Source organism: Cynocephalus volans, chromosome 11 (assembly GCF_027409185.1).
Source record: "Cynocephalus volans isolate mCynVol1 chromosome 11, mCynVol1.pri, whole genome shotgun sequence".
Taxonomy (NCBI): Eukaryota; Metazoa; Chordata; class Mammalia; order Dermoptera; family Cynocephalidae; genus Cynocephalus; species Cynocephalus volans.
This window is the reverse complement of record NC_084470.1, coordinates 42,696,367-42,840,545: the sequence shown is the minus strand read 5'-3', so window position 1 is coordinate 42,840,545 and position 144,179 is coordinate 42,696,367. Positions and strand designations below refer to the sequence as shown.

Genomic DNA, 144,179 nt, shown 5'->3' with positions numbered 1-144,179 from the left:
TGGTGTCTCAGAAGGGAGAGGTTGGACAAGGATATTTATAGGCTTCAGGTCTGGGCTCAAGTGACTTAAGGTGGGTTTTTCAAGTCAAACTGATTGGGACACCGTTTATCATGTAGTAGTTTAGGATTGATGAACACAGTGAGGTGAAAGTCTCGGCATGAGTCTTGATAAATAAACTGTTGTTTGATAAGCAAGCTGTTTCTTCAGGCAAGCGCTCTTTTGTCTTGATGCGAGAGTCAAGTGAATTGTTTGTTTGGATAAATTGGTTGGCAGAAATTTCCTGAAGCAAATTGTAAAGTTATTCATTAGTTTACAACCTTAACTTTCTGAGAATCTCTTGAAACCAACAGTTAAGTCATGTTGACGTAAGTGATCTTGCCTCAGTCCTGATAGTTAAGCTATTTGGAGGCAAATGATTCCAATTCTCAGGATAAGGATCACAGTCTGAAATGACTGCCAATGCCTTGCATCCTTCCAATTCCTGTGAACTTTCAGCTTTATGTGTGCTGACTCCTTCATACTGAGGTCCAGATTTCGGTCTTTTTTCAGATCTCACCCCTCTCCTTTTCCCTGTGTGTCAAAACCTTCTCTCCCTTCACCCAATCAAATTTATGCTTACAGTTAGATCCCAGCTTGATTCTCAGTTCCTTAGGGATGGCTTTTCTGCCTGCCCTCCACCTACCCAAAGGGTATCTGCACCATTATAAGCTCTCTATAACTTTCTTAAAAATATTTGCATCACAATTTATAATTATATATCTTTGTGAACTTAAAAAAACTAGATCATAATATCTATAGGGGGCTTAGCACATAGCAATTGCTTAATAAATAATTGTGGCAAAAAGGAAGATTGGCAGGTAGAAACATGAATTTGCTTTTGGCGATGACTTTTTCTTTAGGGGGCATTTAGATACATAAATGTATAACAACTGACCTATTGTCTTAGAGAAAATTTTAGGGTCACCTTTAATCTTAAAACACATGCCAACAAATTGAGACACCAAGTGCTCTGGTTGGGAAAGGTACCCCTGATAATTACAACAATTAAATAGCAGTTTAATATACATGATGTGTGTGGATTGCATTATTCTAAAGGGCCAAGGTCAGGGTGCACTGTTATGAGTAAAGGCATTTGTGGAAGATTGATGCAAGTCTTTGATTCTGGGTGAATGGAACAGTGGTTGTAATTACCAGGGAAATTTGGGAGGGAGCTAGTTTAGCAGGTAAGTGGGTGAATGAATTTGGATGAGCAAGTTACTTGCAATAAGAAGGATGTTATACAATTCAGAAAACTGAAACATGCCAACAATCATAAATTTCCATTGCATATGAAAACTGAAGAAAAACTGGGTCACCAGCCACTGTGCTGTCTTCTAAAAAGTGCATGGTGATTAGGAACCAATGATTGGCATTTGTGTTGCTGCTGCTGATCTCAAATTCTATGCTCCCTGAGTGTTTTGTGATGTTGCCTACTGTAATAATAACTTCATGTCTTAAAGACTTGGGCCTGATCCTAACTGGAAAAAAAAAAAAAATCCAATAAATAGTCATCTAGTCATCAAAGAATTTGCTCAATTAAAAACAGTAGCTGCACGTTTGAATGACTTTGGAGCCCATTGTGAGCTTGATTGCTTACTGAAGATTTTTCCTTAATTTGAAAAGTAATGTCCCTAAAATCCCTTTCCCCTCATTTCCATGAAAATAGCCATTAAATCCTGAAAATGAGGGAAAAAATGCTCAGCAACAGTTATTCTGGATCACAGGAGTCAAGCACATGTCAGATTCTACCAGATTGTGTGTCATTTTCCCTCCTGGTAGAGCTGGCCTGCGTGAGCTGCAGTGGTGAAGTGGGGCATCAACCTCAACTGGCTCAAGCCACAAAGGGCTCTCCAGGAGCTTTAAGGCCAGACCTGAATGACTAGGAAAGAAATGAAAACATCCACAGCATGTTTTAAAAACACATTCTACTGCTAGATGTTTACCCAGATATTATTTAATTAAATTTTGCAAAAACACAGAAAAGAAAGTATTATTTTATCAATTTATTCATGCAGTTGTACATTCTGCATAAACACATTATGCTTCTAGGATTCAACTCTGCACTGGAAATAGTGGATATTAGCAATGATATTTCAATATTTAGATAATAAATGAATAAATATAGGATACTTTGATGTTTAGATGAATTAAAAATAAAATTGACTTGAGAAAGCTGTCATTTGTGAAATAAATGAACAAAGACAAAAAGATTGGGTGACAAAATGATAGATGTCAAATATAGAATTAAAGGACCAAAAGGAGTTGTAGTGGATTGAATTATGTCCCCCCAAAACTTACTGAAGCTTGCATTGTGTCCCCCAAGTTTTATGTATTAGAAGCTTAGCCCCCACTGTGACTGTTAAGAGGATGGGAAATCCTATTATGGTAATTGAAAGGGGGAGCCTTGAAGAGGTGATTGGATTGTAGGATCATGCTATAGTGAATGGATTAAAAATGCTGGTCAGGGGCGTGGTTCTGAGGGCTTTAAAAGAAGAGGAGAATCTGTTCTTTCTCTCTCTCTTTCTGCTCTCTCTGCTTCCACCATCTTGCAATGTGAGACCACCGGGTCACTGTTGCCACCACCAGATGGACTTTGTACTTCCCAGCCTCAGAAACTGTAAGCAGTTTGTTTTTCTTTATAAATAGCCCAGTCTCAGGTATTCTGTTATAGCAATGCAAAAAAGACTAATACAGGAGTCTTCTGCCTCCACTCAAGATGGAGATTTACTCTCTTGCGTGAAACAACAAAATAACCTGACAAAATATATTAAATAAGAATTTTTTTAAATGTAATTTTATTAATATTATTTTTTACATTCTAGGATGTTGTTGAAGAGCAGTTGGGAGGGAGGGAGAGGGGGAAATTGGGATGGAAGAAGGAGGAAGGAGGAGGGGTAGGATTGAGGCCTGTGGCACCCCCCCACCTCATTCCCACAGGGGAGACCCAGGGACTTCCAGTGGTGGCTTGGTTATTGCCGGTCTGGGTGCAGATGTCAGGGGGGTGTAGCAAAAGCTTTCATCCCCCACTGTCTCAGCTCAGGAACCCAGGGCCCTTCTTGCTGCTGCTTGGTGGTCACCACTGGGCTGGCTGCAGGTGTCGGAGGGGCATGGCCAAGGCCCAAGGCCCCCCCCCCCCCACTGGCTAGGGAGAGCCTGGGGCGCTTCCTGCAGCAGCTTGGTGGTTGCCACTGGGCTGGCTGTGGGTGTCCGGGGAGTGTTGCTGAGGCATGAGGCCGCTGACTGCCCCAGCTGGGAGAGCCTGGGGTGCATTCTGTGGTGGTTCAGCGGTGTGTGGTGGCTTGGTGGTTGTCGCTGGGCTGGCTGCGCATGTTGAGGGTGTGTGGCCGAGGCCCTCATCCCCCACCCTCGGGATTGGTTGGAGGTGTTGGGGGAGCATTGCTGAGGCCCCCAGCCCTCCCCCGCTTTCTGGCTTGGTAGCCCAGGGGACTTCTGGGCCTTCTAGGTGTTATAGGTGTTCTTTGGTGAAATGAGACGTTTACTAGTTAATATGAAACTTTGTCTCTTGTTGCTGGTACTTTGTTTTATTCTTTCAGTTCTATGTTGGATTATTTGCTGAAATAAGAATTTTTTAAGACATTGAACATTAGGCAATGAAGGACAGTGATCCCTGAGAAATAGGAAGCTAATGAGGTGAACCCAGTGATTGCTCTGGCTTACTGAATGAGAGTTTTCAGGGTGTGACATAGGAAGGGGAATCCAGGTAGAGCCCTGCAAACTCTCAGAGATAAGGAGACAGATTTGAGAGTCTATGGAGAGTAGGTAGCTAGAGGGTACAGGACAGATTACTGAAAAGAGCTGCAAAGGGAGAAAATTCTCGAGATTCCTAGAGGGTCTTCCTTGAGCAGATTGCCAATCAGTACTTGCATGGAAGGAAACTACCTGAGGCTGGAGAAAGAGTTCCTCTAAAGGCTCAGAGGAAACAACATCCACAGCTTCTCCAGGGCCTGGAATATTGTCTCCTCCTACCAGCCTCATGAGTCACTGGACATTGTATAAAATACTCAAGAAGGTCTTGCCTCTTTAGTGGGACAAAATTAGCCCTAGACTGAAACATCTGGGTTGTGTCCAGTCTTATTTCTCCTGATGTTAACCTTGATCATTTGGTTAAGATGGTGCCTGCCAGCTTTCTCCACTGTGAAGTTCTTGCTTCTCCCTTTTCATGCACGATTCCTTAGAAGTAAGTTACTTAATCTAAGCCATTCTCCAATGGAGGAGAATTAAGTTCCATTTTCCAGAAAGAGGAGAATCGGAGAATTTCTAAACATATGGTAAAACCACCAACAGCAATTAATAAACATTTGGGGGGAGACTTTTAAGGCAATGCAAACATCTTGTTTCTCCTTAACCTTTTGCCCACTAATTTTCGCAGTCACCAGTGGATGCTGACAGCTGCAGTTATTCCTGTGGGCTGCTAATGCTGACTTTCTACCTCTCTCATGCTTTCTATGTTTATTAATTAGAATTCTTTTGTAAGAAAAATGGCTCTTCTCCCCCATTTATTTAATTATTCAATTATGTATTTATATCAGTATGGACTCATGGATATTTATTTTGTTCTACTGGTCATAATCCAATGCCATTGTTATTTATTTGGTAGCTCAAATTACTCCAGCATTGACTATTGGGAGCTTTTACAGGTTGGCTCCCGTGTCGTTTTGACATGCCCCCATTTTTTTTTAAAAGCACTTCCTTACCTTTTGGCACTACAAGATGCTATAGGCTCATCTTTTCATTCTCCTAGCTCTAGAATAAACCATTTCTCCAAGAAGTCCTGGTTTCTTTTATTGGGTATTGGTGGAAACCGATATCTGGGCACTAAGTGTGCTTGTTATAATGCGGGCGTCTGCATTTAGGCCATTTCAGAAGTCAGAACTAAAAAATACATGTATGTACCCTAGCCCAAGTATACACGTGCATTATAGTTTATGTATTACATAATAGAAATAATTTCTATATATTACGTATATGTATATATACATGTACATGTTTGTGTTTGTGTGTAGCTGTGTATAAACATAAGTTCCTACTCATATCTCAGATTCTAAGCCAAAACCACAGGGTCACTTTAACATTTCCCTCCTTGTTTATTTATAACTTCTTTCTTTAACAGTGGGGAATCTGACTTTCTTTATAACATATTTACTTATTGGTCTAAACCTCTTAAATGCATAAATTAGTTTCAGAATTGCTAACCTGTGAGAAACAAATTACCAATTAGAGTATGGGGTTTGTGAACAGTTCTTTTTTTCTTTAGTTTTACAGTACCCAGTCAAAAAATTATTTTCCAAGGTTACTTAGTTCATCTCTTTCTTTTTTATCCCCTTCAGTAGTTATGTCTTACATTCATAATACTGTTAGATTTATTTGTCATGGTCTACATTCCATCCTGGTTACTGACAAAGACTCTCTCCTTGAACAAACTTTAAAGACTTCTCTGAGCCCTTTTCTCAGCTAGGCCTTAACTAGGATTTCTGTGTCAATCTTTGCCTAGTTCTATTTTAGCAAGATCCTGCTAAGTCAGTTTACAGAGAATCTCCCATCCTTGATATCTGATCACCCTTGATATCTGATCAAGTTCTTCATCTTCCACCTTTTATGTCTAAGTCCTTGGCCTGTATTTAGTAAGAATCCTGTTAGGTCAGTTTAGCAAGAATCCCCACATACCTTTCATGTCTCCTCTTAGTAATTTTCTGTCCACTGACCCCCTCAATCTGTTTGTTGACTGTAAATCCCCAGCTATCTTTGTTGTATTTGGAGTTGAGCCTAATCTCTCTCGATATTCTTATTGCAATAGGGGAGAGAGTTCAGGCTCAATTTCATGTATTCATTAATCTTAAATAAATTCTTCCTTACCATTTTAACGAGTGCCAAAATAATTTTTTTCTTTAACATTACCCAAACATCCTAATTGATTTTTTTAAAATTTGCATATAGTAAAATTCACCCCTTATGGTGTATATTTCCATGGGTTTTAAAAAATATAGTCAGGCATCCACTGCTATAATATAGAAGAGTTCCACCAAAGAACAAATGATCTGTTTTTCATCCTCATAGAAGTATTATTGCCTTGTCCATAATGTCATATAAATGGAATCACGTAAAGGTAGCTTTTGGGGTGTAACTTGTTTCACATGGCAAAATGCATTTAAATTTACCCATGTTGTTGTGTGTTAACCAAAAATTCATTCAATTTTATTGTTGAGTAGTCTTCCATTGTGTGCACATACCACAATTTGTTTATCCATTTACCTGCTGAAAGATATCTATTTTGTTTCTAGTTTTGTACAATTATGAATAACACTTTTATGTACAGGTTTTTGTGTGAATATAAGTTTTCAATTCACTTGAGTAAATGCTTAGGAGGGGATTGCTAGGTCACATGGTAAGTATATATTTATTAAAAACAGAATTGTTTTCCAAAGGGACTGTACCATTTTGCGTTCCCACCAGCAATGTAGTCTATTTTCTGTTGCTCCATATTCTCAGTAGCATTTAGTAATGGCATTTTTTATAAGCCATTTTAATACCTATATCTCCTTCTATTTTTGTTTCCAACATTTTATTGTGGTAAAATACACATAACATAAAATTTACCTTTTTAACCATTTTTAAGTGTACACATTAGTGGTATTAAGTAATTCATATCATTGTACAAACTTCACTACTGTCCATCTCCAGAACTTTTTTACTCTTGGAAAACTTAAACTTTATACCCATTAAACAATAACTTTCTATTAACCCTCCCTCCAGTCCTGGGAAACCACCATTCTTTCTGTCTTTACAATTTTGACTATTCTAAGTACCTCATATAAGTATAATAATATAATATTTGTCTTTTTGTAACTGGCTTATTGCACTTGGCAAAATAATTTTCTTTGTCTCTTATAACTAGATTTTGATTTCAAGTTTATTTTGCCTGATATTAGAATAGCCACCCCTCCTACATTTTGGTTATCATTTGCATGGAATACCTTTTTCCATCCTTTTACTTTCAATCTATTTGTGTTTCTGGATCTAAAGTAAATCTCTTGTAGGCAGCATGTAGTTGGATCATATTTTTGTATCCATACTGCCAATCCCTGTCTTCTGATTAGAGATTTTAATCTATTTACATTTAATTACTGATAAAAAAGGACTAACTTCTGTCATTTTTCTTCTTGATTTTTATATGCCTTATAGCTTTTTTGTTTCTTATTCCCTTCAGTATAGTCTTCTTTTGGGTTTAGTTGATTTTTTTTGTAGTGAAATGTTTAATTTCTTTCTCATTTCATACAGCTTATATTCTATACCTAGTTTTTTGTATGTGTGGTTGCCATGAGGACTACACTTATTATTCTAGAATTAGTAACACTCTAATTTAAGTTTATACCAGCAACCTCAATAACATACAAAAATTTCTCTCCTTTTCATTTCCTTCACCACCCCTTCTAGATGTTGATGGAACAAGATTATATCTTTATACATTGTGTGTCCAAAAACTTATTATCTTTTAAACTAATAATTTAAAAAATGTTTTAGTTTCTTAAATCATGTAGAAACCAAAAAGTGGAGCTACAAACCAATTTATAATTTCCCATGTGTTTACCTTTACTGAGATCTTTATTTCCTTTTACAGGTGCAAGTTAGTATCTAGCATCCTTTCATTTCAACTTGAAGAACTCCCTTTTGCGTTTGTTGTAGGGCAGGTCTAGTGGTAAAAAAAACTCTGTCATGTTTTGCTTATCTGGGAATGTTTTAATTTCTCCCTCACTTTTGAAGGACAGTTTTGCTGGATATAGAATTCTTGGCTCTCAGGGTTTTTTTTTTTTTTTTTAGCACTTTGAATATATCAGCCCCTTTTCTACTTGTCTCCAAAGTTTCTGATAAAAATCTCCTGATAATCTTATTGAGGATCCTTTGTTTGTGATGAGTCACTTCTCTCTTGCTGCTTTCAAGATTCTCTGTCTTTGACTTTTGACAGTTTGATTATGTGTCACAGTGTGAGTCTCTTAGAGTTCATTCTACTTGGAGTTTGTGAGCTTCTTGGCAGTTTATATTCATGTCATTTATCAAGCTTAGAAAACTTTCAGTCATTATTTCTTCACCTACTTTCTGTTTCTTTCTCTTTGTATGTTCCTTCTGAGATTCCCACAATGTGTATGTTTGTCCACTTGAGGGTGTCCCACAGTTTGATTGGGCTCTATTCACTTTTCTTCAATGTTTTTTCTTTCTATTTCTCATCCTTGATGATTTCCATTATACTATTTTCAAGTTCCCTGATGCATTCTTCTGCCTGCTCAAATCTGCTTTTGAATCCCTATAGTGAATTTCTCATTTTGGTTATTGAATCTTTTAGCTCTAGAATTTCTTTTTGGTTTCTTTTTAGGTTTTTTTATTTCTTTGTTATTTCCATTTTGTTCCTACTTCAGTTTCTTGACTCTTTCCACATCTTTAGTTCTTTAAATATCTTTTCAACAGTTGCTTTAATGTCTTCATCTAGTAGAACCACCACTGGGTCTTTTTTTCAAGGACAGTTTCTGCTGGTTTATTTTTTTCCTTTGAATGGGCCGTTCTTTCTTGTTTCTTTGTGTGCCTTTTAATTTTCTTTTTTTATCGAAACCTGGACATTTGCATCTAATAATGTGATTGCATTGGAAATTAGATTCTCTCACTTTCCTAAGGTTAATGAGTTTTTGTTATTATTTTTGTTTATATTTTTATTGTTTTAGGCTGTCTCTAATAATCCAATGTACTGATAACCGGCCTGAGGTGTGTACTTTAGATCATCTCAGGTTTTTACTGAGCTTGTGCCTTTCCTTAGGCATGCATGGGGACTTTCTAATTTTCCTCATATGTGCAGTTACTTTTGGATGTCTTTATCTTTAATATCCAGCTTCCCAAACAGGAAAAAAAGAAGAAAGAAGGGAGGGCAGCCCTTTAAATCCTCTGGAAGTCACTTAAGTTGGAGGGGGAGGGGCTTGCAACAATGAAGGAAGATGAAACAACAATGCCACCAACTTCTTTGTCTGCATTCTCTGTGATGTGATCAGAAGCAGCAATCAGTGATCAGAGCACATATCCCAAATATTTGGAGGATAGAGTTCATTTTGCCCACCCTGGATCCCCAAAACTGTGTGCAAGTTGCTGCAGGAATATGTGCACAGCAGCCTGTTATGGGGCTGAGGAGTAGAGGGTGGTTAGCTGCTAAAGTAAACTGAATAACTGCGATTTACAATCCAAGCTATCCCCTGGAAGTTGCAAGCCTTTGATAGACTCCAGAGTTCCAAAACAGTTGCATCAGACAGACTCTGCCAGTGCAATTGTTGTCTGTTGAGGAGCCAGATTTCTGGTGTTCCCTACTCCACCATCTTCCCAGAATCCTCTCCCTTTTTGTGGATTTAATTTGCATTTCCCTAATGACTGATAATGTTGAGATTCTTTTTATATACTTAACTGTCATCATATATTTTATTTAGTGAGGTTTATGTTCAGTTTTTTGCCCCATTTTTTCAAGTGGGTTTTTTTAATTATTATTGAGCTTTAAATGTTCTTTATATATTCTGGATACAAGATCTCAATAGACATATGATTTGCAAATATTTTCTCCCAATCTGTGGTTTATCTTCTTACTCTCTTACTAGTATCTTTCACAAAACCAAAGTTTAAATTTTAATCAATTGCACTTTATCCTGTTTTATAGTTTATGCTTTCTGTGTTATACCTAAAAAAACTTACAGCCAAACTCAAGGTCACAGAGATTTCCTTTTGTGTTTTCCTCTGTAAGTTTTATAATCTTACACTTTTTCATTTATTTTTACAAGCCATTTTGAGTTAATTTTTGTATGAGGTTGTGGTATGTGGTATGTGTGGTATGTTCATTTATTTTGTGTATTGACATCCAGTTTTTTAAATACCATTTGTTGAAAGGGCTAGCCTTTCTTCACCGAATTGCATTTGTACATTTTGTAAGTGTAAATACAAATTTTTAAAAATTTAATTTTTCCTCATGCCAGAAAGAAAGAGAACTTCTCCCACCTTTCTTTCTTTTCAGCACTTACTTTAGAAAATATGACATTGTAAATATTTTCTCTGTATTTGTGAGATATCTTTAAATCTCTGTGAACACTAAATGGTCCTTTTGCTGTTTTTTTATTCCAGATATTTCTTTCTTGGGGATGTTTGGGCAACTATTGTGAAATGCAAACATCCAGGATGGTGACCCCTGTCTTCTGTCTCTTTGGGATTTTTAGCCTAGCTTCTTGGCTCCAGGTTGTGATTTTCTGCTTGTCACTAAGATATGAGAAGTCTTATTTTTCCTTTTGATAAAGACAATTAACATGAATGTAATGAATTGTATCTGCTTTTTTATATAAAATAACATGATTTTTTTTCCCATTTTTACAATCCCCTTAGCTGACTGTCTGTGATGCCCTTGACATTCTGGTTTAATGCTCATTGATTGAGAAAGCTGTTTTCTTCCTCTTCTAACTTTGTGGAGAGGTTTTATGGATTACCAAGAGATTTTATTTTATTTGTTTTATTTTAATTTTTCCAACAATTATAAAAATTTGGTTATCTGTATTTGTGTGTTCTATTTTTGGGCTCTTTATTCTGATGACTGAAGCTTTATAGTATGTTACAGGGCACAGTCAACTTCAGCTGAGGCTCCCTAAAATTGGTATCAAACTCACAGTTTGGCTGCCTGCCCCCAGACAAAAAAACAAACCACCAAGAAGTCAAATGTTGGTGAAAATGGAAGTCACCTTTTATTAAGGAGTACCAGTGACCTGAGGAGAGATGTTAGGCTAACCCATCTCTCCAGTAAACCTGAAGGAAAATGGCCAGGCTAAAGCTATCTCAAAGACTCTGGTTTACTGAGGGGTTTTTTAAGAGGCAGGTGAGGGAATGGAACATGGGAAATAAAAAGCAGGAGGGAGGGAGATCTGAGCTGCAGGGACTCCGTGCAAGGAGCCAGGTACAGTCTCGCCAAGACCTGTCTGGTTTCTGCTCCTGTCCTTGCTATCTCATGGTCCTGCTGGAAGGGTGGAATCAGCATAGCTTTACTGATGTCTTCCTTGGTTTCCCAGTGTCTGGATAATATATGCAAATCTGCAGCTCCAGGCTGGCTGGAAAACAACTTTACGTTCATATAAATAATGCCATCTTGCCCCATAACCAGAGTTCGAAATATCAAATAACCATGGAAAAAGAGAGAACTCAGATGAATGCATGCCAAGAAAAAAACTTTCTTTAAGAAAATCTTTAAGAGTCCATGTGGCTTTGGGTCCCAACATGGCTTCAGTACTGCTCACTCCAACAGTATGTCTTGAAATGAGACAGTGTGAACCCTTCAACTAAGTTTATTTTTTCTTTTTGTTGTGTCTGTTTTTCCAGAATTTGGAGGGTTATCCTTGTTCCTTTGCATTAATTTTTTTGTTTTTGTCTGTTTGTTTGTGGGGGGGTGTTTGTTGCATCTCTATTTAAGTTTTAGAATCTGCTTGCTAGAATTTTGATTGGATTACATTGAATCTATAGATCAAATTGGGCAAACTTGATATCTTAATATTGAGTCTTCTGGTTCATAATCAGATTTTAGCACTCCATTTATTTGGTCTTTTATAATTCTTTCTCTGTTTTTTATGGTTTTTAGCATACAGATTCTGTACATATTTTGTTAGAGCTTAAACTGGCAGACCTATTCTCAATTTCAGGGTTATAATTGTGCTATCTTTTACTCCTTATACTATCTGTTTCTTCACTAGGTACATTCAATCTTTACCTTTCAAGAAATTTTATAATCTAAATTATTTTTACTACCAAATCAAGAAGAGTTTGTTATCTGCTGCGCCAAAATGACTGAAGAGTCCCTTACGCCAAAGTTTGCAGTGATAAAGATCAGTGTTTATTTGAATGACCAGTCAAAGGTAACTGTGGCAGCTGAAGGAGCTTTAAGACCTAGGACTCCCAGATAGATTAAAATCTCAAGGATTTATAGAGAAAAATCATGAATGGGGGTCTAGGTCGTTGTGTGGGAAGTTGATTGGTTTGGAGTGAAGTCAGCACAACTATTCCTGGAATCTTGACTGATATTTTCCATGGTGCCTTAGGGTCCAGAGTGTACAGGCGTCAAAGCAGGTTTGTAGTTGCAGGTGGTTGCAAGAGCAACTTGAGATTGGCATTACAGATGTTATCTTAAGCCATAAGGCATTCACTTAAGGAGCAAACATCCTGACCTTCAAATCTAGTGTTAGCCTAAAGAAAGTATATGTTTAACTAACTCTATTTTTTTCTTATTGCTAACAATGCTTTATTGCTACTTTGAGCAATCTGGCCCATCCTGCTTGGTCAAGCAGTTTTTTTTTTTGCTATTTCCCCTTTCTCCAGCTGAGGCCTGTTCTGACAGAGGTCAGAGTTACAGCTAGGGGAAATCAGAAGTCTGTCCCCTGGTTTAATTTTATTTCTATTAATTAACCTTGATATTTCTTCTTCTAATAAAACAGATCAATTCTGTCTACTAATAAGCACTTTATAACTGTAAAAAGTATTTAGCCCAATGTCTTTGAGTAGGGTGAATGAAGAAATTTTGTTAGATTCACGTGATAAACACTACATAGCAGTCAAATTGAGTAAAATAGATTGATATGCATCAACATAGATGAATCTCAAAACATAATCTTAAATTTTAAAAAAGTGGTAGAGCAATATATACAGAGTACCATTTATATAAATTAAAAAGAACCTATATAGAGGATAACACTGTAGTTTGTAGGTACATGCATTGGATGGGAAGGATCCACACCTAAGCCATAAGAGACCTGGATCCTGGGGGGTCAGCTAGAACAAGGACTAGAAACTAAGGACAGTTACTTAGGTGTCAATAATGTGTTTGTAATGTTTTGCTTCTTTTTAAATGAAAGTCTAAGCTCTGAATTATACATGACAAACATATTTATTAACTTCGGATATATTAAAGAAAATTTTGGAAATGAAAAGTACAAACATTAATTAGAAGTAACATCATCTACAAAAGACATGTGCTGAAATCTGAATAATGGAACAAAATGGTCCAGAAGCAGTTTCTATCACGAGGACAGAAGGTCTGCATCCTTAAGAAAGAAACATGTCAATGAAATAAAAAATTTTCACCCTCATCCCCACACTAAATGTTGTTCGGGACTCTGTTTAGAAATTTGGAAACATATAAATAATCTGTCAAGTCTACACCATACACTTGAATAAATTCTGAAAAAAATAAATAACTAATTATAGTCATCCCTCGGTATTCATGGGGGATTGGTTCCAGAACTCCTAACATATACCAAAATCTGTGGGCACTCAAGTCCTACAGTCAGCCCTGAGAAACCTGTGTATATGAGAAGTTGGTCCTCTGTCTACACAGGTTCTTGCAAATACCGTATTTTTGATTAAGAATTGGTTGAAAAAAAAATCCATGTATAAGTGTCCCCACAAAGTTCAAACCCATGTTGTTTAAGGGTCAACTGTATTTCAAAATAATGCCACAGAAAATCTTTAAGAAAACAGGATTGGATATTTATTGGAAAGACAATTTTTTCTAAATATAAATGCAGCAGGAAAATTCATAAGGAAATTGAGTGAATGAATTTAATTCCATACATATTTTAAAATTTGGATGTTTTAGGTACCTGATAAGAAAATGAAAAAGCAAAGAAATGACTGGTGATAAGGTTCAAGACATGCTACCCTAAAAATATGGTACATTGACATTTGAGCAAATGGCAGAAGTAGAACAGTCATGAGACCCTCATTGGAGAGGTGCCCTCCCTGTATCCAGAGGAAAAGAGCATTCTTCTCTCTGAAGATACAGGGGCATAGAGAAGAATCTGAATTAATAGATCTTGCTAAGTTCTCCCAATTTATTTCCATTAGCTCAAACCCCCTTTGTTCACTCATACTTCTCCACAACTATCCATCTCTTCATTAAACCCAAGCATAAAAATGCAATTTCATTGTTTCTTTGGGTCCTCATTTCTGAAGGCTCCCATGTCATGTAAAATTTATAAGTAAATAAATTTGTATGCTTTTTTTCTTGTTAATTTATCTTTTGTTATAGGGGCTTTAGTCATGAATCTACCAATGGATGAGAAAAGAAATCTTTCCCCCATACACTGGGAAAATATTTATGGCATATATTATAACTCATAAAATCATTTAGGTGTAATAGACACAAACGTAAAGGATTGTGAAGGCTCAGAACTTGATAACCCAAGATGGCACCTTGGCATGCTGAGTATTTTGAGCTGAAGGAAATTGACAGTACTGCAGAAACTGGAAGGTCACTCTCTGGTTTTCCCCTGCCTTTCTTCCCTGAAGCATGGACATGAAAAAGTTTTCTGACCTACCTCCCCTGAAAGTAGGTCATAAGACCCTCTTTCCAGAGGTGTCTTGCCCCCATACCCAGAGGCCAAGAAGAATCTGCACAAACAGACCTTGCTGAATCCCCCCATTTATTACCATTAGATGAGCATAGTCTTTTGTCCAATCACACTTCTGCATGACTGTCCAAAAAAGCACACGGGTCTCCCTGGGTCTTTGGGATTTCATTTCTGAAGGTTTTCATGTCATATAAAACTTATATTAAATAAATTTTTTGTGCTTCTTTTTTTGTTAATCTGTTTTTTGTTATAGGGGTCTCAGCCAGGAACCTTGTGATGGGTGAAGAAAAGGTGCTACCTTTTCTGCCCTACAGAACATGACAGGTAATTCCCAGCAGTAAAACTAAAATTTATAAACAAATTTAGCCACACACACACACACACACACACACGTATTCAAGATGCGAGTAATGACAATAATAATGTATAATTGTGAATATTAAATTAACAAAAAATGGCAATATGCAAAGCTGGTGAATGTTCTGTGAAATACATGTTCTCAGGTATTGTTGGTGGGAAAAAGACAACCCTTCTAAGTAATTTAGCCAGAGACTACAAGAGCCGTAAAAATTCTCATAACTTCTTGTAGTCTACCTTAAGTAAATAACAAAAACACAAACAAGCTTATATAAAATTATTCACTGCAGAAATATTTGTAAGGCTGGAAAATGGAAAATGGGAAGCAGTCTAACCAACAGCAATGCAGAAATAAGTTAATAAGGATAACACATTTTTAAAAACCCAGTAAAATTGTATGTTTTCTATAATTCTTTTCGACTTAACATTGTATCATGCATAGCAGTCTACTTGACTTGCTTACATGATTAGCTTGACTGTGATTTACTTAATCACTTCTATATTATTGCCTGCTAAAATTTTGAATGTTCAATGTTTCAGTTTAAACTCAATATTAGCATTTTAAGAAATCACATCTAGTATCTATAAGTGAAGATTTATAACATGTGAATGATTTCATTTCTTACTGCAATACTGGTGAGTGAATGATTTAATTTACTAACACACTATCTGTATTGTTACCACAATACCTGTCTCATAAAACAAAGCCACAAGGTGTTGCCTACATTAACAGCTTTTTCCTCTACCATTTGTGCCAACAGCAGAGACATTCCTTGCAGTAACCATGACTCAGCATAGCCCCTAGGCCAGCTATCATGAAGAGACATTCCAACAAATCCAGTTCTACTAGAAAAGTAGGGTCTGTTCCCCAACCAGGGAAAGCTGGAGAAAATACACTGCTTCCCTGGTTTGGGAAAATATTTTCCATCTGATTTTACTCAGTCCCAAACAAGTTCAAGTTTGGAGGTTGAGAAGCAGAGAGGATTTCAGCTAAATGCCGGCACCCGGTTATCCTTCTAGGTATCCAATGCTCTATCCTCCAACTTAAGGGTTCCTGAGTGCCCTAGGGTATTGAAAGGGGGTTACCCGCACTGGAGCTCAGATAGTAAATTATAGTCTGTAATTTACTTTCAAATACTTTAGCATATACATTTGATATATGAAGGTACTTCAAAACGCTAATGGAAAATTGAATTAAAAGATAATACAGGGCCAACCCCGTGGCTCACTCGGGAGAGTGTGGTGCTGGGATCGCAGCAGCGCTCCCGCCGCGGGTTCGGATCCTATATAGGGATGGCTGGTGTGCTCACTGGCTGAGCGCGGTGCGGACGACACCAAGCCTAGGGTTGCGATCCCCTTACAGGTCACAAAAAAAATAAATAAATAAAAAATAATACAAATCCTTCCATGAACTTTTTGAAGACCCCTCTTAAATATGTATGTGTATATGATAGCTTTAATATACATTCCTAGGATGAATGGCTGCTCCAATCTCAAAAATTCTCCAGGGATGGTTAGAAAGTAATCAAAAGTCACACTTCAGAGACTGTTATTACAAGAATTTCACCTACTTTTGTTTATCAACATCAGATGTTGTGTTAATTATCATCGTTGATTTATAAATGGGTGTTCATTGATGGAATTTCCAGTGTTTAAGATATGTGAATGTACTAGAAATATTGTGAAGATTCTCTCCATCTTCACATGAACAGAATCCATATAGCCCAGAAGTCTGGATCTTTCATAATGGTATTTGAGGCCTGCTCCTGAATCAGTACCAGGTCCTGATATAGTAAATGCTGGTTGTTAATTATCTATCAAGTGTAAAGTTGCTGCACCCCTACCTCTAGAATATTGCTGCGTTTTTCTCAAGTGTGAGGTCTGGTGACAGCACCTACAAAAAGAAACCTGAGACTTCATTGTGGTTATGGAACAGGTTGCATGACTGCTTTTGTGCAACCTGAGATTTTTTTTTTTTTTTTATAGGGGTTAAGAGAATTTCCCTGCCCTATGAAGGTTTGAGTCTACTGAAATGAACTGAAAATAGATTAACAGGAGAAAAGGCACACAAATTTATTAATGTGCATGAGCATGCAAGTCATGCAAAATATGAGACTCAAAGAAAGGCCAGATGGCTGAAGCTTAAGTGACACTCTCTTCATAAGAGAGAGGGAGATGGGAAAATGTAAGCAATTGTGAGAAGTAGTTAATGATTTTTGGAAGAAATGAATGAGTCCAAAGAACAGACAATAGTTAATAAATAATTTTCTTTGGAAGCTGAGGGAGACAAATTACGGGAAGGTGAGGGGTGGAACTGCATTTTGAACAAAGGTTGTCTTATCTTGCAAATAAGTCTTTTAGGTAATCTTTGGGAGCTGCCCTCAGAAAAACAGATGAAAAATCTGAGTGTAGTGATGACTTTTAGTCTTTTCTCTTTAATCGTTAATCTTTCCTGGTTATTTGAAAAGATTCCTCGGGAAGGGTTCTTAAGACAGTTGTATTTTTTTGGAAGAAGTTTTCCTCAGATAAGAAAACTTTCAGACTGCACCCCTCCATGTGCTTGGGGGGGTAGGGTGAAAGAGAAATAAGATAAGATTAGAAAGTCCTTGGTTCTGAGGCAGCTTCTAAAGCCTTCCAATTTCCTTTAATTCGAAAGTGTTCATCATGCCAAAGCACCATACTTTGGGTTATGGTTCTCTGTACCCTAACAGATTTCATTAGAGCCTGCGGGTGAGGTTGTTAGGGATGAGATTTGTATCCTTAATCTACTTCTAACCACTAAAAACTACTGATACCCAAAAGAATCTGATACTTATAACTGGCAAAATTGACCTCGGTTAATTAACAACAGATGTGGCCTGAGAAAAGTCTCTTGGGTCATTGGAGATAATACTTGTGAACATTAAGTGGGCAATAGGCTGCTATAAATGGGAACTTATTACCAGATGTTAGAGTGAAAGACTGTTGATGTTATTCCTTAGCACGAGAGACATATATGACTCTCACTTGAATGGACCCAGGAGGTTGTAGAGTTTCTGACTTTATATCCATGCTGTTTCCATAGGCTGACAGTGTAAAATGCCACTGGGTGTTCTCTGGATTATGACTTAACTTCAGATTGCATAGTTCCTCCAGATCTACAGCACTTTGTCCCCTGGGCCCATGGACATCTTACCTCATCCTAGTTCCTTTGTCTCCTTTCTACTGGAGAATTTTATCTAGATATGATGGTGGGAAAGCAAGAAGCCTTAATATCTTCCTCCTTGCTTTGAGTTCCCTCACACACTACACTGCCTCTTGATATTTAGAAGAACTACCTTCTGAAATTTAAAAAGGCCTTTCCTGCTTTTTAGTTTGAATAACCCTACTCTGAAATCACCATGTCCTGCTAGATTACGCTCCATGATTTAGCGTGAGTGGTGTAGAAGACCAGAATACTCTACCCCCAAATATGCCTTTTTAACATAAGAATTATTTTGAGGTGATTAGTTTGAGAAACAGCTGACACAGGAGAAGCTCTGAAAACAGAGTAGAAATAACCCTTTTTTAAGAGAAATTCAGATTTATAATGGAAATCTCCATTTGTGAGGGCGTCTCCCTCTGTAACCGTGGAGAAGGCAATGACAAATCCGCATAACAAAGCTTACTCTTGTTTACTGTATTTTTCCTGGTTCCTTCCCCATAACCAGCCTCTCCCACACCCTTCTCTCTTTTGTCTGTAGCTGAAAATAGTATTCAAGTCTAAATGCTAAGCCACCTCTTTGAGAGTTACTCATTTTTCCTTGGTATCTCCCATGTATATATGAGGTATACATGTTAATAAACTTGTTTTTCTCCTGTTAATCTGTCTTTTGTTATAGGGACCCCTCTGAGAACTTAGAACAGTAAAGGGAAAATTACCTTTTTCTGCCCCTACAATGAGCACATAAAGAAATATCATGAATAAGAAACTTACCAACTCATACATACAAGGGTACTTCAAAAAGTACATGAAAAGATTCACACTATCTTTTAATTCTATTCTTCCACAAACTTTTTGTGGTACTCTCATATATATCTCCAAAACCCTATCCCTAGAGTCAGATAGGTTTGAAACTTTAGAATTTTGGGGAACTTTTAGAAAGATACTATGATAGATGTTATGTGACACCCTACAGAAGGGAGTAGGTGACCCCCCCATAATCAAATACATTAATATTTCTGCCATATAACACATATTCACTCTAAATGGGATAAATAAAGACTTCAAGTCTTATTATTAGTTCAGGTCGGTTTAAAAACCAAATGAGTTAGGAAATTTATTTAGATTTTCAGAGCTTTTGCTTGTAAAACAGCACACAGGGATTATGAACCTGTATTATCTCATCCCAATAATAAACACTAAGTCCACCATTTTGTTCTCTCTTTGGCATTTCTTTGGTGTCATCACCTGAGAAAGAGGCTGTTCCCCCATCAGAACCTGGAGATTTAGAAAGTAGTTGAACACAGACTTAAGACAATTATCTGATGGAAGTGTGATTCCCTTTATTATACCGGGAATGATGCAATGTATATAAACAAGCCTAATGTATTTTTTTGTAGCAGGATGAGAACATTCACTCTTATTGTAGAAAAAATAATCATTTGGTTCATCTTGCTTTTCTTCGAAGCACTAGAAAGATGGACTGCAAATATTTCCTTCTCCAGGGAAGATTTGAAGATGAAATGAACTAGTTATTTGGTTGCTAATGATTTAAACTCTGAGTTGATAGGCTATCAAAATCTACTAAGAAGAGAGCAGGAGTAGAACCTGGGCAAAGCTAAAGGTCAAGGGTAGAGACTCCCTGGGACTTGAGGGAGTGACAGTTGTGTTGGTCTCTGGAACAGAGGGCACCTGACTACTGCTCCCAAGCAGGGCCCTGAGGACATGGTGGATTTAAGAGAGTTTCCCATGGTGCATCAGGAGGCAAGTCTAGACCTGTGGCCGTCAGGCTTTCCCAAGAGTAATATCAAACTTCCAGCAAGGCAAGGAACTGGAGGACAGGCAGACCTGAACAAATCCAGTAAATGGGGTAATGGGCATTTCGGGATGAATCAGGTTTAATGGATAATGGAGAACCAGCAACTCCCCAATCCCTTACTCCTTGTTCTGACTGTGTACGATCTGGAAGAATGGTGAAACTTCAAGAGTTAGTAGGGAAGGTCATCCAAAGAATAAAGGGCTAAGTTTCCCACCAACTCAGTGGGATTGGGGTTCAGAATCAAAATTAAATAGATTTATAGAGGGCTGACCCCGTGGCGCACTCGGGAGAGTGCGGCGCTGGGAACGCAGCGACGCTCCCACCGTGGGTTCAGATCCTATATAGGAATGGCCGGTGCACTCACTGGCTGAGTGCTGGTCACGAAAAAGACAATAAATAAATAAATAGATTTATAGAAAAATATAAGACATGACATTTCTTGCTCACCTGAGTTTGTCATCTGAGGTCAATAACCACCACAATTTAATAACAGTATTAAATTTTACTTCTATATCATATATTTAGTTATAATGGCAGCTGATGGCTCTTAAAAACTATTCCAGGATGTCTTTCCGGCTTGGTTACACATACGCAGAAAACAACTCTAAAAACATACATACATAACAAATTGGAAGGCTACTGAAACTGAGACTTTTTCCTGTTTTTTTTGAAAAAAATTTATGTAATATAATTATTTTATAATATAAAAATGGCATATAAATATTAACATAATATTTTATGTGAGTATAATATTAATGTGAGTATAAATTAAGATAATTACGTGAAAGTACTCAGACTTTAAGTACTAGAGGAAATTCAGAGATAGTATAGTTCCATTTTACAGATCGGAGTGTAACTTACAAAGTGTAAAGTATGTGTGGTGGTTTTAAAACATTGCCCCAAATTCTTTGTCACTTCTTCCATTGAGAGGTGAAGGATTATGTTCCCTTGCTTTGAATTTAGTTGACTTGCAACTGCTTAGTTCAACAGAGATCGAGAAGTGATGTTAGATGACTTCCAAGGCTACATCATAAATGACCATGCAGTTTCTTCTGGTTCTCGGTGCATTCACCCTAGAGGAAGCCAGATACCATGTTAGAATTCTACTGCCCTAACACTGCCAGCTGGAAAGGTTCTATGTAGGTGTTCTAGAAGACAGCCCCAATTGAGCTCCCAGCCAACTTCCAGCATTAGCTGCCAGAGTGCAACACCTCCATACAGCCCAGCTGCACTGTCAGATGATTTGAGTTCCCAGTATATATCTGACTGCAACGGTAGAAGAGACCCTAAGTGAGAACTATACAGCCCAAACCCTTCCCAAGTTCCTTACCTACAAAATTTGAGTAAAATAAATGGTTGCTTTAATCCACTTCTTTTTGTAGTAATAATAACTAGACTATCTAAGGTCATGAAGCTGAGAGACTTAGTAACAGGACTTGTGCTAATGCCCAACTTCCCATTCTCACCCAGAGTATTCCTGTCACCCAGATAGGACACTGGAACAAGACAAATATACGAGAGTACTTCAAAAAGTTCATGGAAGAATAGAATTGGAAGATAAATATGAATCTTTCTATGAACTTTTTGAAGGGCCCTCACATATATTTATACAGTGATAGTTTATTTCTAACTTTGGCACTTGTATTCAATTCCATAATATTGGATTGCTCCTTATTTTATGTCAGGGGCTGTTAAACATAGAGCAGCATCAAAGGGAGGTACAATGAATGGCAAAAGAATTGACAACTTCCCTCATTCCCATATTCCTGGATGGGAAAATGCATAACTGCTGGAAAAATGATAGACGTGCAAAAAGTATGTGAAGTCATCGAGATAAACAGTAATCCTTATGTGATGTTTTAATTATTGTACAGTGTAAACATTGCCATTTTTAAAAATTGAGATAGAAAATGAAACCAAGTAGAGTGAAAGAAATAAAAACAGATGAAAGAGTTTGGAGGAGTAGACAGTTTTGTACTGACAGAGACCTGGGTTCAAATGCTGTAAACTATGGAGAAAATAGTACCTACCTTGTAGGGCTGCTAGGATGATTGGCATGTATATGCAAATGCAACAAATAAAATATATATTTCAAAATATCTATAATGCTACTAATAAATGAGGGTCCAATGTTACATTAACAATATTTTATTATCTTTTCTCTGTGTTTTTACTTATTTCATTTTTCTCCAGCTTTCTAGTGTATGATTAAGCAAGGATGATTCTCAGATGGGGCAAAAGGGCAAGAAACCAAATTCACAGCAGAAGTGGGTGGTGGTGGAGTTAGACTATAATTCCAGGGCTATGGTTATTTTACTTTATTGTCTACCATTGTGGGCACAGGTCAGGGGAAGACTTTGAAGGCAAGTTCAGCAGCGCTGTGCTGTGCAGGCTGCATGTAGAGATGATTTTTAAGGATCACACGCATGCGCACGTGTGTACATGTGTAGAAAGCACAAGCGAGCAAGCATTTCACCGAGTGTGCAATTTTAGCTTAATTAGAATAGGAAGACTATTAACAAGTTATTTCTAAATTTACTGAAGATCAGGAAGTATATTAGAATTAAATCACAGTGTGAGGCTGATTGGCAGGCCATGCAATGTGGACAAGTTCACAATCTTGTCTTTATCAGCACAATTTGCAGAGTAGGCCTGAAAGGCATGAACCTGAAGAGTGTGGAGCCATAATTATTCAAGTAAAAAAAAAAAAAAGAAGAAACTAATTGGAAATGTGATAAGGAATGATTAGGCAGCCTATTTTGGGAGGAAAATAAACAAAATGAGCAAATGCCAACTGCAATTGCTTTAGTGAAAAAGGATAGGCACACTTGTGTAACTGAAAATTTCCTTGTCTGTCAACTAGAGAAGGGATTTTCCTCAGGACTGGAACATTAGCATGTAATTTGCATAGAGAGCTTAAAATGAAAACAGCCACCACAAATAGAAACTCCTGGGCACAAAGAGAGCCTGCATTCAAAAGATGCTGACTGGTGCAAGGGATCAAGTCCCTGCTGAGGGCACTTGGAGACTAATTGCCACTGGGAATGTTCCTGACCTTGCAGTAGCAAGAACTGAAATCACCCCAGCAAAACAGAGTCTGCGAGTGGGGGAAAGGGATTACAGGACCTTGGCTCCTGTTTTGGCTGAAGATTTTGGGCTAGAGCCCAGAGTCCATGTGCATTTGAGGAATGACTTCCTCTCCCTGGTCTCTCTCATGGCCAAACCCTTCCCCTCCGGTGATAACAGCATCTTCCTCCTCCCTGTCGTGGACTAGTGAGTCAGACCCCTGAGCCCTCCAGAGGCTCCATATTGCTGCCCCGACTCCAGCTTCATCTCGTCTTCAGGATGGAGTGTGAGCTCTGGAGTCCGACTGCTTCAGTTCAAATCCTGGTGCTAATGATTGCTAACTGTGGGACCCTTAGCAAGACCTTGTCCTCTGCCTCAGTTTCCTCTTCTACAATATGGAGTTAAGCCCCTCTCGTAGGATTGTTGTGAGGATTAAAGCTTGGCACTTGCCGGGTACTCAATGAGTGAATCTGCTTCCTCGGATGGAGCTCTCTGACTTCAATCATGTTCAAATCTCCTGCAGCTGCCATGTACTGGCGACATCATCTACTTCTTGTATTCTAAAAGTCAGTTCACCTTTTTAAACGTGACCATATTTCAAGCAATAATATTTGTGTAAGCCCAGGCTTCAGGTGTCAATGATTTTTTTCTAATACTTATTAAAATAAAAACAGATCCACTAAAGTAATGTTTTAAAAGGTGGGCACAATCTGAAATCATCTGACACCAGTATGCGTTTCACACATCAGGAGACACTGTCTGCACACATTGGCTCATCTTCCCGTCACTCTCTCAGCGAGCGTCTGGGCAATAGTCATGACTTGAGTGAGTGGAGAGCTAGCTGGGCAGTAGAGATGAAAAAGCATCTTCTCTGCTCCCATTAAGCAAGGAAATCCAGAGAGAGATAAGATCAATGATACAGTGGTGGGACATTTCCTCTGGGGCAGCCTTTTTATCATGCTGGACAGGTCAATTTTCTCAGGAGACAGCATGCAGTAGAGAAAATGACCTGGCATTTCAGGCATTCCAAATTCCAATTCCAGGGCAACTTGGCTCTGCACCCAGATTCTACCTTGTGAGACCCCGAGCTTCCTACTTGAGCTCTATCTGATTCCTCATCTGTAAAATATCCACCTCACAGAGATAGTGGATGATTCAATCTGATGACACAGCAAGTACTCAGGGAATGGGAGTTCACCTCAGGTCATCAGTACTCACACAGGACAGAAACTTTCCTGTCCACAGGCCTGGAGCATGTGCCCACTCTCTTCTGTGTTGTTAATGCTCTCTAGGATTTACTTCAAAATCTGCTTCTTTGCAAAAGCAGCCCTTCATGTACCAAACCAACTTAATATTGGCCAACATGCCTCCCAAGTTCAAGACACAATTCCAAAAACCTGTGTTTCCTTATCACACCAGTATCTTGTGTAGAATGAGGCTTGTGAAATCCCATTTTATACATGATGAAACTGAGGCACGGGGAGGTTAAATAGTTTGCCTAGATCACACAGCTGGTAAATGGAAGAGTATGTAACCACTAAAATTAGTAAACACTAAAACTGCTGCTAGTTAAGGTAGATCTATAACTAATGTCCACAGTACAATCACATCATTTAGTTCAGTTTTTCAACTGCAAGGAATTTTTTCCCCCAGGGCACATCTGGCAATGTGGAGATATCTTTGGTTGTCAGAGTTGTGGGGTGTGTGCTACTGGCATGTGGTGAGTAGAGGCTGGGGATGCTGCTAAACATCTTACAATGCACAGGACAGTCTTCATCCTCCTCACTCAAAATGTCAGGAGGGTCAAGGATGAGAAACCCCAATGTAGGCACTACTGCCTTAACTATTTAGAGCCCTAACTATTTAGAACCCATTTGCTAACTCAGAAGAAACCACAGAATCTCCCAGATTCCAAAATGGGTAGCTTGAAGTTCAGGCAGAAAATCTCACACTTTGTCACAAGAAACCCTTCAAGCAATGACCTGGAGCGAATTTCCGAAGGCACATTCATTTTGCCATTCAGATAAGTGGATTAAAAACACCAAAAGGGATGCAATGGCTGGGGAGAAAGGAACAGGGAAGAAGCGGGGCACATGGCAGGAGTCAGAGAGATAGCCAGCAGCTTGCTAGTGTGAGGAATGGAGAAAACAGGAGGAGCAGGGATAAGCTCGCTGCAGCAGGCTTGGCTATGACGATCCCTGGAAGAAACAGGCAGGCACATGGATGGAGGCAGCTCCTGGGACTGTGTGGAGAGGTGATGTGGGCACCAGAGGAATGCCATGGCAGGACACTGGGATAAGGGGGCAGGCCACTGACAGCATCTGCATCATCTTGCATTATTGAGTTTCTGTGATTTTTTTTTTTTTAAAGGGACCCAAGACTATCAGTTGAAGACAATACATATGAAAAAGTCAGACGGGATTCATCTGGTGATAAACTGCATAACAAGTGAGGCAAATGGGCTTAGCAACCAGGAACAGGAATAAGAGGCAGGAAGCTCACCTGATTATTTTTGCTTTATTTAATCTAATAAACATTTTATTTATATAAAAGACAATGCATAGAATGAAAATAAGTGCTTGGGACTTTTGATACAAAAAGGGAATATAGCATTCACATTCCTATTTTAATACATGAGTATGGCTGAAGTGTTCCATAAAAGAATAAAACTTTCTTTTTGTGTGTAGTAGTAAAAAAAAAAGTCAATTTTTAGGAACTACAGAATGTTATTCCTTGGTCTTTTTCTTGAATAAGAAAAGAAAAAAAACATAAAACAAGCCACAGTATCATCTGACACTACATTCCAGTTTAGGCTGATGATGACCTAGAAGTGATAATACTCTTGACTCTTGGAAGATCCCTTTAATGGGCCAGTATTCTAGAAATTCACCACTAGAGGTCAATGAGCAACAGCTATTGGGAGGGCATCAGCAAGCCCTAAGGTGCAAGTGGAATTTCTACGTGCTTCCAAACTGTCATTCACTTTCAGCCTGAGCAGAGTGCCTAGAGGTTCCACCTAATCCCAAACTTCAGCATGTATCCTAAAACATCAGTGAGAGGAGACCTTCCAAAATCCAAATTGAGCTGATTTGCCGACTGCTAGTTTTTCTCTAATATTCCTATTTGGCTGTAAATAAGTAGCTTCAAAAATATCTTTAATGAATGAATTAATTTATTTAATGTTGAATGGCATTAACACTTGTTTGTGGATTAACAAGTTTCCTATGGAGAATTAAAGCTCATTCTTTGTACTTGCCTCTGCGGACACAGACTTCCTAACTGCAAATGGGATTCTTGTATCCCACGTTTAAGCCCTTGCTAGCATTTTTGCAAAGTTGGGAAGGCTGGCACGATGGGGAGATTGGTAACCATGATGAAAACTTCTTGCAGTAAAGAGCTACTCTCCCTAATGCAGAAGGCAAAGAAACTTGTGTTAATCGGGACCTCATAAAGGAGGTCCTCTTTAGTTCAATAAAAGGCCAACTTCAAATCTTCTTAACACAAGCTAAGGTATTCAAAATCATGTTACCTAGCTGGAGAATGACTGCTTGAAAGCACATTTCTTATAAGGAACTTTGGTTAGGAGCAGGTTTAATTTCCAGACTGGAGTGGGGTGGGTTATGGAAAGAGCAAATGTTTACAGCAAAAAGTGAAACAGCTTTCTAAGTGTGTCCACACCTTCATTTTGTGAATGATGTGGATTGGAGAGAACTGGAAACCATCTGCTATCCTTGCCTGGGGATCCAGATTTTTCTATAAAATCTCCAAATATTTAAAAAGTGGCTAAACTTTTTAAAATGCTGTGCTGGCCAAGCAAAACCTATGTTCAGAGTGCCTGAGGACACAGCCCGGACAGTGGCAATACTGAGCAATTCAAATCCTTTCCACTAGGCCAAATGTGCTTGAGCCTTCAGGAGCCGAGAAAGAAGGAACCCATTAGTGTTTGCATAGAAAGCTAGAGACTCAAGCACAGAGGGATGAAAAATTAAACACAGTGAACCCCAGAGGGATTCCCTGTTAGGAAAGGATGAATGCTGGGACTGGAAAATAGTAACAAAGACACAGGGGGAATATGGAAAGAAGAACAATCTCTTATTAGTAAGTGGTGTGGCAATTTCTTGGGTGGTGAAATTTGCCCTTCTGATTTTTCTGCAGCCTGTGAAGGTAAAAAATGGGGGTCAAAACACTTAAGCTATTAGAGATGGGGCGGTTTGTTTCTGAACTGGGTTGAGGCAGGTGGTTCACAAATCAGATGTGGGGCTTGGAGCTCAAGTGAAAATTCCAGGAGAAACAACTGCACCCAGGAATCCCAGGAAAACTGGTCCCCAAACAGTGCGATTATTAGCTCCATGGCCATGCAGAGAATTATAATTTTGCAAAAGCGAGTGCAAGGTGGCCATAGCAGGCTCTGAGACATTGAGCCTCTCTCCTAGTGCAAAGTCCCTCCGTCCTATAGTCAGAGAACCAACGCATGTGTGATTGTCAAGTGCTAATGCTGTCACGGATCCCTTCCTTCTCTGCTGGGTTCTGGAGCTCTCCAATAAAACCAATTTCCTGGGAATATTTGATCTTTTTCCTTGTCTCTTTTCAGAGTATGGCTATATTTATAGATATAGACATATATAGATATATATAAAACATAGCTATTCCATATTTATATACAGGCATTAATAAAGTGCAAATGTTATTGGCTATTGTAAAAATCAATCTTATTTCCTGAGGAAGTGCTAACACAGCTTATCCTATGACAATGTCAAAGGCAAAGAATGCTTTATGTCACCCACTCCCTGCTGCTGCTGCTTCTGTTCATTGCCACAGCTACCGGGAGGGGAGCGACTCCTTGGTTTTCCAGGAAGCATCAGTTCAGGGACAGCTTCCTGCTGTCTCTGTTCTTTGGCGAGAGAGGAGGCCTCTTTGGACTTGGCCCGGCCTGCCCTAGAAGAGCTATTTGGTAGTGTTCAGTGAGCCATCTTCGGGAATCTTCTCCTCAGAGCAGCTCCTCCCCGAGAGTCTGTCTAGATGCTCCAGCTCGCTGAAGCGTTCTGCCACACACTGGGCTGTGAGACGGGCCTCTGGGTCGTGGTCCCAGCACTCGGTCAGCGTCTCACATACCATCTGGATGCCCTGTAGTGGGAGAGAGGTCCAAAGGGCACCATGAGTTGGTGGGGTTCACAGAGGGGGCCTTGCTAACCTTCTTCCTGAAGTGCAGGGCAGGTGCAAAAGGGTCTGTACATTTGCCAGGCTCTGACTGAGCACCACTACAGGAGGCCAGCAGGTTCACATGCAATGAGGGGGCTGTGCAGGTGGCGGCTGCCCTAGAAACCTGCCATACCCAGGTGCTCTGGTGCTATCAGATCACAATAGGTGTGACAGTACAATGACCCTCTGCTAGGCACCTGGGGTACAGTAACATTCCCAACACTGGAAAATTCCCCATGAAGTGACTCCCTGATACCATCTTACACCTTCCTATTTTATTTAAAGCAGTTTTGGATTCACAGTAAAACTGAACAGAAAGTATAGTTTCCACATACCCACTCCTGACACATGCAAAGTTCTCCTCTCATCAATACCTTGCATCTACGTGGTACATTTGTTGTAACCAATGACCTAACAGGGACACATCATTATCAATGAAAGAGTTTACATTAGGGTTCACTCTTGGTGTTGTACATCCTATGGGTTTTGACAAATATATAATGACATGTATCGATACATTATAGTATCATACAGAATAGTTTCTCTGCCCTAAAAATCCCTTGTACTCCACCTGTTCATCCACCCCTCCCTCCCCCTGATCTCCTAGTGACCACCGATCTTTTCCTGTCTCTTACAGTTTTGCCATTTTGCAGTCTCCTGTACACTCATACACACCTTTTCTATTTGAACAGGGCTGATACCCCAGTCAGAGTGGTGTGCAGACATTAGCCTGGTTTCATTCTGTCAAGTCCACACATTTTGTGGAGTGACTCAGGAGCAGCTTCCAAGAGCTTCCGAGGATGACCTAGTGATCCATTCCTCTCCAACAACATTAGGTTGGATCCTGTGAAACAGCTACCTCTGTAGGCCAGAGGTGTTTGACCCTAGGCCATTGCACAGAGTTCACCCTAAGCCCATAAAGGCCCCATATATAAGCCCATACAGGAAACGCTGTCCAGGAAGGTAGAACGAGTTTTCTTTCACTGGCTTAATTTTTATTTTGCATTGCAAATATTTGTGTTACCACTTCAAGTCCTTTTTGGGAGTCATGCAGGCAGAAGTTAAACTGAGAGTCTGACAGGTGGAACTAGAGAGAGCTCTTCCCAATTAGAGGATCCACATTGCCAGTGATGTTCCCTCACCCAGGTGGTTGGGCTGGATGGATATATCCAACACTGACTTGGAGAGCTGGCACTTTCCCTGCTTACCCTCTAATACAACAACTTTCCCAACACACCTAGGAGCTGCTGTCTCCCTCCCTACCCCTCAAGTTCATGATGTTGAATTAATTGCATAATTCACCTAACTGATGATATTGATTGATAGCCCTGTTAAGCGTGGAGTGTTATTGTTGGTATACAAGTAACATTTATTTTATTCTGGCACTGTAATTACAGGCAGTATATTAAATTAAATATTAAGCATTAACTTGAAATCAATAGGGCAACAAATCTCATTAAACAAAAAAAATGTATTATGCAAACTCTTTCCAGAATGTTATGATCATGAATAATGGCTTCATTACAGGAACCGTACAGCAGAGGAGGCCACAGAGATTGAAGGAAACATAAACTCTTGCACCTTCTGATCTCAGAGTTACGCAAAACAGTCTTGCATTTTTAGAGTCAAAGAGGATTTGCCTTAAACCCTGGAGAAGCCCATGACCCATCACAGCCTGTTCCACCCCTGCCCCAACTGTGTTAAGGTCTGTCCGCTGTGGTGGCTCTGGGCCAGCATGGGCACAGACCAGGCTTCCTGCCCCATCTGTCTTCCCGATTACGCCTGATTTGTTGTTTGCTTCTTATCTGAATTTGCCTTGCCCTTAGGACAACTTACAACTTAGCCTCAGCCATCGCAGATGAGGGAATTCATCCAAAAAAGGCCACACAAGGTTTTGCTCAGTAAAAAAAGAACAGTTTTGTCAGTAAGAGAGGGGTACGCTGTTCTCACACATTCTTCACTCAGGGCTCTTTCCTGGGTGTGTCAGACATACAGCCAATTCCCTCTCACTCACAACCTATCGTTTTCTTCTTTTTCTCTGACCATTGACCTCATCAAAGTGTCCCCAAACAAAGAATTTGGAGGGCCTCCCTCGAAGTCCAGAATCATTACCCTGCTATGGACAGACTTAGCTGCAACTTCTTAAAAAGAAAAAAATAAGATGCTATTAGGTTGTTGCCAACAGACAGGTTTCTCGTTCCTTCCCTGTCATTTTCCTCTTCTTCGGTGCTGGCCTTCATTCCAAAGTGATAAGCCAGCCTCCTCTTTCCCACGCGTGCTCACGCAGGCCTCTCCTGACCCTGCACACGGCCCTCGGCACACCGTGTCACCTCTCAGCCAGCTGCCCGACAAACCCTGCCTGTCCCACATCTGCTAAGTGTTTCCTTCCGGAGCTGAAGATTCCCAGAACAAAACATTTGGAATCCAGAGACAGTGAAACATAAACTCCCGATGTCAAGGCTAGGGAGGGAGTGGCAGAGGCTGCAAACAAAATATTTTAACCCAGAGCCAAGGGGGCTTGGAACATGTGACAGATCCCTCCAAATGGTCATCTGTGAGCCCTCTTTGAATGCTGTATATACCTGCTGGTTGGAACGTATAACAACAGAGTCATCACTCTACTGACATTTCCTTTATAAACAAAACCTAACAGGGTCATAGAACACAAAGGGACTTCCTCTCAGATTTAAGCCCAGTATCCCAGAATTCTGTCCTATGTAAGAGGCTACTTTGGATGAATCTCATTTACCCTATGAAACAGTCACTCCTTACCTGGTGGTTGAGCCAGAAGCTGGGAATTTCTGGTCGTCCTCGATCTCTCAACACGTTGTCCTTCATGCTTTCCACACAGGGGTGCTCCCGCACCTTAGAACCAAATGGGGGCTCATAATCTTTCACTTCTGTGAAGAAAGCAGCAGACACGGGGCCACTGAGAACAGTGTGTGCCACTGAGGGAAATGAGCATGTGGAGATGCCCGGCTGGGTAGCATGAGCACAGAGTGCGAAAATGCACCTGTGATTACTCTACGAATTAATAATACAGAATTGAAATAAGAAGGAAGGAGTGGTTGTGGAAGAGCCTAAGAAGTATTCAACACATGGTAGCTGAGTGCTTACTACATGCTAGCTATTGCACTAACAGCTGGGGACAGAGCGCAGAACAAGACAGAAAAGGTCACGGAGCTTACATTTTAATGCAGGCATTCTCAATGGGGTGATTTTGCCCAAAAGGAGTGAAACTGCTTTTTAGGAGGTGAAAAAATTTTTACCTATTACAATGGTCTGTGACCCTCCAAAGGCCCATAGGACACAAACAGATTTAAGATGAGGGTACTTCAACAAGTTTGTGGGAAAAAAGAATCCAAAGATAATATGAATCTGTCCATGAACTTTTCTTTTTTTTTTTTTTTTTTGGTCTTTTTCGTTTCGTGACCGGCACTCAGCCAGTGAGTGCACTGGCCATTCCTATATAGGATCCGAACCCGCGGCGGGAGCGTCGCTGCGCTCCCAGCACCGTACTCTCCCAAGTGCGCCACGGGCTCGGCCCTGTCCATGAACTTTTCAAAGACCCCTCATACGTGGTGTTAAATTTCGTGGGGATATTCAACCATAAAAAGGAAAGAAATTCTGGTACATGTTATACATGCATGAGATATAGTGACATTATGCTAAATGAAATAAGCCAGACACAAAAGGACAAATACTGTATGATTCCATTTATGTGAGATACCTTGAACAGGCAAATTCACAGAGACAGAAAATCGAATGATGGTTGCCTAGAGGTTGAGAGAAGTGGGGCCGAGGTGTGTTCCTTTAACTGATAAAGGGTTTCAGCTGGGGAAATGAAAAAGTTATGGAAATGGATAACAGTGATGGTTGCACATTGTGAATGTACTTAATGCCAGTAAATCGAATACTTAAAAATGGCTAATGTGGGGAATTTTATAGTATGTATATTTTACCACAGGGAAATAAAAATCATGGAGAATGGTAATTAGGAAAAAATTGTCTACAAAGGCTCCTTACAACAGCAATGATGAAAAAGAAGTTGAAAAATGATATTTTAGTGGGATGACAGAGGGGACAGATTAACAATAACATCAACAGACAAAATTTAAAAAGATAATTTTCCTTCCATGATATATGCTATAAAGAAAATAACAGATGATATGTAACCCTTTATTCGAGCTTCAACTAACGTCAGTTTCTTTAAAGAAACTTCCTTGAACATCCTCCAATTCATTCTTGGTTAGAAGTCCTGGGCACAGCTCTATTTTAGCATCTACCATGTTTTAATACAATCCCCTGCTTATCTGTCTCACCCAACTAGACTGTGAGCCTTTGAGGGCAGGTTCAGAGTCCTTTTCTCATTCTTGTATTTGTAGCACCAATGACAGGGCCTCCCACACAACAGGCCCTCAATAAATGCTGTGTTGAATGAATGATTCTTAGATCCTGTCCCAAGCGGCAGTGCATAAAGTCTGGGTGAATATTAAAACTCCCTAATTTAAATGAGCAGACACATGTTAGTGAGGCACAGGGTTATTTAAAAGACAGAAAACACTCCAGTACTAAAACATGACTGAGCAGAAAGGGGAGAATGGGCTGGAGTCATTACTGTCCTCCAAAGGACGTAGGATCTTTGGCCTTTAGCTTCAAAATAATCTTGTTTAATGAGTAAAACACTGAATAACTTTCCCTTCCAGGCTAAAAATTGGAGAAACTTTCATGGCAAAATGACATTTGGAAAAGAGATGGCTTGTTTTTGTTTTTTTTCTTTTTCCCTCTTTCCTAGTAGCCTGCTTGCATATTTACTTCTTCAGCCTACCCAAATATAGAAGAGCTGCCAGGATACTTTTTTTTATATATATATATAGTTTTAAATACAGGGAAATTTGGGATGAAGGCCTCCTATCACATTGAGACAAACACTAACCATCTCTCTCTCTGTGTGTCTACTTCTGCCTTCAGGTGCCCAAGCTCTCACTCTGTACTGCTCTTGGGTGAGATCTGAATTTTTATTTGCACAATATTTATACGAGGGGCCTTCGAAAAGTTCATGGAAGAACTTGTGTTATCTTTTAATTCAATTTTTCCACAGACTTTTTGAATTGCCTTCACATGTCTTCTTTCTTTCTTTCCTTCCCTCTCTTCCACCAGACTGTAAATTTCTAAGGCTTGAGGCAGAGGCTGAGTTTTGCGTCTTTCAGTTCCTGCTCAGTGCCTAAAACTGTGCCTTGTAGATAGTAGCATTTGGTATATATGAGTTGGGTTGAATTCAAGCAAAAGCAAAAAACTGCAAATCAGTAAGGGTTTACTCTGACCTACTCCTTCTCTTCTATATCATGAATAGGCTGAACTGAACAACCTCCATATTCCCCTCCAGATTTATCTTGTAATCCAGTCTAATCAAATAATATGCCTGCTTAGTGCCATGCCTTGAGGTATGTGTACTATAATAGGATAGGAGAGGACAGCATTTGTGTATGATGTAAACTGCTCCTCAGATCATGTATCAGTCCACGGACTCTCCATTTCCAACCGTTTGGGCTGCGGTAGCAGTTGTGGTTGGTGCCTGCCTGGGTCCCCTTTACCAAGCCAAGAGTGCCAGATGCCAGCTGCTGCAGGTTGGGTCATAAGGGGGTTACACTTTTGCCCTTCTCTGGGGGACAGCCCTTGGCTGATGTGAGCTGCCTAGTCTGGAGATTCCTGGACATGACAGCCTCACCCCCAGGGGCAGCCTGTAGCCAATGACAGATTCATGTGGGAGTTTAACAGGCCAACCCTCTTGCCTCTTGCTGGGATAACCCTGTGGTGCAATTCTCGCTCCAGAGCTTCCTGTGAGATCAGGCCTCTCCTAAAACTACAGGTTTGCTTAACTCCTTCCCTGTCCCTTCCTGCTTCTCTTCCCTCTCCTGAGACCTTAGCCTTATTACATCATTGCACATAAATCTCTGTGTCAGACTCTTTGTAAAGCTGGCCTAAGACTGCTGCTGAGGAAGGGCTTTCTCCTTGCTGCCTAGGTCTGTGTCTCAGTTAAATTTCATCTGACTGTGGTTGCAAAGCCACCCTGAGGAAGCCTCCCCGAGAGCCCCTTCTTGAGAAGATAAAAGTACTAAACCAGGAACAGCATTCAGAATTAACATACTGTATGACTGCTACTCTGATGAAACTCCTTTATCTTTTTAGCTAGATTTCATGCTTTCTCCTTCCCACCAAGCATTTCAGAGAACTCTTTCTCCCCCAACCACCACCAATTCTCACACTTATACTCAGAAGCGAGGGGAGAGGACGTGACCACAATCACGGGAGGAAACGCCAAGATCAGAATCAATCTCAGCTGTCAATCTCATGGCTGATAGTCCTTTAGAACCAAGAAAAGGTCTCTGCACTTGAGACTATAACCCAGGGCCAACTCACTTCATTTCAAATCCTAATATTCAAAGTCACATAAACCACAACATTTATTATAACTCTAAAAGTTCTGTGCGGATCAAGGCAGATTTCCTTGGGGAATGGGAGATGATGGCACTGGGCATATTTCTACTTAAAGAAAAAGTAGTAAATGCTCCTGTGGAAATGAAGACAAAGGCTGTAATCCTTTCCCAGAGCAAAGAGATTTGTAAATGGGTTACTTCCTATTTTTCCCCAAAACTTGGAAAGTTGTGAGAGTCCCTAGTATTCCCAAGGGATACAAGGCCTGCTTCCCATTTTTGACTTGTGGGAGATTTCACAGGGAAGAGAGGTCAAGGGTAGTCTGAAAAGCACTGGCAATGGGACTGATTCCTGGAGCCGCACAGGGGTGATCTACGACTCTTCTGCCTACTTCTAAGTTTAAATTAGGCAAGTCTGGGACAATCATCATTTGACCCAAGCTGGCATACTCCAATCCTTTAATATTAAAGGAATATTTCAGATTAGGAATAAGGATGGGAATTTGAAGTGTGTGCATGTTTTAAGCTGACCTTTCTTCAACTCCTGGGAAATGTATTTATATATTTTCCAAAACAGCTAAATGTTTGCTTTTTTTCTTATTATGAATTTTTCCAATTCTTTTTTCTTTGCTCTACTCCCTCATTTTGAATATCCTAGCCACACCCCTATTTTTTTTCCTCATGTCCCATAAAGTGTACAAAGTTGACGTAATGCTGGCAGTGTGCATACATTTGCTTCTCAGTCAACAACTTTGATATCTGATTGTTGCAGTCAGGCAGTGTTGCTTTTTTATTTCCTTCGGTGGCTATTAAGGCAACACCGTTCTCAGGACCTCCATTAGAACTTGGAGGATGACCATTTACAGACATTCTGTTGGAGGCTGTTCCCTCCTGGAGGTTATTTCCTAGCTGCTCCTCAGTTCTTCTAAGCATCCCTCAGAATGCTGTGGACAGTTGCTTTGACTGAGCAGAAGGAGGTGGCCGTGCCTGGGTGGAAGCCTGAGCCCTGGGAGAGGAGGTTAGAGGGCAGGAAGCCCTTTGCCAGCTGGGTGGGTAGCGATGGTCCTTTCAGAATGAGACCTCATACACTGAAACCCACACAGTCCTGGGAAATCAGAGCTGGTGACTGGACACAAGTTGGTGGCCTGAACCTCTGCAATTCCAGAGGTTTTTTTTCTCCCTATGGTTTCAGAGTAGCTAGAGGCTGAGATGCTTAATTTACTTTGGCAAAATCTTTTGGTGTAAACTGCATATCTTTTATCCCTATCTAATTGTTTTTCATGCTGGGGCTTAAAATATTTTTATTTTAGAAAAGGCATGTGATTAAAACTATGAAATTACTAAATAAATGTACATAGAGAAAAGCAAATTTCTCTCCCACTCCTAACCCCTAGTCTCTTTCTCAAAAGTGGCTTAGGCTGAATGGTGGGAATAAAAGTGACTTAAGTTTTTCCCTTATTGTTTATAAATGAGCACTTTATAAACTCTGTCTCTCTCTCTCTTTTTTTTTTTTAATAAAAGACTGGGTGTTCTGCCCTCAGTTCGGTGGAGACTGAGGCTCTGGTAAAATACAGTAGAATAACTTAGAGGAAAAATGAATCCCACTTGGCTGTCATGGCAACATCAAACTGCTATTAAGATCACTAAACACCTACACTCAGTTTCTGTCCTTATCGTGCTGCAAATCTGAAACAGTCTGAGGACCAGCACCTTCCACAGACCACACATGCCGTAGCACTGCTCTGAGTGTTTCACAAGGAATGTCAGTTGCATCTTTGCAGAGAAAAAAGAATACAAGTTATTAAACATATTTTATGGGTTTCAAATGAGTCAGACTGAGAATGTTCAACAGTCTTCAGAAATGTGATCCAACACCCTCATTTTACAGTTGAGAAAACGGAGGCCCGAAGAGTACACTGGATTCCAGGAAGAGAGTTTACAATTGCACACTGTATTACTGTTACTCTGACGAAACCGCTTTGCCTTTTTAGGAAGCTTTCACGCTTCCTCCTCTCTGCCAAGCATGTCAGAGTTTTTCTCTTCCAACCAGGGCAAGTACAGCCGGAGCAGCCCCCAGTGTGAATGTACCCATCACAGATGGTGCAAATGTGTCCCTCCCAGCCCTGGTGAAGCCCTCCACACCATACAACCTTGAGAAGGGAGATCTTCTGGGGTCTGTTGGATGGCTATGGTTTGTAATTTCTAAACAAGCTATGCAAAAAACTACTCATTACAGTGAGCAGCCCTCTCAGCTGCTATTATTTCCAACATTAAACCCAAACACTTGTCCTTTCTGGGTTAGGGGAGTAAATGGAACTGGTGGTGATGGAGATGGGGAAAGAATTGGACTGTCTCATTTTAGCCACAGGTGCCAGATCAGGGCAAAGTCAGCAGTAGAGTTAATGAAATGTCTTCTAGAGTTGCTCTTTGCACATCTTATAAAATGATGTCCAATCTCAGGCTTCCCTTCTGTGAAGAACTGCAGAGAAAGCAAGCTAAAGGGTGAGTGGGCCTAGTCGAGAGAGAGCACTACACTTGGCTAACCTATAGGTAGACCCACCTTTTAAAAAAATTTGGAATTGCCTCTGTTAGAGAAGAAAACCAAAGAGGCCAGAGAGAAAGACCGAGTTTAGCACTTAAAAAGTGCTAACAATATGCATCACGAGTAGCAGTATTATCAGCTCAGCTATTTTTGCACTGGCTGCATCAGAAGCTACATATGAGGACTTGGAAAAGAGATGTCAACATTTTGTGCCTCAGTTTCCATGTCCATGAAATGAGAACAGTCATGTGTGACCTCCACGATCACTCAGGGCAATACTACAGGACCAGCTTCACCTCACTCCGCACTTACTTTCTTTCTGGCCCAACTCCAAACGGGGCAGGCTGTGAGTGCTGGGGAGCTCACCCTCCCAACTTGGCCCCAGAGCAGCCTTTGACTGAAGACTGATGGGCATCGGAAGATACACGCCCAGTTTCCTTTGACTCAGGTGGAAGGACGCCAGGTGTGTGCTGCACACTGCCCGCAGTGACACTCCCGTTGCCCATGGTGGTACCACTTGATAAGATATCCTTTATTGGCTTTCTTCCCTTTCCTGACTCACTTCCTGCAATCTCTTCCCAAATAACCTACTTGCACTCAAACTCTTGTTCCAGATTCCATGGCACCCAACCCAAGGCAGATGCCCACATGGCAGAATTATTTAATCAAACCAAGTCCTTGTCTTACCCACAGACTGCTTCCCAGGCCAGGAGTACTGGGCCAAATACCTTAGTATTTCCTTGAGTGCCTCAAACAACATCTTTTCAAGAAAACCCCTGTATTTTCACTGCTTGAGAACGACTTTCTCTTCCTGCCATCTCCCCGTCCCCTGCCTCTCCCTGCAGTCTCTTCATTGATGGAAGCCACCTACAGCTGCCAGGCCCCTGAAGCTTCTTTTAATCTTTCTTAGGAGGCTCTTAAGAGAAACTGCTTGCCTTTCCCAGTCCTGCAACACGCAGAAGGCGGATCCCTGGAACAACAACGATATTCCTCTGAAAGTCAGCATCTGGTACACAGCTGTTGTTTTGGTCGTAGTTCCAACTTAACAGGGCAGCAAAGTTGACAGTTTTCCCCAAAGCAGTACTCCTGAGTTTTTATATCCGCTTTCCAAATTATGCTCCTCTGAAATTCAGGAAAATGAAGTGCTGGTCTCTCCTCCGTCTTCTGTCCAACCTCTCCTTTTATCCCCTTTCCTCCCTCCATCCCCTTTCCTTTCTTTTTGTTTCATTTGCATTTTTTTGTCCGTATCACAAGACTGCTGCAACCTGACCATCTGAAAGTAGCCCTTCTTGGAGCTGTGTTACTCCTCGTGAAATACTTGCTCAGCTGGCGGCTGTGTGTCAACTTCTATTCAGAGGCCTAAATGGCTAGGGATTTGGAAGTCGGTTTGCTTGTGGGACAGCTTTGGCTGGGGATGACGGGAATATTGTGCCTGCTGTGTTCACCAAAGGGGGCCCTGAGAGGGACCCGCTTTCAACCGCCTCCCACACACCACACAAACACTTGCATGAACACCAGACAAACTGAAAGCCCAGGACAGAGATTTCTTTGTAAAAGAGAACCAGTCTCTGGGTCTGTCCCTCCTGAATGGCGACTTCATGACTTTTCTCCTTTATAAAACAGTAACACACCAGTTACCTCCTTCCGTCTTGTTCTTTTTTCAAACAACTCTGAAAGGTTTGTTTTCTCAGTTTTTCTTTTGTATTCTTTTAGAGGATTAAAATGTCTGAAATAATACCCTCTGTTAGTATTTATCCCCTAATCTACTTTTTCTTTCTAAAATCATCACATCCCCATCCTATCCCTAACATTATATTTCTATTTGTTCATTACCTATCTTTCTAGAATATTAGCTCTCCACTAGACTCCCTGTCCCCTGGGGAAACAGACTGCTTTTTAAACTGCTGTGTCTTCAGCATTTTGAATAGTTCCTGCCACACAATAGGTACTTGATAAATATTTCTTGAGTGGATGAATAAATGAACATGTATTTGGAGAAATAAGGACAAGGAAGTTATCTCAGATTTTAAGGCAATGATGCTGTGACATGCTACAGAAATTAACAGCCTTGGGACTCTGTTAATAGGGAGTCACCAGAGAAGACAGGAACACCCATCAGTGGAGACTTGCAGAAGTGAAGTCAGCACAGAATGCTCCTTAAGTGTGTGACTGTCTCACCAGGTACTTCTAGAAAGCCCTCCCATCAACTGGATGCAGAGTATGCTCCTTAAGTGTGTGACTGTCTCACCAGGTACTTCTAGAAAGCCCTCCCAGGATGCAGAGTAGCTCTGACTACCATCCATAATAATAATGGCAATCATATTGACTGTTTATCATATTCTTCATCAGTCAAGCCAGCACCATACCAGGAAGGTGAAGCCCCAAAGGTTATAGAGTCAGACAAAGGGCTTTGATTCCTGGCTCCACAACTTTCTAACCTCCTGAAGCCTCAGTTTTGTCATCTGTAGAATGGGCCTAATAACAGGACATACTTGAAGGAGTTCTTGGCAGATGAAATGAGCAGTTCCATAAAGCAAGTGCTCAAGCAATGGTAGCTATTATTCCTTTGTGGCTCTCTTATTCTGGACCAAATCTACTTCCAAGAGGAAGCCATTCTCTTTTGACCACTCTCTTTGCTTATTATAACCCATCTTTTGAACTCCCTGGCGGAATTTTGTGCTAAAGGAAGCTGTATCAGTTGGCTTCAGAAGGGCACTAATATCTGTTTACATTTTCTTGCCTGATAAGAGTGAGGTTTCTCTAGTGCAGTGCTATATCTTTCTGTGTTTCCTCTGTGCGATCCTCCCCAGAGGAGATGCTGGCTGATAAAAACATAACACTCTGAGTCTTACTCTTCCTTCAAGAGCTGACCTAACCCTCACTGCCTGACCCTGGCACCACACTCTCTTTAGCCAACCTGGGCATTCAGTCTCCTGTGTGCACTGTCTTCCCTTCCTGCAGCACTTACTACAACTGAACTGCACTTGCCTGTGAAAAGTCTATTTCAGTATTCCAGTCCCAGGAAACACCGTGAGACAAAGCCTAGATGTGAGGCCTAAAAGATGGTCATGATGAGGAATGCAGAATGAGACGATGGTGTGAAGATGAACCTGGAGAGGCAGACAAGGGCTGGGCCTCAACGTCCACATGAAGAGTTTGGGCTCAGCCCTGAGAACAGAATGGAGTCACTTAGAGGCAGGAAAGGTGGGGCTTTCCCATTCTTCTGTGAAATCTTCTGTCCCTACTTAGTATCCTACTTGATTCAGTTAGGTGTTCTGCTGCTTAGAATAAACTGGATGGAAAATTAGTTAACCTGTGCTGTGAAATAAAATATTGATCTATAATTCATCATACGAGTAAGCATACTCCACATTTCCTTTTTTGAAATGAGACTGACAATAAAAAATAGTAATCACATACGTTGTATTTCAAGTCATGGAAAAGCATTCTAAGCTTAAGGAAAGACCTTTTACATCCCTCCCTCTTCCTTATACCTTATAAGTTAAAGTCTAGCACCAACTAGAGGGATTTATTATCTGTTTTATTTGTAAGATAAGAAACATATCTGCATGTGTAAATTTTTTAAAAGCACAGGAGAAAAAGTAAAGGTCTGTTTCCAGTAGACTACAAGCTGTGTGAGGTCAAGAGGGACAGCCACCTGTGCTTCCACACAGCTTACGCGAGGACAGCACAGAGGAGCACACCTGGGCAGGGACTGCTGCTGTCTCCAGGCCGCATGTACCTTCCACAGGACTGTTTGAATGTAAAAGTCTCTGAAATTAAGACTAGACTAAAAGTCTGTCTTTAAGGTTTTTAAGATGCACCAAAACAAAACAAAAAGCAAAAAACTAATGCTTTTAAAAGAAGAGGTCGAGGTAAGAGAAGGGGCCCACTGCATGAGTTTGCACACTTCATCAAATGAAGGGCTTTGTGTCCAGACGAAAGTGAGATGGATAAATAACCTTGGTTTCTGCAGCCTGTGCAGAGATGGGAGAAACAGGACTGTGGGCTTAAGATCAAACAAAATGAGAACCGGGATGGCCTCTTTCTGGTTCCCTCAAAGCTGTCTGTTCTTATCCTAAGGTTGTGAAAGGTTTTTTGAGACTAGCTGAACAAACCAGATCCTGTCCTTTCCTTGGGAAAATTTATTTATAATGTATCTGTTTTTAGTTTAAAAGTTGGTGAACTTTTTCTTCCCGATCAGCCTGAATTCTTCCACACTCAGCAAATATCAACAGAAAAGGGCTTTAGTCGTTGATAACAATGAAAGCGGGGAGCTCACAGAGGGCCTTAATAAGCTGGCTGCACTGACAGAGGGAAAGACAGAGACGTAATCTCCAGCTCATGTTTATAGAATAGGGGAGTTGAAAGAATAGAAAAAGATACTGAAATCTAAGTAAATTTCTTCTGACAGTGACAACAGCATCGTCTCTGACACAACTCATACCGGTCTAAAGATTCATTTTGGAACTGTCAAAGCTTTCAAGCAGAAAATGATTCTTCTGAAACTTGGTTAAACAAATTTCCCTGTGTAAGGAAAAACGAAGTTACTTTTGGAAGTGTTGCGGGGGAAGAAATCTCAGGCAGGAAACCAGAAAATGACAGTGTCAGCCACATAGGAAATGCCATCGCTATGCAGGGGCCCAGGAAAATGGATGATGGCTCGGCAAGGTGCAGGTGGGCGGGGTGGCCTGAACCCACCCTGGAGTGTCATGTCGGCTGCATATGTTCTGAAAGGGATGAAGAAGCAGAGCCAGCAATGGTGCCAGCAGAATCTGCCTTGGGCAAAATGTTGGATAGTTTGGTCCAGTGACCAAAGCTGTGGCCATTTGAGCAACACAAGAAATAATGACAATATATTCTCATGGTCAACAGCAGTAACAGCCTGTAATAATGAAAAGAACTCATGCAATTTGCAGAGAAGATACAGCAGAGGGAATCCAGGGAAGCCACAGTAGTGTATTTAAGGAGAAATGATCCTCAAAGAGGAAAGTAGGTGGCTGAACTCGGGGGAAAAGAGTAAGCCAGCCGGACCAGTTGGGGACTGCGGAGGAGAAGCAGGAGGAGAGCAGGTCTCTTTGTCAGTCTCTGGGGCTCACCCAGTGGGAGGTTGGCCGTCTTCAATAACCTCTCTTCACTATATTTTTCAAAACCTAACCAAATGTATCAAACCAGTCTGCCTATTTTGCCCAGCAAGTCGTGTCCATAAAAGTAAATTTTGAGTCAAATACTTTTTCCAGACCTTATAATTCTGGAAAACCTTAAAAAAAAAATTTTAAAAACCCAAATGCTTATCTGAATAATATTATCCATTTGATAAATAGAAATAATTCTTATATACACTATTAGTGTTCACCTCTTGCCAGATATACCAATATCTGTGGAGAAGTGTCAAGAGAAGAGTAATTATACAAAGCCCTAAATATGGATTTCAGCTTAAACACCTAGGCTGTTCAGCATAATTCCAAATAGTTCTGGAATGGCTGTGTACATATCTCTCATTGTGGAGTTAACTGCTTTGTAACCCCCAGACTCATGCTTGATGCAAATAACACGGTATCATTTTGAGGGCGAGTCCACCACTACACCGTGATGGTGGTCCATACGTACCTCCCACCGCATTACAACGAGACGTCATTTCCCAGAGTACCAGAGCCATGGAGTAGACATCGGTCTGCTTGAAGGACTCAACATTCTCCAAATTCATCCTAGATTCTAGGACTTCTGGGGCCATGTATCTTGCAGTTCCCACCTAGAGCAAAAGCAGACAATGAGGTCCATTATCTAATCCAGCTGCATCTTTATTTTCACCAAAGAGCTGTTGCTTGTCCTCTACATGAGCAGATGATCTTTAGAAAAATCACGATGCTGTTTTAAATAATGAGACCTGCCCAGAAAGGTAGGGCATATATGGTTATTTTTAAAAACAGATGTTCTCTCCCTGAAAACCCTTTAAAGACTCTAAGCAAAGCATGCCAAAATAAGGAAGTGCCAAAACCCCAGGGTTGCCTTCTCTAGCCCCAAGATATATGTCATCACATTATTCAATAACATTCTTACAGATAACCTGGGAAACAACATCTGTTAAATTATAAATGTTTATTTTTTGTTTTTGAAAATTAAATATTTTTTTCATTCCTGAGACTTCAAGACTTATGGTGAAAATAATGATTGCCATCAGTTTTGATCACTTAAGGACTGTGTCTTCATCTTTGTTTGCCCCATGGCACATTCCAGGGGGCCAAGGATGTAGTGTAATTTCATCTCTACTAAATTAAATTGTATAAAAATGTTTCCACAATAAAAGATCTAATCTGGATCATTTTGTAATTTTGATGGGTGTGCTGTGTAATTTTATTTTTACTTTTAGGCCTGTGCTAATCTCTGTGACTGATAATATGTAAATATGGGTTCCACAGGAAAAAGGAAAAAAAATATTTCTAGGGAATAGATCACTTAAATAAATGTTTGATATTGCAGCACGTACAGCTTGACTGAATAACAATGAAGTCCTACCTTCCCAAGGATCTAAGGAAGGTTGAGTGAGTTGATAGTATCACTCCAAGAAATGTTTCTTATTGGCATGTATTAGAAGAAATTTTTCTTTTTAGCAGGCCATTATCCTGGCACATTAAACTGCCTGTGCTTCAACATGTTTGCCTCCACACTGCATGTGCTGCCATGGACACAGCGGGCTGACTGAGCAGTAACTGGATGCTTCAGAAGCATGTCCCAACGCCTGCCTGGAGAAAGCAGTGGTGCTCTGGATGGACTCCAGTGTGTGAAAATATAGGGCCCATCGTTTATAAAAGATGAAGTAACTTCTAATCACTTTCCAGTAGTTCCTTAGCCAAAAAGGGTTTCCATGTTAAAATGTGAAAGTGATTCAAAAGGGGTATGTATTGCTCACTCAAAAAATACTTATTGTCACTTTCACTGTTCAAAGCATTGTGCTACATGGATCAATGGAACAGAATAGAGAATCCAGAAATCAACCCATACACCTACAGCCATCTCATCTTTGACAAAGGCACTAAGTCTACACACTGGGGAAGAGACTGCCTCTTCAGCAAATGGTGCTGGGAAAACTGGATTTTCATATATAGAGTTTCATATGAAACTAGACCCATACCCCTCACCATACACCAAAATCAACTCAAAATGGATTAAAGAATTACATGTACATCCTGAAACAATAAAACTCCTTAAAGAAAACATAGGAGAAACACTCCAGGAAGTAGGAGTGGGTATAGACTTCATGAATATGACCCCAAAAGTACAGGCAACCAAAGGAAAAATAAACAAATGGGATTATATCAAACTAAGAAGTTTTTGCACAGCAAAAGAAACAATCAACAGAGTGAAAGACAACCAACAGAATGGGAGAAAATATTTGCAGAATATACATCTCACAAAGGATTAATATTCAGAATATATAAGGAACTCAAACAACTTTACAGCAAAAAACCAAATAACCCAATCAAAAAATGGGCAAAAGAGCTGAATAAGCATTTCTCAAAGAAAGATATACAAATGGCCAACAGACACATGAAAAAATGCTCAACATCACTCAGTATTTGGGAAATGCAAATCAAAACCACTTTGAGATACCATCTCACTCCAGTTAGGATGTCTCGTATCCAAAAGACTAAGAATGATAAATGCTGACAAGGTTGCGGAGAAAAAGAAACTCTCATACATTGTGGTGGGACTGCAAAATGGTGCAGCCTTTATGGAAAATGGTATGGAGGTTCCTCAAACAATTACAGATAGATCTACCATATGACCCCAGCTATTCCACTGCTGGGAATATACCCAGAGGAATGGAAATCATCATGCCAAAGGTATACCTGTACTCCCATGTTCACTGCAGCACTATTTACAATAGCCAAGAGTTGGAACCAGCCCAAATGTCCATCATCAAATGAGTGGATAAGGAAACTGTGGTATATCTATGCAAGGAAATACTACTCTGCCATAAAAAAGAATGAAATACTACCTTTCGCAAAAACATGGATGGACTTAGAGAAAATTATATTAAGTGAAACAAGCCAGGCACAGAAAGAGAAACACCACATGTTCTCACTTATCTGTGGGAGCTAAAAATAAATAAATAAATAAATATACAAACAAAAAAAGGCGGGGGGAAGAAGATGACAATCACAACAATTCCTTGAATTTGTTGAGAGAAGTGAACAGGTATGATGTAGTGGGAGGGAGGGGAGAAAGGGCAGGGGGTAAGAGGAGTGGGTAAAGGGACATGAAAATCAACTACAATGTACATTGAGAAGTTGAAATAAAAAAATAAAAATAAAGAAAAAAAGCATTGTGCTAGATATCTTCAGTGACCACATAGTTGTGAATTCGGACTTCAAAGAGACTGCCTTCTGGAATGACAGAAGAACCCAATATGACTACCAATAGTATAGGGTAGAAAGGACTGAGCACAACTATAAGAGAGTGAAGAAATAGAGATAAGGTACTAACAGTACTTAAAGTGTTGTAACACCAACGTCAAGAGTTCAGATCCCCTTACTGGCTGGCAACAAAAACAAAAGTACTAACAGTGTTTGAAGCAAAAAAAAAAAAAAAAAAAAAATCATTTGCAAATAGAAGAGAAATGAGCATTTACTCAGGGAGAAAAATGCCTGTCCTGAGTTGGGAAGGATTTGAAGACAGGTGGAGATATGCTGTCCATTAGCAAAGGTACCCAGGCAGGAGAGAGTGGAGCATGCCCAGGGTAGACTCCCTACCCCAGCTAGATTCCCTACACAAGTGTCTAGAGTGTAGGGCTGTTTGAGACAAGAGGCAGGAGATATGGATGAAGAGGTAGAGTGAGGCCAGGTATAAAGTAAGGGGGATCTAGCATCAGCCCTAACTTACCTGCCCACTGTTAGCCAGGTCATCCACAGACAGAGTAGGGTCCAAACGCAGGGAAAGCCCAAAGTCACACAGACAGCAGGTCAGGTCATTCTTCACAAGGATATTGGAGCTCTTGAGGTCCCTGTGCACGATGGGCATTTTGGGCCTCCCACAAGGGGTGTGGTCACTATGAAGGTGAGCAATGCCCCGGGCCAGGGAGCTGCCCAGCTTGCGCAGGTCCTCCCAGCTGATGACATGACGCGTCAGGTACTCCTGCAGGTTGCCCTTGGCGTGGAAAGCAGTGATCAGCCAATACTGTTTCCCCAACTCAGTCTTCCGCTCCTCAGCCGTCAGAAACTGGAGTATGTTCTCATGCTTCAGGTTGATGTCCGAGAAAATGTCCTTCTCCGTCTTCCAAGAGGCGTACTCCTCGTAGGGGAAGATCTTGACGGCCACGGTCTCGAACTGCTCCGAAGTGTTCTGCTTCAGCTTGGCCTTGTAGACTTCAGCGAAGCGACCTTTCCCCACCAGGGTGTCCAGCTCAATGGGCAGCAGCTCTGTGTTGTGGTTGATGTTGTTGGCGCACGTGGAGCTGATGTCGGAGCGGTCGTCTTCCAGAATGATGGCGCAGTTATCGCTGAACTCCATGAGCTTCCGAGGCTTGCTGGTTTCCCAGGACGGGCTCAGCTTCTGCTGCCGGTTAACGCGGTAGCAGTAGAAGGTGATGATGACAGCTATGGCGATTCCTAGCGGCGGCAGGAGGCTGACGCCTGTCACTTGGAAGATGACTAACAACAAGTCGGGATTGCTGTTGTTATAGTCTGATGTGGAAACAAAACAGGGAGGCATCGGGTTCAGTAGGTATGTACCATGAGGAAGTGAATCTCTGACTCAAGCACCTATAGATTTTAGCACCTGCATAGTTTTTGTGGATACTGTACTGTGAATTTTTATTTCAGGGATGAGAGGCTGCACTTGTCCAGTCTTCCCTGCCTGTGGCCATCCATTCAATGTCTCCTACTCTTCCCCTAAAGTCCAGCCTAAATGTCACTCCCAAAGAGAAGTTCTAGGAAAACTTGGAAAAATGTCTTACCTTATGTGTTCTCATAGCACCTTATACTTTTCCTATGTAACAATTCAGCACAATTTAAAGTAAATAACTATGACTCCACTTACTGGTTTCATTATTTATCTTTCCCTGCTCTCACCACACTCAGCAGACTGGGAACTCCATGCTGGCAGGAACTGTCTTTCTTCTTCACTACTGTAAACAGCACATGGCACACAGCAGGACCTCATTATTACTGAATAAACAGACAAAACCTTGCCTGAGTGCTAACTAAGCTCAAGGCATTGCAGGAGGCATTAGGGATACAGAAAGAATGACATAGCTCCTGCCTTCAAAAAGCTGGCATGTATGGTATCTGATGAAAACAAAGATACTGCCACAGTTCTGCTGTAGTCTTGCTTTTTTCCAAGCTCCAACTTGTTCTGCTCTGATCAGCATCCACGCTACCCTGAAACATCAGCTCTGGGCCTAGGGGTGGTGGGGAGGGGAGTCTGTGCAATGTGTCTCTTTCAAAGTCAGTTACCTTATATCCACCCAATATTCCTCTTTTTAAATGTGCATGTGATTTGTAGTTTCATGGAACGGGAATATATAATAGCAATAAGAGAAATACTGCTACAAAGGTAAGAGAAGTTAAAAACAGAAATGCAGCCAGTTTTCTGTCTTGGAATACCAGCCATCTGACTACAGTATCTTGTACCTCTCCTGTTGGTTCATGTGTGACCTTGTTGGCTGATTAATAGTTTTCCTCTTGGGAAGGACATGAAGAAAAACATACAGTGGGCAGGAGATAGTGAAAAGTAGTTATAGTTCAATGAAAGCTTGTGTTGGGCTGTTTCCACTGAGCAAGAATGCCAGAATTCTATCACTTTATGTGTCATTCATTTGCCCTTGAGGGTAACTGTTAACAAGCAGGCCTCATGCTCAGATGCCAGATTTATTTATTAAATATATCACTATTGAAAATCTATTATGGGCATGGAACTGCCCTCAAAGAACAGCCAGCAGAGGAGTCAGGGCATGTATACAAATGCCTGGCAACATGTGGCACTCTGGGATGGGAGCTAAATGTGTGCTGCGGTCCATGCGCTGGTAGAGTGTGGAGTGGCTTAAAGAAACATGAGAGGCACCATGGCAGGGACTGCCTGTGAGCTGGCCTCTGATGGATGGGAAAAGTCAGCGACGGGTGGGAAGAGTGTTATGTTAAGCAGAAAGACTGTATGATCTATCTGAGGAAGAGCAACTCTCCTAAACTGACTATTCTTCACAGGGGAATAGAAAGGAAAAAGGTGGGGTAGGTGGTATGGAACCAGACTTCACGTCAGAGGAGGGATTTATAATTACCCAACTTGCAGTTTACACCTACTGTAAGTGTTTGAGCATGAAAAAAAGTGACGAGAACACCAGACAGGTGGAATGGGGACAACCGGAATTTCTCAAAGGGAACTCATTACCTAAATGGTATTTGATACCATCGCTTAATGAACCACGGTGAGAAATGAAGCTAGTATATGTCAATTTGGAATGTTTAGATTTAATATGATTAACTACCTTTTCATAAAGTTAAGTCTAAATGAAAATACCAATTTCTACTAACTATATATTCTAGATAAAAATCTTAGGTCTTAAGTTTACTTGATGCCACTAATAGCTGGAGAAGGAACCCTAAAACATCAGAATTTCAGCAATCAAGAGAAAAAAAAATCAACATTTTGGGGAAATATACATTCATGCATTTTTTAAATAAATAGGGAAAGGGATACAATTGGGTGACTGACCCTTTGAAACACACATTCTTATTCACGCTGGGAGTCTTGGATTGGGACAAAGGACAGGTAGGACTGGGGGTAGAAGTGGCAGTGGGACGAAGCAATTATAGAAAGATTCAAATGTGGAAGAAAAAAACATGCCTGTGGAGATGTATGGACTATCCCTTTTGTCTAGCAAAGCATGAACCTGCAGAGCAAAATTAAGGGGACAGACAAAATAATATTCAAGCCCAACAACAGATCACAATGTTCCCTCCCTGAAGCCCACCTCTATTATCTGAAGCATCCAATGAATGTGTTTGCTTGAAGTACCCACTGGTTTCAATTCTCCACGTTCATGAAATGAAATGTCTTAGAACCATAAATCAATTTTATTATCTGACTGACTACTTCTCTCATGACAAGGTAAGCTCTGGAGGTAATGGCCAGTTTATGTTGATCACCACAATATACCCAGCGCCTGGCACAGGATGGGGTGCTTTATGGTACTCAACAAATGCTCGTTGTAGATGCTGAATGAATGATTACTTATGTGGGACAGTACTCCTCAAATTTCTTATGTTCTGTAGAAGGGTCTGGCAAACTACAGCACAAGAGCCCATGGCCTGTTTTTGTACAGCCTGGCACCTAAGAATACTTTTTTTCCATCTTTAACAGATTGTTACCAAAGAAAAAAAGAAAGGAAGAAAGAAAGAAAGAAAAAACACCAAAAAACTAAGAAGTTCAAGCAACAGAGACCATAACTGTCTCAGAAAGCCTAAAAAAATATATACTATCTGGCCCTTATAGATAAAGTTTGCTGACCCATTCATTGTCCTATTAGTGTTACTTTAGTAACTTGTAATACACTGGCAGAATTTGGAGACTTCACTTTGGTCTAATGTGAATATTCTTTTTCACAAATGAGAAAATGTAATTAGAAAAGTTTAAATATTAACTGCATAGTTACTTAGCTGTGTCCCCAGTTCATTAAAATGTCCAAATGAACTGTTCATTATGACTGATAATTTTATATTATAATTCCTGGCCATATATGAAAAGGGTCTTTCTTGGTAATTTCTATTCCTTTTCAAGTTAAGGGAAACACAAAAACAGAAATCCCCTGAAGTTTATGTAAGGTATTGACTGAAGAAGAATTTAGAAATCCCCAGTTCAATGTCAGAAAACAAATTTTACTTTCCCTTCAAATTTCTTGTGATTTCTTTTTGAAAACTTACATATAAAAATTTAGGGTAGAGGAATTATTGAGTAACATCTGTCAATCTTGAAACTTCAAACAGGCTGTAAAAAAACCCTAACAATAGCAAACCAGGCTGGAAGGAAGCTTTGGGATGTGGCTTTATCTAAACAGGAGCCACCCACACCCTCTACAGCATTAACCCTTCGGCTGCTACTAGAAAAACCAACAGCTGTAGGGGGAAGCTAGCATCTCCTTTATTCAGAGACGAACAAGAAGTGTTTCTTTTTGGCAATCCCCAATTACACAGAAACTCATAAACTGAACACTTAGTATGTACCTGATTATGTGCTAAGGGTTTTATATGAGGGTACTTCAAAAAGTTCGTGGAAAGATTTGCATTATCTTTTAATACTATTTTTCCACAAACTTTTTGAAGTACCCTCATATAATATTTACACTTAATTGACAGAAAAAACCTATGAGGTAGAAACTGCTATGAGGTAAAACCCTGTTTTATGGCTACAGAAGCTAAAGGTCAGACAGCTTAAGTAATTTCCCAAGATCATAAACTTAGGCTAAGAGCAAAGTTGATATATGAAATAAGCTATCTGCCTGGAGAGACTGCTGTTCTTAACCCCATACCATGATGTCTCTAAACTTCATATTGGTGACAACAATTAAGAATGCCTTTATTATAGCAACTGTCAATCTGATGAAGTGGTTTTCTTTATTGGATGCTGGACCAAATAATTTTATAGGAACCCACTAAGGGATATTGGCAATTGCTGGGTAATCTGTATAAAGGGACATATTCCGGGTGTGCAGACTGTTGCCCTTGGTTCTTATCTAAGAACCACAGTTGTGCAGTCACTCTGTGCGTGCGCATGCTCGCGCGCACCCCCCCCCGCCCCCCACAGGAAACACCCTTAGCAGAGTACAGGCATTTGAGATCTAGTCTCTTTAACAGGATTTCCTAGAGCAGAGATTTTGAGACTCATCAGTTTCTCTGGGAAATTGGTAAGTTGTGCCAATGGGAGATCCGCCTGGCTTGATGTGTTGTGTTCTGCATGGGCAATTGTGATTCTGCTAGAGCTTTTGTCAAGTGTGAAAGGAGCTCTGCAGTGGAGAATGATGATTTTCACAACAATAAAGATAACTAACATACAACATGCTTTACTGGGCTAGGCACTGAACAATTCATTTTATAAATATCACCTCCCTTTATTTCTCCAACAACCTGGAATCAGGTTCTGTTATTACCTCCATAATAACAGAGCAGACATAAAGACATAAAGACAGAGCAGGATACTAAGTCTCGGTTGTTTCTACAACATTCTTGTTTACTAAGTAAAGGATGTTCCTAGTAGGTGATCAATAAACGAATGCCGTCCTTTTAACGTATAATTAACGTAATGACCTGAGAGGGCAGTTCGTCCTTCCCCTCAGCATATCTCTGTTTAGCACAGTTTCCTTCTTGGATCTTGGCCAGCTGCATATATATCCTGTTGCTTTAGATGAACATGTTGGCGTGTGAACATCTTTGTGGTTACAGCCCCACTGGCAACTTCACAAGAATCTCTCTAGTTGTTACGTGGTGTTAAGTATAGCAATGCACCAAGGTGTGTGGAAAACTATCATCCCTGTTCCTTCCTAGTGCTCAAATGAATTTGTATCTTAGTAAAATTGTGCCCCAAACTTTTTTATAGAGTGAAGGAATTGCCAAACTACTTCAAATATTAAAGTAGGAGCCCATCTCTCAAAGTCATCTTTGTTGATATGGTTTTTATCAAGACACATTAACTAATCCACTTAGGCTTTTTTGCCATGTTGGCTCTAATTTGTTGCCTTTTTTACTAAATGACTTTTATTTAAAATCATGACTTAAAGAGATTCTAAGTTCCTTATAAAAACTAGTGTCATATAACAAAGGACTTGACAGAGGTTGGGAGCAAGTTTCATTATCTCGTGTGTGTGTGTGTGTGTGTGTGTGTGTGTGTGTGTGTGTGTGTGTGTGTGTGTGTGTGTGTGTGTGTGTGTGTGTGTGTGTGTGTTTGAGTTACAAGACAACTTGTTTACTTTTCAGTCATCCAGGGGAAAGTATACCATGGGATTTCCCCTTGAGGTTTTCTGCCAGTTTGTATTTTTTAATGGCATACTAACATTTATCTTTGGGAGATTAAAAAAAAAAGAATTTGATGTTTGTCTTTAAAAAAATATTTATTTATTAAGACTCTGACGTTTGCTCCTTATTTACAACTAAGTCCGGCCTCTCCATGTGGGACACATGTGGTTGGAAATTTTCAGAATTATGAAATGGACCTGTGGGTTCAATGCTAGAGAGACAATTTGGTGTTATGCAAAGAACAAAGGCTTTGGAGCCTTTCAGATCCGGGGGAGGCAGGGCTCCACTTGCCAGCTGGGTGCCTTTGAGTAAATCACTGTAACTGTTAATTTCTTACCCCTAAAATGAGACTAATAAAAAGGGGGAATCTGAGTATTAAATGAGACTACATATTTGAAGTTCCTGGCACATAGTACATGCTCAAAAAAAGAAAGAAAAAGAAAGAAAAAATGTTTCCTCTTCCTCTTTCCTTTCTCCCAAGGATATCTGAAATAATATACTTAGCCCAGGAAGAAGGCAAGACCTCTATAAATTATTATTCTGATTTCTCTCTTGTAATTTCCTTTTTCGCTCCAAAATAAAACACAGATACAGAAAAGCACGTAAAACAAATGTCTAGCTTAGTAAATTACTGTAAGGCGAACACTCTTGTAACCACTAGTCAGGCCAAAAAATATAACTTTGCCAGCCACTCCAGAAAACCCTTCATGGTCCCCATCTCAATCACAGACCCTTGCCTTCCTCCCTCCAGAAATAACCACTATTCCTGACTTGATAGTTATCATCTCCTTGAGTTTTTAAAAATGGTTTTGTCATCCAAGTGTGCATCTGTCGTTTCTTGGTACTAGACTGAATACACATGGCCGAATTTGGTTTTTTGCAGAATTATTTTTAAAAACACTTCCTGCAACAAAAACACCAATAGAATTCTTACAAAAAATGTTTAATCAGAATCTAGTCAAGTTGGAACCATCAGAGAAGTCCAGAAAGTGCCTCTATAAAATAAACGGCCTGGCCTGTTCAAAGTCAATGTCATGAAAAACAAAAAACACACAGAAGAGACAAAACAACCAAATTTAGTGTGTGGTCCTTGACTGGATTCTGAATTTAAACAACCACAACAATAGACCCATAGTTTTGGGGAAATCTGAATATGGACTGTAATGAATGTATTATCTTTTAATTCTATTTTTCCACGGACTTTCTGAAGTACCCTGGTATTTATATGCATATATGTGTGTATCTCTGTCTGAGTGTCTGCACACATACATATATACATACTCATATATATACATACACACAGAGCTAGAGAGGGAAAGGGGGGAGGGTGGACAAACCCAAGCCATGACACTACACATGTACTTCATATCTATAGACTTCAAAGATCCTGCCACAATTTTCTGCATCTTTAAAAATTTTGTTGGCATGTTGCAGAAAGAATATCTTGGCATTTTGTTATTCAAAGTGTGGTCCCCAGACCAGTAGCATCAGTATCACCTGGCAACTTACTAAAAATGCAGAATCTCAGCCCTGTCCTAAACTAGCTGAAACAGAATTTTCATTTAAAAATTCCCTAGGTGACAGCAATAATTAGCTACAATGTATATCGACAAAATAAAATTTAAAAAAAAAATAAATAAATAAATAAAAAATAAATAAAATAAAATAAAATAAAAATTCCCTAGGTGATTCACTTACACATTAAAATTTCAGAAGTACTGCTTTAGCAAAAATAGAGTAAATTCCTTGGTGTGCTGCCATAGAGATGCTTCCCTCTTACAAATAAACTTCTTAGTGGAATTGTCTGCAAAGCTCAGGTACAATTGTATTCAGTACTAACCAATGAGGAAATTGTCCATGAGAATTTTCTAGTCAATTAACTGGGGAGGAGTGTAGAATGAGATATGATTCCCCATCCACCATCTCAATAAAAAGCCAACAAATTCAGGCAAACAATAAAAAATCATTTTAATTTAACAACAGAAAGACAGTAAACTCACTGGGCATGCAGGATTTAATTTAACTTCCAGCATATTGACAGTACTGTTTGACATTGTGGGCAGACTTTGAGACTATTTTCCCCCAAATGATGAATGACATGTTCTCTCCAATCCATATGATTGTTTTATTCCAATTGCACATATTTTTAAACTAAACCATTCCCCACCTCTCCTATCCCATTCCAGTCTTCTTTTTTTATTATTTCCTCCTTAACAGAAGAGTTTTACACGTTGGCTAATCCAGTATGACAACCTGTTCTGGAATATTTCTAAGAGGTAGAGATAAGACCTCTGGCTGAAAAGTTAAAATAGAGGGACCTTACTCCTCTGTTATCATCCCATAAAAAAATCTAATGCTAATATTATCTAACTGCAGTCTAAACACTGAGATATTTTTTAAAAATTACTCGTTATATTGAGTAAAATGTAGCCTCCTGTACTACTTACTGGCCCTCATGTTGCTGTCCAAAGCAAAAGATGACAAAATGATTCCTTCTTCTATGGGATGAGAGCTCTTCAACTTCTGTTGGACATTTAGCCCATCTCCCTAAATTACTTCTTTTTCAGGCTGTACATCCCTGTTTCCTTCAATTACTTTTCAAAAGACGTATTTATCAGACTCTAAAGTCTAACATGTTTATCAGACCTTAAAATCTGCCTGCCCAACATACGGCACCCAATAAATGCCAGGTCATTTTTTTCTAAATATAAAGTGATCTATTCTCTAAAACCATTCTTGCTATTCAAGATTCTTCATGATGTGTTTTGCGGGACCCAGCTACAATACATGGAATGTAGTCTGTGTAGCAAAGATTACAGTGGAACTCTCACCTCACCTTCCAACGAGCGCAGTTGAAGACTATTGATGGTTTGTTATTTTGTTTTGATTTTTCAGCCACATCATCCTGATTTCAGAATGACCTTAACTCACCTCAAAAATTCTGGGACTTTAACACATGAACAGATGCCAAGCCAGCGTTTTCATAAGTGCTCATCTGTAATCAATCGTTTGAACCTATATGTCTAATTTTACATCTACCAATGAAGTTTCTGAAAACTGGTCATTTCAGGCAATTAAAACCCTGATTCAGTCTTTGCTGTGTTAGGCATTCCAACCTTAACAGGATTGCCCAGTAAAAATGATGACATGTCTATTTCTCCACAGACAGAGCCTAGGGCCTGATACATGTTCTCTTGAGCAAGATTTTTTTTCATTTTCTTCTCCATGTTACAGTCTTCACATTACTAAGCTTGGGTTTTATTGTAATCCCCCACCTGCCCTGGTTCTTAGATTCTTTTTCTGGCTGCCTGTGTGGATTATATCTTATACTCTGTCTAGGGGCCTTTCACGTTCTCAGGAAACCTGAAAGCAGTGATACATTTCTTAAGTTATTTCAGTATCTTCTCCAACAGGGAAACTAGACCACTTTGGAAAGGTACATTAATTATTTACACTATTAGTACCTGTCAGTTCACTAAAATACATCTTTTCTTCTCTTCTGGCTTTCCATGTGAATCACAGTTTTACATAGTTCCTTCCTATCTGAGCATCTCCACCTCCTAGAACAATGCACCCTGCCTCCCTGGCCCCTGCCTTGAATTTGTCAAGGCGGAGGCACCCAAATCTTGCCATTCATCCTTCCAGCCACACTGTAAGGTTTAAAATGTGCTTTCCCTTAATGTATAATTTAACCAGTTCTAAAACCTCAGATGCCTACTCCCAGTAAGGCACCTGGCCTCATTCTGAAGTAATTGCTTATAAATTGTAGAAAACACAATAATATCTCCTATTAAAGAATCTCATTATTTCTCAGAGATAGGTTAAGATAGGTGTTTGTTTTTCTCTTCCTCTAATCTCAGAAGGCTGAATTTCAGCTGCTTCCTGTGGTGGTTGTCATTCCCTAATTGTAATCGTTCCTTTCCAGGTTGTATGGGGAACATGATGAAAAATATAAAAAGAATTGGCAGAATGAACTGTCTTGAGTCCAGGGGTTCCTAATGTTGGCTGCATATTGAAATATCATGGGGAATTAAAAAAATTCCTGATACCAGGCCCCAGACCAATTAAGTCAAAAACTGCAGGAGTAAGACCCAGTTAATGAATAGTTTTAAAAGCTCCTCAGGTAAGGAGCCAAGACTGAGGATGACTGTATCAGCCTGGTGGGAGAAATGGGTATTTTGAATAGGATGGGGCCTGGAAAATGGAAGGAATGGAAAGAATTTTAATGACTAAATTTTGGATCAATTGTTCTTGACACTGGAACCAACTATACCCCCTAATGAGGCAACAAAACGTATATACATATATATATTTTTTTAAAGTAGAAAAGCAAATATGAATTACATTAACATAAATTTTTTTAAGGAGGCATAATTATTGATGGTAAAATTGATATTTTAAATAATTAACAACATGTGGGAGTGTCCAAAAAGATTTTCCAAAAGCAAGTCAGCCAGATATCCAAATGGTGGTGAATATACCCCCTAGAGTTTAGCAAATTTCACGGTGGTTAGCTAGTTCCCTGAGTTTTTTTTCTTCTGGTGAGACATTGGGACACTTGCAAAGTAGCAAAAAGAGTCTCAGTTGCTCCTCTTTGTCACCCATGGGTGTGGAGCTTACGGGACACACGGAGGTTCAGCGGGAGAGACCTGAGACTGCAGGGGAGCCACCAGAGTCCTGCTACAGTGCCAGCTGCATGGGTCCAGTAGCTTTATTAGCCCCTCACATGCAGCAGAGAGAAATGGAGACAGTCTGTGTCCACACTGGATTCCACTGTGCCGTGATTCATAACATGATGAGGTCCTACGGTATAAATATTTGCAGCCAGCAACCACATCTGGCCTCGGTGCATCTTTGTTTATTTTACTGCTTAGGGAAAAAAAAACCCAAAAAACTACAAATGCAAGTTGCTTTGCCTTAAGTCACTTCGAACACATTCTAAGCTTCACTTGACTGAGTCACAATGCCCTCTAGCACGCATAGTCTTCATTATTTTGCTGGCCAGACAAGGGCCATATGGATGGATTCAGAGTACACTTTCCAACCAGTCTGTTCACAACCCAAGTCTCCTTCAGCTCTGAGTCATCACTTCAAATAACTGATTTCTCTTCCCAGGAATGAGACTAGTGACTTTAATCCATAATTTTCTTCCTTCTAGCAACTTTTCCCAACCATATTTACACACTTATTTTTTCCTTCTTCATTTATACCAGTAAGTAAATCTGGTTTGTCTTGTGAAACAAAAATGCACAGCCAGAGAGCAGCTATTTTGAGTGAGTGCACAGTTCAAAGGCAGCACACCCAGAACCCCCCAGAGCTGCCAAAGCACCATCTATCCCTCTCATTGCTTGCATGCAAGAACTAAGAGTTTCTCCACGAAGCCAGCTCCCTGATGTCAGAGCTGAACACACACAAAATGAGATCTGGAAAAAAGAGGGCAGCATTTCTAAGTCTTCCCTTCCTCAGAAAGCAATGCAAGTCAGTAAAGTGCTCGGGCGTGTGATCAATACACAGAGTGGGTTTGCTGGATGGCGCGAGGCAATGTCATTCAGGTCACAATGGGTCCAGAGGGAACCAGCTGGCTGAGATGTTCTGCTAGCAAGTTAAACATAGACAGGAAACCGCATGTCTGATACTGTAAAAAAATCATTTGTCTTCCTGCCAGAGTTAGGCTTGCAAACCAAAGAGTCTGTTTTCACTTAAGAGAAATTCTACAACAATTAGAGAGAAGGAATGAAACTTTGTGGCTACCAGGAGTCCTCTTCTCCTCCTTTCTCTCAGCTTCTCAGGTTAGAGAGCATGCGTCATCCGGCTGGCTGCTGAAGCCTGCACGTGGCTTGCAGGGCAGCAATGCTCACCTCTGGGTGACAGCACACATCGAACAGTCTGCTTCCCTATTTAACCACATAGGTTGAACTTTGAGTCAGAAGTGGTTTCTAGAGTCCTGGTTTCTAACCAGCTAGACACTAGACATATTTGATGTGTTATAATCCCATTCTGTTCCAAAAGTAAGAAAGAGAAAGATCTCATGCAACCTACGAGTAGACATAGTGAAAGAGGATAAGGGAAAAGTCAAAATAGGAGCTAAAATTATGACAAACTGAATATAAATGTGGGAAAACTGAGTAAAAACAGGTAAGCAGGAGTGATATTAGTGTACAAAATGAGTGCATATATACTTGCTGGAAACATAACCCACGTCTGACTTAAGTTCTTCTGGTCGTTAGTGTTGAAGGGGGAAACACAAACAACAGGGCCATCTCCATCAGGGGTTGGCCTGAGACCTGTTATTGTAAATGAAGCTGTATTGGAACACAGCCACATCCAGTTGTTGACATACTTACTGTCTGTGACTGCTTCCACAGCCGAGCTGTGTAGATGCAACAGAGACTGTATCCCTTGCAAAGCTGAAAATGTTTATTTTCTGGCCCTTTATCAAAGAACTTTGCTGACCCCCGCTCTATATGCTTCAAAGTGTCCTTAACATCAGAAGCAAATAGGTCCTCATGAGGAGAACAATCTTTCTAAGGCAAAGAGCTGGAAGAAATTTCTCCTGTCTTCCTCACAAAGACGATACAACACAATGAACGGCATCCACAACGCATTGTCCACAGTGGACACATTGCCTTGAGTCACAGGACTGCTTATGATGGCCAGCACCTAGATATAATTCAGGTGGAAGAATTTTTCAGAAGGAGAATACATGACATTGGTACAAAGCACTGCACTCATCCAGCTAAAGCTGAGCATCTCCACGCTTCAGACCCCTCATCCGTAAGATGGAGATACAAAAGGGGGTGGGAGGTGATATTGAATACTTGCTCTGTGCCAGGTACTAAGTTCTCTACATAAAGAAATTCATTTATCCTCCCAATAATCCTATTTAAAGTACTCATTATTCCTACTTCCATTTTTCAGAGGGGAAAACTGAAGTGAAGTATTTCACCCAAGGACAAACGCTTATACACAGCTGCATTGGGATTTGAACCCAGATAATCTCACTGGTAAATCATGCTCTTAATTCCTATCTTTGTTATCTTTTCAAAAGATGAACATCCTGGGTGACTATCATGTATAAACATCATTCCTCACAGACACAGGAATAGTGCAAGCCTGAGGCTGTACTTCTTGCAAGGACTTGCTGGGAGGTGAACAGGTGGCCTCTTATATACGTTGTGCAGCCTCCCGTAGGCACAAGACTGATAAAAAACACGCGCACACACGCGCGCGCGCGTGCACACCCTCTGTCACAGGAACGTGGAAGGGGGAGGGTATTCCTTGGAGAAGACACAAGATTCTCTGATTATCCTATTGTTTTCCTATGGACAAAAGGTGGGAAATCTACTCTGAGATCTTGGGAAATTCAAGCTACTCTCTGAAGACCCATTTTTTTGTCATTAAAATGAAAAGTTTGGATGAGCTAATTTCATTTCAGCATAAAAAAGTTATGATTCTATGAAACCAGATGACACACCTGAAAGTAGAGAGCACAGGTGAGCACATCCACAGGAGGCTCTATCAGGACAGCGATCATCACTACTATTTTCTATGAGCTCCCAGCCTGGGCCACGGGCATGGTGCCACCTTGCTTACACTTCAGTTAAGGAAGGGATTCACCCCCAGCCTTGCAACCAAACTGTTGAAAGTCCAGGAACTGAGTCCCATGCTAATTCCCTTTCCTACATGGCCATGGTGCCTTTCATTTTCTAGAACACATAGTTTAGCTCTAAGTTCACAGGAAGTAGGCGGCCAGGGATCCAATCATCTGGGAGCTGAAGAGGTCCGGAAGCACGTCTCCCTTAATCACTCATGGGTCACCTTCTTGCTGTCCATGTACACAACTCCAGCAGATGATCACAACAAACAACTGATGGACAAATTGATTCAGGCCTTTTTAATGCCACACTATTACTCCTCTAGGGCTTTGCAGAGCTATCAAATATTTCAGTAGCAAACCCAATTCACAACAACGTCTTGTAAAATGACTCTTGAAAACGTCCTTAAATGTCTTCTTGTTTGGGGAAATATAAGGGGACAGTCCTACAGATAAACTAATACAAATACAATAAACTAACATAAGTAGGATCATGGAAACAAAAGATGCAAATGTAGATGTAAATGTATTTACTGAAAAGGTATCTGATCTTCTCTACATCCAGATCTCCACAAGAATTTTTGTGGAATGTATAAAAATGAACTTTAATATCTCTGCTGAAAAAGACATACCACTGGTGAATTCTGTTACACTAACAGACTGATTCAAGTATATTTACCTCATTTCCAAATGACAGGGTTTAAGGCCAAATTTCTTCCTCTTGGGCCCATTAGCTCAGTGAGTTACTAGCATGAAGTTAACAAGACCCCCATCTCTGGTTCCATCCCCTCCTGGGTGAGCTCACACCAGTGCTTCTCACACTTCAGTGTGCAAACAAATCACTGAGGGCCTTGTTACAAGCAAATGCTGAGGCAGTACGCCTAGGAGGGCCCGAGCGTGTGCACTTCTAACAAGCTCCTCGCGTGTGCACTTCTAACAAGCTCCCTCGAGTACCGCTGCAGCTGGTCTGCAGACAGAGAAGCAAGGGTTTACACCATTCAGAAGTGGAATGTTCCTTGGCATGGGGTGTTCTCCTTAGCCAGGGGAAGAAGGAGTAAGAAAGAAGGCACCTACTGCATACAGCCACTGTGGTGGGCACTCCCCGTGTCACCTCCTTGAATCCCCACAACGACCCACAGGTACCATTAGCAGTGTCAGTTGGTCAACAGTGGCACAGCCATTCAAAGAGAAGATCACATGGCCCAAAGCAAGCTCTCCTCTGAAAAAAGAGGAGAGGAGGAATCCTTTTGGCAAGTACAGAACTGCAATTACCCTAATCACTGATCTGAAAGGCACTTGTGAGTTGTTCCAGTTTTGTTGAGCTGCTTCCTGCTGTGATTCTGAGTCAAAACAGGAATAACGTGCCTAATTTGTAATATTATTCTACAATGTCAGGGATGTGGTGAGCTCTGATTAGAAATTCCGGACTCAGCATGCTCCCCTTACCTCTGTCAAGGTGTGTAGAGAAAAAGAGAAACTGGGTGAGGGCAGGGATTACAGCAAAGCAAGCCTCTCTAAAAATCGTGTGGTGTACATGATACTCAGGTGTCTGAATGGTCACATACCATGGTCAAAACTCAACTACAAAACCTCCATGCTGGAACAGACCAAAAGTCTCAACAGACCTGGCTTCCTGCCTTCAGATGAGCGTAAGTCCCCAACCTTCCATAAAAAGCCCAAATAACACTAGCAGCTAACAGACAGTGACTGTGTATGCCGTGCCAGGCACTGTTGCAAGCACTTTACATGTATTGACCTATTCAGTCCTCACAACAACACCTCCCACCCCCTTTCATATCTCCATTTTATGGATGAGGGGTCTGAAGCATGGAGATGCTCAGTCACTGGTCCAGGTAGCAAAGCTAAGAAGCAGTAGAAAAGGTCTACAGTTCAAGAGACCTGCCCTGCTCCCCCTCCTGACCATGATACTAAGCTCTTTCTCGCTTACCAAATATAGCAGAAATCTCCTTGCCCAGGGCTCTGCAAATTAAATGTCTTTACTGCACTTGGAAACCCTTTATGAAATGAATAAAACTGAGTGGCTGTATTTGATTCTTAAAAGTTCAGTGACAGATCAATAGCCACATCATGTCCTTGCAAAGTGGTGATTCATCTGCAAGCACATGGGGCAGCTGTGTGCTCAGGACTCCTTCCTCTCCTCCATCCTATGCTGGCTTCAGTCCTGGTGCCTGTCAGGTCTTGTCTGACTGACAGCTGTCACCAGGCCATCAATGACAACCAATCCATACACCTTCTCTTCTAATTAGAATTTTATGTTTTGGTGAGTACAGGGGTAGACTGTGACTTCCTCAGAATTTGACACAAAACCTGTAGCAAGAGGGAATCTTCAGAGACAGGGAGGGAGATGTGACAATTATCAACTGTGAAGGGCAGGTCCCTGCCTTAGTCTAGTCATTCCTCCACTCTCGCCTGCCCTTGGCCACTGCAGATAGGCATGGGGAATTGGCACAAGGCCCAGTTGGGGGATTTCAGGGGTAAGGGTAGGTACCTGGTTCAGAGAGAAAAACGAGGTCTCTTTAACTCGTTTGTCCTAGGACAATGGCTTTCAAACTCAAGAAAGCTAACGATACCTTTCTACAATCCATATTTTCTACTGAAGTTCAGGATATGAGAGGTCTTCAAAACGTTCACGGAAAGAATAAAGAAGGCAGACAGCTGCCCCAATGCCTTCTCTCTCAGTTCTGCAGAGTAGCCTCTAATGCCCTTTGGAAGGCAGATTTCAAACCCTGTAATTTCTTGTTTCCCTCGAAAAAAAGATTGTGCCAAGGGTCTGGAGACAGTAAGCTGGAGCCCTAGCACTGCCACTAACTAGCTGAGCAATGGTAGGCAAGTCCCTTAACTTCTGTCTTCCTGTTTTCCCTCCATCCACTGGAGGTAGTAATCTAATTATCATGCTGGGTTTTAAAAGGCTTATTTCAATGCGTTTTCAGTACATTTCTAGTGTACGCAAAATAAAAGCATTTCAGCAAGGTGAACAGGACCACAGGCACATAAGCCATTACTACAAGCTACCCTCTAGGAACTTGAAACGAGTGGAGCTGGGAAGGCTGGGGGCTTATATGGAGGCCCATCCTCCCAGCACACTAGCTGCTGGGCCTCCCAAGCACTCACTGAGTGGCATACAGACAAGCAACATGGAGTGGCAGAAAAATCGAGGCCACATGGTGTGGATTTAATACTTGTTCTTGTTTTTTTTTTTGGTAGACTGGGCTTGGATGTCTGTAGAAGTAGAGGAACCCAGTAACATCTGGTCATCAGAGGCTGGGGTACATTCTTCAGAGATGCCCCTTCTTCAGAAGACTGAGGTCATTCTCTTGGTTAAGTATTTTAATCGGAAATCACACAATACAGGAAGAAAAGAAACAAATTTTTTAAATGAGAATAAAAATCCCAGTGGTGACTGCAAAAGGGCATGAGGAAACTTATTGTAAATCACAGAAATTTTAATTGTAGTTACACAGATGGGTACACTTGTCACAATTCAGCAAACTGCACTTTTTAAATGGGTGAATTTTGTTTTATGTAAATTATATGTCAAAGAATCTGACTTTTAAAAAATCTCAATGATATGCTTTCCCAAATTCAGGATTTATCCATAATTCCATGCAGAAAAATATCTCTGCAAGAATGAATGGCCCCAGAAGGACCGGGAGATTATGGGACAAAACCAAGGGAAAACTTACTTTTTCCCTGTACCTTATTTTGTAGCATTAAAAATTTTTTATCATGTGCATATATTATCTGTTTAGAAAGACAGAAAGATATGGAGAAGTAAAGAGAAAGAGAGAAGGAAATAAGAAGAGAGAAAGAAAAGAAGGAAAAAGGAAGGAAGAAAACCTTCACAGGTTTTAGTGCCATGCATAGCCCATTAAAAATCCTGGTTCTGATACTCACTAGATGTTTGATCCTGGACAAAGTGTTAAATTTCTGTGAGCTTGGTGCTCTCATGAAAAAATGGGAATACTAACAGTGCTAACCTCATGGGCAGCTATGAGATGAAATGTGGTCACGGCAGAGAAAGAGCTGAGCACCCTGAATAGCAACAGCATGCTTCCTCTGAGTATCACCTATCACTGATAGTAGCACCAAAATAAAGATCTATTCTCATTTGTGGCTCAACTTTTTTTTCCTTCTATGTTCAAGGAAAATGGAAGATGTAAGTAATTATCCCTTGTGTGGTTGCAGATCAGAAATCTGGCAAGGAGGACAGAGTATTGTACTGCTAATTCTACAGCGCAATGCACTCCATAGCTTTTGTGCCCCCCATCTTGTCTGACTTTGCAGTGGAGAAATAAAAATTACTTCGAGAATTTTCATTCTTCATTATAAAGAAGTGGTGGTAGCAATAAGAGAAGAGAAATGGAACCCAAAATGTTGCTTATAATACCTGATGTTTTAGGTGGGGGAAATATCCCACCACAGAGAAGAGAGATGCTTAAAAAGTAAACACTCCCCACCCACCCACACACCCACCCCTGTAGCATTTTAGAAGACTCAAATCACCCAGACATCTGAGTCATCAGCTGTGTGAGTTGTGTGGGGTTTCCTGAGTTGTACAGTGAGAAATTGCCTTTTTGCTGATTATCTCGCCTCATAAGGAAAGAAAGATTAGTCTGATAGTGAATAAGAGGGAAAATATGAATGGAAGCCCATGATTATCACCTGAGTGATATACTGAAAACTGAAGTCATTACTGTCTGAAGGGCTTACAGCAAAATATACATCTAACTTGTAGGCCATTTATCAATTTTTGTTCTTTTGGATGAAATAAATTATTCTGTTGTAGATAAGCCAGTAAACAGAAGTAGAGAAAAATTTCATAGATGGTAGTAAACATGCCTGGATATTCTACTATTAGAGATTAATTCATTTGGCTTAGCCCGGGCCTGTTTTTAAAAGGCGAACTAATTGGGTAAAGCTGACATGTTAATCCAGGATATCGGGTGTTACCATGCTTTAGTGTAATCTATTTACATCTTCCCTCCTAACTGAAATCACATAAGGAAAACGAAAGAAATAGAGTGTTTATAGGATTAGAAAACAGGAAGGAGGAGTGATTCTGGAAAGCATTGTGCTGATAAGATGTGCAGGCCTACCTTCAGTGCATTGAGAAGCTGGCATAGGTGGAGAGCTGACAGGAAGAGAGGGAGACTGGCAGTATCTGAAGGACACAGACAGAGAAAGAGTTGGAGCTGCAGTGCCGCTCAGCACCAAACACAAAACAGGAGAACACATCACTTCCCACAGCTGGGACACTCACAGAAGCAGGGATAGTGTGTAGACACAGAACTTGTGTCCCCAAAGAATTTTTTTATTAAATCAGACCTATTTTGGACTAATCTCACTTTTCCCCACTCTGAATTTACATCCCTAGAAACAAGGGAGTATTATTTACACCATCAGACCGGCAAAATGAAAAGACTCATTATCTCCAGTGTTGGAGAGGGTACACAGAAATCCATATGCTCAGGTATCTTTCCTGGGAGGAAAATATAGTCGTTATCCAAATTTAAAATGTGCATAACTTCTAATCCAGAAATTTCATTTCTAAAAATCTGTCTTGTAAAAATATTAACACAAATGTACAAGATATTTTTACAAAGATATTCAATGTAGCATTAAGTGGAAAACTGGAAACACCTAAATAATCCACTAACAGGGAAACAGATCAGTCATGGAAGATAATACATATTATGGAATTCTACACAACAGTGAAAAGATGTGCAGTGTATATATATGTACTATCTTGTTTAGAAAGACATGTAAAAGTGGTTGGGTGAAAAAAGTGTTGCAAGATAGTATTTATATTATGATCAAATATTTGCACTGAAAGATGGATGAGTAGGTAAGATAAGTGGATGGGTGGATGGATAGAAGGATGGACAGACAGATGAATGGATGAAGAGGGAAGAGAGGGAGCACAGGACAGAATGGGAAGAGAGAGGAAGGAGAAACAGATAATATAAATGAATGATAGAGACACGTGTGTGCATCTAACAAATTGTCAATATAGACTATCTGCTGAGTTGGGAGTGAGGGGGTGAGGGAAACATACTTTCATTTTTAACTTTCACACGCTGTTGGATTGTTTGAATTTTTGATAAAGAACATGTACTACTTTCGTAATTAAAACTCAGTGAACAGTTTTTTAAATTGAGGGAATAGTGTGTGCCCTCTTTTTAAGTTGAGTGAACACTAAACTTCAAAGATGGAAGCAATATCTAATCTAGTTTTCCCCTGGTTCTGTCGGTAAACACTGGTTCATTATTTTCCCCTGGTTTCCAATACTTCGCTCAGAGGGGACCGATGTTGAGTACCTCATGGAGAAATCCTAGGAACATGTACACAAACCCACTTGAGTTAATTCAAAGAAAGTCCCCCTCTGGGATCAAACAGCCCTCTCTAAATCTCTAGATCAGTGCTTCTCAAGTTTGAGCTGCAGCAGAATCATCTGGAGGCCTTGTGAAAACACAGAGGGCTTAGTCCCACGCCCAGTGTTTCTGACTGAGTAGTCTGGGGTGGGGACTGAGAATCTGCATTTCTAATAAGTTCCCAGGTGATGCTGAGTTTGCTGCTTCAGGGAGTGCACTTGGAGGACCACTGCTCTGGGTGAAAGAATCTATTTGTCAAAGAAAACTATAGTGAACCAGATTTGACAAGGAGAAGAACCTACCCTCCTCCTGCCTAGCAGCTCTTTCTACCACGTGAATGGGTTCCTAATCCACTCCCCAGCACCAGCCTCTGGAAGATGTATTCTACAAGACTGCAGACCAAGGATGCAAGAAATCAACATAGAGAATGTCAGGCCTCCCACCCTCAAGAGAGGAAAACTCACCTTCTGAGAAGATGATGATGTCATTGCACTCATCAGTGCTACAGGAGCACATAAAGAAAGTCTCGCCAAACCCCTTTTTTTCTTTCATAATACACTTTGAAGAAGCAGCATCTTCCAGAATAAATCCATGGTAGGGGAGCTTGGGGTCGTGGCAAACCGTCTCTAGTGTTATGTTTTCATCATTCTTTCTCCTGGGGGCAGAGAGGTTCATTGAGGAAGGAGGGGAAAGAGAGAGAGAGAATGAATATGGTCTCTGAACAGAAAGGCAATCTGGACTGCATTTCCTTCATGAAGCTGTACCTGAAAATGGCATCTAGTTCCTATTCTCCAACATCGGTGGGCTGTGCTATAGTGTCCTGTGCTTTTTCTACTCATTTCTGTTTTTCCTTTGCTTACTCTCAGAGCCTGCTTATGATTATAAACATGATGGCTTTCCTTGAGGGCTGTCCTGCCTGAGAACTTTACACGTTAAGTCTTAACTAAATCATTAAAGGGGAGGGCATGGGAGAACAGAAGGTCCTAGGCATTCAGGATAATTTTAACCCTTCCACCCTGCAGGCACTGCAAGGCCCACATCACATGCCTAGTTTGTTTGGCAGATCAGGGTCCTGTCTAGCTAACCTGTTCTCAAAGAGCATGCCTGGGGAAGTAGTCATAGTTCCTCTTTTTTGTTTGCTGGGTTCCGGGGTACTGTGGGGGGGGGGTGCATATTCCATGTCAGCTGAGAAAACAGGAAGAAACACCCCAAATAAATAACATCCCAAATAAATAATTCCCAAATTATAGAAAGGAATGGTAGAGAGAAAAAAAAAATGGGAAAGAATGGGAACGAATTGCAGGTGTTCTTCACTTACAGTTCAGTGAAATATTTTACACTGTCATAAACTAATTCCTTCTGCATTTACTATCCCTTCCCAGCACACATTTGTAGACTAATTCAGCTAACAGCTTAGGGAATCTCTCACATGGTATTTTCCTTGGAACCTAGGAAATGCTCACATGGCTCTAAATGTACATTACATTTAAAAGTGACACGATTAATTGCAAAAGCCAAAATAAAATTCTGGTATTCTTGGAAAAGGTACCACCTCTCTACCCATACCCTCTATGTTCCCCTCATGAACATGCCATCTTGGATGACTTTGTTGGACACCAAGGCTAGTCTGACCTTTCTCCCATCTCTGCCCTTTTCAGATGAAAATACCTGTTGTCTTGAATGGCATACTTCGAACCTAGAGAGGGAGACTGTGGAAGGGCTAATCTGGCCTTCAGTGACAGGTCCAGGCAGTTTTGCTAGCATAATCTTCCATGAGAAGGAATCTGAGTGCATGTGAACAAGGGCACACATGGGCCAACACACATGTGCACACTCCCCCTCCCCCTCCCCCATACACACAAGCTCATTGCTCACAGCAAGGAATGGATGGTGGGCAGAAAGCAAGAAGCAGCTGAAATTCACTTTCACCTGGACAAGAGGTGGGGACATACCCATGAGGGAATGGGCAACTGGCTAGCACAGTACCACCTTCCTAGAGCTCAATTCAGGGACACAACGGACAATACATCAACAGGGTATAAGAGTGAGTGAGGACAGCCCAACCAGGAATGGTGTTATGATTCATGAGATCCATGCAGCCTTGAGTTGACTCCAGTAGAAGCACCAATGCCTTTTGTGAAAGAACTAAAGGGTTCTTGAAAACTCCAGAAGGCACAAGAGGAGTAAGCTCTCGCTAAGTAGGTTTCTACCATTACAGGAAGAGCTACAACCAGAATCCTTACTCTAGGTGGCAATGAGAGCGCTAAATGAAACTAAATGAAATTTGACATGACCATACAAAAAATAATGTGTGTGTGTGTTTAAAAATATACCCACCCTCACCCCAAAGCTACTGGGCAGTCTTTGCAACAGCTGTGGCCACGGAACAAGAGCATCTTCCTCCCCAGCCCCATAGGGTGTGTGGGTGGGTGTGTGTGTGTGTGTGTGTGTGTGTGTGTGTGTGTGTGTGTGTGTGTGTGTGTGTGTGTTGGTGTTTGTCCTTGGTAATAAAATGAAGCCATGCTGAATCTTCTATGTTCCCAGGGAAGAGCGTGGTGCCTCCTCCTTATGAGTCTTCTAGGGGCCGAGGAAGGACGTGTGAGCTATGAAGTAAAGCTGTTCTGTAATTACGAGCAGATCATTCAGAGCCTCTTGATTTCTACCTCCTAGCTGCTCAGAGAGCAAAAATTGCAGGTTCTGGGTAAAGTCCTTAACTGCTTTCTCCATTCACTCCTGCAACAGTGCTTCCTGCCAGGCAGGACAAACTTCTCAAAAGACCTTTGGATGTAGGTGTGCATAGGAAGGGAAAATACAGTAAAGTAAATACAGACTTTTTTGTCCTGCAACATTGGCTCTGAGCCACTGAACAGGCTGTCAATATCTACTGAAAGTCTGTATTTACTTCCTTTTTTTTTTTTGGTTCTAAAATACTTGCATCCTTGGAAAAAGCTTCAGCATTTTACATGGAATGAGTGCACAATTAACATTAGTTAAATGAATGAATGAATGAAAAGAATACCAAAATTGATAAAAAAGCATTGGAATCCACTACCATAGTGGGGCTTTTCAGGTTCCATATTTGGCTGTCTCTAAAATAGCCTCCTGCCTTAGTTTGGGTTTTCTGGAAACAGACCTTGAGGCTGTGAGATCTCTGTGCAGGAGGTTTTTCTGGAGATGTGCCTGTAATGGACTGAAAGAAGCAGGACTGCACAGAGGGCTGAAGCTGAACCACAATGCAGGTTGCAACAGAGACTTCAGCTGATCCCCTGGAAGCTCTGGAGCTGGGATGGCCCTGCAGAGTTGTCCAAAATTGAGGCAAAGTGGCCAGGACTTTGTACCCCTGCATCAACCAGCCCTGAGATGCTAGCTGCCCATGAGGAGGGTAAAATGGGAATGAAGCAGGGCCCATCAGGGGAAGGGAGGCTCCTGGAGGGGCTCACGGGCAATCCTTCAGCAGCCAACACTCTCAGGGAGTGAGTGCCTCGGTCCTGGAGGAGGAGCAGGGAGACCCAGCACAGCACCCACCTTACTTCCCTTTCTCATTATTAACACCTCCACTGCACAGGAGCGTTTGCCTTTGCCCAGACAGGTAAAAATAATGTTCACTGTCTTTATTCTTTCCAGCTGGGACACAGAGGAAACAGGGGGGTTTTCTCTTTCCCATGTGCTCCCATTTTTGAGACTAGAAAAGCCTTTGTTCCAGAGACTTGTTTCATATTCAATCATTTGGACTTGTATTACAGGTCAGGAAAAAAAATATCTTAATTAAAAGAGCCTGTTTTTGGTAGCAGAAGTAAGCTCTCACATCACAGTGATGTATCTAAGTAGATGATCAGCTGAGACAGAACCGCAGAAGGAGGCCATGAGGCCATCTAGTCTGGTGTCTCGATCTCTCCCGAGCTCTATTTGACAGATGGTTGTCCAGCCTCTCCTGACCTTCATTTGACTCTTCCAGAGAAGGAGGCCTGTACCCCTTGTAGGAAACCATGATTGTGAAAATGTTTAATGTATGCTGAGCACAAGTCTGTCCCCTTGCAAATGTTATGAATCCTTCCTGTACCCTTCAGAATTACACAGAATGAGCTTATTATATTTTCCACTTGAGAGCCTTTCAGTTTCTCTCAACAGAATTCATGTCCTCTCTACTGAACTAGCCGTGTCTAATTACCTCAGCCATTCCTCAGAAAGCCATTCCTGAGGCTTTCTAAACCTCTAATCACATGGGTCCCTCTGCTCTGAACATACTCTTTGTCAAAATCCCTTCTTCAAAAGCATTGCCCAGAACTGGACATGCGTGTAGTTGGCAGGTACAGCAAACTGTCATGATGGGTCTTTGCTGTTAATGTTCCATTCATTCTCAGGTAAACCAGTTCATCCCCTGTTAAGTACAGAAATTTGCAAGGTTTCCATATCTATCAGCAAGGCTAACTCTACATGGTCTGGAGAAAGTCTCAAAAGATTCATTCCTAAAAAGTGGGGGGAGAGATATTTGGGTTTATATTCTTGTTTGTCAATTGCCCAGGAGACACATAGACTACTTTAAAAAGGGGCGATAAATTAAAAACATCAGAATAAGTCTTCAAAATGTTATATTCTATCAATGAATTTATACATTTTTATAAAATTGGGACTGTTTTTAATGATCAAGGTTATCTCTTGCTCATGCTCCTGATCCACAACCATGGATTAATCAAATGATTCATAAGTACCTACTGTGTAGGTATAAAGAGCTATTTGAGATGTGTGTGTGTGAAGGGTGAAGTGGAGGGAATGAGAGAGAGAGAGAGAGAGAGAGAGAGAGAGAGAGAGAGAGAGAGAGAGAGAGAGAGAGAGAGAGAGAGAGAAACACAATCTGATCCAAGAGAAGTCATGTGTAGTTCAATGGCTCGATGAGTGAGTTAACCAGGGCTTCTGACTAAGGAGTGGGTTATTTTTCCGGTTCTCCAAGTAGATTCCCCATTTGGGGCAGGCAGTTTCCCTTCCAACAGCCAACCTTTCATCTCTCCTTCCACAACATAGACCTGAGACTGTCTCAGAAGCAAAAGCTCCTGGTGTAACTATGGGGTACTGAAGAGGTGTCAGTTAAGTGACTAGTAAGTGGCAAATCCCTCTTCTTGATAAGGAATGGTTTCCAGATTTATTTTAAATATTAAAGGTCATCTTATATATTGTTACAAATAATCCCCCCCAACATGCATACACACATATACACACATGTGTGAGTATGCGTATGTGTGTATATATTTGAAAGTGTATAGAGTATCCCTGGAAACTTCAATTTAACAATTGAAAAAGACAGGTCTAAAGGAAATGGAAATGGGATGGGCATCTACACTTACAGAACAGAGACACACTGACACTCGCTACCACGAGTCTGCATTCCTCATAAAAGGTGGGAAAGAAAGAAAGAACAGAGGCTCCTTACCACACAGCCACACAGACTTCGTGCGGTTTCTCGCAGATGGACGTGATGCTGCAGTTGCTTGTGCAGGACTTCTGGTTGTCACAAGTGGAAAATCTCACATCACAAAATTTACACAGTTGTGAAAACTTGACTGCACCATTGTTGTCAGTGACCATCATGTCATTATTAACTGGGGGAAGACGAAGAGATATTAAATAATTATCCAACTGCGAAGCAGCCTGCCAGTGAATTCCTGAAGCTACTGTGCAATTTCAAATGAACTTGACGTCATGCGAATGAATACAGAGAAAGGCAAAATAATTCCTTCACATCAGATTAAAATTTCCTCATGTATGCAATTTGCCATAAAAGCCATTGGATGGTTTTTTTTTTTTTTTTTTTTTTTTTTTTGGAGGGGGGTATATCTTCTTGTTTTGTCAATGATTATAAGGCTTGCTTTCTACAAAAACCTTATCGTTCAATAAAGAAATGTAGAGGAGCCCACTACATAATAGTGGGTGCTGGGAGCACAAAAAGTACCCTTAAGGAAATTATAGTTTACTTAGGTGAACAGAGGAGGAAACAGACCAGGGAAGGGTAGCCCAAAATAGAGGAAAGCCCAGAGGAGGTAGGAGGCAGGCAAGAGTCACCACCCATATGGGCAGAGAGAGGTCACCACCGTGCAGGGTCGTAAGTGCAAAAGGGAGTGGGCCACCTCAAGGGAGGAGGTGCTGGTGGAGGCTCAAGGCTTTGCCATCATTTTCCTGACCCACACCTGAAAGAGCTACAAAGGCCTTCTTTGCAAGGAACTGGTTCTACTGACTTCTCTTTGTTGGCTTGAGGGGAACCAGTTGATTAACCAACACTTCTTGAGTGCCTCCTAGAAACAGTCCCAAGCATTGGAGAAGCACTGGAGTTATGACGGCAAATAAAAGCTGATTCCAGCTCCAGGACCTGCCACCTGTTACCTCTCTGTCCTCGCCCCCTACCACTGCCACCACCAGCCCCTGACCCCTGACTCGCTACCTTTGAAGAGGCCAAGTTCACTATTTCCTCAGGTCTTTAACTTTCTATTACCGTTGTCTGGCTTCTTGTCATCTTTCTTCTGGTCTCTGATTAAATGTCACCTCTTCATCCTAAAGCAACCTGCAAGTAACTACCACAGGACTCTTCTATTGTCTACACAAACTACCTGGATCACGTACTTGCCTTTAATCTATCCACCAAAATGTAAGCTCCACCAGACTTTATCTACCTTGTTTACACACTGTATCTCCAGTACCAGGAATAGTCTGTTACATAGAAGGTATCTAAAAATATTTACTGAATAAATGTGTGAACAGATTAATACTCATAGGCATGAATACCAGTAGGACAGGATACAGGACTTCTTCACGCAGGTTAGGGAGGAGTGTGATTATATGTGATATTCATTCAATAAAACACTGAAGACACACTGTTCTTTGCAACATGTATGCTGCATGATGAGAGGCAATAGAAAAGGTATCACATCCCATTTCCCATCTTTTTCTCAATGAGATCCGTTTCCATTGGTGATGATGGTAATTAAAGATTAAGTTTGGAGAGAAGTAAAATAAGACAAGGCTACTAGTCACTCAACCAACACACATGAATCAACACATATTATATGGTAGACTAAGAAGGATTAAGTATTTAGACTGCATGTGGCACTAGTTGCTGGCCCTTAGGAAGCTGGGAGCTACTTCTCCAAGGCATCACCCTTGGGACAGCCTGAGCAAAGCCTCCTCATGCTCTCCCTGTGTTAAGTATGTTTCTGCCCACAGGAATGGTTTTAGCACTCTTCCACAAGTCACTCTCTGTTTGGTGAATTTTAGATTTCTGTCATTGATATTTTGCCCTGCAAATCTCTTTGTAGCTTGGGCATAGCACCTGTTTCCTGGGTCTCTAAAAATATAAACATATATAAATTTAAGATTTGCTTTCTTGCGCTAACAGTAAATATAGAAGGAAAAAAAAAACCCCATTCATCCCTCTCAGGCCTCAAGTTCATTTCAGGAAGTATATTTTTAGGTAACAAACTATTTTGAAATTCTCAGTGTCTCCCATACCAAGAGCTCTATGCTTAGCTAAAAATACAGGCAGAAATGCTCTCTGAACCTTGTGTTAAATTTGGGACTAACACAACAATGAATATGTATTTTTTTCTACAATGGTTATGTTTGGCTCTATTTGAAATATAACTCATTTAACTTTTTAGATTTCCCAAAAGACACTGCCAAAGCAAAACAAACAAACAAACAAACAAGCAAGGTCTTTTTTTAAATTTGATTTAATTTTGTACAGAGTATGTTTTGGACAAACATTTATCTGCTGATTAGGAAACTGTTGTTTTTAAATATGAAATCAAACCTTCATGACTTGGAATTCAGCCTTCCAGCACTATAGGGTTTATCCTCAATTAGTGTTTATCAACTTTGGGGGCATGTTGGAATCAATCACCTGGAGAGCTTTACAAAATAATGAAGCCTGGGTCCCACTCTCAGATATTCTGATTTAATTATTCTGAAGGGTGACCTGGCCATCAGGATTTTTACAAGCTGCCCAAGGATTCTAATGTGCAACTGAGGTTGAGAACCCTGACCCAGAATTGGTTGAAAAAAGTGCAACAAAAGAAAATAGCAGCCCTCCCTCCCCCCACCACACACAGGACTTATTTGATGGTGAAGAGGCTGCTCCTCGCCAGAGCTGGAAGGGGTTCCCTTGTGAAAAACATGCACCACAGGAGATGTTATTAGCTCTTTTACACCTCAGATGGAAAGGAATCCTTTCCTGGGCTAGCCAATACTTTTCTAGCAAACAAGTGTGAGGAAAGCGACAGGAGTCAGAAGTGATAAGATAGAAATAAAAACAGATGAGACTGGGGCTGGAAGCAGCAGTGGCAGCCACAGATGCATTGACAAGTGTAAGTGGTTTAGGTCTGATGCCTGCAAAACATAATCGACAGGGAAGAGACAAGAAAGGACCATTAGCAAGAAATTGGTAAAGGGCCACAAAAAGTGATTACAATGTGTAAGGCTGAATATATTAAGTACCTGATTCAAGCATCACATATTCAACTCTGTACACCACAGATACATATATACAATCAATTATGTTTCAATAAAAAAAAAAATATGGCATAACAGTTATAAAAAAAAGAAAGAAAAAAAAGGGCTATTCACCTGCACAGCTATGGGGGTGCCACTTGCATTGTGACCTGTGCAAGTGGGGCCCCTGGAGATGTGCAGGCATGCAGTGCATGCTGCCTTATGCAGAGGCCACCAAGAGAAAGCCTCTCCATGGAACTTTGGAGAAAAGGCAAATGGCCAACTGTACTCCATACTTGTAGGCATAGACATATGGGGGAGGGGGGAGTGTGCAATGGGAATTTACGCATATTGAGCACCCACTGTGTTCTAGGAAAGGTGCCTAAGTTACGGCATGTAACCTCAAAGGTATCCAGCCATGGATGCCTCATTTCTCTCCCTGTTACAGCAAAAGCTACCAAAGTCTACTACTGCTAAGACTTGACCACCGTTTTTTATTAGAGCTTTTATACAGGGCATGCTCACTACAATTTACCATCAGCCAGTGACTCCCTATTAATTGACCCCAGGATGCTCCCCACTTTAATAATTACAGAAAGCCCCTGAAAGCATATCAATTTCCAACTTTTGCTTTAAGCCACTATTCTTACTTCTGTATACGATATGTGCAAATGTGTATTTGTGGGACAGGCAGTTAAGTTCAGAAGGCAAAGCTACTCTTAACCTGTGTTGGGATCATTTAGCTTTGACAGAAGCTTTATGAACTCACTCTGAGGTGGGAGGGGAGAGAAACACATACGAACGTTTGCTCATCATTTCAGAGAGTTCACAGATTCCCTGAAGGCCTGTGAGCCCCATCTGAAGAATCCCAGGCCTACCCCAGAGTCCTCAAAAGCCACTAATAAAATGCTGAGCAGCACAGTGCTAATCTGAGTGGGACAGGGGAGGGTGACAGTTATTCGCTGTGTATGCCACTGCATCTGTGCATTCCAATCCACAGGAAAGTCGGTACCAATCATGACCTCACAGATCCAACATCTCCTTATGTTTAATACATAATGTTTGAGAAGACAAAGGAATGGGAGGAAAAAAAAGGAAATGCATATATGTAAATAGCTAGGAACAAAGATGTTACTCTAAACAACACCACAAGGAAACTCACCCAATTAGCCCTATAACAAACCCTAACCCCAATTCAAAATTACTTCCAATTCAGGTTGTTAAGTTATTCTAAGTATCTTTAGTTAAAGTGTTCTCATATTAAGGCAGTATATTTTCATTCTGATAGACCCTCTGTGAACAGCTGGCCTTCTTTAGGGAATTTTCTACCCATAACAGGCAAATTAGTTATTCATAAAGCTCTGCAGAAAGAGGTTCCAATAAGAATGTCTCTCACCTAGAAAGTCACTTCTCTCAGCACATGACAGTATCACATGGCCCATCATATTTCACTTCTGTTCAAACAAGCCCATGAGTAATATCAACATTTTTACTCTAGGTCATACTGTCTTCCTCATTTCATCTCACATTTTCCCCAAACTCACTGCCTACAGACAGAGGTTCCAGGTCTTGAGAATATGATTTAAGTAAGTGCTTAGCTGTGTCTATTTGTGGAACAGTACTGTTGTCTTTGAGGGTCAGAGATGAGCAGCCTAAAAAAATTTTTTTAAGCCTACAGCACCTAGTATTCCCAGGCAGTCTCCCATCCTAGTAACAACCAGGTCTGAGTCTGCTTTGCTTCCGAGATCAGATGAGATCAGGAATTTTCAATATAAATGCTCAGTCCATATCTTTAAAATAGTTTCTACTATTAGGCAAACTGTTAGGTAAAATCTCAAGATTTCACAAATAATCTTGAACACATTGTCAGAAATGTATCTTTGAATTCATGCATCTGTCTACTGTTGTTTTCTGGATTGTTTTTGTTCGGACTTAAGAATTTATTTATTCCACAAACACCTGTGGATGTCTGGCTTAGTGCTATATATTTCACAGCAGGACCACTGCTCTGAAATACAATTCAGTGTAGCACCTCAAAGAATAAACTATGGCGACCAGTGAATAGAACTCACTATACCTTAGAGCAAGCGATTTTCAAACATTAATACACTCACAAATCCCTTGGGAATATTTTTAAACTGCAGGTGTGGGGTAGTGTATTGGCTCATGCAATTGTGGGGCTGGAAATTCTGAAATTTATAGGGCAGACTGGCAGGCTGGAAACTCAGGCAGGAATCAATGCTGCAGTTTTGAGGCAGAATTTCTTCTCTGGGAAACTTGAGTTTTTGCTCCTAAGGCCTTTCAACTGATTGGATGAGGCCCACTCATAGTATAAAGGTGAACTTCTTTTATTTAAAGTCAATTGATTGTAGCTGCTAATCATATCTACAAAATACCTTCACAACACCACCTAGATTAGTGTTTGATTAAAGAGCTTAGTCAAATACAATGAAACCAACCATCACAGGCAGACAGCAAATGCTGCTCCCAGGTGATGCTGGTACTTCTGGTCTACCTACACGTCAAGCAGGAAGGCTGTGGAGAACCAGTTTTTGACTGGCTATTGTTTTCCTTTCGCCACTGATATTGCAAAACTAAATACCTACTCTTCACCTTTTTACAGTCATTTCTGATCATACAGTTCTTTCCATGTGCTTTTCTCTTGAGCCTGGCCTCTTAACTGATCACAGGCCCAGGGGCCTTGATCACCATATGGGCCTGGAATTGAAAGACTTGTTCCCTGAAAGAAGGTTTTTAATTGCAGTTGGCATTTCAGAGTCAGACACTGAGGCAACCATCTGGCAGACAGCCACCATGGTCTGTGAAGCTGGCAACAAATACCATGGCCCTGGAGACCAGGTGGGACAAGTCCATTGGCCTGTCACACACATGCCCCCACCTGGAACAAAGAAGGCAGTCGAGCATTCTAGGAGGAGTACCTGTATGATTCTTCAGGAAAGAAAGACATTCCCAAGCCAATCAAATACCTTAGCCAATTACTGCAACCAGCCAACTAACCAAACGAAAAACAACTCATGATTAAGTCAAAGATAGGAATATTTACCTTCTCTTTAACATCTATTGCATAATTGGAACTTCTAACACAATACCTTCCTTTTAGTTTTTAAAATGTGTTTGAACCTTAATTCCCCATGTAATTATAGTTTCTTGAGACAGGAGAGGTGGGGCTTTCTCTTCAGTGACAGTACCACATGGTCTCTGAGGCACCGGGGTCAGTACTGGAGAATCCACCACTTAGTTAACAGGAAGACCATAGTGTGAGCAGGAAAGAAACAGAGACAAGTAGCCCGAAGGGATCAATTTCTCCTTCTCATTCACTTGTTTCTGTAGTAATAATACTTTTCAAAAATCTTCCATGGATGACATAATTAATGCTCTAAAATCTCTTTGAAATGGCAATGTCTTATAATTCCTGTTTTGTAAATAATCAGTATTCAACAAATGCCAGGATTAATGCCATTTTAAATTATTGTCAATGTTCACTGGTAATAAATGGTATATCCCACAAGTTCTCTAGCTGTTGTTGTAAAAAAAAAAAAAAAAAAATGCTGCTTTAAATACTAGTTCCTATGCATGTACCCAGATAACAAGGACTTTAAAACCAATGCGTGTCAACCTCATCGCTAAGAAGAGATATGCAAGTTAAAAATCGCATACCGTATTTCACCTAACTCATGTTGAAAAAGATCAACAAGTCAGATAACAAGGTGAGTTGGGCAAGGTGTGGGGAAACAGGCACTCTCATACTGCTGTGTATAAACTGGTATAACCTCTTAGGAGTCTTTGTCAATATCTACTAAAACCACAAATATCCTTTCACCTAGCATTTCCATTTCTAAGAATACATGATGTTCATTGATAAATGCATTGCAATGTTTGTAAGGGCAAATGATTTGCAAACAACCTAACTGTTCATCGATAGAGTGATGGTAAAATAAATTAGGTACATCCAAACAAGGAATACAATGCTTGAAAAACAGGAGATAGCTCCATGCAGCTATCTTTGTAAGTGTTGGTGCCCAGGCTACAGCATTCAAGAAAAAAAAGCAAGGCGCAGACCAAGGTGCTGAGTTGCTACCTGGGCGAATGTCTTCTATCACCATTAGAACCCTGCTCTCCTCCCTTGGGGACATCCCCTGACTCTCTGCCTCAGGAGGCTAATCTTTATGGACTGTATGAACCAGCTCCCTTGTCCTCAAGCTTCCATTCAGTTTGGCCTATGGGGAGACTCAGTGGCACAAAAGAGGAGAATAGGATTGTGCATTTGGGTTATTTCTGCCCTGGCTCCCTCCCTGTGGAATTTCCTGCAGCTGGCTGAGTCCCTCACCTGAAGGTCACAGCTTCTCTTGAGGTGGTCATTTCCAATACTTAATTATTCTCTGCTCTTGCCCTTTCAGGCCTAGGGAGTCAAGACAGCGATCACTAGTCCCAGGTATCTGCACTATGGTTTCTCCATTACTGTGGTGGTTTCCTTTGACCCTGTCCCTGTCTTCGTAAATTGTCCCTCTACTAAAACTTTCCTCAAGTCTTCCTAATTCAAGGGTGCCATCTTTTTGCTGCTGAAACCCTGGTTGATGTGATATCATTTGTGTTTTGTCATTGTCATTTTTTTAAAGAATATGTATATATATATTCTTATATATGTAGACTCTCTCTGGGAGTAGATGCAAGAATGTGGGAATCAAACATTATTTAGCTCTGTAAAAGGAAAATGAAAGGCCAGGAAACTGAGATGGAGAAGAAACTTTTTATTTCATGCCTTTTTCGTCTTTGGATTTTCTGTCATTTTCATGTACTTAAAAATTGTTTTAATTTAAAATAAATAAATGAGAGGCAGATTCTACCATGGCAGATGCATATGGCTTTTATTCAAGTGACAGTCCTATATGGTTTCTAGGAAACCAGGATCAGTAGAGAAACCATCTCTTAGCTGATAGGGGGCCCATAGTGTGGGCAGAAAATAGAGAGATAATTGGCCTGAAGGCATCAATTTTCCTTTTCATGCAAATGTTTTTGTTATATTAATGATGTTCTTAAAACTTTTCGTGAATGACACAACCATTACTCTAAGATCTCTCTGAAAGAGAGAAATCACTTGTCAAAAACCTAGTAAGATATATATTGTTCTACATTGAAATTGCCCAGCACCTGGCCAACAATTAAAAATATCAAGTGTCTGTGATATTCTCCACACACTAAGAGACTTAAAACAAACACCAGGCTGGTCCCTGCCCTCCTATGGTTTATAATCTAGTTTGAGAGGCAAAATAAACAAATGTGACCTAATGTCAATCAGTTACTTGCCTTTAAATGCAAACATGAGGTCAGAAATGGAGAGAGAGCTGACACAGGAAATACCCAGTTTCATGGAGGAGTCAGTCCATGGAGGGTAAGAGGCAGGGGAGGAAGGAGTGGTTCCCTTGGTTGAGAAGAGGGCTTGGACCAGGAGGGACTGGGCAGAATGGGGCTGCACAAAAATCTAAAGGTTAGATCTCTGAAGACAGAGAAGCATTCAAGAAACATGCATCTTCCATTTTACAGATGGAAAGGCTGGGCACCTGGATGTTTTCGGTGTGTAGACTGTTAATAGGATTGGCGTGGCCAAAACTAGATTTGCGGAAGGCAGGGAGAGTGGAGGAGGCAAGGAAAAAAGTCCCAGCAGAAGAACAACAGCCAAGAATAGAATCCCAGACTTTGTCCACCTAAACTCCCATTTCAAGTATTGCTCTAAAAATGATATGAATAAACCCGATGCCAGGTTTAAAACTTAAAAGTCAAGAGCTGACAAATAAACTACTGAATCTGGCAGTTGTAGACCACCTTAATATGACTCCAGTGTATACTGACTATTATGTAGGTGTAGTGGATTGAATTATGTCCCCCCAAAACTCCCTGAAACTTGAATTGTGTCCCCCAAGTTTTACATACTAGAAACTTAGCCCCTACTGTGACTGTTAAGAGGATGGGAAATCCTATTACGGTAATTGAAAGGTGGAGCCTTGAAGAGGCAATTGGATTGTAGGACTGTGCAGTAGTGGATGGATTAAAAATGGTGGTCAGGGGTGTGGTTCTGAGGGCTTTAAAAGAAGAGGAAAGTCTGTCTGCCTGTCTCTCTGCTCTCTGTGCTTCCACCATCTTGCAATATAAGACCCCTGTGTCACTATGCCACCACCAGATGGACTTGTACTTCCTAGCCTCAGAAACTGTAAGCAATAAATTTCATTTTCTTTATAAATTACCCAGTTCCAAGAATTTTGTTATAAGTAACAAAAAAGAAGCCATCTATAGAATAAATGAAGCTGTAACCAAATGGAAAAGTAATTGGCCTTCTCTAGTGACAAGCATAAAATAACTGAGCTGGAGTTTGATTGCATCCTTCCCTATTCAACATTCCTCAGCCACAATAACTCCAAATAACCCTAAACATGCAGATTCTGTTTTCTTGTTTATCCCTGAATTTCTTGGATCACTGAAAAATAATGTGTAGTTTGAGTTCTCCTAAGACTTACTGAATTTGCCTTTCTTTTTTCTTTTCTTTCTTCCCTTTTTCTTCTTCTTTTTTTTTTTTTTTTTTGGATATATTATCCCAGAATCAGGTCACATAACAGGAGCCAAAACCTAAATACTTAAAATGACACCTGCAGGTGGAAATATCTATATCATTGCCAAAGGTAGTATTTCAGAATATTAGCACTTTTGCCAGATCCAAAAAGCTGAAACACTTTTAGCTCTCTCAATCATGTTCCTTCATCTTTAATAGGAATCATGCAAACAAAATACACTTCTGAAAGCTGGGGAGAAGTGAGCAGTTTGCAGCAAATACTGTCATCAGTACATGGCAATTTTAGTTATTCATTGATAAAGCTGATTTTAACAGTGCATTTTTCTGACAAATCCTGACTGTAGGGATAGTAAGATGAACCAAAAACGAGAATGTAGGGACTGTGGCTGAGAAAAAGAGGAAGCCAGTTGAAATTCAGCCACATCAATGCAAATGGACTAGTGTATCAAGTGAAGGAGTAGAACATAGCACTCTTTCATGTATTGTCAAAATAACAACTTTATGCTTCTGCTGAGAAGTGCTTTAAGGTTGGAACCTTATATATAATGATAGCAACCAAGGAAACAGTTCTCCCTCACAGTTGATACAACCTGGATGGTGTGCTATGGCAACAAGGAAAATAACCCAGATTACTGAAAATAAAAGACGAACTACCCCCTCTTGATGACAGTCAAAAGAACATTGGTAAATGGCACAGTCTGATAGAGGCAAGATAGTAAGCACACGATTTATGGGGTTTTGTAACATTCCAATTCAGCAAAAATAATTTGTTACTTCCCAGCAAAATTAGCCAACATAAACAAATATGCATCATTTCTCTGCTCTGTGAGGGTCCTCAAATTAAACCCTTGTGGAAAGTGTGGACGGTGTAAGACAAGGTCCTTTTCTCAAGATACTTACGTTCTTGTAGAGAATGAAAAAATGTGCACAAACATGATTTTGATCAAAAGAACTTTGGAAATGGAAAAGGTCTCAATGAAGATGTGCTTTTAAAGTAAGCTACTCACTTAGGATTTAAACCATACTTTTAATCTTGCAGTGCTGAGACAGTTTAATGGAAAATGCAATAACTAGTGCAAAATCTGGTAAGAATTGATTTTTTAAAGGTAATGACTAATAGAGAATTGGAAAAATAAGCACCTGAGATGAGCCATTTGCTTCAACTAAGCATGCAATTTAGTTTGAATATCAATTTCCTGTGAGATCAGGATTTTTACTGACATGTTTCTCCGGAGAGGCTTTCCCCCCCTTTTTTTGAAACATGCTGCAGGGTCCTGGTGCATGCCTGGTGCCTGAAAACTTTTTCAATCACAGTTTTATTAAGTATGTGAAAATACTGGTGAAAGCACATGATCCCCATTATCTTCCTCTGGAAAAGGGCCAGAGGTACTACTATATTTGGAGGAAGCATCCCTTCAAAAGGTGAAAAAAACGAGTTCCATGACACTTGGTTTCTGACAACCAAATAACCTGGGAGTAGACAGGGCTGGGAGAAGCTAAAGCAGAGACTGCTACAGAGGTGCAATGCCCGGATGCGTTCTGTGTGGCCCAAACTCTCTTCTTTTTAAAATGTGAACCAAGATTTAAAATTGGAAGATTTCACATGAAAAGCCAGGTTTCCCACTTCACTTCAGAAACTACAAGATTTGGTGACAGTGGGTCTACACTGTCCCGTGACAACAGTTGGCTGGTGGTGAGGGTGCTGGTCTCCTAGAGGTGGTGACTGCATTCTCCGTTTGCCTCACCCCTGCCACTCCCTCAGGCCTCTTCCTATTGCCCTGCCTGCCCCAGTAGCCCCTGAATATTTACAATTAATGATTATTTAATCTGTGCATTCAATGCTCCCTTGTAATAACAGAGGTTTAACTGGAATCTAAAAAGTTATGTCTTAACTCTCTAATATGGATATTTTCTAATATGCCCTTAATTCCTTAATGTGGATAATCACAAAGGGGCCAGGTACTTTAGAAATCAGATCTGTATGATAACAATAATTATTATTACTACTATCACCATTTATTGAATGCAGACCAAATGCTTAGTCCAACATTAAGTGTTGTGACGGTTTTTCATTTCTTCATCACAACGACCATGTAATTTTGTCATCACCATTTCATAGACGGGAAAGTTAAGGGTCGGAGAGGTGAAATAACTTATCGAAGGTCCATGAGAGACAAAGCCATAGTGACAAGTAAGCCCTCATCCTTCCTGATACTCAACAATAAAATAGATAATCCCATTATAAAAGTTAAAGAGTAGAGCTTTACATACATTCCAACAGAAGGCAAAGACACTGAACGTGGCGTGTAGGACTGAGGAGAGTATGCAGAGGGCAGAGGGTGCAGTAAGTTTCTTAGAAAGGAGCCTTGGTTCTTTGTAATTACTTCACTTATTTTAGGAGACATATGTTGCATAATAAGGGCAGCTTGGTGAAGCCCAGGGGTTCTGAGGTCAAAGACTTGAGTTTGAGTTAAGGCTCTGTATTAGCTGTGGAACTATAGGCAACCTCCATTTCCTGATCTATAAAATGGTGCCTTGTAGGGTCAAGATAAAGAGCAAACATGCTAGAAGTAGAAGTGAAAATCCTCTAGACAGTAAAAACTGCCACAGAAGCATTCTCTTGTTAGAAAAGTAACATTCATGCAATGTTCTCTCTCACCGAAAAAAGAATGACAAGATAATTAAGACTTTGGTAAAACGATTCCTACTCATCAATAGAATGTAGCAGTTTAATGACTTCTAAAAAAACTTTCAGGAAATTTGAGTGAACAGACAAATTGAAACATAATAATTTTTTCTTACCACTGTGCCCCAAAGCATTCAAAGAGATATAATAGAATCAGTCATTGTTACAATAAAGTTCCCAAGAGTGCTCAGAATCTTTAAACAACCCTTTTAAAACCAAATAATCTGGTTTTAAAATATTGTTCATAACCAGCTTAGGTCTGGTAAATAAGCAGTAACTTGAGCATCAAGCTGAATTTTCAAATCCCCTGCTGACTCTTGCACATTTATCAGGTGAGAGCTGATCTGCTTTGGCTTTGAGACTCTTAGTGTGTTATCTGGCAACATGCTGATAAAGTTAGTAAATTTGACATGCAGAGATGGGGAGGCAATGAGGTGCCTTAATACTGTGGGATTCTAAAATATTGAAATAAAATTATATTTGGCTTTATTTCTCAAGGAAATAAAACTGGTATACTTTGATTCACAGCTGATAAAACAATTGGGGAAGAATATGAGCAACAAGTTTATTGGATGCTTAAGTATCTAGTTAAGTAATGTTCTATGCCACCCAGATATACTGAAAGCAAAATTCCTTAATCTCCTCTCCTTAAGGTCATTTCCTCATGTAAAAATTAATTACATGATATTGCCATACGATTTCTACTGAAGAAGAATTCGCAATGCTAGAAGTGGAAGCAGGTTGCAGGAGAAATAGCTCTGACCCAACCATGAGTTGGCTTCATGTTCATGGGCAATCACACAGCCACTCTCTGTGCCTGTTCTCTGACTGATCAAATAGGTGGGCTGGACATTATGATCTCTAAGGTCTCTTTCATTTTAAAAGATATTCACAATTCAACCCCAAAAAGCCAAGAAAGCTGAATAATTCAAATATGTCCCAGCTTACACCTGTTAGCCCTGGTAAACAGAATGAGGTACTAAGATTCAGCTTATAAGAAAAATGGCTTCACAACCATCAAGCACGTGTGATTTACATTTGGTTTCATGTGTTTTCTCTGCCAATTGAGAAGCCCACTCTTTTCAAATTCTTTGTATGCTGCTGAAGTACCACACCCCTGCCAACACTCATACACACACTTAAACTTGATCACTGCAGCTGACCAGGCTTGTAAGAACAAAACTACAGTGTCATTTGTATATCACAAGGTCAGAAGGAAGGAAAATTATGTCAGTTGACAAAAGACCACTTTCCACACAGCCCTTGTAGGCATTTCCTCTAATTTTGTGGGGGATGTGGAGGAAATTCTGATTTAGAGCAGAGACATTTACTGTGAGAGTTTAAAAACAGCAACCTTCAGCAATAGTAGTGTCCATGTTTACTCAAGACATTCAGCTCAGCTTGAATAAATAATAATAAAAACAGGTATAATTGTGTAAAAACATTCTATTGCTTGATCATTGTCTTGATATGTCTGATGAGCGGTTATGGAAGATTAGTATTATTGTTCCCATTTTACAGAAGAGGAAAGTGTTTACGTACCTTGCTGTGGTTGGCACAGACAGTAGGCTGTAAGCCACATGAGGGCAGGGCAGAGACTGTCATCCGTCTTGTTCCATGAGAGACAGCCTAAGCCCAGGTCTGCCTGCTACATAACAGGGGCTCAATAAATGTTGTTTGGATTAAAAGCCAAAATTCAAAGTCAAGCTCTTCTGACTATGCCATCTATTCGAGGCTGATTTTTCCCCAAGTGGAAATTAAGGAAAAGAAATATAGTCCATTTTAAGGAAATGAAAATGGAAACCACTCCCAATGTAGTGTCAGTGTTATATTAAAACAGTGATCAACTTCTAGAAGAAGCTAAACTACCCTGGACTAGTGGTATAAGAGAACAAAAAGGCATGTTCAGATTCACTTTGGTTTCTAAGATCACACCAAACACTTTGAAACCTCCCCCTTCGTGTTTTTCAAGCACAGGAAGTGAAAGAAAAAAGGAACAAGTTTCAAGCATTGTTAAGCCTTCAAAAAAAGACAACAAAGGGCAGGAAATTTGAAATGAAATCTGAGAATCTGCCCTTAAACTGGGCAATTTCGCTTGTTTTCTCACAGTGCAGTTGGATGAAAAAGTGTGAGGCTGATCTTCGCCTTTCCTGGGCATGACTCATTGCTGTCGTGACCTTAATGTTATTTGCACTAAACAGCGTAAAGGTCTCTCGTGAGGTAAGTAGCTGCGAATTGTATGATACCACCCTGCAGTGAGTGAAAAAATCAACTCCCCTCCAATCCTAATAATCCCATCGAGGTAGATATCTTAGTCTGGTGTCTTAATCAAGTATTTTTGTGCTACCATAACTAAATACCTGAGACTAAGTAATTCATATAGAATAAAGATTTATTTCTCACAGTTCTAGAGGCTGGGAAGTCCAACATTAAGGCACCAGCCGGTTCTGTGTCTTGTAAGGACCTATTCCCTGCTTCCAAAAGGGCACCTTGTGGCTGTGTCCTCATATGGAAGAAGGCAAAAGGACCTAAACTAGTTACCTCCAGTCCTTTTATATGGGAACTAATCCACTCATAACTTAATCACTTCCCAAAAGGCCCCACCTCTTAATCCCAGCACAATGGGGATTAAGTTTCAACATGAATTTTGGAGGGGACAGGTTCAAACCACAGCAGTTGGTGAGAAGAAAGAACAGCATTCACACATGACATGGCTTGATTGTCAATGGGCTGTGAAGAGTCAAAATAGTTTCCAGCAGCAATTTTAATATGGAAAACAAGAACCACACAGAAAGTCTTTGAGGTGCATTCTTCTAACATAATACAGGAATACAGTTGGCTCCTGTTATCTATGGCGAATGGCTACATCTGTGCACTGAAGTAGTATTTAATACTAGGGACAAAGATGAAATAAGTAACCTAAACTTATTTATTTATTTTTTTTGAATTACCTTTGGCTAGAAAGTCAAACTGCATCGCATTTTACTTCTTAACAAGACATTTTATGCAAGCCTTCATATGCACATAACTTTGGGACATTCAACATGCCTCCCACTAAAATAATCTTATTCAGTAAACCTACCTCTGCTGGAGTGAGAGCCCAGATGTGTAAAATGCTGCATGGCCACAAGTGACTGAAAAAGTATACTGTCACTATATTCACATTCTCTCATCCATATTAGTCTAATCTTTTACCAACACCAATGGAGTTGTGAACTGGCTCCATTTTTTTTTTTTTTTGGAGTCCAATGTGAAAATGTGTGTCTATAAACATAACTCTTACTAAGAGAAGCGAAGACGAGACCACAGGGGAGTGGGGAGAAGGGGTAGAGGCAACAAGCCCACTTCTGTTTTGGGGACACAATACTCGCTGTTCCCTCCAACTGGAATATTCTTACTCCAAAAATCTGCCTTCTTCATCTCCTGACATCATTCTAATCTCTCCTCAAATATCACCTTATCAAAGAGGCCACTCTTGACAACTGTTTCTAAAATTGCAAGCACCTATCATCACTCTCTGTCCCGCACTTGTATGCATGAACTTTTTCGGTTCACTGTTGTACTCCTTGAATCCCAAACACGGGCTGGCACATGGTACTTGGTACTCAAAAAATACATGTTCATAGCTTCCCGTTTCCCATCCTTAGGTCCCAGGAGAAACCTTCTACCCTTATGATAAATTCCTCTTATTTGTAAAAAATGAATGCATATTTGCAGTTGCTGTACAAGAAATAAGGATATGCTCAGAGAGGAAATAGGACAATAGGAGAAAAAGACATTTTGAACTCTGTTATAGAGGGATGTAAATAGTCGGCAAAGAGTTTAAAAAGATAAAAGCTCAAAGTTTAGTCAACAAAAATTAGCAGTAGAAGTCAGTTTGGAAGTCAAAGAGAGTTTCTTTCCTGGGAGGAGCTGGTCCATGAAGGTACAGGGCTATAGAGCAGCCATGAGAAACTGCCTCTCCCAAGGCACACTGCTCTGAAGTCAAGGGCACCATCTGGAGCTACACAATGGCCAAAAACACACTTGGCTTTTTAAATTTAAATTTCAATTACTAAAATTAAATAAAATCACATATTCAGTTCCAAGTTGCACTAGTCATTTTCAAGTGCTTAATAGCCACTTGTGGCCAGGCTAGTATATTTTCATCATTGCAGAAAATTGTGTAGGACAGTGCTGATCTAAAGAAATGCAAAACAACCCGGGTTCCTTAGCTTCCAGGAAGATCTGAGAATGAAGGCCTTAAGGGGCCAGGAAGAAATAGGGTAGAGCTAGAAAAGTAATCCCACTGAGAAGGGACTTGCCTGCTGGCCTGGATGCCATTTGTAATTAAAGTTCCATCCCAACTTCTTAAGGAAGATGAGAAGACAATCAGGGACAACAAGGGTAGAGTTCCATGGTAAACCCATAAGCCATGAGTGGCAGCAGCAGAAGGTCCCAGAAGTGAGAGAAATGGACTGAAGGAGGTTTGCAACAAGCCGAAGCCTGTGAAGGCTCAAGTCAGTTGGCACAACCTCGCAAAATGCAAATCCCTGAGCCTAAGATAAAAGACTGTTTAAAAAATAGTAAGGCTTGTCTGACTCCTGAGGTATCAAGTAATTCTTATTAAGCCGCATTTCAATGACCGAAACATAATGCAGAGCCCAGGCGCACAGATTAAGTTTCCAGTCAAAGCGAATGAAGCCTAAAGCAAAGAAATTAACATTTTAGAAAAAAATACTGGCTTTTTTTTTTTTTGAAGAGTTTAAGTCACAGCATGCCAAATAAGGATGAGTTTCTAGAAGAACATAACAGAGAGGTGACCAAAGATGGGGAGAATTTATTCACAGGGGAAAATCCCAATACCCTCAGGGAAACCACTTCTGCAGGACTCTGCTGATGAAAGCTACACCCAATTAAAAATGTTCCTCCAGGGCAAGTTTTCTCCTTGGAGACTTCTACCTGCTGCTTTAACTTCCATTTACCCCATACTTCCAGGAGGAGTTTGAAGGGTTTATAATCCCTACTGCTCCATGCCATAGACCTTTTAGCATATTTTTCTCCCACAAGGCAACACTATTTTTACAGCCCTTTTAAATTAAAACTAAAAACACAGATGATAAAAGAGGACTGGCTGGGTCCTCCTACAATAAAGTATTATAATTAGAGTGCATTACAAAACAGTATTTTCATAAACATTAGACTATCAGGTTTCCAGGACAGAAACAGTCTATAATTCTAAAGCACAGGAATGGAGAGGTACTTTCAATCTGTCCCACTATGATTATAGGTGCTAAGAAATGACCTCAACGTGCCTCTTTGGGACTTGAGAACAGGAATTTTAAGGATATGCTCGAACTGTCCTGTCCATTGAGGTAGCCAATAGCCACATCTGGCTATTTAAATTTAATTGAAATTTAAAAATACTGTATTTAAAATTCAGTTCCTTGGTTGCACCTGCCACATTTCAAGCCACATGTGGCTAATGGTTAACACACTGGATAGCACAGATACAAGATATTTTCATTATTGCAGAGTTCTATTGAACAGTGCAGCTTTCTAAGATGGCTAAATCATTTGCTCCAATTTCATCATGGAGATTATGAAGTGAAAGCTCCCTAAATACTCAGTTTCTGGGCTACTGGCAACCTTCTCTACTCTGGCACAAACTCCTTGCAATGATATATACAAATATGTTGTCCAGTCACCTCCATCCTCTCCAGTCTCAAGTCCATTAAAACAGCTTTAGATCTAATAAAATGCATTTCACTGAGGCTCTTTCCAATTGATACTCGAGATTCTTCAGAATTCCAAAGTATGATGCATGTCTTTGTGATACTTGAAGTGGGGATATGTCAGGAAAATGTCTATGAGTGAGGCCCAGGACAAAGAAGGCACTCTCCAGAATTAACAACTATGTTTTCTTTGTTTTTTTCACACTTGTTCCATAGGTGTACAAAGTATTGTGTAGAGTGAGATCTGGACAGAACCTCACTGGGGGATACCGAAAATTCTGGGACTCTAAAGAGTTTCCCCAGATATCTTTTCAGGTACAATGAAGGAACTACTCTTTAAAGAAATCGCAAAGTGCTGCTGATGGACTCCAATGTGGGATCAGAAACAAGAAGGGCCCAGTGCTGTCTTGCTGCACGGGGAAGCTGTGACGGTGTCCCTGTTCTCTACTAGCTGCACAGGCATTATGGGAAAAGGAGAAAGGGATTCCCTGCCTTCCCATTGCAAACTTCTGCCCTTAGAATGGTTTTATGTCATGTCCCTACTTACAATTTGCCAGTGACTCAGAGAATTAAGCTTAAACTACATGGCCTGGTATTTAAGGTCCCCCATAATCTGATTATTTTTTGCCTAACAATCCTTTTTATCAGAAACCCTTTGATCGGTTAAGAGACTCTGAGACTGGCACCTGCAAGGACAACTGCTGTCCACTGCTGCTTATGAGGAGGGGTCCGAGGTGGCCCGCAGGCTGATTGCCCACTTTGGCCATGGCTGATGGAGCTGGAGCACTGCCCCTGCGTGATCAGTGGCAGGCACTTGCCAGCTTCTCATCTGTTCCTTGAAGCAAGTGGAAAAGTGCGACCCTGGGCAACAAGTGGACAGTGGCGCCCCCCTTGAATCATACCCAGCCTTTCAGAACCAACCATTTTCTCCTCTGGAAAGCTGTCCTTACCACCCACCTCCAACCCACATGCTCTGCCTCCCTTGGTCTTGCTTTTTAACCACCTTTATTGTGATGTAGTCTTTTAGATGGGCCTGTGTTTACCCCATTCTGCGGGTGAGTTTTTAGAAGTAAAAGAATTTTGATTCTCCCATAGCTGGACTCCAAAACCTTGCTCGTATATATTACACTGGATTTAAAGTCAATAGATGGGAGGTTTTGAACCCAATAAATGGTACTTCTTTGCCATGGGACCTAAAGTAAATGTCTTGACCTCTCTTGTCAAATTCTCCATATGTAACCTATCTGCGTTAGGCTAGATCAGTGTTTCTCAACCTGGGTTCCACCTCAGAATCATCTGGGGATCTTTTAAAATAATGATGATGGCAAGGCCCTCAGGTTTGAACTTCCAGGAGTTAGAATCAGAACTTCTGGGGGTTTAGCTCAGGCACTGGGATTGGTTTAATAGCTCTCAGATGATTCTAATGTGCAGCCAGGGTGGAAAAAAATAGATTTCAGGAAAGGACTTATTCTGTATGGAGTGGAGAACTTAATAGGAACAAGAGCGGTTAGAGATGGGGGCACAGCAGACAGAGGCAGACAGGCCTGCAAGTGAGGATTTCCAGCTCTGCCTCCAGCCAGCTGCTAGGGAAACTATAAACTGCCTTATAACGGAATCTTATTCTAAATGTACACATGTATGGTCAAGCCCAATCCAAACAACTTTTTTATATGATTCAAACTCTCATAACATTGAGAGATGAGGCAGGGATCATCAAAAAAAGTGGTTCCAGGGCATTTGTTACCTTTGTTTAAATTCTTCCCAGAAGATCATTTTCAGATTAATTTCTAAGTACAGGTTTTACAAGTTCCTATCTTTTTAAAGAGTGGAAATTCTTTGCCAATCACCAAGAGGACAATAAGCTCAAAGGAAGATCTGTTTGAAAGATCTGAAGAGCAGGTTTCCTGAGAAAGATGAATTTCTAAAATGTTTTGGCCCCACCAGTCCCCACGAATAGTGAATTCAAGCAGAACTACGTGAGAAGGCACGTCTCCCTTTAGATAATCTAGCACAGAAGTAAAGAAGGTAAACAATTCCTTAGATCAGAATTAACAGTTGTAGATAAGCTTTTCCTTCAGAAAATCACAACACTAAAGAGAAATAACACAAACAAGGTAATTTTTAAGTCGATATAGCCCTACAATTTTATTTCTCTTCCTAGTCTCTGTGATATTTTTCTTTTTATTCCATTAAACAAATCTATATTGAGCACCATCTATATACGAGAGCTGAAGAAGGACCATTTCAAAATTTTCCTGGTACAATGATATCTGCCCAAACTGGAATCAGTATGTAAAAAAATCACAAATTTCAAAGGATTATATAAAAGGTATTATTTCCAAAATTTTACTATGAAATCATTTTTTAAAAGGAAGTACATAAAAAAGTAACACTGAAATCTATTACAGTTTGAAGAAAATCTCTCCAATTGTAATAAATTCATGAACCCAATCATTGTTTAATGAAATTCATCTTTGCTGGAAAATCTCCACCAAGGGGGAAGAACCACAATGATCCACGGTCCCAACCAAGCCCACTGAAAAAACTACCTTGACAAACACTGGTGGAAAAGAAGGAAAAGAAATCTTTATCACAGTGCTAGAGCAAATTTAATGCATTCCTTAATCAAAGTTAGGTTAACATCGTGACTCAACTTCTCTTTTCATGTTATGGGGAAAATAACACTTATATACAGCAAGTTGTAGGAAAGCAGGAGTATAAATTAGCCTTGCATGCTGGCAAACCAAATGCTATTTCTGCTAATGGAAGTCATTCTTTACCAAGTCCCTTGAAAATATCATCGTCATACAGGCAGGCTTTGCAACTCCTCAAAGTATAACATCTTGTACATAAAAGCAATTTGACCAAGTATTAGATGTCTGTGTTACTTGTGTACTGCCAGTCAAAACAACTTTGTTCCTCTCTATACCTTTATTCAGACATTCAAATTTAAGAAGTTCTGGGAAAGGAAGCCAAAGATACACATGACCTCTATGTCTATATGGTGAAGAAGTGCCCTTCCTATGTAAAGATGCCCATATTCTTAATTATGTTAGGCATTTTGATGCTCTGGTGAAGAGCAAAACCACAGGACTGTAGCAACTGGCATAACCTTTTTATAAATGGCAACATTTGTCTACTGACAATGGTGATATAACCCTCAAGAAGGCAGACCACATGGTGTTTAAAAGAGAAGCTGTCCCCACAAGAAAAGCGGTAAAGAAAAATGACTCATTACATCGTTTGAACTCCAATATGACTGCTGGACAAAACCCTCAAAGAATTGTGACTTGAAAGAGGAAATTCTCCAGTCCTAAATACGGCTTCTAGTTTTCAAAGCAAGAACAAGACTTTTCATGTCAATCCTTCCATTCTCTCTTCTACAATTTAGCTACTGAGATGTGAAAATATGATGGGACCACAAATTTTTAGCTTAGATTTAATTACAAATTAAGCAGTGAGGGGGCACAATGACTAAAAATGGTAAAATGGTGAAAAGATAAATTCATGATACTTTACAGTGTCTGAGTGGATGAAGAGTCCTACTACAGCTTGGGCAGATGGTTTTATCTTTCTGGGCTTCTATTTCCACATCTGCAAAATAGGATAATTATACCCACCTCAGAGGGTCATTGCCAAGATTAAATATGACATGTAAGGGAAACTGTTGTAAAAATAGTAAAGCATTCACTAATGTAAAAGATTATTAAAAGATTATTATGACCAGACATAGTCAATATGTTTTCTTCAAAGTTATCAGACTAGAGTTTTTTTTTTCCCCACTGGTGCTCTTTCCCCATAAGTCTCAATGACAGTAAAATTATTCAAATCACTTCTCTTTTCTGTTTTCCTAGCACTAGTTTTTTATCTGCCTGGACAATTAGGTGAACTACTTTTTTCAAGATCCTTCTTACTTTTAATATTCACTTAACAGCCATTTTAACAATGAAAGACATTTTACATGTTCCCAAGAGGCATGTGCCAAAGGGCTGTGGGCAGAAATGTTCATTAAAACCAGGACTTTCCAGTATTTCCCTGGCCACCACTGATAACAGCACAAGAGCCCATAGTAAACTAAGAGTTAAGTGGCTGCTTTCAACCAATACAATCATCAACTACCCACTCTGATCCCTTTGTTTTCTTATAACTTCAAGACACTTCAATTTCAAAAGCATAAGAGCCAAGTCAGCCTCATGATCATGTTGTGTAACATGGGAAGATGGTTTAGGACAAGTGATGCCAGATCAATCAAACTCTCCCAAGCTTTTCAGGGGCTCACTCCAAAGACTCTTTTGAAGATAAATTATATTGAAGTACTGATCATAATCAAAACAGTCCATTGTATCAGAGGTCAAGTATTGTTTTTCACCTCCTTTCCCAGAACTTCTTAAAGATGAATGTCTAAAGAAAGATATAGAGAAGAACAAAATTATTTTGACTGGCAGAACAAGACTTACACAGACATTAAATATTTAGTCAAGATGTTTTTATATAAAAGAAGTTATACCTTGAACTTTTAAGAAACTGTATTCCCTCCTCTGCCCTGAAGACACACAGGCATCTCATTAATAAACTGGAAACAGGCAACACTCTGAGTTTGTGTAAATGCTTTGTAAAGTGCTGAATAAATGTGAATGATTATATAATTGCCACAAACAACCTCACCAACATCAGCTTTAAAATACTGTTAGATAAACATTTTCAACAGTTTTGAAAGACAACCAATGGCATGCCAAATTAAAAGTATTACATTTTAACTATTTCCAGTAAGAGCCACAAAATATTAAGACTTAAAAGTATTAAAATTCTTATGTCATCTTCTTGTCCCCCATAGATGGAGCAGCTAGGGCACCGCTAGTTCATGTCTAAATAATGTTATCAAATCAGTGGTAGCTCCAGAATTCCCACAGAGGAGGGGTTTCATGGGTGATGATCTGGCTGGAAGGAGGCGGGATACATCTCTGAAAGCTCTGCTTGCACAAGAAACACACTACTCCTGATGCCTAGACTGCATGTTTATTCAGGGTGGCTTTGCAGGGAGCCTGCGGGAGGAGAAAGCCGAAGGTCTTCCCAACTTTCCCTGGAGACCCACTTCTATCAAGAAGGCTTCATATTGAAGTCTCCTTAGCAAGTGTTGCTTTAACAGCTTTCCAAACTGTGCAACCAGCTTTAACCTTTGCAATATGGGAAACTTGCTCCCAGGCAGGTAGAAAGGTGTCTTCAGGGCAGTCTCCACCCTACGCAGACCCTTTCAGCCACCCTTTCTCCAACAGTCTCAGTGACAGAAGATAACCTATGATTCATAAAAAGGAAAGGCAGGATGGCAAAAAATTGTTCTGAGTCACACAGTATGATTTACTTTTTGACTTTTTCTGGCCTCTATAGTCATAATGCATCGAGCCGTCTACATAAGATTCATATACAAGGAGATAAATGAATCAAAAGTGGCTTGTAAAGGATGGAAAAACAACAGCCCTTAACACCCACACACTGCAGCACCCCCAAATTCACAGAAACTAAAGACTGCAAACAGAGCAAACCTCCACTGTAAAGAGAAACTTACACAAAGCAGATCATTCAAGATTTCCCAAAAGACTATGTTTCTGTCAAACAGTACTACAGGTGACTGTCAACAACAAAGCCACTTACATGCACACTTGGTGGTGAGAAGATAAGCAGTCTAGAAAAAAAAAAAAAAAATTCACCACCCCCAGACTTGGATCTATAAGCAGTTTCTCTCATCTTTAAAAGCAATGAATTCCAAACAGCAACAGTCTTTTAGTGAGAATGCCTGCTTAGTGTTAGGGCAAAATCAGACAGATGATTCTCCCTCAAAGAGTTTTCATTCTATTAAAGAAGTTAAAAAAAACACACATATAACCACAGGTGGGATGGTGAGCAAGGCCATATGAGTGAGAAAGTGAGTTCATGAGCAGGAGAAAGAAGGAGAATCAGAGGGGACGAGAAAGGAAGATCCAACAGAAGGAGTGGCATTCAGGCCAGGCTTTATTCCAAGAGGCTTGTAGTTGTTATAGGACTTGTGTAGAAAATGGGAAAATTTGGGGGATGGAGAATGGTCACAAGCTAGGAAATGTGAAAGCAAAAAGGATGTGAGAGAAAGCCTTGTTCAAATGGAGCCAGGGCATGAGGCGTACACAGTAGACTGGGCGAGGGGGAGAAGTTTGGTCTCATTCACACATGCAGCCATCAAACCAGTCCTGAGGCCCATCTGTGTGCAAGGGACTTGTCATAGTAGCCCGGGACACTGAGGTAGCCCCTGACTTCAAAGAGCAAGTGAAACTCATGTGAGCACCTACAATTTATGGAGAGAATCCATGGATGGCTTTAGCAGGGGCCGCATATTCAAAATGATGTCTCGGGGGAGATTTAACTGAGGGCATTGTATGTGCTTTGATGAGAGAAGGGACAGAGGATGTCCACAGGCAGAAACCAATTAGGAGATTCTTAGAGATGACAGAAAATAAGAGTTTAGGTGTGCGTTGTGGTTGTGGTAGCATAACTGAAGAGCAAAAATGAAACAAAATGGTTATGCATAATGTAACTAGGTTCCTGTTGTAAATAAATGTCTGATTAAGAGATTCTAGGTATTAAGATCTAAAAATTATTCTCATAAATTGAGATTTGATGCAACAGGAAGCAACATGAGATATGAGTTGCAATGGAAAATATTTCTGTTCTTTTTTTCTTGGCCAAGTATAGTTCAGATGTCAAAGACAAATTTTTTTAAAAAGTCAGAAAGTAAAATGATTTGGAAAAATCAGAAACTAGTGAGAACTGGTTATTGTGGCCACTGTGTTACTTAACGGCATTAGTAACTGACAGGGACCCATAATTCTAGAAGACAAAAATCGTTTAGGCACAAAAAACTGCTTTATGGAGAGTAAAATACAGAAGCCAATCAATGAAAATGCCAACAGTGGCACTCTCAGAACAGTCTAAATAAATGTTGAGAGATTCAAAAAAAATTTAGTGAGTCCTCACTGAGCATAAACCAAATAAGTTTCTCAAAACAAAAAAGGAGAATTTTTTAAAAAAAAACGTTAAAGAGTAGAACTACTTCCTGAAAACCCTGGCATTAATTTATTACTTTATTGGGTCCATAATTTGTATAGGGCAGAGGACTACATATTTTAAGAAATGCCAAGGTAAAATAGCTCCGAAATGAATTAAGACCTATAAATGTCAAGGCAGTCTGTAATTAAATGCCTAATGAGGTAAACATGATTAATGCTGTGAGTTCAGCAGAGAAATGAATCCTGGGGTTCAACAGTTCATGGTCAAGGGATGGACACTCAGTGGATGAAAGACCCAGGAGGGATGCTTTAGAGCAACACACTGGTTAAAAACTGACTCTTTTAATTGACTTGCCGCCAGTGCACTCTCTTCTGCTGGCCTTAGTGTGTTAGTTAAATACAGTGAGGAGTCAAAAAGCACTCAGAAAACTAACTGTTCCCTGAATCCTCCTCTTCCTCACTGATGAACAAGCCTGACATGATTCACTGAAGTCACTGCAGTTCATTTGACTCTTCCTTGGAAAATGCTTTAATGCTATCAAAGCAGTGCTTCTCAAACTACAATGTACACATGAATCACCTGGGGATCTTGCAAAATGCAGATTCTGATGTATTAGCTTTGGGGAGGGGCCCAGGATTCTGCATTTCCAACAAATTCTCAGTGATGCTGATGCTGCAGGTCCCTGGACCATCCTATGCACAGCAAAGTATTAGAATATCTTTAGTTGCTGTTATTGGGAGATGATAGAAAACCATCACCTGCAGGGTCAGAATGCTTGAGCTCAAAATTTGGACCTCCATGCACATTACAACTCATGAAAGGTGAATGTTCAGAGAGGAATGAGGCTCCTGAAGGAATGAGAAAGTAAACCAAACAATACTGCACCTGCACATAATGGAAAGTGGAAGCTGGCAGCAAAGGAAAAGACTGGCCTTTTGCTCATTAGAAGAAATAAACAGGTGATAAGACAGGCAACATAAATGATGAGAACAGAAATTTACTCTAATAATAGAAATTATAAAAATGAAAATAAGAATGCTCAGGGTGGGTTGAGATTGTTAAAAATTATTTTACAACAATGTAATTTAAGGGATTCCAGAATAGTGAATATAAAATATGTTACTATTGGAGTTTTCTCTCCTTTTCACATATTTGAAGGGCAAATTCTATCATATGGTCTTTTTTCCCCCTCAAATACTATGTGTGGATTTTAAAGAATAAAACATAAATGTAATATGTAGTAACAAGATAGTTAAAAGTTGAAACAATAGTTAAAAGATTCCTATTCTGTACTAACAAATGTCTACAAACTACACAGAAATGCAATTTATGGGACCTAGCAGCTACTCCCCTGCCTAAAACAGCACTCTGAAAACTGCCAATCTGTAGCAAATTCTGTCTTCTCTGAGAATATTTTAAGAAAAGTGGTGGAGAAGTCTTTGAAAGGCAACAGAACACTAATTATATCCAGACAAGTTTCCTTTCTTTTTCCCCAAAACAGAGAAGCTCCTTTAAGCTTTACTTCTCCTAGACATAGCAAAGCATTTCATAATTTTCTACCTTAGGAAAAAACTTCACAAACACTTTTACCAATTCAAAGGGAGGGAAGAATGAAAACACCATAATTAACCAAAGAGAAATTATACGCATATTACCACCAAAACCAAGTAAACCTTTTCTTTAGCAAGAAGGAATGAGTTCTAGCTGAAGTAAACATGCTATTTAGTCAGGATGTATGCTCAGACACCTGCAGTAAGAAATTTTCAAAATAACTATAGCAGTCATCTCCAACAAACTCCAAGTGGATGTTTGATGTTTATGGTATTTGCCAGTTCTGACCTGTTAGGACTTCTAGTAGTTTTCTATTTTAATTAATTAATTAAGAATTACGTAAAGGTTTTCTAAGTCAACTTCAATGATTTCCTCGCTAACATAAAGAATAAAATGTTTCAGAACAAAAAAAACCTGAAATTCTCACCTAGTCCAAGTCTTGTCACTATACGTAGAAGGAAAATGAGACCCATGGGACCAAAGGACTTAACCTGATCACCCAAACACCTTGATTCCTGGTACAACAACATGCTTTAGTCTTCACCAGCTGTCTCCTAGGCAGAGTCGTTCTAATCTCAAACTAAGGGTCAGATCTGGGTTACCTTTCACTTAAGATCAAGGTTTTGTGATAATTACATATTTGCAACTTCTTTCCTACTTAGCATGAGGCTTTGAAGTAGGAAAATGATGAAAGGTTTCACTAAACCTGAAGGAAAAAAAACTTGGTTTGGTGACATAAGAATGCAGACTTCAGTCTCTGTTTATAACAGGGAAAAGGAGGAGGCGGCGTTATTTTAAATTTATTTTCTAAGTCAACAAGCAAATCCTATCATCAGGCATAGTCTCAGGTCTTGTTGAAGCTGAAGCTTGTAAATTTCAGGGGCACTCTTTAAGAAAAATAATACAATATTAAGAATATAAATTTAGGCATTGAAGTGAATATTTATTTAGAATTAAAGTAGTATCATACAAATTATAAATTTTCAAAAGCGATGAATACCACAAACATAAAATTTAAAAGAAAACAAATATTTATATTAACTGCTTGGCACACCTCTGAAATGTTTTTCCTACATTTTTTGGTTTTATGCTCTTTGATTACCTCTTCCAATGATATTTTGCAATATTCTCCATTGAGAGAACAGAAAAATAATTCAGTATTTCCTCTAGAACTTTTAATCATAATTTGTAATTTATTCTTGAATAATTTGGAGAAGTTTCTTTCAGTTTCATAACTTATAATAGGCAATAACATGTAAAGTTTTTGGATTGTCTCCAAATTTGGGAAAACCTCTATTAAGTTTCTTTTACACATGAGCCATAAAATTCAGGGCAGTGCCCAAGATTTCTTAAATATTATTTAACTTGATGACACTTGTTAAGCACATCCCTCTCCCAGGGCCAGGAGATGGACCCATATCAGGGAGCAGCCGTGAAGATTAAGTTCCAAGCACTTTGTGGCTATTCCACCTGGGCCTACCATATACACCCCTAGCATATTTGATGCATCTTTGAACTCCCCAAATAAAGTGTCTGCTGTACTTAGAATACCTAAACTCCCTGATGGCATAACTGTTCCATGATCCAGACAAAACTATGTCCCTCAATGGATATACTTCATTTTCCCATTGAGGTCACAAGACAGGTGTGACGTTTGACTACCTGGTGTATGAACCAAGCATTATTTTATTTCATTAAAAGAAAATGGAATAATATATGAAAAATGCTAAAGCACTAGAAAAATGTTGAATATTATCAGTATTTCTCTTAACCCCTAGAGTTTTCGAACACCCATGTTACAATGGACAAGAGGTTTATGTCAATTGAGGCAGCCTAGTTAAGTAATACACATGAAGTGCTCAGCATAATCCAGGCAGTAGCAAGATCTCAGTAAGTGTAGCTACTACCATTACTGTGAAATTTGTCCGTAAAGTCTTCTGAGTAAAGCTACAGGGAGCTTAAGGCTAATTCCATTTCTCTATGTAGAAGAGTTTTGCAGAGTTTTGAGATGATGGGTAGTCAGCCATAAAGCAGCAACGAGTTACATCGCATAGTCAATGTATCCTTTGTAATCACTGACAATGTTAACAGACTGACAATGTGGCACATACTGGAAATATGCACATGACCCCATATTTTCCTTCAAAAGCATTCATGCTTGTTTGGCCAAATCCCTAGTTCTCTAAAATGCACAGTTTTGACAATCCTATACCCTGTATAGCATGGGGGGCGGGGGGGGGGGGAAGCTTTTTACTTCTCTAAACTGTCCTATCATCCTCGTTTTCTCTAAAGATGCTTGAAAGGCCATGGATCACTCAAATAAAATATTTACAATAGTAGAAAAAAAAGCATTCAGATAAGTTTCACCTTGCCTTAGTGGTCTCAGTACACAGAGGAAATGCAACTAAGGCACAAGGAAATGTTAAAAACGTTAAAAAAAAAAAAAAAAAGTTAAGTAAAACAGCAAATAGAACAAGTCAGTACAGAGCTAAAGTTCCCTTCAAGAAAACAGAAACTGAAAAACTGAATTTCGCAAAGGAAATACACCACTCTAATTATAAACAAATTCTTAGCTTTTTCATTAGTGAGCAATGTTCTCTACTCCAGGGAAAACATGATACAATTAACAAAAACTAATCTCTACCCATCATCTCTGCAAAGGACCCAACCCTAACACCGGAAGGCCCAGGGCAATAGTGTAAATAGAGGCCCATGTACAGTAAGTCCAAATATTTAAACTTACAAATTAAGCTAACAAACTGCTCAGTAAAATAGGTTTTATCCTTTTACCTTCACTGACAAATATATCTTCCCAACATCTTGGAAGACCAGGTACAACTTTAGAACTTTTGTAATACTCAGAGGCCCTCCTCAGAAATGGGGGGTGTGGGGAGACATGGACCCAAGCCCTGGTCACAATTTCCCTTCCTCTTTCCACTGCCTGCTCCGTCCTGCATCAAGAGAAACCCTGTGAGATGTGTATGGCTGGACGCCCAAGCGTGCATTCTCTCTCTCTCTCTCTCTGCCCCCTTGCCCCACCTACATGAGCTGTCCCTTGTCTGCCCTTCAGGCAGAAGGTGCACAACTAGTGGCAAAAAACAGACCCAAGGGACCCTACAGACTGTAGACACTAGTTCAGGACCATCTGAGCAGGGAATTTGGGGCTCCCAGGTACCCAAAATATGTTCTAAAAAAGGGAAGAGTGTAGGAACTGAGAGTCCAAGGAGTCTCCTCACCCCAATGGCATGGACCTGATCAAAGAAGAATAAGAGCAGACTGCCCTCTATAGACCAAGACAGAGGCCCCTTTTTCCCATATACTAAGCCTGTATTTTGGTTGTAGAGCTGAAAAAATTTAAAGGATATTATTCTATCAGAAAGGGAGTGGGGGGAGAAAAAGCTGTACACTTTCCAGATAGAATCTTAGCAGTAATAGGCACTTGCCCTGTAGCTAAATCTCTTCTAATGATTTATAGCTTCAACCTTATAAACAAAACACAGATACCAGGGAACCCTTACCAGCCTAAACAGGATGCTATAAGTTGACTGCATCAAAGGGGACAGTTGCTCCATGTTGGGTGCCAAGACCTAAAAAGCAGATCGAGGCAAGTAAAAGGCACAAGCAGTCTGGATGCAATGGGTGAGGAGGAGAATCTTAACTACCTACAAGTTTTCAAATTAGTTGGACCTCAAAAGTCAAATTGTTTCCTTCTTCTTCATTATGTTGGATAAATTCTGCTCTTCTTGCCTTCACCAGCAGTTGTTTGAGGCCTATACAAAAATCATGGTCCTATTTATTCGGGATTTGAGGTTTATAACACACATATTTGAAAATGGTGTGTGTCCAATTGTTATTAATCTTCAAACTCTAGGTCACCCACAGTGGGTCTCCCCATTATTCTTCTTCTGATAAGAAGCCATCACCTGACTAGGAACTGCAGTTTCCTGGTGCAAAGAACTCTACCCTATCTTGATTTTCTGTGGTGGAAAGACACGAAGGAGGCAGATCACCCAAGCAAAGCAGGTCAATTAAATCAGGAGCATTGAACAGATGACATTAGATATTCCCCTCTCTCAAATGTGACATCCCTTTACCCTCCCCCCAGCTTCCCTCTGAACACACATGTGCACACATACACCATGAAAAAAGAGCTTTACAGAATGCAAACAGGACAAGCTTAGAACATACACACACACACACACACACACACACACACACACACACACACACACACACACACACACACACACACACACGTGCGCGCAGAGTGAAACCTCAAGTGACCCTAAGCAGACTCCATCTTTCCATTTATATGATAAAGACAATAAAATTTATCTTGCAGGTTTCTTCTTAAGATTAAATTAAATAAGTATTGTCAAGTGGCTGGCTTAGGAGAAGTTCTCAAATGTTAGTTCTCCCTCTCCTCCCTTCACCTTAACTTCTCCCTGAGATAAGTCAATGTGCCTATGCAGCATTCCAAACCCTTCTGACATGCCAGGCAAAGAAGTATAATAATCATTTTGCTTCAGTCAGAAGCAACAAGTACCTGGGGAGCAAAATATTACAAGGAAAGGAGGCAGTGCAAAATAAGTGGTGAGCATTCTTGCTGTTAACACATATCTGCTAAGACCTTTCTACTGAAAATCATAAGTTAAATCTGCTGAAGCTGTACAAATGGCCCAGGAAGGCAGAAGCTAACAAGGTGATAGAGTTATGCTTTTATGTGGAACTTGGCTAAACAGTGCCATGCTCTAGGCAGGAAGTACGTTTCCTCTGCACTCTATTTTAAACCATTTTGGTGGTTTGCATCAGACCTAAATAATATTCTAGCTGCTCTAGAGCAGACAGTGGCTGCTAAGGGACCACACTTCCTTAGACCAACTCTGCTTCACTGCCTATAAACCAAAACATAAAACTCTGATGAAAAAAGAAACTCAAAAACTAAATTTAGATTTCAGCACTTCATTTTAAATAAAAGTGTCCTTTCAGCAACCTTCTAGAAAAACAAAAAAGAATTCGGTATTTACTAGATAATTTCTTGGTAAAAACTTTTTAAAAGTTCTGCAATGGCTTTGAATGTCCTATACTAGTTTAAAATTTATACCTAAAGGGGTTGGATGAAAACTTGTGGCAGCTTTCCACCATGTTTGTCAGAAGTTGAAACATCTTTTTCCATTTCTCATTAGAATATAAAAACCAATTACATAGTACAAAAATAGTCAAGTTGCTTAATTTGATCAGAAATTTAGAATAGTCTTAGCTAAATCTGTGGGTTTTGTAAAACTACTTTAGCTAAAATTATTCTAACTGAAAGTAAAGATTTTACCATTCAAACCAAGCTCTTAAAAAACAGTGACGGATTGGGTGTTAAATGCTTGACCTGATTGCCCTATATCCAGTAGGATGAAATGAAGGCTCAGTTCAGCATTTTCTGGGTGTTCAATGATGTGCCAGGCACTGCGGGAGACATCCTGAAGAAAGAAACCTGAATAAGACACACCCTTTGCCTTTGGAAGGCTTAAAGGTCTAATGGGCAAGGAAGTCACATAAAGGTATAATTTCAGTTTGCTATTATTTTGAGCTAATCTCTTAGCTAATCTCTTTCAAGGTCTATATCCCTGAGGGGACACTTAGCTCAACCCAGGGCATTCAAAGCAGGTTTTCTTAAGATGACACTTGAGTTAAGTGTTAAAAACTGATTGAAAATTAGCCAGGCAGAAGGAGTTCCATACAGAAGTAACGACCTGAACAAAGACACAGCTTCCTTAACTGCTCCCAGCATACCTATGCTTAGTGATATGAACGGACTGGGAATGTGCGGTCTTGGTGGGATGTGCAGCTACAGAGTCCGGTGGCAACCAGGTCACTGAGGCCCTCGTTAGGTCCTATTAAGGAGTGAATAATAATAATAGAGGCTGATATTTATCAAGCACTTACTGTGTTGCAGGCACTATGTTAAGCACTTTAAAACATTATTTCATTTAATCCCCACCATAACTCTATAATCTTATTTTACAGATGACAGCACTGAGGGCTAGGAAATAAAGGAAGCAACAGGCTACACAGCCAGTAAATGGGAGGTGGGTTTGGAACCTAGGGTGGCCTGATTCCAAAGCTTGGGCCCTACACTCCTCCTCCTCCAACCTATCCTCAAAGAAAAGACTGGATGGACACACTGGGTCCATCATGCTGGCTACAGAATGGAGAACAGAATTAAAGGTCAACCAGCGGTCTGTTACAAGGCAGGGATAGAAAAATGATAATAAACGAATTCAAAAATACATTCAGAGAGACTGAGAAGGATACCATTCAACATGCACACCCTCCTAGTGCATTCAGTAAAATATGAGCTTTGAAAATGGGATCTAGAAAATAAATAAATTCAATAATGCTTCCAAGTACAGAGGGTTAAAATATGTATCCTTCTCTTTGCTTGTAATATGTGTCCACCTGTTCAAGTCAATGAGGGCAAAGACCAGGTCTGTCTTATTCATTTGGGATGGTGTCTCCAGGTCTGAACATCCTGCATGGCAAAAGAAGATACTCAATAAATGTTGTTAAGAAGGAAGAATAAGTAATGGCCACTTTTCACAAGAGGTGCCATTCTTGATTGGAAAAAAAGCGTTAAATCTAAACTTAAAGAACAAATTAAAAAGTCATGTTGATAACTGAGGAATGGTAAACTGAAATGGAAAACATGCAACAGTTATATTGACTACACAAGCAATTTTGAGGAGTCATCACCATGAGATGCTACCTCAAAAAGAAGGCAATGAATTCAAAATGTGGTTAGTATTTTGTATAAACCATAACTCGTTAAAAATAAGATGTTAGTAAAGGAAGTGGCCTAGAGGTGAAAATGTGCTTTATGGGAAAAAAAAGCAAGTAGACCACAGATCAAATTCTGGGCCTAATGATTTGTAGTCTCTGACCCTGACAAAAAAAAGCATGTAAAGTGATTTTAGGAAAGTTTATCCCTTTGACACTTTTACCAATCAATGTTAGTCCTCAACAGGAATCTCTTTTTAAGTATCTGAAAAGTAAAAGTCCTATTTTTTCAGATCTGAAGAGTTTTAAGACACTTAAAGTTTTCTCCAAAAGAGTAATTTCTTAATTTTGAGCATTTGAGAAGAGTGAATCTGCTAAGTAAAAAAATATATATATATATTTTTTAAATTTACTTCTTAGGAAATTTGTTCTTATACTAAAATCCTTTGCCCACTTGTCAAGCTACTAAACAGAAAATGGGTTTTGTTTTGTTTTTTTGGTTTTAGGTGACCTAATAGGATGTTGTAAACAATTTCATTTCCTCATATCTTATATTTCATTAATATAATCTGAGAAATGTTTTTAGTTTACCAATTATGTTTTAAAAATCCTAAAACTGTTAACTTAATTGAAAATTAAAATGCCAGTAGAATTAGGTTTCTCGTCTTCATTATAGCTGTCTTCAAACATCAGCCATCTTTGCAAATTTTACTTGAATGAATACAAATTCAAAATGATTCCTTAGTTCAACCATTTTGAAACGTTAATTCCATAAATATATAAAATCTGTGGGTTTTGTAAAACTGTTTAAACACCCAAATAAAAAACCATCAGGCTATCAAACTAATTGTTTAGAAGTGTGTGCATAGATGAAATGAAACTGGCTCATGAACTACTGAGTCTGGAATTTGCAAATCATAAATCTTATTCTTGTAAAAAAAATGTAACGAAATCAGGGCCTGCTCATTTCCTTCTTTTGTAATCAGGAACGAAAGTTTTAATGATTTTTAATGTACACAGAAAATTAAGGTTGCCATTTTAAATATTTATTAGCAAAATATAACTCAGTTTTTAAGAGTCCGGAGTAAAATCTAAGACAGTTAAAATTCTGGTACTACAATATAGGAAAACAGCCAAAAACAAAACAATGAGATCTTATTAAATTGTAAAACTCAAATTTGTGTTAGGATTTTTTGCTTGCAACAGTGCTTCTTCCTCATTCCATTAAAAATATCCATCTTTGAGCCACCTTCAATATAACCCATAATTTTAAAAAGTTCCCAATTCACTTAAAATACTCTGAAATTTACTACTTAGACACTAATGCATATTTCTTCTAGACAAACCTAAAGGTAAGCCTGTGTGTCCCTGGGTAAGTAAAATCTGTGCCTCAGGGTAAGGGGACTGTCAAACCCTCTAAGTCTACGTTTTCCAAAATCTACACAGGGCATCTCCAAATCACCAAAAGGAGGGCGGGGGTGGGGGAGTGGGGGGTGTAAGATGTTAAAGTTGAATGGGATGTAAAATTATCCAAATCTAACTATGTCATTTTACAGATGAGGAAACTCAAGCCCAATGAAGTTATATGACTTGTCCAAATACTCAGTTACTCAGACCAAAGCTGCAGATACTCAGTTATGTGCATCATAGCTGCAAAAATTCTAACTTTCGAGGTCTCACGAGTTCCGCCCTTCCATAACAAACCGTTAAGAACCCAATTTCTGATCTTTTTTTTTTTTTTCCTTAAAAACCTCTTGAGACAGACAGATCAGGTGGGCAGCGGATTTATCATTTTAACCCTTCGGTTTCCATCAACTCCCAGAAGGCAGTGTTGTCCCAGGCAACACCTCCTGCACCCAGCACCTAGCAGGCACTCAGTAAATAACTCTCCGCTTTGCACCCAACCGTGTCCGCTCCCTACCCATCAACGCCAAGCCGTCAACGGAGCCAGCTAATTTTCCTTTAGAAATTGCTTATTGAAACTTGCATCCGATCACTCAGGGCCAAGAAGCCGGCCTGGGGCAATGCGTGGCCATGTGCAGGAGCTAAGGACTGAGTCACTGGCGTTGGAGGGGGGGCTGGGGAAGAGCCGGGTGGGCACGCAGCATCGCCCCGGGCCGCGGTGGCCCCAGGTGTGCAGCGGCTCCGGCGGCCTGGGCGCTGCCGTCCCCGGGCCGCTGCCGCCTGCAGATAACCAACTTCGCAAACTTCCCTTTCCGGGGGTGGGGGCTCGCCTCGAACGCGGCCAACACAACGCCTTTCCTGCTCGCACAAAGGGGGCCAGACGCGTCCCGCGCCCCCTGAAATTGAACTTTCCTTTTCTTTTTCAGGAAACCCTCACCCACCCCGCGGCTACGCGAGTCGGCTGCGTGGGTGTCGCAAAGGGAAACTTTCCCCGTTTCCGCCCGCGCGCCGGGTCCCCGGGGGCGACTGTCAAGCGCAGCCAGGGGGCGGGGAGCCCAGGAGACCCCCGGCGCCCCGCCGAGCCCGGGCTGGGGGCCACTCACCCGACTTCTGAACGTGCGGTGGGATCGTGCTGGCGATGCGCGTCCACAGGACGATGTGCAGCGGCCACAGGCCCCTGAGCAGCCCCCGACCCATGGCAGACCCCGCCGCTCGTCATAGACCGAGCCCCGAGCGCAGCAGGCGGCGCCTTCCCGGACCCCTGGCTGCGCCTCCGCGCCGCGCCCTGTCGGGACCTCGCGCCGGGCCGGCCGGGCAGAGGTGCGGGCCAGATGTGGCGCCCGCTCGCCCGCGAGGAGGGAGCCTGGAGGCCGGCGAGGCGCGGGGAGGCCCCCGGCGGCCGAGGGGAGCTGCGCAGGAGGCCGGCTCCTGCCCCGAGTGTGTGCGCGCGCGGGGGTGTCGTCGGTCCTTGCGCGCGAGTGACTCACTCAACTTCACCCGGGCGCTGCGGGGGAAACAGGAAACTCCTCGGCAACAGCTGGGCAGGACCTCTCGCCGCCCGAGAGCCTTCTCCCTCTCTCAGGCTTGCAGCCCTAGCTCTCTTTAACTGCCAATCATGTCCCCGAGACCAGCCCCTCCCAGGGCTTTGGAGAACTTTCAGCTGCCCCTCACCGCCCACCCACACCACTCAGGAGTTCCTTGCTCCGAGTATGTGCTCAGGAGTGACTAAGTGCACGCGTTTCCCAAAGTTACCGAGCACAGAAAGAGTCTACACTTTCTAGAGCATACCACGCAGCATCTGCTCCCTCACCCCCAACCTTCTTGGGATTGTTCTAGGTGCTTTAGAGCTGCGTCTTCACGCTACAAATCGAGACCCAGGAGTGGATCCTGAAATCTGTATCTAGTCAGTGAGTAGTGAGCACATTTCTTCTAATAACTTCATTCAACTTTCGTTTCAGTTATATATGAACATATATATATATATATGCATACACCCACCGTCACAATGGAAAGTGTTTTTCTTACTGTAGGTCGAAGTCCAGAAGTTTTTCCTCATACTTTAATGTGCATATTGATCACCTGGGAATCTTAAAATGCAGATTCTGATGCAGTAGGTCTAGTAGGCATTCAGAGATTCTACATTTCTTTCAAATTTTCCTTCTTGCTAGGGTGACCAGGTTTGCCTAAGACAATTCTGGTTTAGATGTGTTTTGGAGTTTAAATACCAGTAGAATGCCCTTTCTTTTTTCATGTGTCACAATTAGGTACTGAATTATATGATCAACCTACTTCCAGCTCTCAAAGATATAGAGTCTGTGTAGCCCTCTGATAGGGAGATCTGCCAGTAGTTCATACAGTGAATTCCTTTACCTTGATTGTTTGCAGAGGCAGGTGCCACAGTTCACTGTAAATAAAGGCAAATAGCCCTACCCCAAGCCCAACTCCCAAAACCTTTAATCTGAGTCTAAGACTTTGCTTGATCCTGGAATTTTGACTCTTGTTCCACCTAGCAGCAAAGCTGCCTCTGGATGTGTCTTTTAGGAAAATATCATTTCCCAGCTCTCATGTTTAGGACGTAGGAAGTGCAGTGAAATCAGGAGGGCTGGCATCTTCTTGCCCACCAATAACCTTGCCAAACCTAGAGCCACTTTAGTGCTGGAGGGATATTGAGTTAAAAACCCATTTCCCCCACATCCTACTTGGCTACCCCACCCATGGCACTGCCATTCCTTTAGCAGAAGTCTCCCAACCACTCTCCCTCAGTCAGGACCATTCTGGGCCTTTTCACTGAGTTTCTCAAACTAGAGCTTAAGTCAGTTTTTCAAAATGCAAACCTGGCTATACCAACCCTCTGATTAAAATCTTTTAATGACTTCCCACTGCTCTTGAGATAATGAGTATATGAAAACCAGATCCTTACACATGCCTTCGAGACCCCACCTCTCCTGTAACCTTTCATTTGACTTCTCCGGGCCTGCTGAGAGCCTTTTTTAAATTCCTTGGACAAGCCTCTGCATTCCTCCTGCACAGAACCTTCCCCAGCGTGGACTTCTCTTTCTCTGTCCTTCCCTTCTTCACCTGGCCAACTCCTGGTCTTCCTTGATTGAAACATAACTTCCTTGATTGGCAAGATTTCCCTAACCTTGTATTATAGGTTCTTTTGATACCGTATGCCTTTCTCTGTTAGCACTTGCTATTGCTGTAATTTTTAATTATTTGTGTCATTCTTTAATTTTTATTCCCATCCCCTACTCGACTTCAAATTTCTTGAAGATGGGCATTATCTCTTTCCTTCCACTTTCTGTTGTATCTCCAGCACCTACCATATAATAGGTGTTTAATAAATATTTGTTGTATGAATAAATGAATGAGGTAATAAATATTAGAATAAAATTGTACTTAACTGTCCTAGTTACTTCATAACTCTGGAGAAGACATTTTGTTACCTAATAATTTGAGATATAAACAGACAAGATTTTAGCTGAAGGTGATGTCACCACTACTTCCTTTTCTTAAGAATGGAGAAGTATGTGTGTGTTTCTTCTCCCTCTCCAAATATGCCCAAGTTCCTCTGGACAGTATACGTATACTTTCTTACTCTGCAAAACACGCTAAGGCAAATAAATGCCCAATTGATTTCAAAGGCTTTCTTTTCTGTAGTTATCACAAAGACAGATGTTTCACATTGTTAGAGGCTAGGTTTGAGGTATTTGATTCCATGGTGGAATGTTTAACTGGTGGTCTTTGTTATTTATGATACACTACTGATAAAGTTTGGATGTGTTGTCCCCCTAAAACTCATGTGGAAATCTGATCCCCAATGTGATAGTGTTGGAAGCTGTTTAAGTCACAGGGACAGATCCCTCATGAATGGATTAATGCTCTCCCTGGAGGAGGAGAGGTAGTGAGTGAGTGCTCACTCTATTAGTTCCTGCAAGAGCTGGTTGTTTATAGGACCCTGACAACCCCCTCTCTCTCTTGGTTCTTCTCGCCATGTGATCTGCTTGTACCTGGGGGCTGCCTGCCGCTTTCCCCCATGAGTAGGAAGCAGCCTGAAGCCCATGCCACATGCAGCTGTCCCAGAATCATAAGGCAAACAAACCTCTGTTCTTTATAAATTACCCAGTCTCAGGTATTTCTGTCATAGCAACACAAACTGACTAACACAATTACTAATGTTGATTTTAATTTTGTCTGCCTTTGACATTTTTGATTTAATCTTCAATCTCCTGTGAAATTGAGGAGAGTCTAAATTCAGCATTGCCAAGTGCAAACTAGTCTTTTAGAAATCATCATAATGAAACCATAGAGAAGTAAACTCATTCATATTGCAATTTGACAATCTTAAAAATTAGCCAATAAGCCCTTCTGTCTGGGATTCTCATTGAAAGGGAAGTCTGATACCCTCGATCAAGACACTGTTCTCACACAGTTACAAATATAACAGATAGTTACAAATACAAATATTTGGCTTATTATAATTTTCTGTGTATTCACATAAGCAGTTAATATATATATATATATATATATATATATGCAAAAATAGAGCCATTTGCAAATGAAAATAAAAAATGAAAGCCTGACTCAGGGCTTTAAAAACAAGGAAGGTAATTTTTAAGCCCTTATCAAGTAGAAAAACAGTAAAAATCAACTTGAAGCAAAGTTAAACATCTTGACAATCTTTATTTTTCCAGTTTTACAAACTCTGCACACACACACTAACAATAGAAGTGAATCCAAATGTCGTTGATTTAAACTCTGCATTTCTCAGTTGTGAGGAGGGAAGAACTTTCTACACCCCTGAACTTTTTAACATACAGATGTTGAGTTACTGGCAGCTCAAGCAGTTGACAGGAAGATTCCTCTTTTTGTAAATCAATCAGTCTGCATTCTCAGCTCTTATCTCTTGACCAATTTTCCTTCTATTATGAAGCAAACCAGTAAGTGCTGAGACAACAGTTAATTTGTGAGGGTCACCCACCCTTCATGGGCCATCCATGATGCCAGCTCTTCCAGGAAACAGGTTGTGATTTCCACAGCCTAATATGATCACTCCTCTCCCATGGACAACCCAGGGAACGTTTATTTAATTTTATTTATTTTATTTTATTTTATTTTATTTATTTTCGGCCCATCCTGAGATGGAATTCATTGAGCTTATTCAATTATCTTTTAGAATTCCACCTACCAATTGTAAAGTCCTTGAAACACAGCATATTCCTTTTTCAACTTAGAACCCCACTCTGCACCCTACAGATAATAAGAACTCAATATGTGTTTCCTGTCTTTAGTAGAAGGAAAAGTGAGCTTATCCATATTTTAATCCATTCTCTTGGTTTGCAGTTCTTCACAGATAGTAATAGAATCTACAATTATGCCACGTTTACAGAAAGCATTAATAGCTTTAAAAAAAAAAAACATTACTTTTTAAAAAATTACAAAAGTAACATGTTAATTGTAGGTGGAAAAAAATATGAAATACAGATAAGCCAAGGGCAGAAATTAAAAAGTTTCCTTAACCCTATTACCCAAAGATAATCCTTGCTAACATTTCGAAGCGTGTCCTTGCGATACTACTCTAATCTTCCCTTTACAAATGAAGAATTTGAGGATTAGAGAGATTAAGTATTTGGCATAGGTCACACAGCTGGTAAGAGACAGAGTCCATGTTTTGAACTCAGTCCTGTCTAGCTCCAGAGTCTATATGCTAGAATAGGGTGATCAGGTGGTTGATACTAACTACCTGACTGGTAAAGTAGTTCAGGAAATACCATCCCAAAATATGCCACTTAGTCTGCTAATTACTTTGAGTTGAGGGCATTTGGAGAACAGCAAATGCAGGGAGGAGGATGAGAGACATATGGAGCAGATGTGGACCAATCTCCTGCTTGGACCCAAATCCAGCCTCTATCAGCCAGTCACAAACCTACCTACGACCAGCCAACTAACAGATATGTAAGAATAAATGAATGCTGTCTAAATCACTGAGTATATAAGTCTATTTCCGTTGCTTATAGCAAAATACTGAGAACTGGGTCATTTGTATGAAAATGAAATTTATTGCTTACAGTTTCAGAGGCTGGAAAAGTCGAGAAAACACATATGGTGAGTGTCTTCTTTGTTGGTGGCTTTACAGCAATGCAGGGGTCTCACATGGCAGAAAATGGCAGAGCAGAAAGAGAGAGTCCTTATGTGCTATCCTTTTAAAGCCCTCCAAACCATACCCATGACCACCATTGAACCATAAACTTAATCACCTCTTCAAGGTTCCACCTTTCAATTACCATAATAGGATTTACCATCTTCAACAGTTATAGAGGGAATTAAGCTTCCTATATATGAGCTTTGGGGGACACAATTCAATCAATCCACAGCACTGAGTTTTGGGGTGGTTTGTTTTTCAGAATTTTTGAGGCAATAGCGAAGAAGTACAAGGGATGTGAAAGGTGAGGAATCATGGAAAAATGAAGCTGAATAACTATGCAGGTGGTAAGATCATAAAGGTTCTTATAGGCAAAAACTATCATGGGGTTTATTCTGGGGTCTGGAGATGCGAAATACAGTAGACCTTTAATTTAGACATTTTCTTTCATCCGCAAATTCAATTATATATACAGTTACAGAATATGGTCAACACCATTTCTTGCTGATCTAAAATCCATACTTTACCTTCCACCTTACCATGAGAAGTCCAGTTTTGTTTGTTGGATGCATCCAAATCCTACATTGTAAGGAAAAAGTGTGGGTATGTGATCTAGTTCTGGCCAAAGAGATGCGAGAAAAAATCTGACAGGGGCTTGTGGGAAAATTTTTTTCTACCTAATAAGAAAGAAGTGCCTAAGGAGAACCACTCTGCCCTTCACCTTGTCCTGTTTCCCACCTTTGATCATAATTGGAGGAGGATAAAAAAGTTAGAGAAGCTGCCATCACCTTCCAACAATGATAGGAAGGCCAAAAGTATCACCAAGTAGGGCCACTGCAGCAACACCACCAAGTCCCTCGGTGCAGCCATTGATAGTCTGTAGATCGATGAGTGTGGTAGATAGTCTTTAAAGAAGGCTATTATCTCCACCTTCCTTCGCTCTGCTCACTTATTGCTCCTCACACTGAGAGGAGGATGAAGTCAATTTTCTATTTTCCCTAACCTTGAACAAAGGCTAGCTTTATAACTTGCTTTTGCCAACACAATGTGGTAGAGGTGACAGAGTGACAGTTCTGGGACTGGTGTCAAAAAGAGAGACTGCTTCTCTCAGAAACCAGCTACCAGGTAAGAAGTCAGAATACCCTGAGATCATCACACTGTGAGGAAGCCTAAGCTACCATGTGAGAGGACACATGGAGAAAGAAATGCCCACCCAGCTACCAGCTGTTCCAGTCCTCCTGCCTGCAGCACCAGACATGTGAATGAAGAAACCATCTTGGACTTTCCAGCCCCAGAAAACTGTAGAACCAGCAAGGTAATCCCAGTCTAGATTACAGAATTATAAGACATAATTAATCGACATTGTATAAACTATTAGTTCCTACCAAAATCATTTCTAACTAATGCAGAAGACTCCACTGATGAAATTGAAAGAGGAAGATGTTCCAGTCACCATATGGCTGGCAACCTGTGAACCAAATATATAGCCACATCAACTACAAATTAAGAATTGTATGGTTTCTCCAATTACGTTGTGAATTACACAATTATATATTTTTATAAGTATTCAGAGTGATTATGTGTTACAAACATGTAAATGGACAAAATTTTGTGATTTTGTTTTAACATTTATTCATTTTTACACACTTTAAAAGAGTCTCAATACCCAAGAGTAACCCAGAATAACTTGAGCTCTGAGAGGCCCTGTTTTTCATGTCAGAATGAAAGTGATGAAAAGGCATCAGAGGAGATTTTCAATCAAGGAAGGGAGCTGATCAGAGATAATCAGGTAAGATTTTCAAGTCAGTGATTAGAAAGCAAAGAAGATGCATCAAAGGGCCCAAGACTGTGTCAGGATAACAAGTGTGAATTAACAAAAGTGTTAATGAAAGTCATGATCTTGGGAATAGAGAGAAGTAAATAGATAAGAAAGATATCAAGGAGCTCAGTTTGACAGGAATTGGTGTCTGAGTTGATGTGGGGTAACATAGAGAGATGCTGTTGCAGAAGGCAGCTCCCAAAGCAACCTACACTTAATAATTATAGCCAACATGTATTATCCAGTTCATTCATTACTATATGCCACATACTGTCCAGGGAGTTTTATATGAATAATGCCTTTAGTCCTCACAATAATCCTATGAGTTAGGCATTATTGACTCATTATCTACACCCATTTTATAGGTGGGGAAACTGAGCCACAGGGAGGTTAAGTAATGATAGAGCCAGAATTTTGGCTCAGCAACACTGGTTGCAGAGCCCTAGCTCTAAGCCACTCTGTCACCATCTTCCGTTACACTGGCCACCTTTCAGTCTCCCCCACTAGGCTGTGATAGATATTCTCAAGGCAGGAACTGTGTCTTTCACATCTGCAGCTTCTTGTGCCTGATCCATATTCATTGCTTAATAAATACCAGTGAATGAGAGGCTGATTCAATGAATAAACTCTATAATCTGTAACACACAAGAATTGGGATGCTGAAGGTTGTAAATTTGGGACATAAAATCTGCATTGCCCTCAGTGCCTGACTACAAGATGAGACTTGCAATGACTGTTATAGAATTTAAACACCAGCACAAACTTCCTTTTAAAATGCTGAAGAATGCTTCCTAAAAGTGAAAATGTACAAACAAATAGGATTGATTTCACTTCCAGAGAGAGAATTTAGATCCTTGACAGTTATATTAATCGATTTCATCCTGGTAGAATGTTTATCTCTAATTCTTAAGTTTTTGTAAAAGGAAAATTACTACAAAACAGTTTCAAATTTTTTTTTTGTCTGACTCAATACTTGCTTCCTTGGAAATGCTGAACAATTTCACTCTTATTTGGACATTATTTTCCAAGTGCCATAATTGTTCAGTGTAATAGGTATTTATTAACCATGCTATATCACAAACCTTGGAAGTTAGACATTTAATCAAACATAAGTTATTGCTTTAATTACAACAAACTGTTTTAATTGTCTATTTTACAAAAGTACAAAGTCACTTGATATAGGTTCATTAACTTAAAAAATATATCCTAAGGTCAATTTATTTAGTTGGTGTCAGAGAAATGATAGTAACCATTTTAAGAGCTACATTTAGTGTGTACTTCAAATTCATAGCATTATACATCTTAGAGCATATAAAATATATCTGTGCCAATTAGATTCAGTAAATACTTGAGATTTGCTTGTAAAACATTTTGTACCCTAATCAAAGATAAATATTTCTGGGGTAGTGGTAGCCTTTGGGAAACCCTTATCAAAAAGCTGCACTCCTAGTCAGCCTCTACTGTTGCTTCAGACATCTTTATCTTCAATCCCAGAGGGTTTGTTAATTGGCATAATGGAGGTCAGAAATGAATTTTCTTTGATGAAATGATTGGCGATCAAGATATATAAATTGGCTTAAAGGATTGTACAGGTAATCCTGCTGTGGTGTGAACAAGGTATAAGATCCTGTATCCACTGGAGTAAGCCCTCGGCCTAAGGACCCAGACCTGTGTTTAGCCGTTTTTGGATAACGTTAGTCTTGATCTCAGACTAACTGTATTCTGGTGCAAGAAAATTTTCACATTTTCCTAGAGTGACCATTTCCTGCAAAATATTCGGAGTATGTGACAGGACCTAGGGCAGAGTCTTCTCTTTGTTCACAGAGGAGATTAATGTTGGTTTGCTAATAACATTTATACGTGTGGCAGAATTCAATCTGAGACTTATTTTCATTGTTAAAATGGGGGCTGGAAAAGTTACCCGGTAGCAAGAATGTGAGGAGATCCTTTTCTAACTTCTCCCATCTACCACACTTAACCAAGTATGTGTCAATGGACAAATTGACTTTGGTCAGTTCACAGCAGCTCTCTAAATGCAGAAACTTTAGATTAACTGCTAAGAACAATTGCAAAGAATATTTGGTAACAAAACACTCATGCTGTAGTGTATCAGGGGTGAAGAATGCACAGAGTGATGTGTGCTCTTACATAATCATTTGCACAAGTCTCAAGAGGTTATTAATTATTAACCCACTGAATCATTGGAAAAGCATGTGCCACTTGGGCCTTCAGGCATTTCAAAAGGTTGCCGCCTTGCTGAAGTTGACAATAGACTGGCTGGTTATTGTTTAGAACTGCCATGGTAAATGCTTATCTCCAAATCATAATAAAATTAAACCATCTGCTCCTCACTTAGTCATTCCTCACCTAAAGGCTATCAGTATGCTACCGGTTCTTTAGGATTCCAATGGAAGTAGTCCAAAGAAGCTGCCTTTGAAATTTATTGTTATCATTTTCCCTGCACACACAAAACAAACTCCTGAAAGACAATTAAAGCATTGGACCACTTTTGCAACACATAATGTTTTATTTGACTGATTTTATAGACACCTTTTATTATGCTCTCGCTCTCTCTTTTTTTTTTATCTCAGCCATCTGATCCAATGAAACATATTTGCTTCTTTTATGGAAAACGCCCATGTTCCCTAGTACAGTTTTCCCTAAGTAGAGAAAACTTGATCATAGTTTTATTTCAGAACTTACACAGGTTTTCATATCAGCTCCTTTACTTAAAGATCTTTAAAAAAATAAAATTCTACTTCTGGATTAAGCATACAATCTCTAGTTAGACCTAAAAATACTATTGGTATAGCATTTTCCAATTCACAAAGAGTCTCCACATACATGACCTTATTCACTCACGAAAACCACATGATATAAGGAATTATTAATGTATAATTATTGTCATTAATGGAAGGGCAGGGATTATTATCTCCACTTTACAGATGAAAAAATTTATATTCCAAGTCATTTTTGACTTGTCCAAGGCTACGAGGCTGTTATTGAATTGTCTAAGCTAGTAGAAACCAAAATGCAAATCAATTACTTGACTGTTTTTCCTCTCTCTCTGGTGGACTTCTTCTTTTCTGCTGGCTTATATGTTAGGCTTTTACCTCTGTCCTCAGCTCAGGGTACTTGGTAGTCTTAAGTGCATTCACAAAGTCCAAGCACTGTCATTTGCTTCTTATCCATAAAGGGCCCAGAAGTACTCTGGAGCCAGAGTACCCAGGGAGCATTGCTACAATACATCCATTCTGGTGATCATCAATTATCAGACAGATAATATCTTCACAGACACAGGAACATGCCTGCCCAGGAGCATTACCCTTGGGACACCTGGGTCAGGGAAGATCAGTGGAGTCCTGGAGGTGGGTGTCTAACCACTCCCCTTGGCATTCCCATGATGCCCCCATGGTTGTCCTCTCCTTATACATGGCCTGAATCACCAAGTGGCTTTTCAGAATGTGATTCGCTGCTGTATCCCCATAAATGTGGCTTCCCTTTCCCCTACATACAGGCCTATAGCATGCTATTTTCCAAAACAGGAAATCCTAACCTAGAATTTATGAAATTACTCAAATTATGTGTAACTTTTTGCATTTACATAAATATATTTTTCCAAAGAAAGGCTCCTAGCTTTCATCAGATTCTCAGAGGGGTTTGTGGTGAATAAAAGAAGTTTACTAATAATATTTAGAGTGAGTGGTAGATCTAGGAACCAAACTCATCTCACTCTACATTACTTATGCTTAACCCTTTGCCAATTTTCCACCTTCTAACTGCGTGACTCTGTGCAATTTATCCAACATTTCTGAGTTCAATTTTATTTGAAATTGAAAACCAAGCTGATAATCATGCCACACTTCCATTTCCAGGAAGATGGCATAGACACACTTTTCTCTGTTCATCCTGATAAGTACAGTACATCCATTCAATACACATAATGTCTAAGACAAGCATAAGAAAACTGTGAAAGATGGAGAGATGAAGTCAGGCCAACTTGGGACCTCTGGATCTAGGAAAATCACATGGCAGTGATTTCTGCAGGTTCCCTTTTTGCTTCATATATCCCAGACATGAAGGTGAAAAAGCACAACTTGTAAACACCAATAGGTAATAAAATAAAAAATAATAATGAAGTAAAAGCTCCAATAAAAGCCTCTTTTCTCTAGCCAAAATATCAGGAAAGAGGCAATCTAGTAAGACAAAAAAAAAAAAATTTAGACAAAAACCTCTTTAAGCAAAACATCACATTAAATCCTATGGCACCATGTCTATCTATGCCAGCAAAGGATGGAAGGAGCCTAGATTTCCACCCTTTGTGAGACTGTAAGGATGAACCCTAACACCTCCACCTGCGTGGTATTAGAGAAGACCAAGTAGGCAAATAGGGAGGCAGGATTTTCATTCCCACTGGCCAGTAATGAGATTTCTACCCTACTCCCCGTGCTTCTATGGTGTCAGTGGTAACCATGTGGAAAGCTAGGACTTCAGTTCCCATCCAGCAGTAACAAGGTGTCCCTCCCCCTCTCTACTGGAGTGGTTCAGAGCAGACCTAGTGGAATTTTAGGGTTTTTACCATTGCCCAGGAGTAATAATGCCACTTCCACCAGTCTGTCAGTGGAGACTACATGGGGAGTTAGAACTCCAGCCTGCACCAAGCATTAATGAACAGCTTCTCTCCCCTTCCCCACTTAGGTGTCAGTGGAAATCAAGTGGGAAACCTGGACTTTCACCTTACCTGGCAGTAACAAAGTGGTACTCCCCACCCCACTAAAGCACTGTTCAAAAAAAAAAAAAAAAAAAAAAATGAAAACTAAAGTTTTTAATAAGATGCTGAGTCTCATAACCTAATACAAAAATGTCCAGGTCTCAATAACTCATCAAACCACAAACCAGGAACATCTCACACTGGATGAAAAAAAGACAACCAATAAATGTCAACATCAAGATAACAGAAATGTTAGAATTATCATCCAAATATTTTAAAGCAACCATGATAAAAATGCTTCAATGAGAAATTAGGAACATGCCAGAAACAACAACAGCAACAACAACAACATAATAGGAAGCCCCAGCAAAGAAATAGAAAAATCTCAGTAAAGAAATAAAAAACTATAAAGAAAAAAACAAATGAAAACTTAGAACTAAAAAATACAATAACAAATAAAAAGCATAATGGACAGAATCAACATCAGATTGGAGAGAATAGAGGAAATAATTGGTGAACTGAAAGGTAGAACAATAGAAATTACCCAATCTGAACGATAGAGAAAAAATAGAAAGTAAAAAATAAACAGGGCTTCAGGGGCCTGTGAGACTATAACAATATATCACATCATCAGAATTCTGGAAGAAGAGAAAGAGGGCAGGGCTGAAAAAGTGCTTGAAGAAATAAAGTTTGAAAACTCCCTAAATTTTGCAAAAGACATAAACCTACAGATTCAAGAAACAGAGCAAAAGCCAAAGAAGATATAACCAAAGAAACCAATGTCAAGACAAATCATAATTAAAGTTCTGAAAACTAAAGAGAAAAAAAATTTTGAAGCAGCTAGCAAAAAACACCTTACCTACAGAAGGACATCATTCAGAATAACAGTGGTTTTTTCTTCCAAAACTATAGAGGCCAGAAGGAAGTGGCACAATATTTTCAGGCACTGAAAACAAAAACAAAAACTGTAAATCCAGAATTCTGTATTCAATAAAAATATCCTTCAGGAAAGAAGGGGAAATCAAGACATTCTCAGATGAAGAACAACTAAGATAATTTGTTGCCTGCAGACTTACCCTAAAAAAAATATTCTTTAAACAGAAAGGGAATGATAAAAAAAGGAATGTTGGAAATCAGATAGGGAGAAAGTACAATGGAAAGAGTAATAATATGGGAAAATACATATTTTTCTCCTTTTGAGTTTTCTAAGTCATGTTTCATTGTATAATACTGTCTCATGTGGCTCTAAATGTATGTAGAGGAAACCTTTAAGACAATTATATTATGATTGGAAGAAGGTAGAGATGAAAAGAGAGGTGATATTTCTTTTTTTTTTTTTTTTTTTGTCTTTTTTGTGACCGGCACTCAGCCAGTGAGTGCACTGGCCATTCCCATATAGGATCCGAACCCGCGGCGGGACCGTCTCTGCGCTCCCAGCGCAGCACTCTCCCGAGTGCGCCACGGGCTCGGCCCGAGAGGTGATATTTCTATATGTCTCTCAAACGGATAAAATAATGACACAAGTAGATTGTAATAAGTTATGTATATAAAATAGAAAATCACTAATAAAGCTATTCAAAGAGATGTGCTCAAAACACTACAAACCAATCAACATAAAATTCTAAAAAATTCTATTCTAAAAACAGAGGAATGAAAACCAGAAATAAATAAAGAAATAAATAAAAGTAGACTTAAACCTAATACATCAATAATTACTCTTAATATAAATGGCCTAGATATATCATTAAAAGACAGAGATTGAAAGATTGTATTTAAAAACATGACCAAACTATATGCTGTCTACATGCTATATAGGCAGGTTGAAATTGATAGAAATAAAAGAAAAACATGTCATGCAAATATTAATCAAGAAAAGCAAGGATATCATATTAATATCTATTAAATTAGACTTCAGAGCAAAGGTTACCAAGGACAGAAAGGGACTATATCATGATATACTGTCAATCCACCAAGAAGACATAGCAGTTCTAAATTTGTATGCACAAAACAATATATATGCAAAATATATAAAGCAAAAATGGATACAACTGACAGGAGAATAGACTGTATTAGTCCATTTCTGTTGCTTATAACAAAATACATGGAACTGGGTGATTTATGATGTAAATGAACAGTATTGCTTATAGTTTCAGAGGTTAGGAAGTCCTAAGTCCAGGGAACACATCTGGTGAGTCATCTTTGGTGGTGGCTTTACAGAAATGCGGGAGTCTCACATGGCAGAGAAGGGTGGGGCACAGAGAGCCAAAGGACCAACCTCCTCATTCACTCTCCTTTTAAAGCCCTCAGAACCACACCCCTGGCCACTATTATTAATCCATTCACTAGGTACTGTCTTGCAATCTAATCATCTCTTCAAGGCCCCACCTTTAAATTACCGTAATAGGATTTCCTACCCTCAACAGTTACAGTAGGAATTAAGCTTCCAATACATGAACATTGGGAAACACAATTCAATCAATCCACAGCATTCCATTTCTGGCCCCCAACATTTATATCTTTCTCACATGTAAATACATTAATTCCATCCACAAAGTTTTAACTTGTTATGAAATTAAAACAAGTTATCTACTGCCAAGTTACAATGGTGAGACAAAAATAGCATACATATTCCCATTCAAAAAGGGAGAAATCGGCCAAAAGAAAGGGAAAACAGGTCCCAAACAGGTCCAAAAGCCAGCAGGGCAGACATTAAATCTCAAAGCTGGCAAATCATGCCCCTTGACTCCATGTTCTATGTCCTCTGCACACTGGAGCAAGGGTGGGGTTCCCAAGTCCTTGGGCAGCTCTGCTCCTATGGCTTTTCTGGTCTCAGACCATGCTTCAATCCTCCCATGCTGGTGTTCTACTCCGGTAGCCCCACAGGTCTGGGGTTTTCATGTTGGTCCCACTCCCACAGCTCCACTAGGCATGGCACTGTTGGAGTTTTTCTTCTGCAACTCTGACCCCACGTTTCTGTGCAGCATTGCTCTACGAAGGATGTCTGTGGTGAGTCTACCCCTGTGATAGATCTCTTTCTGGATCCCAGGCTTTTCTACACATCATTTAAAATTGGGGTGGAGGCTCCCAAGCTTCCATAGCTCTAGCATTCTGAGAGCTTGCAGACATAACACGATGTGGACACTGCCAAGGCTTCCAGTTTGTATCTAACACAGTTGCAGGTCCAGCCATACCTGAGGCCAATTTAGCCACACCTGGAGCCAAAGCAGTCAGGGTGCTGGTGCTGGAAGCAGCTTCCCAAGGTGACCCTGGACAGCAAGCCCATGGAGGGCACCTCAGGCCTGTTCCCCAAGATCATTGTTTCCCTAGGCCTTTGGGCCTGAAGAGGAACGACTGGCCCCAGAGGCTTCTGCAATGCCTTCAGGGCCTTTCCCCCCTTCTTTTGACAATCTCTTCTTTTGTACTAACTTTCTTAGCACCATTGCATTTTTCTTCTGAAAATGCTCTCTGCTTCTCTACCATGTGGCCAGGCTGCAAATTTTCCAAATGCTTTCCTTTTAAATTTTGCCTTTATGTCATGCCTCTTCTGCCTTAGCATAGGTTGTTGCAAGTAGCCATGCAGCTTCCTTAATGTTTTGCTGCTTAGAAATTTCTTCTGCCAAATACTGTGGTTCAGCACCTTTAGTTCCACATACCAAAAAACTTTTGGCCATGAACACAATGCAGCCAGGTTCCTTGCCAGTTCATAGCAAGGGTGATTTTTTTGTCTAATCCCCATTAAGTTCCTCATTTCTATCTGAGACCTCATCAGCATGGACTTTACAGTCCATATTTCTGTACGCATTCTTGTCACCACCATTTAACCAGTCTCTAAAACATTCCAAACTTTCCCTGGTGGTCTTGTCTACTAAACCTTCACCAGCATCTAGGCTTTTTCTAGCCTGTTCCCCCAAATTCCTCCAGCCTCTCCTAAACACCCAGTTCCAAAGCCATTTCCACATTTTCAGGTATTTGTTATAAGCAACACCCCACTTCTCTGGTACTAATTTTCTGTATTAGTCTGTTTCTGTTGCTTATAACAAAATACACAGAACTGGATGATTTATAAAGAAAACAAAACATATTGCTTATAGTTTCAGAGGCTAAGAAGTCCAAAGTCTAGGGATCATATCTGGTGAGTTATCTTTGGTGGTGGCTTTACAGCAATCTAGGGGTCTCACATGGCAGAAAAGGGTGGGGCAGAGAGAGCAAAAAGACCAACCTCCTCATTCACTCTCCTTTTAACATCCTCAGAACCATGCTCCTGACCACCATTATTAATCCATTCACTATGGTACTGTCCTGCAATCTAATCACCTCTTCAAGGCCCCACCTTTCAATTACCATAATAGGATTTCCTACCATCAACAGTTACAGTGGGAATTAAGCTTCCAATACATGAACACTGGGAAACATAATTCAATCAATCCAAAGCACAGACAAATCAATAATTATATTTGGAGACTTCAACACATCCTTCTCACAAATGGATAGAACAACTAGACAAAAATCAGCAAGGATAGAGAAAAAAACAATAACAGCATTAACCAACAAGATCTAATAGACATTTATAGAACACTCCACTCAACAGCAACAGAATATAAATTCTTTTCAAGTGAGTGCTCACAGAATATACTCTAAGATAGACTTTGTCCCAGGTGATAAAACAAACCTTAACACATTTAAAAGATTTGAAATTGAATTGTTGAAAACAGAGTATATTTTAAGACCATAATAGAATCAAACTAGAAATAACAAAAAGATAACAGAAAAATATCCAAACACTTGGAAACTAAATGACATGTTTCTAAATAATATTGGATTAAAGAAGTCTCAAGGGAAATAAATAATACATTGAACTGAATAAAAATGAAAATACAACATGGTAAAACTGTGAGATATGGTACAAACAGTGCTTAGTGGGAAATTTATGGTACTAAATGCAAACATCAGAAAAGAGGAAAAGTCTCCAATAAATTTTTCAAGTCAATAACCCTGGTGGGAAAAATAAACCCAGAACATACAGAATGAAGGAAGTAATAAAGATAAAAAGAGAAATCAATTCATTTGAAACTAGAAAACCATAGAGAAAATCAATGAAACAAAGACTAGTGGCTATGAACAGATTGATAAAATTGACATAACTCTAGCAGGATTAATAAAGGAAAAAGGGGTAAAGACACAAATTATTATCATCAGGGTTGAATGGGGATATCTCTATAGACTCTGCAGGCATCAAAGGATATGGGAATACTGTTGAGAATTCTACACACATAATTTGAAAACTTAGATGACTGGGACCTTTTTTAAACAACAACAACAACAACAACAAACATAACCTACTACAACTCACTAAATATAAAATAGATAATGGGAATAGATCTATAACTATTAAGCAGATTGAGTTTGTAATTTTAAAACTTCAGAAGAGAAATCTTCAGGACCAGATGGTTTCAATGAAGAATTATACCAGATATTTAAAGAATTAACACCAATTCTACAAACTCGCTTCCAGAAAATATAAGAGGAGGTAACACTTCCCGATTCATTTACTGAAGCTGGTATTGTCCTGATACCAAAACTAGACATAACAGTACAAAGAGAAAAAACTAAAGGTTAATATCCTAATGGACATTAGAGGTGAAATTCTTAATAAAATATTAGCAAATAGAATTCAACGATATGGAAAATAAATTATATACCATGACTAAGTAAAGTTTATTGTATGGATACAAGATGATTCAATATCAAAAAAAAAAAAAAAAAAAAATCAGTCAGTGCAATCCACCATATCAACAGGCTCCAGAAGAAAAATAACATAATCATGTCAATTTACATAGGAAAAGTCAACATTTACACATTAAAATAAAAAAGGAAAGTGTCTTAAAAATACCAAAAGAGGTGAACTTATTTAACTCAATAAAGAGCATCTACAAAAAAAACTTACAGCTAACATCGCACTTAATGGTCAAAGCCTGAATCATTTTTTCTAAGATGGGAAACAAGGCAAGCTGTCCTATTTCACCACTTTTATTCAATATAATGCTGTATTCCTAGCCAGTGCAATAAGGGGAAGAAAAAAAAAAAAAAGGAAATAAAAGTCATACAAATAAGAAAGGGAAAGGAAAAACTGCCTGTATTTGCAGATGACATCTACAAAAAATCGCCTAGAAATAATGAGTTCAGCATGATCACAGACTATAAGGTAAACATATCAATTGTATTTCTATACTAAAATAGAATATGTGGACAATAAAATTAAAAAGACAATATCACTTACACAGCTCAAAAAATAAAATACTTAGGTGTAAATTTATCAAAACACGTACAGAATTTGTGTGCTATACCAAACAACATTGATAAAATAAAATCAAGAAAGCCTAAATAAATGAAGAGACATACCATATCCACAGACTGTAATACTAAAAGTAGTAAAGATGTCAACTCTCACTAAGTTAAATTTAGTGTAATTCCTATCAAAATATGAGCAATGTTTTTTGTAGATACAGAAAAAATATTTAGTAGAAAATTTTATTTTAAATTTTATGTGGAAAGGCAAAGGAACTTAAATAGCTAAACAATTTTGAAAGAGAATAATAAAGATGGAGAAATCAATCTACCTGATTTCAAGCTGTGGCAATCAAATTATCCAGACTGGGTGCAGTAATCAAGCAATCAAATTTGTCAAGACTGTGGTAGTGGCAGAGGAATAAACAAATAGATCATTGGGAAAGAATAGAATGCCCAGAATATGTCCACATAAATATGCCCAAATAATATTTCACAAAAGTACAAAAACAGTGAAGAAAAAATAGCCTTTTCAATGGTGTCAGATTTCCATATGCAGCAAAACAAAACAAAACAAAACTTCAAAAAACAAAAAACAAAACCCTAACAAAAATCTAAATACCTCAATCCAACTCTCATAGCTTATACAAAAATTAACTCAAAATAGATCACAGACTTAAATGTAGAAAGTAGAATTATAAAGTTAAAAAAACAAAGAAAAAAGCAGAGGAGGAGAAATCTTTGGACTCTAGCTTTAGGCAAAGAGTTCTTAGTCCTGAGAACAAAAGCATGTTCATAAAAGAAAAATGTCAATAAATTGGACTTCATAATGAGAAAATTTGCTCTGTGAAAGATCCTGTTAAGAAGAAGAAAAGCAAGCTTCATAGTGAGAAACAACATTTACAATCCACATATCTGATAAAGGACTAGTATCTAGAATATATAAAGAACTCTGAAAACTCAACAGTACAAAGAAAGCAATCCAATTACGACATGAGCAAACAACATGAGTGGACATTTCACTAAAGAAGACATAGAGATGGCAAATAAGCACATATAAAGATGTTCAACATCATTTGCTATTACAGAATTGCAAATTAAAAGCACAATAAAATATCACTAGATACCTATAAGTACAGATAAAATAAAAAGTAATGACTTTATCTTTCTGTGCCTAGTTTTTTTCCACTTAGCATAATGTCCATCAGGTTCATCCATGTTGTCATGAATAAAGGATTTCCCTCCTTTTTAAGGCTGAATGATATTTCATTGATACATATATGTACACACACACACATTGACATATATATTATATACATTGATATATATATCTCATTTTTAATCCATCAAGTGTTGATTGACACTTAGGTTGATTTCATATCTTCTCTATTGTGAATAGAGCTGTGATGAACATGGAAGTGCAGATACCTCTTTGAGATAATGATTTCATATTTTTTGTTTTATATATACCCGAAAGTAGGATTGCTGGGTATTCTGGTAAATCTCACTTATATGTGGAATCTAAAAAAGTTGATCTGATCTCATAGAAGCAGAGTAGGATGGTGGTTGCCATGGGGCCAGGGGGTGAGGAAAATGGGGAAATGTTGGTCAAAGGGTACAAAGTTTTGTTTAAACAGCATGGATACATTCTGGAGATCTAATGCACATCACTGTGTCTATAGTTAATAATTCTTTACTGTATACTTGAAATTTGCTAAGAAAGTAGATCTTAAATGTTCTTACCATCTACACAAAAAAGTAACTATGTGAGGTAATGGATATATTCATTAGTAGTAATAATTCATTAGTGGTAATAATCTCACAATGTATACATATGTCAAAACATCATGTTGCACACCTTAAATATGTGCCATTTTTATTTGTCAAGTATACTTCAATAAAGCTGGGGGGAACAAGTAATGACAACACAAAATGCTGATGAGGATGCAGAGATACTGGATCATTCATACATTACTGGTGGAAATGTAAGATGTTATGTTCACTCTGGAAAATAGTTTGGCAGTTTTTCAAATAATAAACATGCAACTACCAGATAATCCAACAATTTTACTCCTGAGCATTTATCCCAGAAAAATGAAAATATGTGTTCAGACAACAAATGGACAACAATGTTTGTAGCAGATTTATTCATAATAGCCCCAAACTGGAAATAACCCAGATGTGCTTCGACTAGTGAATGGTTAAACAAACTGTGATACATCTATTATCTATGCCATGGGAATAGTACTCAGCAAAAAAAAAAAAAAAAAAGAATGAACTCTTGATATATGCAGCAACATGGATAAATATCTAGAGAGATATGGCAAATGAATAAAGCCAATTGAAAAAAGTCACATACTGTATGCCTCTATTTATATAACACACTTGAAATGATGAAAACATAAAAATGAAGAATAATTAGTGGTTATCAGGGGTGAAGGAAGGGTAAGGCAGAAATGAGTGGGTTTGACTGTAAAGAGGCAGCATGAGAGAGGCTTGCAGTGAGGGAAAAGTTCTGTATCTTTACTGTACCCATGTCAGTATCTTGGTTGTGATATGATACTATAGTTTTGCAATGTTACTATTGAGGGAAAACTGGGTTTGGGGTACATGAAATCTCCCCGCATTATTTCTTACAACTACAGTATATGTAAATCTACAATTATCTGAAAATAAAAATTTAACTTTAAAAAATCATGTCTTACTGTCAATATTTTCTTGAGAATCAAATGTGGTAATGTCTACAAACACTCTTTATAAATTGTAAAGCACTGATAAATGTAGTTATATATATATATATTTAGTATCAACTTTAAGTTCTTCTTCATAGGTATTTGAATCTGATATTTTATCAATTCGATTGCACTCAATGTATTTTCAAGCATTTGATTGTTAGGTTCTCCAGTGTACATGGAAAGAGAAATAGCTGAGTGCATAGGCCTGATTCTGATTATAATGAGAGAGAGATAAAAACACTCCTGAGTTAATATAATGTGGCTTTTGTGTTTGAAGATGCTGCTACCAACAATGTAATTAACTGTCAGTGATGCACCAGTGAGTGGATTTCAAAATTAGTCTCAAAAGCAATGGCTGGAGATCACTGGGTAACTATCTCAAAGCAAGGTTGGGAAGACTATGTAAGAGAATGTTTGTAAATCATTGTGGTTAGTCCCAAGCACACAGTAGGTGTACAATAAATATTTGTTGTCTGAATGATAGAAGTTTGTACTGCAATTAAATCTGTACTAAAATGTTCTGCAGACACCTCAAAATCATTGTGTCTATTCCTGGACTAGCACCTCTGTCTCTGCAATCAAACCACACACTTCTGTTGCATTCCTTCCTGAACAAATGACACCAATATCCACAGATGTTAGTTATATTATGCCAGAAAGCTCAAAGTCTTTTTAGACTCTTCTCCATACCCCATATCAAACTGGAAATCAAGGACTTAGCATCTTCTTAATTGTCCACTTTCTCTACCTTCACGTCCGGCTTCCCTCCTTCCCTTGTCATTTCTCACCTGGGCAATTTTATATTGCCTCTGTATTCAATGCTCAGTGACTCATCTTGTAGAAAGCTTCCCTGATCTCACCACTCTTTTTTAGATAACACTAACAGTCATTTATTGAGCTCTTGCATATCCTATACACTATGCTAAGCTCCTTTCATGCAGTAACTGTGAGGGTGGTTTAGTAGGTACTGGTTGCCTTCCCAGATCCATCTGATCCACTCCTGTCCCCACTTCAACCCCACATAGCTTTTCCTTCCTGGATTTCCTTCCAGATTTTGTTCAAGTACTTTTTCTCTACGTATCCATATGTTCAGGGAAAAAAAGACTCTTTCCTGCACATTTCAAGATGATAACTATTTAGTGGTCTTGGCCAATCATGCCATTTCACTAATTTTACTAGCTAGAGGTCAAGACATGGGCATGAGACGCAATTCTGGCCAAACAAGAGGAAGTTTGCTGGTGATGGAGGTGTGAAGACAAGAGAAGAGTGGTTTATGGCAAAGAGTTTTGTTGCTTTTAAAAAGAGATGCATAAACTTATGGGCCCTTTTTGGGCTTATTGGCACTGCTATGTGAGGAGATGATTGGAGCCCCTGTATACATCTAGCAAACAAGACGGCGAAGAACAGAGGGCAAACACCAGCATAACAAAAGGAAGTTCAGTATTTAACGATGTCATCGGGCTGAATTGATCAACTCTGGTCTTCTCTAACTTGAGGTAACTGATGTTCTTATTCTTAAAACAATTTCAGCTGGGCTTTCTGTTACTTGTAGCTGAACCTACCATGACTGATGAAGTGCTATTATTCTTGTTTTATTGTTGAGGAAATGTCTCAAAGGCCTCACAACTAGTGAATAGCAGAGCCTGCATCTGAGGCCCGAGTAGACTATGTTTCTATTGTTCACAGCCCTTATCACACAATATTACATTTACTTGTTGCTTAACTATCTCCTCTCCTAGACTGTAATTTTGTTACAATCTAATTTGTGAGTTCTTACAATTTGGGGACAATGTATTTTCATAATTTTATGTAATTGAACGTGATATTAGGGCAAGTAAATAGTACACTTTAGAAATATTTCTTTATCTTCTTTGGCAGTAAACATTATGATGGCCCCTCAAGGGTTTGTTTTACCTTTTCTTCCCTGAATAGCAGATATAAGGTTGATATGAGATAGACCACACCACCAACTCTGAGATTCCAATTCGCCCAAATTAAACAAAATAATTCCATCCCCTTTGCCTCCTTCTGACATACATTTATAGTTTGGAGATGATAATATAATGAAGAATGATATAATCAATGTGAAGCTTGGATTTTTAATTGATGGTTGGGGCGAAAGTAGTCTCCCCGACCTGGAAGTGAAGGAGGTCTGGAGCCCTGAAAGTCACTGGCATCCATCTTCCTACTTTCTCTGCATGAAGGAAGCCAGCCTAAGGATGAAGAAAAAACACAGAGGAAGAAGAGCTGTGAGAATTGCAGGAAAATGAAACCTGATGATATTGTGAACATTTGGATCAAGCCCAAAGTCTGCCCTAATTCTCGACTTTCCAACCCCATGAGTTGACACATTCTCTTATTATGTTAATCAATCTGAATCTGGCTTTCTATTGCATGCATATAAAGAGTCTTTACTGATATAATCTTGATTGCATTTTAAATTAAAATCTAGTCCAGATAAAAGATCACACTGCAAATCATGTAAATATAGACTCCACTTTGCATTGTCTAGCTACAATATTGCATTGCTTGGTATAAACCACTTAAAAATTTTAGGAAGTGGGCAGATGTGAATATTAACTGTAGGAAAAAAAGGAAATTTTGTCTATGTACAATTAATTCTCCTTTGGGTATCAGCCAAATTATAACTTAGGCATAAATATAAATCCTTTATAATAAAGGGAAATAACACCAGCCTTTCACTGCAGCTAAGTTTGGGACTCTGAAATCCTGACCCTCCTATCCACTGTGGAAACTTACATCATAAAATCCTAGAACTGAGGTTTCTTCACACAGAAATAAAATATTCTGTGAAGTGATCTATTTATACATATATATATATATATATAATTATGAGATTGATGTTTTCTTTCTGAAGGTAGAAGTTTGAGTTTTTAAGATCTTGATATTATATTTGTTGAATAAATGAATGAATGAACCTGGCAAAGATTTTTGATATGATTTTACAGAGTACAAGAAGGCCTTAAATTCAGTCTACTTATGGGAACTGCCTTGGGAAAAAATTAGGTATTTGCTGGAGATGAAGAAACGCAGATTTTACAGGGCACACTCAGCTCCTGGTTGAGGCTCCCCCAAATTGATCCCAAACTCACAGGTTGGCCTGCCTGTCCACAGACAAAAAAGCAAACTACTCAAAAGTCAAATGTTGGTGAAAATGGAAGGCAGCTTTTATTGAGGAATACCAGTGACCTAAGGAAAGATGTTAGGCTAACCCATCTTTCTGGTAATCCTGAAGGAGAATGGCCAGGCTAAAGTCATCTCAAAGACTCAGGTTTACTGGGGTTTTTAAAGAGGGGGATGAAGGAATGGAATGTGGGAAACGAAAAACAGGAGGGAGGGGCACGTGAGCAGTGAGGGCTTCATGCAAGGTCTCAGGAGCAAGGTCTTGCCAAGACTCTGTCTGGTTTCTGCTCCTGTGATAAGAGGTACTCAGTTTTCATGAATTTGGGTTTCAGACACACCTTTGGGTTTCAAGCCATGCCCCAATGTCTCAGGCCCTTCCTCTAGGCCCTCCCTTAGAGAAGAGTTACTGTTGCAAGTTGGACCTATTTTTGGCACCAATGCAGGGAAATTGAGATCTCAGGGGGTTGACTTATGCAAATCCAGTGGCTGGGCATGCTCAGTAAAGAGGGATTATATAGTCCTAGTAGCCAAGCATGCTCAGTAGAGGGGAATTTATCCTTTGAGTGACCTTCTGCTAGTGGCACTGGAAACCACTGACTATTCTAGGTGTTTTCTAGTGGGTATATTGGAATTTGACCAATGAGCACACTCTATGAAGAGACCAATTGAGCTTGTGCATAACTAGGAGCCAACCCCTTACTTAAATATTCATCAGATAACATGAATATGCATTACATGGCAAAACTATAAAAGTTGAATCCCAGTAGAAGGTGGGGCTGCTGCTGTCCACTGTCTCTACAGCCAGCCTGCACTTTGCATGAGGTGTGTATTTCTTTCTTTTTGTATCAGACTTGCCTTTAGCAGGCAGCTGTTCACTCTGGGCCCAGCCTGCTCTTTGTCTGTACATGTGTATTTGTAATTCTGTATCAAACTTGCTGGGGTTGGTTGCTTGCTTTCCTGGAGCCCACCCGCACCTCACAGGGAGAGATGTGTATACTTTAATTTTGTGTTAAGCTATTTCTAAGGGGCTGTTGCTCACTTTCTTGAGCCAGTCTACACTTTGTACTAAACTTTAAGTGTGCATTCTTACTTTTGTATTAAACCTAGTGCAGACCCTGCTCAGTCTCTGGAGCTAGGCAGTGCTGTGAAGCCCATACTCCTTAACTGCTACATTAAAACTGTTTTCACCTTTGTCCTATGGCAGAGTTGAGAACCTGCTAGAGGATGTGGTGGGTTGAGAATGGCTACCAGGCCTTCCTAGACCCTCTCTGCTGATGTCACTCCCATCTTTGCTGTTATCTCAGGGTTTGTGTAGTACGTGAGTCTGCAGCATCAGGCTGACTGGAAAATAACTTTACATTCGTGTAAATAATGTCATCTTGTCCTATAAAGTTCAAAATATCAAATAAATGTGGGTAAAGAGGGAACTCAGAGAAATGCATGCCAAGAAAAAAAACTGTGTTCTTTTAAAATCTTCTATAGCCCATTTGGTTTTAGGTATCAACATGGCTTCAGTCCTGCTCACTCCAACAGAGGTGCAACTTAAATATTCTGGTTCAAAACTAAAATCCATATGCCATATGTAAAGTTCACAGGCAAGAAATAGAGCGATAAAAGTGAAAAAAAATTCATTCTTGGATTATTATGAAAGTGAGTTCAACAGCCATGAGACTGCTATTGAAGTTAGCAGCACATTGCTGCAAAAGGAACGGGCTCTTCTAATTAGTCTTCCTGAAAACTTGACTCAAAGTTTTACAACCTTTCACAATCAAAACTGATCCACCAGGCAGTAATTTGGTCTTGCTCATAGATGGTAGTTTAATAACTTTAATGCTGCCTATCTACTTTTACTTGCTTTTTTCTCTCTCATTTTCCCACTAGACTTTGCCCTTTTGATAAAGAATTAATGTTTGAGCAAGTCTTCAAAGGAATGGCAGAGCCAAAGAAAGAAAGGGGAGTGGTAGGAAGTGAGACCAGAGTGTAGCCAAGGCCGGACCATAATGGAGTTTTGTTTTATCAAGAAAGCTCTCGTGGACCCCTGAAGGAACCTAAGTAAAGGAAAGCCCCTTGGTGAATGGGTTTGATTTTCCCTTAGTGGGGGTTGGTGCAGTTCTAAAAAGATTCCTTCTCTTCCCTAAACTTTCCCTTATCCTCATGTGGTCTGGTTTACTTCCCTTTGCTTCATTCCTTACCACCAATCATGGGCGCTCTGTCCTTTCTCATAGACCAGGAATCTCCAAACCTTTTTCGTTGCTCACCTTTATCGTTGGGAAAAAAAAAAAAAAAAGTGAAAATAACACAATTTTTTTTTCTCGTATGACATAAACCTAGAGACTGATCTTCCAGGGATCATATGATGACTTATGGTGTCATCAGTTCCTTCTATACTTATGTTTCTGCTTCCATATTTTTCATGTGGCTTCTATCTTCAAAGTGATATATGGTGGCAACTGGAGCTCTAGCCGTTGTCTCTGGGCTCAAGAAGGAAAAAAGAAAGGACAAGAACAAAGGGTTGTATCCTGGCTCTCTGTTCTCCCTTCTAAGGAGACTTCCCAGGGGTTCCACCCAGCAACTTCATCTAATTGTTCAGAATCTAATCACTTGAACATGCTGTAGTTATAACAGAGGCTGGGAAATGTGGTCTTTTAGCTGGTACACCAGCACATTCAACAAATATTATAAAAGAGGAGAATGCTATTCCTGACATTTAGCTTCAGAATCTTGTTTTTATCTAAGCAAAGCAGCCACAGTTCTCTAAAATAGTCCTAAGAATATATTATTTCTTCTTGTACGTACATCTTTTCTTTAACAATTCCTCCAAATGTATTTCTTTAGGTATTGATGTCTCGCAAAGGCATTTAGCATATCACACAAGCTGAGACAAGTTAAAACATCTGTAGTTTTATTCAGCTGTACAACCCTTTCCCATATTTGTGATTTGTTCTAGTATTTGTCTCTGTTGTATCTCCAGCAAGGTCTTCCATGCATTTTCCAGTAAGTTTGCTGCAATTGCCTTTTACTTTGTTGCCACATTGTACCTTGATTATTTTAACCATTTTTTCTATGGCAGAAAAACATACCACCTATAATTGTGGAGTGGTATTTTGTAAGGTACTGAATTTGAGCGTATTGTGATTAAACTTCACTGGAGAGCCTGGATGTTTAACTCTTAGTTGTCTTGTTAATCATGATGTCTTTATACTAATATTAGCTATAAATGCAAGCTACCTTCCTTTAGGAATTTTTAGTATTTTGCTCCAGGAATGATCTCCATGTCTGTAACATGACACAGCCCTGTGCCTTGAACTGTCCAGATCCGTACTGTCAGAAACTTAATTCAACTAGTTTACATTTAATGTAAGTCATGTTTGTAATTTCAAAATCTAGTAGCTGTATTAAAAAATATAAAAAGAAACAGGTAAGATGAATTTTAATCATAAGTATTATTTAATCTAATATACCACAACTATTATAATTTCAACACATAATGTAGGAATTACTAGAGATACTTTACATCATTTTTTGTACGGTTTGATTTTCCTTATATATTTTACATTTACAGTACACGTCTATTCAGACTAGCCCATTTTAAGCATGCAAGAGTCACCTGTGATGAATGGTAACTGTATTGATCAGCACAGTCCCAGATTTTACCACATCTACCTAAATCCTGCAGATGGGGACATGAGTCTTGTGACGTCCTAAACTCAAAGTAAATTCCCAGAATTTTAGATCCAAGATGATCCCTTTAGGGATTAAGTTGTTTCTCCATCATAAGGTATGGTGGTGGCAGTGATATTTGGTCATTTGACTCAACTCCTCACCCATCACCTACCCCCCATCTCTCTCACTGGTCTTACAATTTCAATAATGGGTATGAATCCCACCAACCTGGCCTAACTTTCTAGAGTCCCTGAGGTGTATGTGCAAATAGTAATATCTCATAGAAACATATATTTAGCATAGACTCATTAGTGCTTATCCTAGAAACACCCTTTGTCCTTCACTGAGTACAAGATCTGTCTTATACTAGCCATTGAAGTCTGTCTATGCATAGCTCATACTATGTACCTTTTCTGACTTGGATTTCCCAATCAAAGTTTATTAGCCTCTATTTCATTCTCAGGAAGCGTCAGGCTACAAGTAGTAGAAAAACCTTACTCATACCGTCTTCAAACACAAGAAATTGCACTGGTACACACAACTGGAAGGACAAAGACAGGGAAGGTGTCAGGTATGGTTTAATCGTGCATTCAGGCATCGTCTAAGGTTGGGTTCCTAAGAAGGAGAACCTGAAGAGATTTGGGTTCAAGTGGTTTCTGGAAGAAGAACCCTCAGGAGAAAGGAAGTGAGGATATCAGGATGGGGCAGGGAGAGAAGCTAAGCAGAGATGTGGTCTCAGCTGGAGTCAGCTTCTGCCTGATCCCACTGGGAGCTCTGGAGCATGAATTGCATCACATAGCTAGTCCCTCTTGTGGCAAGAGGGTGGCTTTCTATACCCCTGTGGCAGTCAGTCATTTGCTGCAGCTTATTCCAGGGATAGAGGGGGTGCATAGCTTCTGTGAGTGGGGACTTAGGTTTCTCATGTAAAGAGAGCAATTCTTAGGAGGAAAGGACAGCTGTGAGCTGTTTTCAGCCAACACTCCTAGCAGTGGCATGCTTTAGTGTGGGAAAGGGGGTCAGGGCAGGACACCCACAGTATCCACTATGGCTACATTTTTCTGTGATTCTCTTGGTTGAGTTCTTCTATATGTATAGATTTTATCTTCAGAATTTCTTCTCTCAAGATTTCATGATGACCCAGGAAACCTGCTTTTTTTTTTTTTTTTTTTTTTAAATATCAGATACCTGGAAAGTCAGAGTGTGTTAAAATTCCCGATTCTCTCAATCGAGTTAGGAAAACCTTCCTAGAAGCCCCCAACAAACTTTTGATTGCTTATTGGCCAAAAAGCATTCACATGATCATTGCTGAAGCTTTCTTTATCAAGGAGGAAGGGATTAAATTGAGACTAATCTGTTTCATACCTTGATCTGACCTCAGTTCCCACTGAGGGAGAAGTAGAAGAGACACTGGGGTGTCAGCCTCAAGGTACAAAACTCACCATGAGAAAGAGCCTGAGAAACTGCTTTGTGTCAAGTTATAAATAACTGTTAATGCTTTCTAGGAAGGCTTTCAGGAGATTTTCTCTCTTATAATGCAGAAAGGGGAAGATTTAGCCAAAGAATATTTTCATAGAACATATTGTCACATAGTACAAATGTGAGCTGTTGCAACTTTATTTTTCTAACAAGTTAGTGAAAAGAAATATAAATATAAAGAACTTACATGCAAGTTTTGGAGTTGATGAGCTGAAATTGTCAATGGTTACCAGATCTCCCTAATATAAGAAACTGTATACTTACGTATATGAATGCATTTTTTTTCCTATTCACTCTTCAGGATGAAGCAGATTGCATTATGAATTAGAAGCGCTTTTGTTTTGTTCCCAGCTGCAAACATTTATTAGCTGTGTGACCATGCACAACTGATTTAACCTCTCTGAATTTTACTTTATTTCTAAAATATGGAAAAAGATTTCTCCTGTTTAAAGTGGGGTATTGTGACATAATGAGTTAATGGATATAAAAGTACCATTCAAAGGATATGTTCACATATTTTATGACTTATTTATTACAGTATTATTACAAATGGGAATTGATTTGAGGCATTCTGATCTATATAACATTGTTAAGCTTAAATAATATTCCAAGTATTGGTCCTGATGCTTTTAAATATGGTAGCTATGTGGGCTCTTCTTGAATCCGAAAGGCCTGGAGCATGCACTGACTCATAGAGCATGGTATGGGTAAAATGATGCTATGTGATTTCCGAGACTAGGTTGTAAAAGGACATTCAGCTTCCACCTGGTTTCACTTGCTGTTGAAATTCTGAGCTGCTGTGTAAGAAGACCCTGAGGTTGCCGTGATGGAGAGGCCTAGAGGAGAAATCACATGAAGAGGCCCTGAGAATACCTTGAGAGAAATGCCAGTGATCCCCCAGCTATTTGAGTCATGCTGGCTCAAGAGCCAGGTGTGAAAGTGAAGAAGGCTCCAGATAATTCCAGCCTCCAGCCATTCAAGTCCACCCCAGCCATTTACATCTTCCCAGCTGAGGTTCCAGACATGGTGGAGTACAGTCAAGCCATCCTGGCCATGCTGTGTGAATCCTGACACACACAATTCATGGGCATAATAACATAGTCATCGTCAAACCAAGATCTGGAGTGATTTGTTATGCAGTAAATAAATAATCCAAACTGTTTCTCAGCCAATTTCCACAAAACCCTGTAACTTTGAGTCCTATGGTTGGTAATGGTAGATTCCGGATCTGGACTCAGGTCTGTCTAAAGGCAGAACCTACATTCTTCTGATCACAGTCGGGCTGATCTCTGAAGAATGAGGATGGTCAGCCTGCGGAATGCACAGGATGAAGAGGCAGAGGGAGAAACGTGTGCTCTTGCTTTGGCGAACGTTTGTCTCCAGGACATCTGTCGGGTGATCATCCAAGGAGCCCCTAACATTTGTTATTATCTGTATTGTTGTATCTACCATACAATCAAAACCCTAAGCGTTTTTCTCTCTGTAGAAAAAAAAAAAGTAAGCTAAAATTCTTGACCACTATTCAGATTCCAGCTATTGATTTTTAACTTACTTTCTCTCTGAGAGTGTAAATCTGCCAACAAGAGAAGAATGAATAAAGGCGGGTAGGTGGCACCAGGGTGAAAGGGGGAGGGGATTAGAACACCCTGAGAAGGTCTGGGTTGACAGCTCAGTAGAAGGGTTAAGAGACCTTAAGTTAAAACTTTCAAGTTTGAACTTGAAAAACCCTTTCTTGAAACTGCAGCAGAAAAGGTCTTTTCATTTTCACAGTGAACTTAATCCATGTATACTCTCACAATAGGAATACAAAAAGCAAAGGTTGGGAGAGAAAACAAGAAAGCAACGGGATGGTGTGTTCAGTAGTGAAACATTTCATCAACTGACACTTTACATGGAAACAGAATTTATTCTCTCAATTTTATTACATAAAGAGACAGGCCCAGAGGGCTCACATGGTGTTCCTGAGGCAGCAGATAACTGTTAGAGACACAGTGCCTGGAGTAGAAGCTTGATTCTGTCTCTTGCTGCCATGATATATTGTTCATATTTATTTTTATTCCATGCAATTGCTGTGACCGATATTTGTTTTGCATTAAAATTGGACCATCTTGCTTCTGTGAGACTATACTTAGAATAAGAGTAGCTACCAGGTTATTAGAGAGTGAAAAGTAGAGAAAAAAGGAATGCAGTTTGTTTGCAAGGTGAAACTTCAGTACTACTTTAGCAGCTATAATTTATGGAGCACCTAAATAATCTATGCAGGGCTACTATTAGGTGATTTACGTATGCTATTTCATTTAATCTTCACAACAATTCTCTGAGGTCAGTCATCTCCAAATTTATATAAAGCATTAACTTTTAAAGAGGTTACCTTGGAAGTGACAAAGGTCCAGCCTGAATGCTAGTTCATCTTACCTCAAAGCCTGTATTCATTTCATTGTGTCAGTGTTTCCCATGGTACATACAAGACGATTTTAGATAGTATTAGGATGGACATGATATATTTCAATATTTATGTGTTTATTTTAGTGTGCATTAGAAAAATAATGTATCAGGAACATAAGACCCAAATGTTCACGGATATTATTTCTTACAACAGGGATAAGGTATGTATTTAAGTTTTTAAAAAGTAGATAAAATTAGTGAAAAAATATTTACTAAATAATCACATAAATAAATTAAAAAATTAAGTGGTTTGCAATGATTAAAGTTTGGAAAATTCTGCACTATGCTGGGCTGGCCTCATATCATTGATTGGTTATTTGAACATTTCCAAAAATTTTGTTCAGATTTGCTAATACATAGCACAAGTAGGGTCAGTTTTGGTTTTATTAAAAAATTTTTACACATGTGATATTTTAGTCCTCAGTAAATCCTATAATTCCCATTTACAGATGAGAAGGCTGAGCCTGAGAGAGATTAAAATAATGTGCCAAACATTAACCAGCTATTAGTTGTAAAGTAATATCAATGATATTAGAGAGTATGCTCTTAAAGAAAAAGTATCATTCTTTTCAAATGTATCTATTTAATTTAGTAGCAATGTAAATTTCATGTATTCATGACATGTAGTTCACAAAAGAGAGCATCATCTTTTTATTCACTTATTTATTCATCTATTCAATGGAATTTATTCAGTACCTGAAATGTACTAGAAATTAATTAATGCACAGTCCCTGTCTTTTAGGCGCTCACATCTACTGGGGCAGGGCAGGGACAGTCATCTAAACATTTATTCATAACATAGCTATTTGTGGACAAAGTACTATGGGATTGACTGAGGACAGAATTACTCTCTAACTCTCCAGGAGTGGGGCTTCTGAGAAAACATAACAGTGCAGAGAATTCTACTGCAGACAATAAGCTGGCACTAAATTCAGTCCGGATGCAAGATGGTGGAAAACCCGCTACCTGCATCTAATACATCATGGGAATCTAGTACGGGGTTAAGGTAGTGCTTCACAATATCAAAGATCTAGCATAATTGATACCAGAGCTGATCCTCTCTTCATATCACCCTCTTTTATAACATACAATTATGTTTCAGTAATAACCCTGAAGTGAAAAGATGAATAATAAAAATGACCAGAAAAGAAACACAGAGTAATTGATTCATACTTTATAATTACATTCATGTATTTTTTGACCAAAGAGGAGTATGTATACCATCGTATCGGTCACTCATAGTAATGAAGAATAATATTAGTTTGTTTTCAAGGCTTAATTTCTGCCAATTTGTCGATGACTTCATCAAAATTAATCTTCACATATTCCTGAATAAAAGAAAGTATAGTTAGATTTTTTCAATCTACTCACAATTGATTACACACAATTTTAATTGCAAAAAGTTTCTTTCACATGGAGCAACATATATGGAAATAGTTAAAAAAATCTTAAACATTAAGAATAAATTTGGCAGAGATTATACAAATTCTTTTTTGTAATAAATCCCAGAACATGAAACTATCCATACTTTGTTTCTTTAAGATAGTGTGATTGATTCTAGAAGCTTTAAACACCTCTGCAGTTGAAGAATTGTAAACAGAAGTTAAAACACCATAGAATGACAGAATTAAAGTCACCCAAGTTCTGTTTCTTGTCTTTCAAATCATTATGCTACCATTGTTTCTGAAGCTACTGTTTAAGCATAAGAATATGTATTACAGCAGGGGTTAGAAACAGGAATTTAGCCTGTAGCAAGCTGAAAGGATTTCAAACTTTTACAAACTTCCTTTCAAAGTGAATTTATATAGCTGAGTCTACGTGTTCTGTGTCAGGCTGTCTAACTGGTGATTCTCTGGGTTAATTTTCATGTAGAATAAAAAAAATATTAAAGAAAATATGCTAATTTGTTGCTTACATATTGCTGTGGTTTTAATGTATTTCCTGAAAAAGCATGTGTTAGAGACTTATCCCCAATGCAACAGTGGTGGGAGGTGGGGCCTAATGAAAGGTGATCAGGCCATGAGGGCAGAGTGAATGGATTAATGCTGGAGTTTGCTATAAAGAAGAGGAGTTCAGCCCCCTTTGAGTCTCTCCCCCTCTCTTTGCTACTCCACCATGGGGTGATGCAGCAAGAAGACCCTTGCCAGATGCCAGCTCTTCGATCTTGGGCTTCACAGCCTTCAGAACCATTAGCGAACAAATTTCTGTTTGTTGTAGATTACCTAGTCTGCAGTATTCTGTTGTAGCAGCACAAAATGAACTAAGATACATAATACTAATATAACTGCAGCAATTGTTTAGAACTTAAACCAACAATGTATTTTAATTTTTAGAGAGAAATATCATTACATCACTGACACTAATCAGACTTGCTAGTGCATGATATTAAAAAGTAGATTAACTTCGAGTCGGTTTTATTATTGTTTTAATGTTTTCCGTAGGCATTACATCTGCCTTATTGACCTCACCTGAGGCTGACCACGCTCATGACCACAGCCTTGGTGTGCCACTGCTCTTGGAAAATCTGAATTAGATGTAGGGTTAAATCATGTCGAATCAGGCACTGGAGATTTGGCCTTTCCTTTCCATTGAGGCTAATAATGTTGTTTAATAATAGTAATAGTAAACCTGAAATCCCTGGTATGAGATGCTCAGTTTACTGGGAGAAAGCAGAAGCATATCCAGGTAAGGTATCCTGCCCACACTTCCTGTCCTCTGAGATTCTAACTTGTGTCTGGAACATCACCCCATCATCTTCTCAGCAAAGGGGAGTCTGACTCTCAGTGTTCTGCTGACATTAACCCCAGTGAGTGATCAGCTGATTAGCAACTTCAGCCAAGACCTTCGTTTCTTACAACCATGTTTCTCATCTGGAAAAGTGCAGATGTTGGTCTACATCAGGAGACACATCCTCAGATGCCTACAGAGGCCAGGCAGGTAATAACAGTGAGTAAAGAGGACAAAGGATGAGCAGAAAGGAAGAGTAGAGACTGTGGAAACCAGAGCACCCACATTCTGTCTAAAGCAGGTAGTATCTGCTCTATTCTTACCAATCACTGCCACATGCAGGCTCAGTATTGCGAGATATTTTTATTTCTTCAAGATAACAATTGTCTTTTAAAAATTTTTATGTTAAAGCTTAGGTTTTTTAATGTTAAAAATTAATTTTAAAAAATTAAAACGTGCATAAGCCAAACAATACATATCTACAGGCCAGTTTATGGTCTCCAAACTTTGTGAGCTTTCTTATTCTGGGTTTCCCTAGTGAGTGATTCTATCATATTAGAAAACAGGAGGCCTGATTTTCTTCCTTGGGTAGAGCATCCAAAAAAAAAAAAAAAAAAGGTTTCTGGTTTGATTCCAAACTCACAGCTTGGTCTTTCATAAACCATTGTTGGTTTGGTTCAAATCTGCTTAATCCATCCAGATCTCATCCACCAGGCTGGGAGAAAAGGGAGATTATCTTTTATCAATGGTCTGCATTCTACATCATGGCTTTTAGGTCCGTTTAGGATTAGGTTGGCTTTTTCTGTTAAGATATAAATACAGATGGAAATGAAAATAAAACAGATGGAAATTCCCAAACTGGACAGACAAAGTTAAAATACAGAATCTTTATGTGTTAATGAACCTCTTTTATTTTTACGGTGAAAGAGTGAATTAAGTTAAGAACTATCTCCACAGTTTGCTTTTTATACCTACTCCTTATTTTATTTAATCTTGTTTTTTGGTTCTAACATTTCCAGCTCAATTGGTTTCATCAGTTAGTTATTAGGGGCACTTTTTGTTTGTTTTACGTGCAATGTATTGCAGCTCACTGCCATTTCAGTGCTTCTTCTTCCCTTACTGCCTTGATAATTATTCTAAAGTCCACAAAATATTGTTTTAAGGGAATCCTACCAAGGATTTTTAAAGATTAACAAGAGATGAAAAGTCATTGAAATTTAAAAAAGGAAAGGAAAGCAAGGAGCAAGAGAAGATAAAGACTGAGGAGAGGAAGCTGGAACCAAAATAATATTCATTTTAGTCATTAATCAAAACTATTGCTCTTGAGTATCATGTTGGGTCTTGTTGGACTTGCTTTTGTGACAGAAATCTATGCCCTCATTTTTTTGTTCAATGTTCCTATTGCAATAGGAGAGGGCAATTATTTAAATCTATTTCCATTTCTGGAGAAATTATAAAACTATATTGAAAGTCAAAGTGTGAGAATTCTCTCAGTTCCAATTTACCTTGTCATAAAGGGCATTTTTGAAGCGTAACATACGCATTTGCATAGTTCGTTATGAACAATTAAAGTAGAGGAGAGAGCACACTTAATTATAAATTAAACCTTTTCAGAAGAGGATTAAAAATGATCCTTTAAACAGGCTTTTAATGTGAGAGAATAAGCTTTCACTCTGAATTGAAAATCAATACCATACAGAAACTTTTGCAAGAGCATTTAATTTATCTACAGTTTTTTTCTCTAGTATTGTGATAAACAAGAAGAAGCTGTAATTTATTTAGGATCTTTCTGTTTAATTTTCTAGGAACAATGGCATTAACCAAAAGGGTAATTATTAGTGCAAATGAGAGTCTCTGGATGCTTTGCAGTCACAAGAACAATGGCAAAAGTCTCCATGCTTGAAATTTATCTGCCTCACACTGCTGTGATACAATAAAAGAGCACCTGAAATTTATTCATTTACAAAGTACTCACATTTGTCTCTACTTGCCTGTTTTTACTTAATTCCTGGGGGATAAGCCTGTAACAGGCCTTTAAAACAGTTATTCTAAAATACTGCCTCATTGATAAATGGAATAATGCTTTCCTGGCAGAGTCTAAGAAGTGATTTATACATAACTTTCAAAGAATATTTCACCCTTTACTTTGCGTACATAGACGCAACCAAGAGAAACCAGGAATGCAATTTCGGAATCTGTATGAGAATTTCAAGGTCAAATGTCAAACATAGGGGTTTAGGAGAGAAGAAGAAAAAAATAATCATGAAAAATAATCAGGGATAATCATCTCTGTATCTTAATCTTTGTTCACACCACTAATTATTGAAATAAGTCTTTTTAGGGCAGTGTGGGTTATAAAAAATCTTGTAACTTTAGATCTTGCTTAAAACACGAAGCTTGGGTCCTACTGCAAATCTAGAAATCAGAATATGTAACTTATGGATCTGGAAGGAGATCTAGAAAACTGAATTTTAGAAAATTTTAGGAGATTGTGACGCAGATCACACTTTGGGAAACCCAGCACTAGAGCTTGTGTTTATCAGACTCTTGGCTAGCAACTAAATGCCTTTTTAAAAACTCAGGATAGAAGAACAACAGAGCTGTGCGCGCTGCCAAGGGCAGGTGGTCATTCTGAAGACCAACCCACCTGACCTGCCCTTGGACCTCAAGAGGCAAGCCAGGAAGATCCCCCATGCACTGTTGACGAACACACATCTCTCTCCTCAAAACCTGATTAAACAGAAGGTCTTGTATCTCCTCCTGGGAAACACTACAAAGTT

General features: G+C 39.7%; 1 protein-coding gene across 2 annotated transcripts; it reads right to left on the bottom strand.

Annotated features, from left to right (window-relative positions):
• Positions 1 to 25,441: 25,441 nt before the first annotated feature.
• Positions 25,442 to 107,764, bottom strand: TGFBR2 (transforming growth factor beta receptor 2). 2 transcript variants are annotated; one of them, XM_063114737.1, is made up of 7 exons: positions 107,356 to 107,764; positions 71,465 to 71,633; positions 66,504 to 66,694; positions 45,935 to 46,734; positions 42,662 to 42,803; positions 30,848 to 30,975; positions 25,442 to 28,000 (listed from the first exon to the last, which is right to left on the bottom strand). In XM_063114737.1, the coding sequence occupies exons 1-7, from the start codon at positions 107,447 to 107,449 to the stop codon at positions 27,821 to 27,823; spliced, it is 1,704 nt and encodes a 567-aa protein (XP_062970807.1). In that variant the 5' UTR covers positions 107,450 to 107,764; the 3' UTR covers positions 25,442 to 27,820. The 2 variants fall into 2 exon arrangements, with proteins under 2 accessions (XP_062970807.1, XP_062970808.1); XM_063114738.1 differs by lacking the exons at positions 66,504 to 66,694; positions 71,465 to 71,633 and having other exon boundaries at positions 107,356 to 107,763.
• Between the last annotated feature and the right edge of the window lie 36,415 nt (positions 107,765 to 144,179).

Excerpts from the sequence above, each read along its gene's own strand:
- TGFBR2 (XM_063114737.1), bottom strand. The coding sequence starts at position 107,449 with ATGGGTCGGGGGCTGCTCAGGGGCCTGTGGCCGCTGCACATCGTCCTG. Across the intron at positions 71,634-107,355 it reads ACCGCACGTTCAGAAGTCGG|TTAATAATGACATGATGGTC; the intron begins GTGAGTGGCCCC and ends GTCTTCCCCCAG. Across the intron at positions 30,976-42,661 it reads TCGTTGTAATGCGGTGGGAG|AAGTGAAAGATTATGAGCCC; the intron begins GTACGTATGGAC and ends CTTTCTTCACAG.